General features: G+C 38.5%; 1 protein-coding gene across 2 annotated transcripts; it reads right to left on the bottom strand.

Annotated features, from left to right (window-relative positions):
* Positions 1–7,468: 7,468 nt before the first annotated feature.
* Positions 7,469–99,503, bottom strand: tcea2 (transcription elongation factor A (SII), 2). Of its 2 annotated transcripts, XR_005630487.1 has the most exons (11): positions 99,028–99,503; positions 95,237–95,299; positions 70,228–70,333; positions 67,393–67,483; positions 67,037–67,161; positions 53,684–53,740; positions 46,376–46,530; positions 37,107–37,253; positions 25,276–25,347; positions 24,496–24,611; positions 7,469–8,413 (listed from the first exon to the last, which is right to left on the bottom strand). XR_005630487.1 is itself a non-coding variant. In XM_039735016.1 (10 exons), the coding sequence occupies exons 1-10, from the start codon at positions 99,094–99,096 to the stop codon at positions 8,405–8,407; spliced, it is 894 nt and encodes a 297-aa protein (XP_039590950.1). In that variant the 5' UTR covers positions 99,097–99,502; the 3' UTR covers positions 7,469–8,404. The 2 variants fall into 2 exon arrangements, 1 of the variants encoding a protein (XP_039590950.1); XM_039735016.1 differs by lacking the exon at positions 24,496–24,611 and having other exon boundaries at positions 99,028–99,502.
* Between the last annotated feature and the right edge of the window lie 44,676 nt (positions 99,504–144,179).

Raw genomic sequence — 144,179 nt, forward strand, 5'->3', positions numbered from 1 at the left:
GGTGACTTTATGCCTTTCTTTTTTCAACTGCTGTCCAATCGTACTGTTGCACAGCATTTCCTGAGGTTACATTGGTCCCGTGTTGGACATAAGGGGGAATTTAAGTGGGGGTGAGAGACTGACCTACCTTAAGTTGATGTACGCTACTCTACTAAATCTCAAATAAAGGGCTATCTATCTATCTACAGTAATCCCTCCTCGATCGCGGGGTTGCGTTCCAGACCCCCCCGCGATAGGTGAAAATCCAAAGTAGAAACCATATGTTTGTGTGGTTATTTTTATATATTTTAAGCCCTTATAAACTCTCCCACCCTGTTAACATTATTAGAGCCCTCTAGACATGAAATAACACCCTTTAGTCAAACGTTTAAACTATGCTCCATGACAAGACAGAGATGACAGTTCTTTCTCACAATTAAAAGAAAGCAAACATATCTTATCTTCAAAGGAGCCGTCATAAAGGAGCGTCAGGAGCAGAGAATGTCAGAGAGAGCTCGCAAAGAAAAGCAAACAATCAAAAAATCAATACATGCTTTTAAGTATACAGAAGCACCGCTATAAAGCGGCATTTTGTAGAGGAGCCTCCGTGTCCTCTGTGCAAACAGCTCCTCTGTGCAAACAGCCCCTCCGTCAGGCAGAGAGAGAGAGTGAGAAAGATAGAGAGAAGCAAACAAGCACAGCGCGGGAAGCATATCTTATAGCATTGAGGAGTTTTAGTTAATATGCAATACATGCTCTGATTGGGTAGCTTCTAAGCCATCCGCCAATAGCGTCCCTTGTATGAAATCAACTGGGCAATCAAACTGAGGAAGCATGTAACCTAAATTAAAAGACCCATTGTCCGCAGAAAGCGGCGAACCAGCGAAAAATCTGTGATATATGTTTAGATGTGCTTACATTTAAAATCCGCGATAGAGTGAAACCGCGAAAGTCAAAGCGCGATATAGCGAGGGATTACTGTATATATCTGTCTATCTATCTATCTATCTATCTATCCATTATCCAGCCCACTATATTCTAACTACAAGGTCACGGGAGTCTGCCTTAGCCAATCACGGCCAACACAGGGCGCAAGGCCAGAAACAAACCCCGGGCAGCCCGCCAGCCCACCGCAGATCGATCTATCTATTGCCAGAGCTAAATTAAACATGCTAATAGTTTATCAATATGGCTGTAGTAGAGGTGGGACCCCTGGAATGGTGTATTTGATAGTCTTCGGAGACATGCTCTGATCAGAGAGTCATAAATAGAGCACAGAGGGTGACAGCATATTGTCAGTATTCTAGATGTAAAAAAGACGCCAGTTCTACAATCTGGTACTATTTTTTTTTTTTGTATGTATGGTCTAAAATAATGCAGCAAAACAATTGAATTACACCAAACTGCGAGTCAAATACAGCATCTTTACTGTAAAGCCAGTTTAGAAAAAGTTAGCAGCTAGTTCTTGAAAAAGGAATATAAAACAAATGTAACAATGAACTGGTCACGAAGTAAAGTCATTTGATTTGTCGAAGGCACGCGGTGCTCACGAAGAAGCGCCGAATCCTAAGCGATGCCGCATACCGTGTTTAAGTAGTAAACCAACGTTTATTAGAAAAACAATATATAACTAAAGATAAGTATAATAAACATCTTCTTGACATTAACTCATCTTTTAGCGCAGTTTTCTTTTCTTTTAACTCTTCGTATACTTACGTTTAATCATTAACGCACATAGCATGAGAAGAAGGGACAACATGGCAAAGAGTCTTAACATTCACATTTGCCATTTTTCCCCTGAAAATCGTGGAGTGGTGAGTGAAGAACAGATTGAAAATTCCATCAGGTTATCAAGGACATGGAAAGAAGATACCAGGGACATTGGGATATCAGTATGACGGCGGACTGTTACTGGACGCACCAGAAAAAGTGTACAAATGATGGTTTGCATGAGAGAAACTAAGAAGTGACAAAAACTAGAGAAGTGAAATGCAGATCAATGAGTATGCATTGTGGTTTTCTTTACATATATATTTAAAAAGTTTGCACTGAGTAAATATTTTAAGTTAAATTGATTTAGAATAATATATAAATGTTGCTATTTGTTACATTTTAATTGAATTTCTTTTCAATTTTGTACCTAAATGTGACATAATGGAAACATTCTAATTATTTTTTTATTGTGCTCCTGAATCCAAATAATAATAGTTATTCACAATTAAAACAATTAAAATAATTTTTCAGACCTGTGTAAATTTACTGAGCAAAGCATTTATGTGTATTTGTGTAACCCATTTCTTTTCTGGTATAATATTGTAATAAAGAATGTGTCTAGCAAAATGTAATTTGAGTAAAAATAGATGTTTGATTACGAAAATGTAGTGAACTAAAAGTGATAGTGGACAGAAAATCCAACCATCCATTATTCACCGCACTATATCCTAACTACAGGGTCACGGGTGTCCACTGGAGCCAGTCTCCAGCCAACACAGGGCACAAGGCAGGAAACAAACCCTGGGCAGGGTGCCAGCCCACCACATGGCACACACCCACACACCAAGCACACACTATGGACAATTTAGGATCGCCAATGCACCTAACCTGCATGTCTTTGCGAACCCAGCTGTCCTTACTGCGAGGCAGCAGCGCTACCACTGTGCCCCCCACAGAAAATTTTAAGTTGAAATATTTTCAAAACATACTCAAGTACAGTAAAAAAAAAAATAAGTATTGCTACTTTATTACTATACAACACTTCTTCTGGAGTGTTAAGGTGGATTTATTCTGCTCTCTTTGTGTATTGTAATCCTTAACCAGTTTCAGTTCACAAGATCATTTCCACAATATGTGACACTTTTTCATTTTTTAAGAACGTAATGGTACTGGATATAATTTCAGCTCTAGTTTCCCTAATGATTATAGCTATGAAAGCAAGAGCTACATTCTCAAAAAATATGTGAGTTGGGAGAGGGTATACGGATGAAAAGAGTCTAAACAAATTTTTGGTTTCCACGAGAGATCCATCATGCTTATAAAAGATATGGCCAGTGAGGATAGGAAACAAACATTCCAGGTTATCAGTATACATGGAGAGATAAAACTGTGGAAACTTAAGGTCTTTTGGAGCAACCCAAGTCAGGGTTCTGCCGACCTATCCAATTGTATATGTTCCCCTTAAAACATTTTGCAATGGCATACACCACATGTTAAAGTCATCAAGCTTGGTGCCATGTCATAGTTGTAATAGCAATAACACCAAGTGCTGTGGCAGAATACAGAAGAGGAACACAGAATGGAGAAGGAGCAGCGGCAACCAGTAATGGTTGGCACAAACAACCAGCAGCAAAAGGTCTTGCATACAGTTTAATCGTCAACTCTGGTAAGGATTTGATAAAAGTTGTGAGTTTTCTTCCCCCATTAATAGCGCATCAATTGTGCTTGTGTAAAGATAATTCCATAATATGTGGACACTGTGGCTAAAGGCTCTATTTTCTGTGGAAGTTTATCTTTTCAAATTGTAGATATACCCTCACCTAAAGGATTATTAGGAACACCATACTAATACGGTGTTTGACCCCCTTTCGCCTTCAGAACTGCCTTAATTCTACGTGGCATTGATTCAACAAGGTTCTGAAAGCATTCTTTAGAAATGTTGGCCCATATTGATAGGATAGCATCTTGCAGTTGATGGAGATTTGTGGGATGCACATCCAGGGCACAAAGCTCCCGTTCCACCACATCCCAAAGATGCTCTATTGGGTTGAGATCTGGTGACTGTGGGGGCCATTTTAGCACAGTGAACTCATTGTCATGTTCAAGAAACCAATTTGAAATGACTTTGTGACATGGTGCATTATCCTGCTGGAAGTAGCCATCAGAGGATGGGTACATGGTGGTCATGAAGGGATGGACATGGTCAGAAACAAGGCTCAGGTAGCCTGTGGCATTTAAACGATGCCCAATTGGCACTAAGGGGCCTAAAGTGTGCCAAGAAAACCTCCCCCACACCATTACACCACCACCACCAGCCTGCACAGTGGTAACAAGGCATGATGGATCCATGTTCTCATTCTGTTTACGCCAAATTCTGACTACCATTCTGAGACTCATCAGACCAGGCAACATTTTTCCAGTCTTCAACTGTCCAATTTTGGTGAGCGTGTGCAAATTGTAGCCTCTTTTTCCTATTTGTAGTGGAGACTGAGTGGTACCCGGTGGGGTCTTCTGCTGTTGTAGCCCATCCGCCTCAAGGTTGTGTGTGTTGTGGCTTCACAAATGCTTTGCTGCATGCCTCGGTTGTAACGAGTGGTAATTTCAGTCAAAGTTGCTCTTCTATCAGCTTGAATCAGTTGGCCCATTCTCCTCTGACCTCTAGCATCAACAAGGCATTTTCGCCCACAGGACTGCCGCATACTGGATGTTTTTCCCTTTTCACACCATTCTTTGTAAGCCCTAGAAATGGTTGTGCGTGAAAATCCCAGTAACTGAGCAGATTGTGAAATACTCAGACCGGCCCATCAGGCACCAACAACCATGCCACTGTCAAAATTGCTTAAATCACCTTTCTTTCCCATTCTGACATTCAGTTTGGAGTTCGGGAGATTGTCTTGACCAGGACCACACCCCTAAATGCATTGAAGCAACTGCCATGTGATTGGCTGATTAGATAATTGCATTAATGAGAAATTGAACAGGTGTTCCTAATAATCCTTTAGGTGAGTGTATGTCTCATGATCACATTTTACACATACTTAAAATTTCTTTATACACATAATATACAGTTTTATCTATTTGTAAAAAAACAGAAGTTATTTATATAAGGCTTTATTACAACTGTAGGATTACAGGTCATAATCCTCTTCATTGACATTAGAGCAGATTTTAATATCTTCTTTTCAGCACAATCTGCATGGCTTCACCACATTTTAGTTTAAAGAACTTAATGTCTATGAATTGGATCACATGTTGTCATCCCAAGATTCAGGCCTTCTTAAAATTTCATTGCTAACTAAAACTATGACAGGAGGCAGATTTTAACTTGTATAGCTCTCATATTGTGAAGCGATTCAGGCTTGGTAAGAGATGCTCCATCAACCACAGAAATAATCGCGGACTGCATGCCATTTTAACATTACATACTCTATCTGGAGCTGCTGAATATTAATATTGCCTTCTTAATAACAGTGGCAATAATTTCAATCATTTGTTACTAAGGTACAGTCTGTCCTTATTCTCCCTCTCTTCTGCATGTTCCACAGTTGGGCTCAGTTTCACCATCATTTACACAAAAGCATGGTTTCTGAGTGGATGGAAAACCTAAGCATCTTTAGGGAAAGACTTGGCTTCAGATCTTTATTGTACAGTAATCCCTCGCTGAATCACACTTCGACTTTCGCGGCTTCACTCTGTCGCGGATTTTATATGTAAGCATATCTAAATATATAACGCAGATTTCTCACTGCTTCGCGGGTTCCTGTAGACAATGGGTCTTTTTACTTCTGGTACATGCTTCCTCAGTTGGTATGCCCAGTTGATTTCATACAAGGGACGCTATTGGCGGATGGCTGAGAAGGCTACCCAATCAGAGCACGCAGTTAAGTTCCTGTGTGCTGATTGGCTCAGCAACGGAGCGGCGAAGTCGATTGCGCTGCATTAACCAGGAAGTCTCGTCTCACTCATTCAGCATCAACATGTTTCTCTTTTGTGTTTATCTTTGTGCTTAGTCAAGCCATTCGTTAAAGCTCCAAAATGATCTGTCTATCATAATGGCTGTAACATATGTGATACCGGAGATGTTCGATATCTTTAAAATAATATTTAGGTTTTACTGTATATAAACAGTGTGTTTACATACATAATTTCAATGAATCTTACCTAATATCTAAGAGAATACAAAGGGTTTATGCTGCATAACTGTGCGGGAAATGTTTCAGAGTGTGGGAGAGTTTATAAGGGCTTAAAATATATAAAAATAACCATATGAACATATGGTTTTTACTTCGAGGATTTTCACCTTTCGCAGGGGGCTCTGGAACGCAACCCCAGCGATAAAGGAGGGATCACTATATTTCACAATTTCATCATCAGTAGCCCGAGAGGTACAATGCAGAATACACAGGAATGAGCTAGATCTCCTTTCTGCCTAGCTCATACAGGCTTTAACTTCACTTTTCCTGAAGCTTGTAATCCTCAGTAGTTTTTCTATGGAATCTACCTTAGTTATATTGTCTTTACATTAATACCTACAGGAGCTTTAAAGATTGCACAAGTCAAAAACTAAAAACACAAGTGACTGCAAGATTGCTGCATGTGTCCCTTGAAACATATTGCTAGCTCGGTCCATATAGTTCATGCTGCTGAAGAAAAAAACAAAGATCTGAAAATGAAGTTTAAGGCCGCTTGTACAACTGTTCACATAGAAGTTTTTTTGACTAAATTTACCTTGCAAAGTGAGGTAATAAAAAAAAAAATAAATAAAAAAAATAAAAAACTTACTTGGATGTATCAATGGCAAATGCTGAATTTCTTGGATGCATGCAGGTGAAATAAAAATAAACTAGATGAAGTACAGAGACCCATAATGAGATAATATAGCAGAGCTAACAGACTGTATGTATACTGCCATACTTGCAGTGATGTGCCCCGCCACTCAGTCACGTCACAATCCAAGCTCCGACTTGCTGACCAGGCTACTCCAAATTGACGGCAAAGCAAAATAAGAGCTTTTGGAGCTGAAGGGGTTAGTGAAAACATGGGTGCACCGAAGAAGTGCTACTATGGACAAGGAAATGTCACAGATCAGACACAGCCTTGATCTGGTATGCTTGTGTACTTGGAGGTTTACTCCAGTGACTAAGATAGGGAATAACATTTTACAGTTGAGATGTAATAAGCAAAATGCTGTAGAGCTAAGTAGTTATGCAACACTGTGATGTGATACTGTGTCCGATTTGAGAATACCGAAAATGTTAATTAGGGGAGGAGAGGACAATGGAAACTTTTTTTTTTTTTTTAGATTTTTCAAACATTTTACATTTTTGGTTGGAATGTTTCTAGAACTACCTTCACGATACCCAAATACTTAGCAATCCAACACTTTACATAATTATATGATATTGGTATATATTAATTTATGATATCTATTAAGTTCAAATTGCAGAAAATATGTAATGAACAAAGACATCTGAAAGATACATTAATAGTGTTCTGGTGGAAACGGAGAATGATAAAGCGTTGCAACTTAATTTACAAAAATTGTTATTTATTCTCAAAAGGAAATTAAAATGAAAACCTATACAACTAATTAGCTTATTCTGAACCTAAAATATTTAGAAGATTTTGGCGCCTTTATGTGTAGTGTAGAGACAGCCACAGACTTGATACAGAAAACAAAATGATACGGTGTGAGCACAAGTTTCTAATGTCAAAAGTAGCCCTTTAGCAGGTAACCTGGAAGCGGTTTAACCAAAGCACAATATCGTAAAAAGAATTCACAACTGAACACGTATGTTTATTTAATAGGCTAGTGAAAAATGGTTCATATCACAAAAAATATACATGGTGTGTATTTTGCATTAAAAGTTATGATACTGTAACTAAAGTACAAAGTATAAAATAAACTGCACACGTTAAAGGAAATGAAATACAAAAAAGAGAAAAATTAGCAATAAGCCATGCTTAGAGACACTTTATTTCTAAGATAATTAACAAATTTATGCATACTAATAGACACAAGCAAATAAAGACACTCCAGTATCCAACAAATTTAATAAAGAAATTTATAGCTTTATGTTCAAAAGTGCTGTCATAAGAAAAGAACAACCTGAGAACATGACTACATTCACATCAATATACATAAGCAATTCTCAAGTTTTTATTAGTTTCTTTTTAACAGAGGAAAAATGCTACATATTTAACAGAAACAATATGCTGTACACAGGAATTTTAAATGTTTAACATCCTGGATATCGCCTGTTTTTTTTTTTTTTTGGGATTATAGCATAAATTGGAAATAACAGTAAACCAAAGTGTCTAAGCATGTTTTATAGACACATACGCGCGCGCGCGCACACACGCACACACACACACAGACACACAGACAGACAGAGTGTTTAAGGCAGGCTGTGAAAGACAATGCAAACAAAGGAATGCAAATTTCAAAGTAAACTTAAAGAAAAAAAATGAATGGTGCAAATTTTAGAAAATCATTAACTTAACAGAAGAATGTACAGACATCATCAAATAAAAAAGAAAATGAATAAAAAAAAGTTGAAATGTTATCTTTTCTTAAACATATACTGCATTAAAGGTGTTTATAACCTCTAAATTATATAAAGCTATATTCAGAGAAAAACTTTACAATTTCCTGAAATAAATGAAATGCCGATGCCTTTTCTTTCTTGGAACTGAAATCTTCACTGAAGTCTTAGCAGAACTAAAAAAAAGAAATAAAGACAACATATTTAACATTCGTGGGAGTATATAGCTCCAGAATAGTTTATTTCAAAACTAAGAAAAGCTGAAACAGTGAATTTTGCAATCCATTTACAAAACCACAAAGAGAATAGATAATTAAAAAAAACTACAATGCTGTTATATTTTTACTATGAAGTCAAAAATATTAATTATTCTTGTGGATTACAGTATTTATATCCACACATTATATATATTGATTAGATGAACTGATGTACACAATAGCAAAAAAAGATATCTATAAATAAAATTGGGGTCATTTGTAAAAACAGACAAAGCCTTGTGTATATAATCTTCTAACTGATTACATTACACTTGGGGGTAAATCTATACTAATAAAAGGCAAAGCCCTCACTGACTCACTCACTCACTCATCACTAATTCTCCAACTTCCTGTGTAGGTAGAAGCCTGAAATTTGGCAGGCTCATTCCTTACAGCTTCCTTACAAAAGTTGGGCAGGTTTTATTTCGAAATTCTACGCATAATGGTCATAACTGGAACCTATTTTTGTCCATATAATGTAATGGAGTTGAGCGCGAAAGTCGCGGGGGGGCGGAGTTTCGTGTGACATCATCACGCCTCCCACGTAATCACGCAGTACGTAGAAAACCAGGAAGACCTCCAAAAACCGCTGAAGAATACATACATTATATAATTAAGAAGCCAGCGAAACAATTAGAAGCGAGCGAGTGACATAAAACCATATTCAGCGGCTCACGTGAACTGACACAGTGCGCAGACAAAAAGCGAATTACACTGCTACGCTCAAATAGACAAACCACACGCCACGGTGCAATAGTAGAGCCTTCGCCTCTAGCGCCGGCTTCCGGGGTTCGATTCCCAAGAGGGGATGTACTAAGTATGTACGCGCGCTTCCCGATACATTTTAGCCTCGCATCCCCTTGGTTTGAGACGATGAAAAGTATGCGGTTAACGCAGAAAGACAGATCACCAATTGAAGCTTTATGAATAATGGGTACTTTATTCGCGATCAATGACAGTTTTGGTAAAGCCATATTCAGTGTATTCATTAGATGAACGGTAAAAAAGTAAGAGCGAGGGGAGGATGACTTATTGAGGCACGCAGGCAAAACCACAATAGCACGCGGGCTTGATGTACTGTAGTGCGCATCAACTCTATCTGAATTGCGCGATCAAATTTGAAAAAATATATCTTTTCAAGTTCTATTTAGTCCATATGTGTCAAACTCAAGGCCCGCAGGCTACATCCGGCGTGACATGTAATTATATCCGGCCCGCGAGATCATTTTATATACTGTATTATTGTTATTAATGGCCCGGGGATATGAAGTGCTGGTAACACAATAAACTACAGATCCCATAATGCAGCGCTTCAGCTGCCTTGCTGAACACTTACCACGTTAATCAAGTCTAGCTTATGATGCTGCAAGTTATTGCGAAGCTAGCCCACACGATGCCGAAGAGAAAAGGTGATTCTGAACATAGAGCCTTTAAAAACCGATGGGAGGCTGAGTATATGTTTACTGACATTGCCGGTAAACCCGTGTGTCTCATTTGTGGAGCTAATGTGGCTGTAATTACAGAATTTAATCTAAGACGGCACTATGAGACAAAACATCAAGATAACCTGAAAGACCTGAATGCAATGCACAAGATACAGAAAGCAGAAGAGTTAAAGAAGAATCTGACACTTCAGCAGACGTTTTACCCGTGCAAAATCACAAAGTGATTTCAAGTGAAGCTACTTTTATGGGAGACACAAATGCACCAGTGCAACTTGCCCCACTTTCCCTGTTGCCAAGTAATGTTGAACCAAGTCGACACTACGGTGTTCCCAAATACGCATTTTGTTCATAAACTGAGTGCACTGCGCACTGAGTTCGCACTGAGCTTTGGTGACTTTGAAGGACAAAAAAGGAATTTTGAGTTGTTTCGCAACCCATTTCCTGTCGATGTGGAAACTGCACCTGTGCAGATTCAGATGGAGGTGATTGAGCTGCAGTGTAATGGCACACTGAAGGCAAAGTACGATACTGCACGGCCCGCACAGTTTATTCACTCCATTTCCGCACAAATGCTCCAGCTCCGTCTACATACGGCTCAAACCTTGTGCATGTTTGGTAGCACATATCTGTGTGAGAAGCTCTTCTCAGTGATGAAGACTAACAAAACAGCACACAGGAGTCGCCTCACTGATGAGCACCTGCAGTCCATCCTGAGAATCTCCACAACACAGAACCTCACACCAAACAAACGAACTTGTTGCCAAAAAAAGATGCCAGGCTCCAGCTCTGATAAAATGACATATGAGCAAAGACAACTGAATGATTTGATTTGTTATTGCTGAAAAGAACAAATTTTATTTATATTTCCAGGTTTTGTTATGCACCATGTTCATATTTGAATTTGTATAATTTTGACAGGATATATTTTTATGGAGAGCAAAATCTTTTGGGATATTTAAAATTTAAGTTTATTTTTATATAAAATTACATAAGAGTAAAGAAATTTGAATGTTTGTTCTTTTAACATTTACTTTATTTCTAACTTGTATAATTTAGACAGGATATATTTTTATGGAGAGCAAAATATTATAAGTTATTTAAGGTTTGAGTTGATTTATTCCGGAATAATATTCTGTCGACTAAATAAAAATTCCTTCTATTTAAAATTTAAATAGAACTTCAACATATACGATAGTTGTGTGTGTGTGTATATATGTAGATATGTACAGTATGTATTACAATTACATTGACAATCATGTTACGTTATTTTCAAAATGTTTCCTTTTCTTTTTCATTGCTTCTTAAACACACTACTTCTCATGGCTATGAGATATTTTGCTATATATATATATATATATATATATATATATATATATATATATACATATATAAATATATATATGTGTATATATGATGTGTATATATATATGTTTATATATGTGTTTGTCTGTGTGTGTGTATATATATATATACCAGCAAAACAATTACATTGTCAATCATGTTACATTATTATTAAAATGTTTCCTTTTCTTTTAACTTCTCCGCTGCCAAGCACGGGTATTTTGATAGATATATATATATATATATATATATAGATAGATATAGATATATAGATATAGATATATATATATAGATATGACAACAACACTCATATCAATGAAAAAAACAATTACATTAACAATCAAGTTACGTTATTTTTTAATTTTTCCTTTTCTTTTCATAACTTCTTTAACACAGTACTTCTCCGCTGCGAAGCGCGGGTATTCTGCTAGTCTATACTAATAAAAGGCAAAGCCCTCACTGACTGACTGACTGACTCACTGACTCATCACTAATTCTCCAAGTTCCCGTGTGGGTAGAAGGCTGAAATTTGGCAGGCTCATTCCTTACAGCTTACTTACAAAAGTTGGGCAGGTTTCATTTCGAAATTCTACGTGTAATGGTCATAACTGGATGGTATTTTTTTCCATTTACTGTAATGTAGTTGAGCTCGAAAGCTGTGGGGAGCGATGTTTTGTGTGACATCATCACGCCTCCCACGTAATCACGTGAACTGACTGTCAATACAGTGCGTAGAAAACCAGGAAGAGCTCCAAAAAGCGCTGAAGAAAACATGCATTATATAATTGAGAAGGCAGCGAAACAATAAGAAGCGAGCGAGTGACATATACTACCATATTAATGAGTGCTGCTACTTCGGAAAGAAAGCAAGGTGTAAACCTAAACTTTAAATTAAGTTCATAGACAGGCTACGCTGGCGTTTCTCATGCCCACGGGTAATGCGGATACAAGTTTAATGAGAGGACGAGGATATAAACGAGTTTTGATCACTTTGTAACTAAGTTAAAATTGCAGGTGAAGGGCTGTGCTTATGCAAATTCCGAGAGACTGTGTTTGTGGGGGATTGACAGTTAAGGCGGGTGGGGGAGTCACGCCATCATCTCCCCTCCCATTTATCTAATTTCGCTCTGAGCTGAGCTCCGCAGCTAACGAAGTCTTTCGAAGCAACATCGTCACACTGCCACCAAATACTCACAGAAAAATCTACAAGTTAATACACACGCTGTCTCTAGAGTTTCTCCACACTGAATCCTCCAGGCACTACTTACAAAAGGTTACATTGACAATCATGCTACGTTATTTTTAAAATCTTTCCTTTTCTTAGCACAAGCACAGCTGAGAAGCTTCGATGCATGTGTTCCATAACGCGTTAAAAAATAATGCATTTAATTACACTTTGCATTACAAGCAAAGGGGAACTTTTGTCAATGCATGATTTCCTGGTACACCGATTACTTTGATCAGCGCATCCCTATTCATTTTACCCTCGCACCACCTTAGTTTGAGAAGAAGTATGAAAAAATATGTGGTTAACACAGAAAAACAGATCACCAATTCAAGCTCTATGAATAATCGATTCGCCATCAATAATTGTTTTGGTAAAGCCATACTCATTGTAATCCTCCTTCCTTTTTATAATTTTTCCGCCACTAGCCATGATTAAATGAACGGTAAAAAAGTAAGAACGAAGCGAGGGTGACTTATTTAGGCAAGCATATACAGGTCCTTCTCAAAAAATTAGCATATTGTGATAAAGTTCATTATTTTCTGCAATGTACTGATAAACATTAGACTTTCATATATTTTAGATTCATTACACACAACCGAAGTAGTTCAAGCCTTTTATTGTTTTAATATTGATGATTTTGGCATACAGCTCATGAAAACCCAAAATTCCTATCTCAAAAAATTAGGATATCATGAAAAGGTTCTCTTAACGAGCTATTAACCTAATCATCTGAATCAACTAACTAACTCTAAAGAACTGCAAACGCGAGGGGGCGTCCGTCCTGGTTAAGGACGGCTTCCGGGTGCGCAGCCGGCACTTCTGCCACACAGGGGTGTGGCCAAATCTAATTGCCGGGAAGCAGCTGGAGCCCATCCGGGTTCCTATAAGAGGTGGCCACCTCCCTCCAGTCATTGGTGGATGTCGGGAGGTAGTTGGCAGAGCTGGAGAGAGGACAGGAGGCGGCCAGAGGAAAGGCACAAGGACTGTGAGCCCTGGACTTTGGGGGAATCGGTGCAAGAGGCACTGGGGTTGCACGTGAACAAAACTTGTAAATAAACAGTGTGTTGGGTGAACTTATGATGTCCGTCTGTGTGTGTCCGGGCCAGCTTTCACAATATTATATATATATATATATGAATGACCTCGAAAGAGCGCTGAGACTTTTGATATCATGAACGTGTCTGCAAAAACTGGGGTATCCTGCCCAGCAAAAGTCGAGCAGACGGCGCGCGCGCATAGCTGTGCCGCCCTTTGAGACGCTGACTGCGCTTCTGCCTTAAGTCAAAGTGAGCACTTTTAATTTTTTTCATCCTCCCCCTGAGCTATAGCCCAGACAAGTGCAAACACGGGACCACTTTTCTACACCGCGGCAAACTAATATTAAGGCGATTCGCAGTTTCTTTTGCACGTATACGATTATGAGGTCGTCAGCTCGGATTATGAAGACACGCACACGAGTGGAGGACTGACAGTGCCATCACAGCCGATTAATGGCAGGGACGTCTCACCAGTCTACACAAGACCCACGCGACTGTCCCAAAAAGCGATCATAACGTCAGCAAACACATCTCTCTATACTATATAAAAGAAAAAGGCAACTTTCCTTTCTTTACACCTTTTTTCCTTAGTGTATGTGTGTGTGTGTATATATATATATATATATATATATATATATATATATACACATACATATACAGTAGGTACGGAATGTATTCAGACCCCCTTCAATTTTTCACTCTTTGTTATATTGCAGCCATTTGCTAAAATCATTTAAATTAATTTTTTTCCTCATTAATGTACACACAGCACCCCATATTGACAGACAAAAAAATAATTTTTGAAATTGTTGCAGATTTATTAAAAAAGAAAAACTGAAATATCACATGGTCCTAAGTATTCAGACCCTTTGCTGTGACACTCATACATTTAACTCAGGTGCTTTACATTTCTTCTGATCATCCTTGAGATCACCTTCATTTGAGTCCAGCTGTGTTTGATTATAGTGATTGGACTTGATTAGGAAAGCCACACACCTGTCTATACAAGACCTTACAGCTCACAATGCATGTCAGAGCAAATGAGAATCATGAGGTCAAAGGAACTGCCTGAAGAGCTCAGAGACAGAATTGTGGCAACGCACAGATCTGGCCAAGGTTACAAAAAAATTTCTACTGCACTTAAGGTTCCCAAGAGCACAGTGGCCTCCACAATCCTTAAATGGAAGACGTTTGGGACGATCAGAACCCTTCCTAGAGCTGGCCGTCCGGCCAAGCTGAGCTAACGGGGGAGAAGAGCCTTGGTGAGAGAGGTAAAGAAGAACCCAAAGATCACTTTGGCTGAGCTCCAGAGATGCAGTCAGGAGATGGGAGAAAGTTGTAGAAAGTCAACCATCACTGCAGCCCTCCACCAGTCAGGGCTTTATGGCAGAGTGGCCTGTCGGAAGCCTCTCCTCAGTGCAAGACACATGACAGGCCGCATGGAGTTTGCTAAGACTCTCTGTAAGATTCTCTGGTCTGATGAGACCAAGATAGATCTTTTTGGCCTTAATTCTAAGCGGTATGTGTGGAGACAACCAGGCACTGCTCATCACTTGTCCAATACAGTCCCCACAGTGAAGCATGGCGGTGGCAGCATCATGCTGTGGGGGTGTTTTTCAGCTGCAGGGACAGGACGACTGGTTGCAATCGAGGGAAAGATGAATGCGGCCAAGTACAGGGATATCCTGGACAAAAACCTTCTCCAGAGTGCTAAGGACCTCAGACTGGGCCGAAGGTTTACCTTCCAACAAGACAATGACCCTAAGCACACAGCTAAAATAACGAAGGAGTGGCTTCACAACAACTCTGACTGTTCTTGAATGGCCCAGCCAGAGCCCTGACTTAAACCCAATTGAGCATCTCTGGAGAGACCTAAAAATGGCTGTCCACCAACGTTTACCATCCAACCTGACAGAACTGGAGAGGATCTGCAAGGAGGAATGGCAGAGGATCCCCAAATCCAGGTGTGAAAAACTTGTTGCATCTTTCCCAAGAAGACTCATGGCTGTATTAGCTCAAAAGGGTGCTTCTACTAAATACTGAGCAAAGGGTCTGAATACTTAGGACCATGTGATATTTCAGTTTTTCTTTTTTATTAAATCTGCAACAATTTCAAAAATTCTTTTTTTGTCTGTCAATATGGGGTGCTGTGTGTACATTAATGAGGGAAAAAATTAATTTAAATGATTTTAGCAAATGGCTGCAATATAACAAAGAGTGAAAAATTGAAGGGGTCTGAATACTTTCCGTAACCACTGTGTATATATATAGTAATCCCTCGCTATATCGCGCTTCGACTTTCACGGCTTCACTCTATCACGGATTTTAAATGTAAGCATATCTAAATATATATCACGGATTTTCTGCTGGTTCGCGGATTTCTGCAGACAATGGGTCTTTTAATTTATGGTAAATGCTTCCTCAGTTTGTTTGCCCAGTTGATTTCATACAAGGGACGCTATTGGCGGATGGCTTAGAAGCTACCCAATCAGAGCACGTATTACATATTAACTAAAACTCCTCAATGATATAAGATATGCTTCCCGCCCGGTGCTTCATTGCTTTTCTCGGTCTCTCACCCTCTCTGACATTCTCTGCGCCTAACGGAGGGGGTGTGAGCAGAGGGGCTGTTTGCACAGGGGCTGTTTGCACAGAGGATACGGATGCTCCTCTACAAAATGCCGCTTTATTGAGGTGCTTCGGCATACTTAAAAGCACATATTGATTTTTTGATTGCTTGCTTTTATCTCGCTCTCGGACATTCTCTGCTCCTGACGGCGCTCCTTTGAAGAGAAGATATGTTTGCAATCTTTTAATTGTGAGAAAGAACTGCCATCTCTGTCTTGTCATGGAGCACAGTTTAAACTTTTGACTAAAGGGTGTTATTTCATGTCTAGAGGCTTCTAATAATGTTAACAGTGTGGGAGAGTTTACTGTGTATATATATATATATATATATATATATATATATATATATATATATATATACACATACATACATACATACTAGCAACTGGGAGCCCAATCAAATCGGGCTACAAATTCTACGTTTGTGAAATCCATACTTTCTCTGCAAGAATTATTTGTTTTTTTAAGTCCTTGAAATGATTTTGTTATCATGGCACTGATTTGTGCTTAAAATTGGCCTTTTCGGCCGAAGTAATGAAGAGCATCCTGTTTAAACGGGGCTGCAAGACGTGAACTCAGCTCTTCCGCGCACTTCATTTGATTTTTTCCTGCAAACAAATTTCCAAAACAAACCATTATTTTATGACTCTAATCAGAGTCGGAGTAATAATTATGTTGCCGTGGTCATTTTAGATCTGAGATCAGCTAAAATTTAAACAATGACTGTTGTTAATACCCAGTCGTCATTACTCAGATTGCCAATAGATGTCAGGAGGACGGATGCCAAAACTGAACTGCCCAAAGATATATTTCGACGTACCAAGGAAATGGCGATACGTTCTAAATTACTTATGGTTCCGGAGATGTCTAATGGTTTAAGTCAGTCGACGATGTTAGTCCTGGAAAGTACGCCTCACCAAACCAACGTTCAAAAACCAACTGAACTTACTATTATCTGCTCAAACCAACACCGACTTACTATACTTGGCCATCCAGCGGCGTCACTGAAGCATTCAAACATTCTTAGCCAATCATGCAATACTTTGTCCGTGTTTGCCATATTATGTTCTAACTACAGAGGCAGAGTCCCATTTCACGGATCTAACTTGACCAGTTGAAGCTCATCGAGAGAATGCCAAGAGTGTGCAAGGCAGTAATCAGAGCAAAGGGTGACTATTTTGAAGAAACTAGAATATAAAACATGTTTTCAGTTATTTCACCTTTTTTTTTAAGTACATAACTCCACATGTGTTCATTCATAGTTTTGATGCCTTCAGTGAGAATCTACCAATGTAAATGGTCATGAAAATAAAGAAAACATATTGAATGAGGTGGTGTGTCCAAACTTTTGGCCTGTACTGTGTGTGTGTATATATATATATATATATATATATATATATATATATATATATATATATATATATATATATATATATATATATATATATATATATATATATATATATATATATATATATATATATATATATATATATGCGTGTATTTCAACATTTCAAATGAAAATGTTTCTTGTTGCTGTACATGACGATGGCATCTTGATGAACGGTTTGCAGAATGTTTGTGCACAACTCTCTATGGCTCTCCCAGTCTCTCTCTGAGATTTCCTGCACTACCATCATTTTGTATGGATTGAAATTAAGGTCCTCATGCAACATCCTCCTCAAAGATGTGTTGAAAATGACTAAGGCAGAAGCATGTTTGCGTGCTGAACATCTAGGAGACTTTAAAATTGATGCCCTTACAGCTTGGATGTTTTTAGGCGTTTGTACAGTCTGAGGATGGCCTGGAGATCTTCTCTTCAGGTGCTCCTAAGCGCAAATGCATTGTAGCGACAACCTCACTTGATAAGATTTGTGTGCTTGTCTTGCTTTGTTCTGGAAATTCGATTGCATCCATAGTCAGACAATTTAATCTGAACAAATCAACCTTCCACTCAATCTGCCAAAAGGAAGATGGTATTCATAAATCAGTGTATGAATCTGCTCCACAAAAGGCAGTTTAGTTTGTGGATAATTGAGATGGTAGACTACAGGGAAAGTACTGTGCACATACTACTACTACAAGGCTGAAAGCCAAGCAAATTTAAAAAACAGGTTGCTGAAAATTAGAAAAATGTGAAGCCAGTCTTTACTAGTGTTGACTGGCTTTTTTTATTTGTAAAAAAAAAAAAATAAATATGGCTTCAAAATTTGAAACTTTAAAGTGAAGTCTGTTCAAAAGATACGAAGGCTGCTGATGAATTTGTGAAACCTCTGTCTAAAATTAAAGAAAAACAGTACCTGTCTGAGCAGGTATTTAATGCTGAAGACACTGGTTTGTTTTAAAACCAAACAGGAAACATATGTATGTATTGAAAAATGTTACCAACGCACCTAGCTTTAAAGCATTCAAAAATCGCACCTCTATGCTTTTTTTGCTGATGCTTGAGGGGGCTTAAATTGCAAACCTCTGATTGTGTACTGGGGCCAAAGTCCATGTGCATCAAAACAGAAAAATCAGAACCTCCGTCCAGTCATTTGGAACCACAAAGCTTGGATGGCTGGTGAGATTTTTTTGGGCTGGTTCAATGTCAGTTTCAACCCAGAGGTAGAAAAATACCTCTGCATTCAGAGTTCAACTGATTTTGGACAATGCACCTTTTGACATTTGTCGGGTCCTTGAAAATGCCCACCCAAATGTTTTTCTCATGTCCCCAAGAAGACAACTTCAGTCCTCTGGCCATTTGACCTAGGCATTATTAAGGCTTGCAATAGCCATTACACCCAGGAGCTCTACTGTGATGCATGCCCAGGAGCTCTACTGTGATGCATGCCAACACTTAGATGCAAATCATGAGTACACAATGAAAGACTTTTGGAAATCCGCAACCATCCATTACATAGTCAACATTGTGAAAGTAGCCTAGGAGAAAGTTTCTCAGGTGACAATTTCTGTAAAAAAAAAAAAATCCTTGCCACAAGTACCTCTCAGTGTGGCCTAGTCAGAAGACCCCATTTTAGATGCTAGAAATTCCTTTTATAATCGGGACCATTATGCAGACAAATTGAGCTCCCAAATGTCATTCTTCTACGTGCATGTGATGACATGTATGCGACTCCTGTCCCACAAAGTTCCTATTAAAATGCAGGTGGCTGACGCACACGCATAGCTATGCCGACATTTGAGATGTAAACTGTGCTTCTCTCAAAACTGAAAGCAAGCCTTCTTCCTTATTGTGAGCTACCACCTAGACAACTACATCAATATGAAATCCCTATATAAGCAGCAGCAGGCCAGAAAAAAAGTGCTTCACATTGTCTCTTGCCCACCCAGCGCTACAAGGTCATGGGAGGCACGCACATGTGTGAGAGACAAGACAACTCCAGTCTGGCTGGACAATGGCAGAGTTGTCTTCCCACCCTCGCACAAAGCCCACCACGACACTCCCCAGAAGATGCCCCTCAACACTTTCTAAAAGGACAAAAAAGCAAGTGCTATTTCTTTATACTTTATTTGTCCTTTTTCTTACAAAACTAATGTCTCTCTCTCTCAACACTTCAGAGGACACAAAACTAACTTTATTTAACTGCTGGTAATGCCAGTGAGGCACATTACCACAAGAATATGGTTTGTCGGAAACTACCCCATTTTTCCCAAAGGACTAATACTTCAGTTTCCACGGTTTCGGTATCTGTTGTTTTTTTTAGGGACGTAACCACCCAAACCTCCACAGATAATGAGAACAGACAGTATATTACAGTCATATGAAAATCTTTGGATTTTTTTTTCTCATTGGCTGAGCTTTCAAAGTAGCAACTTCCTTTTAATATATGACATGCCTTATGGAAACAGTAATATTTCAGCAGTGACATTAAGTTTATTGGATTAACAGAAAATATGCAATATGCATCATGACAAAATTAGACGCATAAATTTGGGCACCCCAACAGAGATATTATATCAATACTTCATTGAGCCTCCTTTTGCAAATATAACAGCCCCTGGATGACTCCTGTAGACTTTGATTAGTGTCTGGATTCTGGATGGAGGTATTTTTGACCATTCTTCCATACAAAATCTCTCCAGTTCAGTTAAATTTGATGGCTGCCGAGCATGGACAGCCTGCTCCAAATCATCCAATAGATTTTCAATGATATTAAAGTCAGGGGACTGTGACAGCCATTCCAGAACATTGTACTTCTCCCTCTTCATGAATGCCTTTGTGGATTTCGAACTGTGTTTTGGGTCATTGTCTTGTTGGAATATCCAACCCCTGCGTAACTTCAACTTTATGACTGATGCTTGAACATTATCCTGAAGAATTGGTTGATATTGGGTTGAATTCACCCAACCCTCGACTTTAACAAGGGCCCCAGTCCCTGAACTAGCCTCACAGCTCCCCAGCATGATGGAACCTCCGCCAAATTTGACAGCAGGCGTTTTTCTTAGAATGCGGTGTTCTTCTTCCGCCATGCAAAGCGCTTTTTGTTATGACCAAATACCTCAATTTTTGTCTCATTAGTCCAAGCACTTTGTTCCAAAATGAATCTGGCTTGTCTAAATGAGCATTTGCATACAACAAGTGAATCTGTTTGTGGCGTGAGTGCAGAAAGGGCTTCTTTCTCATCACCCTTCCATACAGATGTTCTTTGTATAAACTGCGCTGAATTGTAGAACGATGTACAGATACACCATCTGCAGCAAGATGTTCTTTCAGGTCTTTAGAGGTGATCTGTGGGTTGTCTGTAACCATTCTCACAATCCTGCGCATAATCCACTGCTGTATTTTTCTTGGCCTGCCAGGCCTGGGTTTAACAGCAACTGTGCCTGTGGCCTTCCATTTCCTGATTACATTCCTTACAGTTGAAACTGACAGTTTAAACCTCTGAGATAGCTTTTTGTAGCCTCCCCCTAAACCGGGATACTGAACAATCTTTGTTTTCAGATCTTTTGAGAGTTGTTTTGAGGATCCCATGCTGTCACTCTTCAGAGGAAAGTCAAAGGGAAGCACAACTTGCAATTGATGACCTTAAATACCTTTTCTCATGATTAGACACACCTGTCTATGAAGTTCAAGGCTTAACGAGCTAATCCAATCAATTTGGTGTTGCAAGTAATCAGTAGGGCGGCATGGTGGCACTGTGGTAGTGCTGCTGCCTCGCAGTTAGGAGACCTCTGTTCGCTTCCCGGGTCCTCCCTGCGTGGAGTTTCCATGTTCTCCCCGTGACTGTGTGGGTTTCCTCCGGGTGCTCCAGTTTCCTCCCACAGTCCAAAGACATGCAGGTTAGGTGGATCGGCGATTATAAATTGGCCCTAGTGTGTGTTTGTGTGTGTCCTGCGGTGGGTTGGCACCCTGCCCAGAACTGGTTTTTGCCTTGTGCCCTGTGTTGGCTGGAATTGGCTCCAGCAGACCCCCTGTGACCCTGTGTTCGTATTCAGAGGGATGGAAAATGGATGGATGGATAAAGTAATCAGTATTGAGCAGTTACATGCATTCAAATCAGCAAAATTACAAGGGTACCCACATTTTTACACAGTCAGTTTTTCACATTTGATTTAATTTCATACAACTAAATACTGCTTCACTAAAAATTTTGTTTGGAAAACACCCCAGTATTCAGATGTTCCTAGGAAATGAAAGACATACTACTGTTATCTTTTTTGTTTAAAGTAGAGTAAATTATTATGCAGGCTGAGAGGGGTTCCCAAACTTTTTCAGATGACTGTATATACAAAGTTAAAAAAACAAAAAATAGCAAAAGTGAAGCAAAAAAGGAAATTTTAAGTTCAGAGTTTTTAGGATTACTACCACTGATAACTTTTGTTAAGTCCTGCTCTGGGCTATGCAATTTGTTGGCGAGAGAGGGTGAAGGCTCTGCATTGATCAAGTTGTAACTTATTGCACAACAGTGTTTTGCTATAACCTCCAGCCCTGTTAGGTGCAAAGCTCCTGCTCTGATATTCTATGAAAAGTAGAATTTATGATCCTCTGGAAGGAGTGCAAGTTTTAGAAGCATCATCACCTCTTCCCTATATGGTAAAACAGCCTGAAGGAATACAGGTGAGTTACATTACATGACAATCTGACCTTGGACGGAATGGGGGAATGAGTCTTGTCCAAATAGGGCTGCAATGACACAGGGGAATCCCTGCACGACAACATCCCATTTGTCACAGAAGTACATCAAGGAAGCCAGGATAGAATAAATTTAGGTTTCCAGAGACTCAATGTCTCTGCTTCCCCATTCATGCAGACCGCCATGCTGTGTCTTTATCATTCCGCCCAAGGGACATTCTGCACTACATATGACAAGAGACCAAGTAATATACTAAGATAGAAAGCCACCTAGTGTCTTAACGAGCTAATCCTGAGCTAAGCTGGTGACCTAAGCATGCAAGATGAACTGCTTATTCTCCAAGTTTTATTATACTATGAACTTATATTATGCGCTCAACTGAAAATCTTTGGTTAATCTATGTATTACTAAAAAGTGTAACTTTCTCTCCTGTCTATTCTGGTACTCTCTCTAATTGTGTGGGGTTATTAATGTAAAGGAAAGGGGGCAGCATTGAACTATAACAGCAGTCAACTCTGATAGTAACCAGGCTGGCAATAGTAAACATAAAAGGACTATAGATAGGATTTCATGCATACTCCTCGTGTCTACATACTAGGGTCTGAAAGGGAAAACTTGTTACCCTACCACAAAAAAAATCAAACAGTTCCTTTTTTCTTTCTTTAGGGTGCAGGTATGAATTACAGCTGATTAGGGGTGTGTGATATGTATTACCTACAATAATATGCTAATTGATGTTTTAACAATGTGCAAACTGACATTATCAAGTACGTCACTCACTTTGCAAAAAACAATTCATGTAGCCTAGTCTCACAGGGCCAGATGCGATTTTCAAATTAAAAAAAAAAACATCTGGGTAAAACCTGTTAAAAAGTTTGAGACTGAGATCTTGCACTGCAAAGGCTTACATGGACAGGGCTTCCTCCTAAAACACTCACCCCCAATTCTTCCTGCTCATGAAGCTAATACAGAGTTAAGAGAGAGACCAAAAGAAATTGGGGGAAAAAACTCAATGCTATGAGAAAATTTAAAAAAGCTAAAATTTCTGTTATCAGTTCAGGAACTCAGTAGAAAAGATAATTGAGGCCTAATGATTTATTTGGACAATTTAACACTAGAATCCCTGAAGCCTACGAAAAAACTTGTAATCTCGGGCCACCTTAAATTCCTTCACACCTCTCCATTAGCGTCTTTTATTTTGTAAATGTGTCGATCAGCACAAGCAGCCTGCTATCCCATCCCCCCACCGCCACAGCTCAACTTGGGCAAAAAGTTCTCCCAGCTCAGGTCTTGTTTATCTGGATGTAAGGTGCCTGGAGTTGTATAGGGTAAATAATATATTATTATTTGGAACACATGCATTTCATGTTTATTCCATGTCTACAATGATCTATGTAACTGTAAGATGACAGGAAATGTGAGAAATGCAAGAAATGTTGAACACATATCTAAAATTGACCTAAAACCTTTTTTTCATGTTATAGTACTAATGACAAAATTTTGATATGAAGTGTATAATGTGTGAAGACTGAAGTTCAAATAACAAATAAACACTTACACAAAAGGTGCACATATAAAAAAACAAGTGCGCTTTTAGTCAAGAATATAACCGAAGAAAAAGTAATCGGGTTAGGGTATGATGCTGACACGTGCTCTTGGGTAGTGCAATGGTAAGAAATGCTGACTCAAAATCAAGAGGTTGTGGGCGCTTCCTAGAATTACCATTTTGAGTAGTGAGCTGCTCTTATTGTTACTATAATACAATAAAACGTACATTTGTTTTTAGTCTGTAACACCCAGTGTAAATGTAAGGTACTTGTAAAGGTTACCTTTTTTTTTTTATAAATAGTCTTATTTTCAGTCACATTCACGCTCCCCCCAACCCCTTCCCCCAATCTGACACTGCTGTTTTCAAATAAAGATGTGCTATAACAAAGATGAATTCGGATGAGGATGATGGTTCTACACCGGAGAAAGAGAACAGAATCCCTCCCAGCAGGAAATGTCAACTTACACATAAGAACACAGCTGCACCAGGAATAAAGGAGAAAGATAGCACCGTTTGGATGCAGCAAGAGGTCAGGTATCATCCTGTCACATGCATGTCCTTCAGTGAGACAGCAGGGTATGCCAAGCTCACCAAGGTATTGTGCAAAGTTCCGTTTGTGATTATGTTTTGTAAAAGTCTTTATATGAAAAACATTTATATGTTACTTATATAAAAGCCACATCAAATGTTATTTACCTTGATTTATTTACTTATCTTCCAACAGTGTACTGTCACAAGTAGACTGCAGAGCTTCCTGTGTTTGATCGACATGGGCATGCTGACAAAGTACATGTGCGGTGTCACTTCTTATTCTGAAAAAGATTCCAGTCGTCCCACATGAGAAAGACTTTCCGAGACTAAGGTCATAAAGCTTATAAAACCATTTCTGGACAAAGGCAGAACTGTAATGACAGTTGCATAAAGTGCGACAGGAGCTCCCACCTGCAGCTAAAGTCATTCGCATACTGAAGCAGCATTGAGCACTGTAGTAGCATTGAGCTGGAAGAACTTTTTACCCGAGTTGATCTGCGACACTGGGGGGATAGGATAGCAGGCTGCTTGTGCTGACTGACACATTTACAAAACAAAAGATGCTAATGGAGATATCTCAAATGTTTTTGGTCGGCTTGCATAAAGGCACTGGTCAAATAATAAGTAACAGATCTCAAATTGCCTAGTAAGTATCAAATTTCTTTGGTGCTGACCAGGAGTGCTTTCCCTATCCCTGGCTATTTGTTGATATGGCGTAGTATACTGTACATCAGAAACAGCTTCATGTAGATTATGTGCATTGACTAAATTAAAGGTTCCTACATTCCATGCTGAGCCAAGTACATTGTGTGCTTTAGCTCTGTAGACAACTACCTGCTACTTTACTCTAGCTGCAATAAATACAGTAAACACTGCAATCAATTCCTAGACCTAACTGTGAAATAAATATACCATCATAATACTAAATATTATATAATTAGTTACCTTCCATCTGTTTCCACATTCATTGCAAACTACAAATGTAGTCATAGGTTCATCTGCACTGCGTGTTTGCACCTAAAAATAAATTAAAGAACAGCATTTAAGTTATTTTAAAATCAGCTGCATCCTGTAAATATAAACACATTCATTAACCCAATATTTTTACTGCATATTACTCCAGATTTGAGAACAAACACGTTTTTCTATAACTCCGATAAGCGTAAAGTTGCTGGCTTCAGTTTTAAGAGCTTGATTGTCTGCTTAAAAATGGGTGTGTGTGTGTCCAAATGCTGACAGACACCAATAATACTAACAGAAAAAGGGCTAACTTAAACACTACATTTGATTGACATGAAACAGCAAAGATACACCTTTTTTCATATTTGAATTTTTCTGAGATCAAAATACATCTCAAAATCAACAGCTTCTTGTAATTGATATGAACAGAATGCTTGCTATAGCTCTAAAGCTCTGACCCAATCAGATCACCCTTTACCCACTACTATGTCATCATAAATTCCAGCAGATAAGGTAGAATATTTCAAATTATATTAAAGCTACAAAAAACATCACCTCTAGATGTGCTAAAACAATGATGGGTGGAAGATCTTGTACTTATCACAGAAAATAAAATGGAAATCCACAAAATCTTATTCTCTTCTCCAAGATATACTGTATGTTAATACTATGTAAAACTGTAAACAGTATAGAGCAGTCTCTTTCTTCTGCTGCTCCTGTCATGGGTTGCCACAGCGGATCATCTTCTTCCATATTGTCCTGTCTTCTGCATCTTGCTCTGATACATCCACCACCTGCATGTCCTCTCACACCACATTCATAAACCTTCTCTTAGGCCTTCCTCTTTTCCTGGCAGCTCTATCCTTAACATCCTTTTCCCAATATACCCAGCATCTCTCCTCTGCACATGTCCAAATCAATGCAATCTCGCCTCTCTGACTTTGTCTCCCAACCGTCCATCCTGAGCTGACCCTCTAATGTCCTCATTTCTTATCCTGTCCATCCTCGTCACACCCAGTGCAAATCTTAACATCTTTAACTCTGCTCTGTCTCCTGCTTTCTGGTCAGTGCCACCGTCTCCAACCAATATAACATAGCTAGTCTCACTACTGTCCTGTAGACCTTCCCTTTCACTCTTGTTGATACCCATCTGTCACAAATCACTTCTGACACTCTCTTCTCCACCCTGCCTGCACTCTCTTTTTCACCTCTCTTCCACACTCCTCGTTATTCTGTACTGTTGATCCTAAGTATTTAAACTTATCCACCTTTACCAACTCTACTCCCTGCATCCTCACCATTCCTCTGACCTCCCTCTCACTCACACACATGTATTCTGTTCTTACTAACCTTCATTCCTCTCCTCTCTAAAGCAAACCTCTAACTTTCCAGGGTCTACTCAACCTGCTCCCCACTCTTGCTACAGGTCATAATGTCATCAGCAAACATCAACTCCTCCCGAGGAACCCTGTCATATGCTTTCTTTAGGTCCACAAAGACACAATGCAACTCCTTTTGAGCTTATCTATACTTCTCAATCAACACCCTCAGAACAAACATTGCATCTGTGGTGCTCTTTCCTGGCATAAAACCATACTGCTGCTCACTAATCATCACCTTCTTTCTCAACTGAGCTTCCACTACTCTTTCTCATAACTTTATGCTGTGGCTCATCAATTTTATCCCCCTGCAGTTACTACAGCTCTGCACATCCCAATTATTTTCAAAAATTGGTACCACTACACTTCTTCTCCACTCCTCAGGCATCCTCTCACTTTCCAAGATTCAATTAAACAATCTGGTTAAAAACTCCCTGCCATCTCTCCTTAACACTAGAATTACCTTACTTCCTACAATGTAAAGTCACAAGTAGACTGCAGAGCTTCCCATGTACATGTGAATTTCCCCTTAGGATTAATAAAGTATCTATCTATCAAAGTACAGCGACAGCAAGAGTGCGACATGCATTCTTTCTCCGATGTAGAAGCATCGTCATCATGAGTTCACCTCTGTATAACGCGTCTTTATGTGAAAACAGCAATGTCAGATGGGGGAGAGGGGTGGGATCGTGAACGTGACTTAAAGAATAAAACTGAATAAAATAAAAAAAAAAACAAAACAAAGCTAACCTTTACAAGTATCATAAACTTACACCATCTGTTACAGACTGAAATCAAATGTATGTTTTTATTATAAAAGAGTAAGAAAAAGAGCAGCTCACTTCTCAAAATTGACTCGTCTGGGGTTGAACCCGTGAAGTTTTGATTACCAGTCAACATATTTATTTGATATTTGGACTTCATGTCTACATTTTGTCAATTATTACTAAAACATGAAAAACATTGCTGTGTTAACAATGTTCATACATAGATTGTTGTAGACACAGAACACACATGAAATGCATGTGTTCTAAATAACGATCTAGTATTTATAAAAGGTGTCATTTTGCTTGATTTCTCACTCTATACAACTCTAAGGAACTGACACGCAGGTAAACAGACTTGAGCTGAGAAAACTGTGCAACGATAGGGGGATATGATAGCAGGCTGCTTGCTGCTTATCGACACATTTACAGGACAAAAGATGCTGACACAGAGGTGCAAAGTGATTTAAGGTGGGACGGATCTACGAGTTTTTTCGTAGGCTTTGGTAATTCTAGTGTTAACACCTCCATGCTTCCACAGGCATAACATTTGGACCAACGGTTTTTCCATTCTCCATCCTTTTCAGAGCTATTCTTACTTCCTCCTTGCTAATCCGTTGCATTTCCTGATTTACTGTCTCCACATCATCCAACCTTCTCCCTCTCATTGTCTTCATTCATCAGCCTCTCAAAGTAATCTTTCCAGCTGCTCAACACACATTCCTCACTTGTGAATATGTTTCCATATTTACCCTTTATCACCCTGACCTGCTGCACATCTTTCTCAGCTCGGTCCCTCTGCCTAGCCTATCGATTCAGGTCCTTTACTCTCTCCTTAGAGTCCAGCCTCTCGTACAACTCATCATACGCTTTTTCTTTAGCCTTTGCCACCTCTCTCTTTACCTTGTGCCGTATCTCCTTGTACTCTTGTCTATTTTCTGCATCTCTCAGACTACCTCACCTTTTCTTTGCCATCCTCTGTATACTCTCCTGTACTTCAAGCACCCTTCTTGCTGTCACTCTTACTACTTCTGCTGCAGTTGCCCAGCTGTCTGGTAACTCTTCAATGCCACCCAGTGCAGGTCTTACCTCCTCCATAAACTCAACCTTGCAGTCTTCCTTTTTCAACTTCCACCATTTGATCCTTTGCTCTGTCCTCCCTCATCTCCTCTCCTTGATCTCCATCGTCATCCTACAGACCATCCTCCTATGCTGCCTAACTACACTTTCCCCTGCCACCACTTTGCAGTTTTCAATTTCCTTCAGACTGACTCTTCTGCATAGGATGTAATCTACCTGTGTTCCTCCACTCTTGTACATCACCCTATGATCCTCCATCTTTTTAAATACATATTCACCACAGCCATGCCCATCCTTTTTGGAAAATCCACTATCCTTTGACCTTCTTCATTCCTCTCCTTGACACCATATTTACCCATCACCTCCTCATCTCCTCTGTTCCCATCACCAACATGTCCACTGAAATCCGCTCCAATCACTACTTTCTGTCCCTTGGGTATACGGTCCATCACCTCATCCAACTCACTCCAGAAATCTTCTTACTCATCCATCGAACACCCAACTTGAGGGGCATAGCACTAACAACATTCATCATCACAACTTCAGTTTCCAGCTTCATAATCATTACTCTGTCTAACGTTCTTTTCACCTCCAAAACACTCTTGACATACTGCTCCTTTAGAATAATCCCTACCCCATTTCTCCTCCAATCCACATCGTGATAGAACAATTTAAATCCACCTCCGATCCACCTGGCCTTACTCCCTTCCATCTAGTCTCTTATCAACCTTCTCTTCATCATATCGGCTAACTCTCTAACTAAAACATCATCAGATTTTCACTCAAGTCCTAAACGTAGATAAAAAGAAACCAGTTAAACAAACGAGACAAAAATATTATACTTGGTAATTTATTTATTGAGGAAAATGATCAAATATTACATATTTGTGTGTGGCAAAAGTACGTGAACCTCTAGGATTAGCAGTTAGTTTGAAGGTGAAATTAGATTCAAGTGTTTTCAATCAATGGGATGACAATCAGGTGTGAGTGGGCACCCTGTGTTATTTAAAGAACAGGGATCTATCAAAGTCTGCTCTTCACAACACGTTTGTGGAAGTGTATCATGGCACGAACAAAGGAGATTTCTGAGGACCTCAGAAATAGAGTTGTTGATGCTCATCAGGCTGGAAAAGGTTACAAAACCATCTCTAAAGAGTTTGGACACTACCGATCCACTGTCAGACAGATTGTGTAGAAATGGAGGAAATTCAAGACCATTGTTACCCTCCCCAGGAGTGGTTGACCAACAAAGATCACTCCAAGAGCAAGGCGTGTAATAGTCGGCAAGGTCACAAAGGACCCCAGGGTAACTTCTAAGTAACTGAAGGCTTCTCTCACATTGGCTAATGTTCATGTTCATGAGTCTACCATCAGAAGAACACTGAACAACAATGGTGTGCATGGCAGGGTTGCAAGGAGAAAGCCACCGCTCTCCAAAAAAAACCATTGCTGCTTGTCTGCAGTTTGCTAAAGATCATGTGGACAAACCAGAAGGCTATTGGAAGAATGTTTTGTGGACAGATGAGACCATAATAGAACTTTTTGGTTTAAATGAAAAGAGTTATGTTCGGAGAAAGGAAAACACTGCATTCCAGCATAAGAACCTTATCCCATCTGTGAAACATGGTGGTGGTGGTAGTATCATGGTTTGGGCCGGTTTTGCTGCATCTAGACCAGGACGGCTTGCCTTCATTGATGGAACAATGAATTCTGAATTATATCAGAGAATTCTAAAGGAAAATGTCAGTACATCTGTCCATGAACTGAATCTCAAGAGAAGGTGGGTCATGCAGCAAGGCGACGACCCTAAGCACAAAAGTCGTTCTACCAAAGAATGGTTAAAGAAGAATGAAGCTAATGTTTTGGAATGGCCAAGTCAAAGTTCTGACCTTAATCCAATCAAAATGTTGTGGAAGGACCTGAAGCGAGTAGTTAATGTGAGGAAACCCACCAACATCCCAGAGTTGGAGCTGTTCTGTACAGAGGAATGGGCTAAAATTCCTCCAAGCCAGTGTGCAGGAATGATCAAAAGTTACCAGAAATGTTTAGTTGCAGTTATTGCTGCAAAGGGGGTCACAACAGATACTGAAAGCAAAGGTTCACATACTTTTGCTCACAAATATGTAATATTCAGTCATTTTCCTTAATAAATAAATCAGTATAATATTTTTGTCTCATTTGTTTAACTGGTTTCTCTTTATCGACTTTTAGGACTTGAGTGAAAATCTGATGATGTTTTAGGTCATATTTATGCAGAAATACAGAAAATTCTAAAGTGTTCACAAACTTTCAGCACAACGCAGCTTTGTATATCAGTCATGCCAAATAGCCCCTAGGCTTTTAATCCACCAATTCACTGTCCTGTTAGCATTACAAAATGGGTAAGAAGCAATTTTCTTAAATTAAGCAAAGAAAAAACAGCATAAAAGTCAAGGATATCAGGGTAAAATCAGATTGCCTTGCCCTGCAGATTAAACCAGAAGTATGTCTAGCTGTCATTATAGATTCAGAATTATAAATTAGCTATGTTATAAAGATGTAATTTTTCACTTAAGAAACAGCACAAATTTGAACTTAAATATCTGCAGAAAAGCTTTAATTTATCGCTGAATAATGTAATGTACTCTTGACAGGAAAGCCAAAAAAGACAAACTGGCTGCAGATGGTTAAAATTCTTGCTGCTCAACTAATAAATGAAAATTTGAGCAAATTTCAATAATATTAATTATTATATTGGCTGATGGAGTCTTTTAGGATTGATTTTAAAATTTTTTAGTGTCTGTAAGGCTATGAACAGTTTTTCACCTCCCTACATTACCAAATACCTGTCCACATACATTCATAATTACAATCTTAGATCTTTTCACTCTGGCTTACTCAGTGTTCCTAGAGTCAAGCATAGTCAGAAAGCTTTTTACTTTTATTCAAAAGAAAAATCTGGAATGTGTTACTAATAAAGATACATCAAGCTAATACAGTCGGAAATTTCAAAAAAATGTTAAAAGCACACATTTAATTTGACTTTTCATAAGTTGTAATATATTTCATTTTACTGATTAAAACTTATTTTACATATTTAAAATTCAAAGTTGTGCCATTTATCCTAAAGGTATGCAAGGTCTTCATAGAATACTATTGTTAGTAATTATTACTCATATTCAAATTCATCAGATATAAATCATTTTGTTTATCTTTTGCTTTCTTTTTTTGGTTTCTCATGGTGACACTCTACACTGCCTCCAAAATGGCCTAAGTATTCTGAAGCAACAATTGACGCTAGAAGGTATTATGACGCTCTTCCTGTGATGAGACCAGCAGAATTATGTTATTATATGCAGGTGAGGATAAGCAGTCATTTGGCCTTTGAACACCTAGAGATTTTTTTTCAGTATTTATGCCAGCTAGAGATTTTATTGTCCCCTTTTACTTTGCCATCTGACAATAGCTAACTACATATCTGTTATTCCAGACAATTCTTAATATAGATTATGCCCCAAGTTTAACTTTTCTGACTGTATTTCTTTTGTAAAGCATTCTGAACTACACCTTTTGTGTTCAAAAGGTGCTTTAGAAATAAATGTTGTTTGAAAAAGTCGGCATCTGTAAGAAATCTAGACTGCATGGAATTTCAGGATGCATTTCAAAAACCTTTAGAGACCATCTGGCTAGAGTTTTTACTGAACATCTCTAATCCATCACTGAAAGACTCTGTGGTGTTACAAAAAACAAAAAGTGTATTAAACAATGGCAATCACTCCCAATGAGATAAAATTCTTTTGAGAGAGCAGTGCTATGACAAATTAAGTGTAATAACACAGATAATTTCCTCTGTGCTGCTCGCAGGAATCTGTGCTTGGCTTAAAGTACTTGTGTAAAAAGTCTTCCTTCTCTGCATCTCTGCTATCGGCAAATAAATCCTCACATTAAAACTTAACTGCATCTTCTGGAAGAAATGCCTGCCACCTCTTCTCTACCTTCATGTTTCTCTTAAGCCTTCTTGTTGCTCCAAAACCAACATACGTCTCTCCTAATGATTTTCATTTCTTCTTCAGTAACTTCATTATTAGATAAGGGAGTCTTCCCAGACTGTTTTAAGACTGCTGTTAAACCCCTGCTCAAGAAAAATAATCTTGACCCCTCTGTTTTTGAAAATCTTGGACCTATTTCTAACCTGCCTTTCTTAAGTAAAATCCTAAAAAAGGCAGTCATTATGCAGTTAAATGATCACTTGGATAAGCATGCTGTTCTTGACAAGTTTCAGTCAGGTTTTTGAACAAAACAGTACAGAAACTGCACTCATTAAAGTAGTAAATGACTTGCTGGTAAATGCAGACAGAGGCCATTTATCTGTATTCATCCTCCTAGATCTGAGTGCCACATTTGATAACATTGATCACAATATTCTTAGAAATTGCCTTAGTCAGTGGGTGGGCGTCTCTGGTAGTGTCTTAAATTGGTTTGAGTTTTACTTAACAGTTGGAAAATTCTTTCTTAATTGTGGTTATTATACTTTGAAGACACAAGATATTTTATATGGTGTTCCGCAATGATCTATCTTGAGTCCATTGCTCTTTTCGATGTACATGCTTCCATTAGGTCAGATTATCTTGAGGCATAACGTGAGCTACCACAGCTATCCTGACAACACAAAACTGTATTGATCAATAGTGCGTGATGACCCTGACTCTCTTGGTTCACTGACCCAATGTCTTACTTGTGTTTTTGAGTGGATGAGTAGTAATTTTCTCAAATTAAATAAGGAGAAAACAGAAAGTCTTGTGACTGGCAAAAATGGATATAATGAGAACATTAGAAATAAGCTTGACACAGTAGGCTTAAAACTCAAGACAGAGGTAAAGAATTTAGGGGTAATTATTGACTCTGACCTAAATTAACTGACCACATAATTATCAGATTACTAAAACAGCATTTTTTCACATAACAAAAATTCCTTATAACTCTGCAAGATGCTGAAAAATTAGTCCACGCTTTTGTTTTCAGTTGACTAGATTACTGTAATGCACTCCTCCCAGGAGTACCGAAAAAAAAACATTGCAACTAATGCAGAATGCAGCTGCCAAAATCTTAACTAGGAAAAGAAAATCCATGAACATCTCTCCAGTTTTGATGTCACTACACTAGTTACCTATGCCATTTAGAATTGACTTCAAAATGGTTTACATAGCCTTAAATAATTTCTCTCCATCCTATATTTTATTTTTTTTTGATTTTATATATCCCTTGAAGATGTCACCTTTTTGCCACCAGTCACAGCTAAGAATCTTGGTGCGACTCTGGACTCATCTCTTTCATTCATTGAACATATAACTTCAATGACCCAATCCTGTCATTTCCTTCTTCATACAATCCAGAGGATTTGAACATTCCTCACTAATAATGCAACGCAAGTCCTTGTTCAGGCACTAGTTCTCTCTCAGCTGGACTGTTTCAAATTTCTTCTAGCGGGACTTCCTTCAGATGCTATCAGACCTCTCCATCTCCAACAGAATACTGCTGCTTAACTGGCATTATATAATCCTCATTTCACTCCTACTACTCCTCTGCTTTTGTCTCTCCACTGGCTTCCTATTGCTGCAATGGTCCAGTTCAAAATTAATTTCTTGACCTACAGTTCTTTGATCGATTCTGCTCCTAAATGTATCCTATCTTTGGTCTCTACTTATGTCCCTTAAAGAAGTCTCATTTCTACCTCTGCCTGTCTGTTGGCCATCCATCATCTTGCCAAACGTACAAAGACTGCACAATGTTTCTCTGTTCTTGCATCAAAGCTGTGAAATATTTCTCTGTCTCTCTATTTGAACTGCACCTAATTTAATTGTGTTTAGGCATCTTTTGAAAGCAGAACTTTTCATTAAATATTTTGGATCTGTTTAGCTTCTCTTCTACAGGATATCTGCTTTTCTACTTTTGTAAGATTTTAGGATACTCATTTTTGTTCGAGTCCAGTTAAAGGTATAATTATGCAGTAGTTCTGCTTCTTTATGCTTGCTTTTTTATCTTGATCTCTATTGCTTTGATGTTTGCACCTCCATTCTTGCATGTATTATAACTTGCGTTTTAAGTTGCCTTGGATAAAGGCATCTACTAATTGAACAAATTCTAATAATAATAACAACAATAACAACTTGCACCACTTCTAGTGTGTATATTGTAACAATTGGTCCACAGAAGAAGTCTATTCCTTGCATACCATCCTGCTATGACTGGATTATAAAATTTAAATGAGAACTACTGTTTATACTATACAGTACTGGCCAAACCAAAAGTTTTGGCAGTGACACAAAAGTTGTGTTTTTGCAAACTTTGCTGCATCAGCATTTTCAGATTTTTTGTATATGTTTCTATTGTATACTGAAGAATAATTATAAACATTTCATAAGATTCAAATCCATTTATTGGCAAATACATTATATTTATGTGAAGAGTAAATACTGGTATTTATAGTGTTGACACTTCTTCATAGCTTATGCAGTTTGCTCTGGCATGCTGGATATCAGCTTCTCCAGCTTCTGGGCCAAATTCTGACTGATGGCAATCCATTCTTGCCTTTTTAGTGCTTGGAGATGATCACAATTTGTGGGCTTCTGCTTGTCCACCTGCTTTTTGAGAATTGACCAAAGGTTCTCAATGGGATTAAGATCTGGGGAGTTTCCTGGCCACGGGTCCAAACTTTCAATGTTATGATCTCCAAGCCACTTCGTTATCACTTTTGCCTTGTGACATGGTGCTCCATCATGCTGGAAAATACACAGATCACCATCAAATTGAATCTGGATTGTTAGGAGAAGTTGCTCTTAGAGGATATTTTGATACCATTCTTTATTTAAGGCAGTGTTTTTGGCAAAACTGTGAGTGGGCCCACTATCTCAGATGAGAAGCAACCCCACACATGGATTGTCTCAGGATGTTTCACTGTTGGCATGACACACGACTCATGGTAGCATTCACCTTTTCCTTCACTAGACAATCGATTTTGCAGGTGTCCCAAACAGTTGGAAATAGGATTCATCTGAAAAAATAACTTTGCACCAGTGTTCTGCTGTTTAGTCCTTGTACTTCCTGTAGAATTTCAGTCTCCCCTTAATGTTTTTCTTGGAAAGAAGTGGCTTCTTTGCTGCCCTTCATGACACAAGGCCGTTGTCCAAACGTCTTCGCCTCACTTTGCATGCAGATGTACTCACACCCACCTGCTACTGTACTGGTGGCAACATGATTCTGCAGGTTGTGGCGCTTGCTGGACACTTACAGCTGATCAATTTGTACCAAGTCCAAAATAAATGAAAAATGGCTTTTTGTGATAAAGTTAACTTTTTATGCTAATAAAGTTCTTTGCAATGAATTCATGTGCATCTGATCACTCTGCACAATAATATAAAAACAATGTGAATTGTCACCACACAAACTGAAGCCACAAATTTTGTAAAACACAACATTTGTGTCACTGCCAAAACTTTTGGCCACTACTGTATCTCAATATTTAACACTATTGTAACATTAAATTGGTCATCAGGTTCCCATACATGGGAGCTAAAGTTTGACCAGTAAACCTCCATAACATGCAGGTTGGAATTATTTCTACCTTCATACTGATCATCAACAAAAAAAACCCTAAAGGGGTTGATATCACCACTGTAGATCTGTAAAATTCAGCATAGCATTTTTTGCAGTGAATATATTTGTTTGACGAATATTTTCCTAGAAATTTGCCCTGCACCTGGCTTAGTAAACATTTTTTTCGAAGCACCCCATAATGCTTTACGAGGCCAATGTGACATCACAGAGCTGTAGCTGTCATAAGCAGAATTTGGTCACTGCTGTATCACAAGCACATGAGGAAAAACGTTGCTGTTTCAGCTACTGACATGTGCTGAAACCATCCCCTCTCACTCTATCCACTAAATAGTGCTGTGTAATACTTTTCCCATCACTCACCGCACTTGTTTCTTCTGCTTGTAGCTACTTCAACCCTCTAGACTCTTTGATTGCCATATGTGGGTCATTAGTGAACTTAAAAAGGTAAAAATGAAACTCAAAGCTGCAAAGGTTGAAAAACACTGCCATATTTCAATTATGCATGTTTAAAAAAAATTTGTTGCATTATGAATACTGCAAAAGAAAATATAACACTAAGTATGACAACAAAATAAATACACGTATAAGTCAAAAGATAACACCAACACAAAAAGTTGATCTACTGTCAGCCACTTCTTAAATTTTATTCCCTTACTAATTGATCAGGTATGACCTTGTGCAGAAATCATATTATCATTACCATATACTGTAGGGTGCTCCAGATCTAATTATGCAATTTTCATTACACTATAACTTATTAAGTTTTTTACATAGAAAATCACCCGAAAAATCCTGGACCACTGTGAAGTGTGTGAACTGACGACATGAAGAATCAGCTTCGTGTCGAACTGGAATCGTCCCCGCATAAACCAAAGTCATCTAGACGATCTGGATCTGCATAATTAGATCTGGACCACCCTGTATATCACTAAACGGATAAGCTTTCACTGTGACAGTGTAATTATCATGAAGCACACAAGCAAACAAAACAGTACAATACCTGTGTATATGTGCAATTCTTCTTCTTGCATTTCCCACATGTAAAAAGGTCAGTCTGTGTACCACCAGTCCTGGCTAACTGATGCTCACGAATTGACTCTTTTGTGAGTGCTTTCCTAACTTCTTTCAGCTCTGCACTTGCCATTTCCTTAAACAGAAAAAAGTTATTTATTTTACAAAAGGCAATGTTTAATAAAAAACATAAAAAAAAAAATGAAGAAAGCTGTATTTCCTCAAACCACAAAAGGCTACCTATTGGTTAGCCAATGAAAAACTTGAAATACCAGTAATGAAATGATACAAGCTTATTAAATTTAAAATAATAACAATACACAAAAGTAGGTTGTCATAATGGTTAAAAGAAGTCAGTGTTTTGCTTCTGGAAAAAACAAATCGAAAGAAATACTCAACCTACAAATATATATTTTTAATCTGTTATTTAACCCTATGTTGTTTGTAGTGATATGAGAACATTTTTTTATCTTCGTTTGTCCACCACATTCACTTATCAAAGAGTTCTATCTTTAGATCAAAGGCTCAATCCCATTACAATGCATTTCACATTCATGTCTACTCTGACTTTCCAGGGGTATTTATTTAACAACATTTTAGCAAAAATGCAAGCACTCTGGATGTTGTGAGCATGATTGAATAACTGATATGTTTATTATGCGACACAAGTATCTTGAGTTTTTTCATGGCTGTTATATATAGGCTGCTGTTTTTCAGCAATTGCCCTCCACTGGCCTGTATTGAAGTCAGCTGTATAATAAACATTGCGATCAGCTATCATTACGAACAGCACAGTTTAAGTAACAGATAAAAAAAATGTTTTGGGTGGAATATTCCAATAAAATTGGAAAGGAAGAGAAAAATGTATATTTTTAATACACAATTTTTTCTGACCACTACAAAAATCTGAAAAAAAAAGTTAAACGGAATTAAATGCAGTCTTATTATTTCACTTATACACCATGCCTAATACAAATGAACACTCTAAGATTAAAATAATTTTTACTTCTCTTAGAAAAAAAAATGTTAGAAGTAAAAATGATTAACTTTTTTAAATTTCAAAAAGCAATATACACTGATCAGCCACAACATTAAAACCACCTGCTTAATATTGTGTAGGTCCCCCTCATGACACCCAACAGCTCTGATCCATCAAGGCATAGATTCTACAAAACCTCTACAGGTCTCCTGGTGTATCTGGCACCAAGACATCAGCAAGCTGGGGCCTCCGTGGATGGGACTTGATCCCACGGGTGCTTGATTAAATTGAGATCTGGAGAATTTAGAGGCCAAGTCAAGAACTAACTCTTTACCATGTTCTTTAAACCATTTCTAAACAATTTTTGCAGTGTGGCATGGGCATTATCCCTGCTAAAAGAGGCCACTGCCTTCATGGAATACAAAACCGTTGTCATGAAGGGATGTGAATGGTCTGTAAAAATCTTTAGGTAGGTGGTACATGTCAAAGTAGCATTCACAAGAATGTCAGAACTCTAGGTTTACTAGCAGAACATTGCCCAGAGCATCACACTGCTTCCCTTGTTTTGCCTTCTTCGAGTAGTGCATCCTACTACCATCTTTTCTCCAGGTAAATGATGCACACACACCTGGCCGTCCACAGGATCTAAAAGAAAATGTGATTTTATCAGACCAAGCCACCTTCTTCCATCGCTACATGGTCCAGTTCAGACAATCGTCCCAATTTTAATTTACAATGCACTGTGTGTTCTGACACATTTTCCATATGGCCAGTATTAAGTTTTTCAGCAATTTCTCCTGCAGTAGCTCTTCTGTGTGATTGGCCCAAACAGGCTTGCCTTCACTCCAAACATGCCTCGGTCAGCCTTAAGTGTTCATGACCTTGTCACTGATTCACTGGTTATTCTTCCTTGAACCACTTTTTTTTTTTTTGGTACCAACCACTAAATATCAGGAACACCTAACAGGACCTGCTGTTTTAGAGATGCTCTGACACAGTCATCTAGCCATCAAATTCGGGTCCTTATCAAAGTCGCTCAGTCCTTATGCTTGCCCATTTTTCCTATTTCCAATACATTACCTTCATGAACTGACTGTTCACATGCTGCCTAATATATCCCACCCCTCCACCTGTACCACTGTAACAAGATAATCAATGTTATTTACTTCACCTGTCAGTGGTGTTAATGTTGAGGCTGATCGTTATAGATGTATTTAGTTAAAATGTCAAATTAGAAAATGTGCACAGTGTAATTTGATCTCCTTAGCATTAACCCAGGGCATGACTCAGTCTCAGAATACTATGTAAATGCAATTAAACCCAAGTCAGATGAAGGGACATACAATGATCTGCGTTACTGTGTTAAGCCTGAATAACTCTCAGGATAGAATTCTGCTGCCATCTAGTGGATGAAGTACCATTATGATGCAAAAAAAAAAAAAAAAAGACAAGTATTTCTACACTTTATGGTAACTCAATGGTAACTCATCAATATTCATGATTGGAACTGAGCCTTCAAACAAAAACACAATGGTAAACGAAAAGCCTTAAAGCCAGTTTTAAAACAAAATGAAATTGAACTCTTGCTCCCCTAAGCAATACTGATGACGATGTGAATTGGTCATCAGACACTGACACAGACAATAAAACTGTCACCTGTTTGGTAGATTCCATCCTGTCAAGTATCAGTGATAGCAAAATACCCGCGCTTCACAGCGGAGAAGTAGTGTGTTAAAGAAGCAATGAAAAAGAAAAGGAAACATTTTGAAAATAACGTAACATGATTGTCAATGTAATTGTTTTGTCACTGCTGTGAGTGATGATTGTTGCTGTTATATATATATATATATATATATATATATATATTTACACACACACACATAAACATATATATACATATCTATACATATACACACACACATACATATATATATCTACATATATACACATACATATACATACACACATACATATATAAACATATATATACATACATATCTACATATATACACACACAGCTATTTCGTATCAGTGCAATACGCTGCTTGTTAAAACGGATAACTCCCACTCTTACGTGCAAGTCTGCGTGGATATTATGAACTATCGATTTGTTCAAGTTCTATTTAAATTTTAAATAGAAGGAATTTTTATTTAGTCGACAGAAATATCTTTGGTAGGAATGGTAAAACAGACAGGAATATTATTCTGAATAAATCAACTCAAACCTTAAACAACTTATAATATTTTGCTCTCCATAAAAATATATCCTGTCTAAATTATACAAGTTAGAAATAAAGTAAACGTTAAAAGAACAAACATTCACATTTCTTTACTCTTATGTAATTTTATATAAAAAATAAACTTAGATTTTAAATATCCCAAAAGATTTTGCTCTCCATAAAAATATATCCTGTCAAAATTATACAAATTCAAATATGAACATGCTGCATAACAAAACCTGGAAATATAAATAAAATGTGTTCCTTTCAGCAATAACAAATCAAATCATTCAGTTGTCTTTGCTCATATGTCATTTTAGAGCTGGACGCCTGGCATCTTTTTTGGCAACAAGTTCGTTTATGTTTGGTGTGAGGTTCTGTGTTGTGGAGATTCTCAGGATGGATTGCAGGTGCTCATCAGTGAGGCGACTCCTGTGTGCTGTTTTGTTAGTCTTTATCACTGAGAAGAGCTTCTCACACAGATATGTGCTACCAAACATGCACAAGGTTCGAGCCGCATGTAGACGGACTTTTTGTTCTTCAAAGTCACCAAAGCGCCGTGCAAACTCAGTGCGCCAGTTTATCAGCAAAGTGCGATTTGGGAACACCGTAGTGACGACTTGGTTTAACATTACTTGGCAACAGGGAAAGTGGGGCAATTGCACTGGTGCATTTGTGTCTCCCATAAAAGCAGCTTCACTTGAAATCACTTTGTGATTGTGCACGGTAAAAACGTCCGCTGAAGTGTCAGATTCTTATTTAATTCTTCTGCTTTCTGTATCTTCTGCATTGCATTCAGGTTACCCTGATGTTTTGTCTCATAGTGCCGCCTTAGATTAAATTCTGTAATTACAGCCACATTAGCTCCACAAATGAGACACACGGGTTCAGTAAACATATACTCAGCCTCCCATCGGTTTTAAAGGCTCTATTTTCAGAATCAACTTTTCTCTTCAGCATCGTGTGAGCTAGCTTCGCAATAACTTGCAGCATCATAAGCTAGACTTGATTAACGCGTAAGTGTTCGGCAAGGCAGCTGAAGCGCTGCATTATGGGATCTGTAGTTTATTGTGTTACCAGCGCTTCATATACCCGGCCATTAATAACAATAATACAGTATATAAAATGATCTCGGGCCGGATATAATTACACTGCCGGATGTGGCCCGCCCTTGAGTTTGACACATATGGACTAAATAGAACTTGAAAAGATATATTTTTTCAAATGTGATCGCAATTCAGATAGAGTTGACGCGACTACAGCCTGCATGCCTCAATAAGTCATCCTCCCTCGCTCTTACTTTTTACCGCTCATCTAATGAATACACTGAGTATGGCTTTACCAAAACAATCATTGATGGCTAATAAAGTATCCATTATTCGAGTATGTAGATCGGGATATATATATACATATATATACGTATAATAAGTAGTGTAAAAAAAGAAAAGGGAACATTTTAAAATAACGTAACATGACTGTCAATATACAGTATTTGTTTTGTGAGTGTTACTGAGTGTTGCTGTCATCAAGGATTTGATTATCATTATTTCTTTCAATCAGGTTCGTATTTGTAGGATGTGTTGTGTTCAAGTTACATTCCGTGTTTGTCAATCGCTGTAAAGATGACAGGTTTCATTCATCGATTCGCTTCTTACTGCATCAATAAACAGCTCGCCTTCTTCTTTATCTGAGACCTGACACACTGCATGCACGGTTTTTTACACTGTCTTCCTTTAGCGGACATTGACTTTTTCCACCGTGTGCTTTGTTTCCGCAGTAGCTGGATTTATGAATATGCTTGTATGTATCAGACGCTTCATATTTTTGCTGCCTTTTCAATTGTGTAATTCGGTTTTGTTCAGCTTTGGAACTGTTGCTTTTATCTGTGCACTGCGCCAGTTCACGGAGCCGCTTGTGTACATGCATCGGTTTCCCAGCTGTGCTGGTGCCATCTCGTGCTATGTCCATGGCTGTATTTAATGTTACCTTAGTCCTGGCACTTAAAACTTTCTCTCGCAGTTTCGCTGAGTTTGTACCAAACACCACTTTGACCATCTCATCTTCCTCTGCATAAGCACAGTCCTTAACCCGTGAATATTTAGTGGAGTTTGCTATTGATTGCCGCTGACGGACGGCCTTATATGGGCAGGCACTAAATTACAAACGCCAGCGGCAGCCTGTCTATGAACTTAATTTAAAGTGTAGGTTTACATCGTGCTTTGTTTCCGAAGTAGCAGAACTCATAAATATGGTTGTATATGTCACTCGCTCGCTTCTTATTGTTTCGCTGCCTTCTAAATTATATAATGCATGTTTTCTTCAGCGCTTTTTGGAGGTCTTCCTGGTTTTCTATGTACTGCGTGATTACGGAGGCGTGATGATGTCACACTAAACTCCCCCCGGCGTTCAAGCTCATCTCCATTACAGTAAACGGAGAAAAACAGCTTCCAGTTATGACCATTACGCGTAGAATTTCGATATAAAACCTGCCCAACTTTTGTAAGGAAGCTGTAAGGAATGAACCTGCCAAATTTCAGCCTTCCACCCACACGGGAAGTTGGAGAATTAGTGATGAGTCAGTGAGTGAGTGAGTCAGTGAGTGAGTGAGTGAGTGAGGGATTTGCCTTTTATTAGTATAGATGTTCGTGGTTGGTGTTTCCTTTATACTACTGCTGACACCCTACATGTCCTTGCTGCCCATTAAAGGGTAACCCCACTTTACTCATGTCTGTTGATCATGATTATTAGGACTATTTATGATTTGTCAATGATAGGTGGAAAAAAGAGTTTTGGAAACAAATCTCTATGTGGAGCAGTGTCAAAAAAGTCACAGCAAACCATTTGCTTGTAACAGTCACTGGCAACTTTTTGCTACAGATGACGTGGGTATTCTTCAGTCTCCTGAAACTACAGAACATAGAGGGTAAACCAGCCCAGAGATGGTACTGATCCATAAAATGGCTGCTGCAGACACCGCTTTTTGGTGAAGTTATGAATGAGTGTTGTTTTTCACTCATTATGAAATACCTGCATTTCACTAATTAACAATGACTATGATGAAGCCAATAATGATTCAAGTTCCTGGTCCATCTGGAATATTACCAAAAAAAAAATCTCTACACCTGCTCCAATAGTGCCTATGTACATGGGTGCTTGTTTCAAAATATATCACACAAAGCACACACACTGAATCTGTATCAGTACAGCAGTGGACACTAGACATGCCTTTCCTAATGTGATTATGTTGACATTTTGGTATTCACATGTTTCTTTTTAACATATAATTTTTTTGTTGTTGAAAACAATTTATGCTTTTGGCTTGTTTTTCCGGGAGTAAACATAATGCGAAGGAAGATAATGACAGCAACAGAAAGCTTGTCATTACACAATTTTTGACCACACTATAAAAAGTAATACGACTAAACAAGAGATATTCAAGATAATATTCACAGGTCAAAAGCTCAAATGAAACCCAGGATACACCAGGCTGAAACGTGAAAATCAAATTATTTAAAAGTTTAACAGATACCAGACACCAAGCCAAACAGTTTTTAAAAGACTCAGGAAATTGGCATATATATTATATCAGGAGGAACCACTACAAACTTCTGAACTACAGTACAGTGGAACCTCGATTCACGACCATAATTCGTTCCAAAACTCTGGTTGTTAACCAATTTGGTTGTGAACCAAAGCAATTTCCCCCATAGGATTGTATGTAAATACAATTAATCCGCTCCAGACCATACGAACTGTATGTAAATATATATTTTTTAAAAGTTTTTACGCACAAATATAGTTAATTAAACCATAGAATGCACAGCGTAATAGTAAACTAAATGTAAAAACATTGAATAACACGGAGAAAACCTGGAACAGAAAAAACTAACACTGCAATAGTTTGCGCTATAGCGCTACCAACTAAACATTAAAAATTAACATTTGAAAAAATCCATAATTTAATAAACCACTAAGAAAAATAACATTGCAACAATGCACGCTACGAACGGATCGCTGGAAACTGAAGTAAAAACAAAATGCCCAGTGCATTCTTTAACTGCCTTCCAACTTAATGCGTCCAGATCTCTCTCGCGCTGCCTGTGTGTGTGTCGCGCTCTCTCTCTCGCTCGCTGCACAGGAAATGCACAGGGAGAGACTGAACATGTACAAACCGAAAGGGAAACTGGCTTGTTTGTATACCGAGTGTGTGGTCATGAACCAAGGCAAAAGTTTGGCGAACTTTTTGGTCATAAACCGATTTGTACGTGCACCGAGATGTTTGTGAACCGAGGTTCTACTGTACTTGTTTAACCAGAGAAGTATATTCTCTTACTACCATTAAATTCAACTTAACTAAAAGCAATAGCAGCCAAGGACGTAATCAAATTAGAAACTGGGCAAACAGGGACCTGTCCCTAAAAGTCCATGTAATGACAGAACATATCAGAACTAGAAATAATTTAAACTTGGCTGTTTAAAGCAAATTAATTCACCTGCTGCTGCCTTTTATGTTCAAACATGTATGCTCTGTGAAAAGAAAATTGAGCCGAAACATCAGGTTTTGGTCAAACTAAAAAAGCTCAGGGAAAGATTAACCACTCATCTCAAACGCATATTTTCCCTAAACTTGTCTGAATCATTTGATAAGCAAGGCTGTTAACCTTTCAAATAAAATGCGAGACTTGAGTGCAGGTGCTCAGTAACACTTGAAGCCAAAAAAGCAGATCCAGTATGAACTATAAACAAATTAAGTTGAAAAGTTGCCCTCTAAAGTTTTCTTTAAAAAAAATATCAAATGCAAACTGTTTACAACAAAGAATGGTTTGAAAATTGAATTTTCAATTTATGATCATTCTTATACAAGTAATTTACAGCAACTACAGTAAAATTCTGATAGCCCAGCAGTGCTTTTTCAATGATACTGGTAAGAACAAGCAGATGAAAGAAGGCCAACCCCACAGTCATATAAGGTGTTAATGGTCCAACAATTACTTATACTCAAAAAACATACTACTTGTTGTGCAAATCTGAGTTTGCCCGGAAGGTGCTTTTTGGTGACTGAATCCTCTCACCAGTTGTTTGAAACATGTCAGTGGGTAGATGGATGAACACGAGGCTGTCCATTCTTCTTTAACTGTTTGTGAGGAAAAAAACTGAAGTTGGAATTATATTGTTTGAGGGAGACTTCAGACTTGTTCAGATGACTGGGCTAAACACTGTGATGTGTTTGGTCCAGTCATCGGTTAACAATACCATTGCTCTGGAAAGAATAAAAGCTTTTAAGAGCTTTTACACATTCTAATACACAAATGACTGTTGTGTGAACAGAAATACTGTATAAAATCAGCTAATGAGGTTTTTCAATTTTTAAGCATATCCTGTAGTTAGGGGCCACTTGCATCCTACTTGTTCCGGGGTATCAGAATTCTACAGCATAAAAGATGACTTCACTTATTGCTTTAAAAAAATCGGAAGTAGTTTCCCATAGACTTTCTTATACACTCAGATATGGGGAGGATATCTGAGGAGTAAACCGCAAGACAATGATTTTCATATTATGTACATTAAAGAACCACCACCAACAAATCAAATCAATAATATATTGAACAATTATTATAAAAGTAAAGTTGAATAAATCAGAGAGACTGCAGCTGCATGAATGAAAAAGTACCACTTCCGGTTAGCGGAAACAGCTGAAAAGTTGATAGAAATCTACGTTTTGTACCTAATACTTGTATATAAAATTTGGTTGACCTAAGTGAAAGCGTTCTCAAGTTATCATGTTTACATACACATACACAGACAGACGACAGACACACAGACATAATTCCAAAAATGGTATTTTCTGACTCAGAAAGATCTAAAACTTTGAGATTCATCAAAATCGAATTTTTGGACAATTACAATACCTTCCCTATACGAGAAAGTAAAAACTGAAGTGGAATAATAACAAGATAACAACACATTTTCTTGTATTTAAGATGTATAATTCTAAAAATTGGTGCTAAATTAGTTCTTCCATATAACAAAGGTCCAGAAGAAGTAGAAACACAAGTTTACCTCAGCAGTCATTGAGGCAATACGCTCTGCTGAAATGTTCCCACATAGCACATTCTTCCTTAACTCTGGATTCTTCTGATCTTTTAAGTTGGAGATTCTGCTTCTTAGTCGTGTTTTGTACTTCATATCTGTGCATTTAAATTCCTTATATATATGTACAATGAAATTCAAGGAAAGCAACCATCAGAGATTTTTCTTTTAAAACATTTCTTTCACCCAGGATTCAACAGAATAAAAAAGTCAAAGTTAAAAAATGGTGCTATCACAATTAAAAAAAATCCTCACTTTCCTTTCCTTTCCTTTTGAAAGAAGGAATTATGTTTAAATAAACAGTGCAGTACTTTACAGAAGCTTATTCTTATCAATAAAAAATGGCTGTGTTGTTTTGCAAAAGAATTCTCTAAAGTACTGCCTGCTGCAGCCATTTTCCGGTCATCTAGTGACAGTTAGTTGTCAAGAGACAAGAAGTGAACAGACTTTATAGGCATAAATTTAATCCTGCATATGCTGTTTGGTAAATTTCATCCACCCAGTTTAAGATCACATGGAGTAAGTGATTATTGCAGCAGCACTGGGTGTAAGGCAAGAATCAACCATGATGGACATTATGACAGTCCTGTACATGGCTCAATCAAATACAAAGGAAAAGGGTGTGCTTCGCGCAATCTACAAAGGAAAAGGGAGTGCTTTATGCAATCTAGAAACCTACAAGTGCCTATTTATTTTAATCCAATTACAGTATTTGCTATATATATTTTGAAACACTGTGATCTGGCATCACAATGACTAGTGTCCATACCTTACATTTCATGGGATGGGAAAATGGGATGGAGGTTATTTATTTCACAGCACATGAAAAACTAAACTTCATTGTGTACACAATAATATCAGCAATAACAGGCAACATCTTCAAAAAATACAGTTATTATTGTAAATAAACTCACATCGTTTGAGAAATAATAAATTACTTTTGCAAAATTATGCAATAAAAAATTGTTTTGAGTAGCAGTAAAAAGCTTCCACAACTCTTACATTTAAGAAGAAATCTAAAAATTCTCACCATTACTTATAATAATACATAGCTTATTCAAGCACAGCTAAACATATGTTGATCAAACTTAAAATATTACTTATTTTAGCCTTATTGTTTGAAAGAGAGAAATGTAATCACATCACTTTTCTAACTACTGTATATTAAAAGGGTAAAACAACATCATTTTGTTATAAGAAGGGGCATTATTAAAACCTTAAATGTAAAAAAATAAAATCATTATTTAGTAACCAATAAAGAACTAGAGGTTTATCTTATGGAATAACCATCACATCTTCTAGTAAGTCTTTGTGTTAAAAAAGGTGTGTTAACTTACCAGTAAATAAATTTATTTTGACTTGGAGGAACCTTGTATTAGTTGCACCTAATATTTCTCTGATATTTAAAGATATGGAATGCACACATGTTTATTTTCTTATCTGCAAAATAATTTTCCTTTCTACCCTCTACATATAATTCTATCACTTTGTCATTGCTTGTTGTGCAAAATCAAATTAAGTGAGGCTCAGCACAGTGGGACAGTAATGCTGGGTTCTTCCAAGTAAACATGTTTTACTGATCATAATGGCATGACCTTTACGACACTTTATAGCATACTACTATTAACACTTTTACAGTATACTAAACTATTATTTAGAAATATGGACAATAGATAAAAAAGACAGGGCTCCTTCTGTGAAGTGGTACTATACTGCATGCAGTCTGTGTTCACTTAGCAGTTACTAAGACATTCCGTAGGCGAGCCTATTTTGCAGGTGTTGCCCAAAATGTCTTGACGTTCTTGATTTGCCTTAAACATTTTTTCTTTCAAGTGTACTTTTTGAATATTTATATACACGTGAGAACAATTCAAACACAGTGGATGTTTTCTTCTTTCTGTATTGCTAAATAGTGCAAGTTTTTATAAAAATGTGAATTATGTCAGACACTACAAAAGTAAAAAAAATAGTTCAGATAGATAGATAGATAGATACTTCATTAATAATGTGATAGTGATTTTTGATGTCGAGCTCTGCTACTGGCTTGATAAGCATGATTCTTATTTTTTTAAATTTTCAATTTCATGATGTACCACTTTTGCGTGAAAGGTTTCATAAAGACTGAATTAACATTGATGACATCATATGCAGATCTGTTAATATTTTTATCATGTACTATCAGTTTGAGAACATTTAAAGAAAGCAAACAGTGCTTATGATTATTTGTCTAAGCAAATCTGAGGCAGTTTTGCTGTTATGCAGTTCAAAAACTGGCTTGAGTAATTCACTACACTCCTGGAATAATACATTCTGTTCATTTTTACACAGTGATCCATGCATGAGGAAATACCTCCTGTAGAGGTATACAAAAGCTGGGGAGTTTTTAAACTTACTTTCCATTTCCATGTATTTCTCCTAAGAAGTCCCCTGGTCTTGTTCATGTTTCATTGATTGATATTTGTTCCATCTTTATTGGGAATGTTTTAATTTCTACCTGCTTGCCAAAATGATATTTGCTTTCTGTAAGCCACAACTTATTCTAAATAGATTTTGCACATTAATCAAATGATCCTGGATCCCTTTCATAGAACTCATTAGGGTGTGTGCAATCCAGTCTTGTTGTATTTACCAAACCTTTTCAGGAATGTTTTCTATTGTTGTAGGTAGCAAATACCAGACCAAGTTTTTTCTTCTCTAGGGATGCTACGAAAGCCCGCATAAGTGCTTTTATTATATTTTGACGCATTTTGTTTCATAAGCAGAATTTTACAGCCTAAAAGGTGCTACCAATTTTCCTATGGTTCTAATATATTTCTGCCCTTACTGAACTGTCCTTGAATGTTATAAGATATTACATTTACTTCATAATCTGCAAGTTTAAAAAAGCAGAACAATAAATCATATTACACAATTTAATCCTTACTTCCCATTCCCTTCTTCTACAAATGCAATTTTTAGGAATCAGTAATTACAAAATAAAAGTCTAAGATATTACCTTGTGTTTGAAAAAGATGAGCTATATCCAAGAAATGCTATCATATTTTTAGTAGAGCAACAGAAAATATCTTCAATGAACAAACATTTTTTCCAATTTCAGATAATGTATCTTATCTCTAAGTTACTGAGAAATGGAGAGTTCAATAGGATATGAACAGTGTAGAGAAACTGATACAAAACTGAGGCAACTACAACAGAACAACAACAGAATGCAGGCTTTCTGGCTGTAATACAAGCAAAGATGAGGGTCTATCAAAATTCCACTGAGATCACACAAAAAGACATCCAGTAGTTTATGAGCTGAGACCAAAACCAAGGCCAAAAGCCTATGAGCACACAGTGGGACAACCATCAGGACTTCAAAATAAGGATTCTCAAAGACATTTGGTTTAAGTGGATACGTAATACTACATTTGTCCCTGGTATGTGTGCATGTGTGCACTCACTCTGTGTGTGAATGGCTGGTACCATGACATGGGATTGTTTCTGCCCGATGCTTGCTGGAATAGACTCCAGCTTTCTATTCTCCAGATCAGTGAATTTTGAAAACAGGGAAAGACAGAGAAGTAGATTTTTTTTTATAATTTATATATAATATAAATATTCCATAATAAACAATAAAATATTTATAATGCAATAGTGAGACCACCAATGGAGTATTGTGTGAAGTTCTGGTCACCATACGACAAGTAAGACATAGTAGCATGTGAAGCTGTGTAGAGGAGAGCAGCCAGGTGCATCCTAGGATTTAACAAGTCCTACAACGACAGACTCACAGAATTAAACATATTTAGTCTTGAGAAAAGGAGACTGTATGGGGACCAAATCCATTGATAAAACAGATCCAGTCAAATTCTTTCAAATTAACAACAAATCACTTACTTGAGGACACCCATGGAAATTAAGAGGAATTACATTTAGGACCAAAGCCTGGAAGCATGTCTCTCAGAGAGTTGTGGTAATCTGGAACAACTATCAAGACATATAGCTGCAGCAGAAACTCAAGACAACCTTTAAGAAGACGAATGAGATACTGGGACAGCTTATCTTATGGACTAAATTAACTCCTCTTATTTATCAAATTTTTTATGTCCTTATATAGAACCTAGTGCTGTGCAGTATACTGGTTCATACCGAAATCTGTTTTTAATTTTTTTTATGATATGGATTTCTGTTATACCACAACACTAGTTTAGATTGCCTAAACGATTTTTGGTACGTGGCGCAGCGGGACATTGTTCGGGGGGGGACCTTTTTCACTGCTACACCGTTAATCACATACAACGGAGTGCATGCATTAGTGGAGGTGTTGCGTGGGGGCTCTTTTTCACTGCTACACTGCTAAATAGGCATGCAACGAAGTAAATGAGGTTGCGGGATGAAAATGGACAGAGAATATTCCGAACCTGAAGTTGTAGCTGACGAAGTTGAACATGATGACACAGAAGAACTTTTGCCAAAAAAAAGGAGTCACGTCCATTGCCTGGAGATACTTTGGTTTTAAAAGGTCGAATGTGGACCATTATGTTCAAATGTGTGAATACTGTTTCTATACTACTGGATAATACTGCAAGCCAAGTTGTACGTACTTGTTTTATTTTTTTTCAATACAGTGTAATGTACCAGGGTACTGTGTAATAGTGTGACGACAGTTGACTTTATTCTTGACATTTCCACTTTGATCTTGACGCTTATGACGAGAATAAAGTCGACATGTTGACTTTGTTCTCGACATTTCTACTTCATTCTTGCCGTTTATGTCAAGATTAAAGTCGAACATCATAAACTAAACTTCATCGTAAAATGTATGTTTAATTTACTAGATTTTCTCAAACTTAAGTTACGTAGCACATTAAATGCTTTGTGTTAAGTGTTCCCTGAGCCATGTTAAATCGGTACGTGCTTCTTAAACTGACTTCCTCTTGTACTAAGGAGGCGCTGGCAGCGATCGCCGCACAGAATACATTCACTTCATGATATTCCTGCTCCCTGAACATTAAGAATGCTAAGATAAATACTTGATATAGTTTTCATGATGAAATGCATTAAAGCATGTATTAATCATGTGGGGGCACGGCAGCGTGGAGGTTGCACTACTGCCTCGCTACAAGGGGGTCTCGGGTGTACCCTGCCTTGAATTAGCATGTTTTTCTGGTGGGTTTACTCTGCGTGCTTCAGTTTCCTTTCAAAGTCATGTATGTGGGGTTTTGTTATGCTATATTGACCCTGCTAGTGTATGTTTTGCTCATATTCACCCTGCGATGAGCTGGCGCCCTGCTCAGGATTTGTTCCTGCCTCGCACACGATGCTTGCTGGGATGGAAGCAACCCTGAATGGATGGCATAATTAAACATGTATAACGAAGATTTTTTTTTAAGTTCTGAACACTCCGTGGGCTAAGTTTATAGCTAGTTTTAATTTCACAAAGACGTTTATTGTGTGTTGACTGTTTAGATGGAGAAAGAAAAAGGAAGGATAGGAGCTGAGAGTTTGGTATGTCAGACAGACACCACGCATGCATAAGGAAAGCCCGCTCAGAAGAACATCCATTAAATTCTGTGTTCGCGTCTCTGACCACCACATCACAAACCCAACATTTACACAATATTTAAATAAACCTTGCGCAATACCCATTCACACATCCAGTTTTTTGGAGCCTCGTCACACCTGCCATAAAGTTCTCTACACTGAATATACACCTGGGGACACCTTACTGCGAGGGAGCAGCACTACCGCCTCACTACTGTGTATGTTTAATACATGCTTTAATACATTTCATCATGAAAATGATATCAAGTATATATCTTAGCATTCAAAATTTACAGAGAGCAGGAATATCATGAAGTGAATGGATTCTGTGCAGTGATCGCTGTTGGTGCCTCCTCTTAGTGTGGAGGAAGTCAGTTTAAGAAGCGTAGTGAATAACAACTGGGTCGGGGAACACTTAATACAAAGCATTTGATATGCTACATTAGCTTATGATGGGGTTTGAGAAAATCTAGTAAATCAAACATTGATTTTAGGATGAAGTTTAGTTTACAACATTCTACTTAAATTATAAAATAAACTATAAGAATAAAGTTGAAATGTCAACTTTAATTTCGATATAAATAGCGAGAATAAAGTGGAAATGTCAACTTTAATCTCGACGTAAGTGTCAAAATTAAAGTGTAAATGTCGAGAATAAAGTCAACATGTTGACTTTGTTCTCAACGTATAGTTTGTTTTTTATCTTCCCTATGTCTGTATTTTTTTTCTTCACCGTTTCCCTAATACGATTCCATAGGTCTATACCACAAATAGCATTAGAAATGCAAGCTGCAGTTTTATTATTTATGTATATAGCGTAGCTTGAAGCAAGGTCCATATTAATGCAATTTGCCTAAATGATGGTTCAGTTGGTAAAGATGTCATCAACAAGTTGCACTTGTTTTATTTTTTTTTTTATTTTTATTTGGTGAATGCTGTGTAATGCACCCGGGCTTGAAGTCTTGAAGTAATAGTGCAACTTCCAGTAATAATACTATCATTTATTTTATTGTTATTATTTATTAGTTTAAATATTCTGCAGTTTAATGATGGTAAAGTTGTTTAAAAAGTCACTTTAACGTGTCAGTGAACAGAGATTAACATTAACAGAAAATGTAGTTGGTTTACAAAAAATATTTACTATTTATTCCTTTTCCAAGACATGTTTAGTGTAATACAACTTTTGACAAGCACCTCTGGATATTCTAAATAGTCTAAATGCCTCTTTGGATGGTTTAAAATATGTTGTCAAAATTATAGTTTAGGTTGTTTGCCAAGTTTGTTCAATAAAAAGGTTCTATATGTTGACTGCATCTGTCATTCAATATGATTCCTTCTCTTGATTAGTGCCACCCCTGGAAAACTATCACTTTATGGGGCCATGCAAACCTGTATTAATACTTGTGTGCACATTAAAATGTTTTTTGTACAATGTTCATGACAGTAAAACAGGTTATTCTTAGCCAGTCTACTGCAGTAATTGCAGTGGAAAATGTGGTTAACATCCACTCATGCATGGGAAAAAATACTGTTGAATACCGTGAAACCAGGATAATTTAGAAAAATACCGTGATATAGAATTTTGGTCATACTGCCCAGCTCTAATAGAACCTTCATATTGTAGCTTAACAGACATTTGTCCAGGATGACAAAATAACAAAACAGAAGAGGATGAATGTACCTCAGTCTATGCTCACAGTGAATTTGGCACATTTAAATTTCAGCAGATATATTTCATTTTAAGAAGGATATAATCTTCAATTTGTGCAGCCAAACTCTCGCAGTCAACTCCAATAGCAATATAATCACCTGTCAAAAGATAATATGCTTTTCAATTAAAGATTCAATACTTTTACTGAATGCAATGCACATTAGTTTCTCTGTATCACCACTGCAAAGGAAATAATAGAATTACTAAAAAAAATCCACTAATGTCTCATTTAAATAGATGAAAAATAAGGAACAATAACTTTAGTTTAATTTTGTATTTATACCTTGAATGCAACCAAAAAACCTATTCAATATCACAAAAAAGAAGAAATGTTAATCAACTCCCAGAAGGAGGATATTCATGGGTGAAGACATGCCACGTGTCACACAGAATGATTGTTTAGAATTCCACGCTAAAAGACTCTAAAAACATGAATTCAAAAGGCATTGAACCCACATTTTTGGCCAAAAAAATCAAAACAGAAAATACTTCCAAGAATCTTAAAAAACTTTAATAAAAAAGCTCCCGAAGCAGAATAGTTTTTACTATGGCTATGGCATCCAAAGGCATAATCATCTCCAACAAACCTATTTTAGCATCTTTCCAAAAATAATCTTCATGCCAGCACCATACTGTTATCTAAAAAAAAAAGTGCTTAATAATTAAGCAGTGACTTTGAAGGTAAAATAACATTTTGACTTCCAGTTTAGTTTGGAAATAAAACATTTAGCTAGTTGGCAACTAGTACATTCATGTATGATACTGTTCAGGAATAAACATTTACACTCTTACCAGTAGATTCCTATAGTACAATGATCAAAAACAATTCTAATCAAACATTAATGAAAAAATTACCTTCATACACTATTACAACAATAAAGAGAAAGAAAAAAGCAGACATGCACCTTTTCAGTACACAATGACATTAAAAATATCTGCACAAAAAAAAAAAAACAAACAAAAAAAACAGATTTTCTTTCTGCTTGAACTTCAAACCCATACTAACTATAAAATCATTCCTAAGCACACAATCATAGTTATACACAATGTTATTCGTACTGAATGGCAGATTTTCTATACTAAAATCTGAGTTTTTAAAGACTGATGCAGTTTAGTGTCTAATGTCTTAAAGGATACATTTGGTATTTTTTACGTCCGAAGTATTTCATCACAATCACAGTATAGTAGCATATTGAAATGTTGTGACGGTGCCGTTCGGTGCCACTCCCTTGTATCATCTGGGAGCCTCTTGAACCTGCAACCATTGATAGTCATAACCGAGATGAGCCATGCAAATGAGGACACATACATCCAGACAAGAGGTAGGTGCAAAAGTGAATCAGTACTTTTATTTAAAATCCATCCAAATGAAAAACGTATTCTAACGTACAGTGCAATCTTTCAAATCATCAATAAATAAATAATCCATAAAAACAACAGTGAAAGTGAAGGTTAAAATAAGTCTCAATAAATAATCCAATAAAAACAATCAGGTTAAAAGCTCGAGATAGTGGGAGCTCCATTTCCACAGGCTCCAACTCCTACCACCCAGAACCTGAAACCAGACCACCTGCCTTACTCCAATCAGCACTGGCACTCCCTCTCTCTTTTTTTCCTTCCTCCTCTCCTTCAACTCATTCTTCTCTCTCAGTGGCCCATCTATTTTCTTCCCTCCACCTCCCTCCATACAGGCTCCCTTTAAACTATAATCTCTAACTGGGTGCAGGTGCGACAAGCCATTTCCTCAGAAGCACAACTTTGACTCCTGGCCAATCTGCCTGCCTTTGCATGTGGTATAATTGGTCAAGTGCTCCAATTAGCCACAGAGTGAAGTGTGCCTCTACATAACCCCACCCGACGGGAGCCACACAAATGATTATTTAATTTAAAATCAGCACAACGCCATGGACCACTTATCACATATGTTCCTTTAATTAAAATGGGCTTAATGGTACAATGGTAAGTTCATCCATTTTGATCACATTGTTCATTTATGATCCACTGTTCACCATCTATGCCTTACATCTGTCTATCTTTGCATGCCTTGTTGCTTTTTACAATGGACTTTCTAGTCCCTATATACCTCTTTCTTTGTGCTTTTTGTTGCCTTTCTTTTTTAGACATCCCAGCAATGTTGTTGGCAATGTAATGTACAGACTTTACGGGTAGGTGATTTTGCCAAAAATTCATATTACAATTTAACTAAAAATTATCATAATTACAGTATACATTACAGTGCAATCTATATTCACCAGCCACTTTATTAGGTAGGTTGGACCCTCTTTTGCCTTCAGAACTGCCATAATTCTTAATGGCAAAGATTCAACAAGGTGCTGGAAACATTCCTCTGGGATTCTGGCCCATACTGACATGCTAGCATCACACAGTTGCTGCAGATTTCTTGGCTGCACAGCCATGATGCAAATCTCTAATTTCAGCACATCCCAGTGGTGCTCTATTAGATTGGGATCTGGTGACTGTGGAGGCAATTTGAGCACAGTGAATTCATCAGAAGATGGGTACATTACAGTCATAAAGGGATGGACACAGTCAGCAAAAATAGCCAGGTAGGCCGTGGCATTTAAATTATGCTTATTCCTAAGGGGCTCAAAGTGTGCTAAGAAAATATCCCCCACACCATCACACCAACACCAGCAGCCTGAACTGTTGGGACCATGCTTTCATGTTGTTGACACCTAATTCTGACTGTACCATCCAAATCTCACAGCAGAAATCGGGACTCAACAGACCAAGCAACATTTTTTTCAATCTTCTATTGTCCAATTTTGGTAAGCCTGTTTAAATTGTAGCCTCAGTTCTTGCAGCTGACAGGAGTGGCACCCGGTGTGGTCTCATGCTGCTGTAGCTCATCTGCTTTAAGATTCGATGTGTTGTATGCTCAGAGATGCTCTTCTGCATATCTCAGTTGTAACAAGTGGTTATTTGAGCTACTGTTGCCCATCTATCAGCTCAAACCAGTCTGGACACTCTCCTCCGATTCTGGCATCAACAAGGCATTTTCAACCAGAGAACTGCTGCTCACTGGATATTTTCTCTTTTTCAGACCATTGTCTGTAAACCGTAGAGATGGTTGTGTGTGTAAATCCCAGTAGATCACCACTTTCTGAAATACTCAGACCAGGCTCCCTGGCACCAAAAACTATGCCACGTCAAAATCACTTAAATCACCTTTCTTCCCCATTCTGATGCTTGGTTTAAACTTTAGTAGGTCATCTTGACAAGACAATGTCTACATGTCTAAATGCACTGAGTTTCTTCCATGTGACTGCCGCTTAGATATTTGGGTTAGAAGCAGTTTAACAGGTGTACATAATAAAGTGGGCAGTGAGTGTATATGTATATACTTTTCAGACAGAATCCAGTTTATGTGCTTCTGTTGGCCTAACCTTATAGACCGATAGTGGGAGGTTCTCCTGTGATACTTTTTTATAAGGACCATTTCAATAAACTAAAGCAATAAAAACAATAATAAATTGTATTTATATAGCATCTTTTCAATCCTAAAAGCACTTTTCTGAGTTTTAGAATGAACAAGAGGGAAAAAAATAGAATACAGATCAAATACATAACATTGGATACAAAATAATAAAAATAATAAAACAAAGATAAATACAGGACACACACAGCTTTTAATTAGAATAATAGACAATGAAATACAATACACTTTAAAAACAGAAAAACAAAAACACAGAACAAACTATGATATAAATCTAAATCAACCTGAGCACCTGGATAGAGAGGTAAACTCAGAAAGAAGGGTCAGAAGATCGGGTAGATTAAATACCTCTATGAAATTTTGTTTTTTTAATGAATTTTTTAATGAATTGAGCCAGCTTATCTAATTAAATATTGCATATGCAAGAGAGGGAGAGAGAGGTTAGGAGCATGTGTTGATAATGCACATTGCCACACCCACCACATGACAAACCAACTCAGGATCCCAGATTAGGACCCAAGTGCAGCCATGCAACGGTTAACACCTCAGCACAATCCACAGCACAGTCAATCCTGCCACCAACATCCAGGTTTTTCCATGCAGGTTGGGGGTCCTACATGCAGGGCTGGATGTAGATTAACATCATACCCAGGACAGAGCAATTGCAGGTTAAGGGCCTTGCTCAAGGTCCCAACAAAGTAGAATCATTTTTGGCGTTTACGGGATTCGAACTGGCAATCTTCTGATTGCCAGTGCAAATCCCTTGCCTCAGAGCCACCACCCCGCCAAAAAAAAAAGCAAGCCTAAATAGACTTAGGTGCACTGGCGATTCTAAATTGTCCTTAGTGTTGTGGGTGTGTGTGTGCGCGCCCTGCAGTGGGCTGGTGCCCTGCCCGGGGTTTGTCTGCTGCCTTGTGCCCTGTGTTGACTGGGATTGGCTCCAGCAGACCCCCGTGACCCTGTAGTTAGGATACAGGGGGTTGGATAATGGATGGATGGATATTCCCTTTCAAAATATCTTTATGAATATGAAGAAAAATTACATTGACAAACCTAAAAAACTTTACATCTAAACTGACTAACACAGCACACATTATGAAACAAAACATCTAGCATTCCACTGCTTGCTAACTTTTAAGTTATATAGAGTTTCAATATACACACCTCAAAAGGTTGTAAAAAATACTTATTGTTTCCTACTTATGAATTTTATTATACTTTATAAGCTTTCTCCTACTTTTTTTTATTTACAAAGAGTCTGTGCTGCTCTATTTTTCTTCCTTGGAGATGGAAGCACATGTCCTTATTTTGCTTATTGGTTAACCCAGAGGTACTTTACCATCAGTGTTTGAAGTGAAACAAATAACCATAATGTTTTCTTGGCTTCTTATCATTTTCAATAATCACGGGAGTAGGGAAATCATCCTCTTCCAAGTACAAACTCTAAAGATGTGATCAAATGCAAAAATAATTATGAATGCAAAAGGGAGTCAGTTTGGGGGGGAACTGGGGGAGGAACGGGAGTTCTCTTTAAATTCCGAAGTTGCGATTGTAAACAGTTTTGGTAGGGAAAGGGTTGTGTATGTGCTCTGAGAGAAGCACCAGCTGTGTCTGAAGGGAACTGAACACCCACTTTTCTACCATGCATCACTATTTAAGCCACAGGTATCAAATGCAGCTTCCTGATGTCTTCTACCCCAATAAAAATGGTTGTACACTGCACAGTTTACTATCTTACACAGGACACTTGCCTTTATTCATTGGACCTTACTGCATCTTTCTGGACACTGGACCACATTATGTCTAGGCATGGGCATGAATAACAGAAAAATGGATATTTTCTCGCTTTATATATAGGGAGTTATTAATTTAACACATGAAATTGTATTCTAAAGCTTTATTTCTTTAACAAAATACCTAGCCTGTTTTTGCATTTTTAAATGAAGTTCAAGGGGCAGCAGTCTAAATATGAAAACAAAAGCCTTAATGGTTACTGAAAACATATATTTTGAAGTGACAAAGGTTTCGAAAGAACAAAAACACGCTTTCCACATTACTAAGGCATACTTGTGGCAGCAAAAGCAAACTGGAAATATTACATTTTACTTTAGTACTATTTTTCTTGAGGTAAGGATACAATTTCTATTCATTCAATTTTTCTTTTGTTTCTCCAAACCTGTTTCATCAATGATTATATTCTGCCCTGGCTTATAATAAACAATTATCTGTACAAACTATAATGTGTCTGATATAGTTACAAAGCTGTCAATATTTTTCAAACTGCAGCACACAAATGTGAAGCAAATTGTCCATCACACAGAGTCAGTAGCATGATTTAAACCCATAACCTTTGGGTTTGACATCCTAGGTTCATAACCTTAACCACTACACCAAACTGTCTGCCAATAATGAATGAATGGTGGTGTTGAGAACCAGACTGTTGTCTCTGCACCACCCAGACAACGGTTCCACTTCAGCCAGATAAGCGGACTCATTCCCACCAGAGAGGAGCCCATCATGGTGGTGTCATTTGCAAATTTGATGATTCTGTTGTTGGAGGACATGAGGGTGCTGTCGTGAGTGTGAAGAGAAGGGGGGTTCAGCACACAGAGAACTAGTGCTGAGGCTGACAAGATGTGGGGGACTACTCTGACCTTCTGGGACCGATCAGTGAGGTTGCCCATTATCCAAAGTTAGATGGAGTGATAGTCCCAGATCTGTCGGTTTAGTCACTAGTCTGTGAAGGAGGACAGTATTAAATGCAGAGCTGAAGTCTACAAAGAACTGCCTAGCGCAACTTCCCTGCTGCTCTTGGTGGGTTTGGACAGTATGGAGAGTTGTGTCTATGGCATCCTCTGTAGACCTGTTTGCCCTGTAAGCATACTGGCGAGTGTCTAACATGGGTGGAAGGCTTGAAATGAAGGGATTTTGGACCAGTTTCTCAAAGCACTTCATGATCACAAGAGTAAGTGCCACTGGACGGTAATCATTCAGGCTGCTGATGATAGTCTTTTTTGGAATTGCAACTATGATAGAGGACTTCAGGTAGGTTGAAATGATGGAATGGTTGAAATGATGGAATGGGGTATGGACTGTTTGAAGATATTGGTGAAGACCCCAGCCAGGCTCCTCCACCACAAGGACGTGATTGTTGTGGACTGATGGATGTGATGTACCTGTCTCTGCGGACTTCACCTTGAAGTGGGCAAAGAAGTGGTTCATCTCCAACTAAGTATCACTATCAGCAGCTGGGGGATTATTGGATTTATAGCAGGTGAAGTGCTGAATCCCTTGCCACACCTGCCTTGACTTGATACTATAGAAGCAGTCCTTAATTTTCCTCTTGTAAGCAGCCATAGGCTCTTTTCAGTTTGGCTCTGGCAGTGCTGTATAGTGTCTTACCACTAGACCTGAAAGCGGTGTTTCTGTCACTGAGCAGGTACAGGCTTCTTTTGTGATCCAGGGCTTCTGATAAGGAAGCTCTTGGTAAAAAGAAAGCTCAAATACTGTATACTGAAATGTTCATAGTTACAAAGTACTTCTGATACATCTGATTAACCAACAGGACTGTAACTGAGGCTCAATATATTACGAAATTTTCAGACAGAACCAGGTAACACAGCTAGTATATATATATATATATATATATATATATAAGTAGGGTAGTATGTGATCACAAAGAGTAGTGATGCTCCAAACGATTGGCCAATTTTCACTACAAAGAACTTAATCAGTGATCGATAAAGTTCTGATCAAAAGTCTATTTTTTGGCATCTGCTTTTCTAAGCTTACTGTAATTTAGCTGTAGTGCTCTTTTATGCTAGTTATTACAATATTTCAGAGAGCACGTCTTAGAAGTCCTGTAAACAAAGAGCAGTAAGACAGACTGTCAGAGATAAAAAAAAAAAAAGAAAGAAAAACCTGGAATATTAGTCTTTATATTAAACAAAGTTGAGTAATAAATTGATAAAAGATAATCAGAGGAGCTGTTTCTGTGCAATTAGAAAAACAACAAGAAAAGCTGCTTTAATGAATTCAAAAATTTTTATTTTATCCTCTAATCTAAAATAGATTTGAAATTGCTCCTTAGTAAATAATAGGCATGTTAGCTTAACAGCAAAATTTGCATATATTATTTGTTAAGTACACTAGCCTTATATCTTCTTAAGAGACATCTTATGAACATTTGACAGATTTGGGGCTTTTTAAAAGTTTGTACTATGTTTATTATTGGTTTGTGTCTGTCATACAGTATGAGTTTTGGTAAGAAAAAAATGCTACATAATTTAAATGGTAATCTATATTATTACACCAAAAGAATTAGGACTGTCTAGTTGGTATACTGAAAAAAAAAACAGCAAACAAAAAACTGCATAAATACAGTAAATTTATATTTTAATGGCAAAAATCATGCAGTGTAATAAATGAATAAAAAATTATTAAAACCAACAAATGCATGTATGTTCAAGCCCTGTTTAACTTCCAATGTCAATTAACTCAATATATTCTCACCCATTTATCCATTTTTTGGTTAGACAAATTGCGATTACTTTTTAAAATTAACCTTAATTTCAGATATACATTACAGAAGAAATTAAACTATATGACAGTTTGCAAATACAAGAAGCATTCTATTTTCTTTAATGCCATATGTATTATGGATAAATATTTTCTCTGCATACTTTATTAGTTTAAAAATGTTATGTTAGTATTTTTAAAGCAACTGAACAAAAAGCCTACAGAAGCAAAATGTCACCCAGCTCTATCTCACTTGCAAACCTACTTTTCCCTTCCCAACCTCCTCGCTTATTGACTGCGTAGCAGAAATCAAATCCTGGTTCTCCTCAAATTTTCATAAACTAAACAGTGACAAAACTGAGGTTCTCCTCATTGGTACAAAATCAACATTATCCAAAACCGATCATTTTTCATTTGTTATTGATAATTCCTCAATTCAAGAGCCTGGGTGTCATCCTTGACAGTACTCTTATTTTTTCAGTCCCACGTCAATAACATCTCCCGGTCTGCATATTTCCACCTGCATAACATAAATTATATTCGCCCTTTCCTTATTTTCCATACCACTGCTATCCTTGTTCATAGCCTTGACACTTCTCGCCTGGATTATTGTAATTACCTCATCTTTGGTCTTTCTCGCAAATCTCTCTATAAGCTTCAAATGGTCCAGAATTCAGCTGCATGAATTATTAGTAGAACTCCCTCTATTCACCATATCACTCCTGTCTTGCAGCAGCTTCACTGGCTTCTAGTTAATTTCCGCATTGACTTCAAAATTCTCCTGTTATCATTCAAGGCTATCCACAACCTTGCCCCTCCATATGTGTCTGATCTACTCCATGTTGCTGTTCCCTCCCACACCCTGAGATCCTCCTCCTCCATTCACTTGACTGTCCTCTTCACCCGTCTTACCAGTATGGGGAGCAGAGCATTCAGCTGCTCTGCAACCAGCTCTGGAATTCATTACCATCCAAGCTAAGAAATACTAATTCATTTTCACTTTCCAAATCTAAACTTACAACTCATCTGTTTAAGACTGCTTTTTCTCTTTGATTACAATTACTCTGTCTGATTTTAACTTTTTTTTATATTTCTTTGCATTTTTAGCTATTGTTTAAAATGTGATTTTTATCTTTTCATCTTGTTCAGTGTCCTTGAGTGTTTAGAAAGGTGCCTATGAATAAGTAAATGTATTATTATTTATTATTATTAGAATTAAATTTTGCTACAAACAATTACAGGTAACTCCTGTAGCTTTAGTTATGAAAATACCAAAGTTAACACTGATAAGGCACTTGTCAACTAAACAATAGGATATTATAAAAATGGGATATTGGGAAACACACAGCTTTTTAGGCCAATTAATATTCTTAGTCTACTGAACAACTAATAGCTATATATTATAGCCCTTAAAATAAAGGTTAACAGTAGGTCTAGGCTCTTTGTCTTTCTTGCTAAGTAAGGGCAATCAAAAATGTGTGACATCACAGAACTTTTTATAAAGGTTGGCATTGAATACTCCCTGGTTTGTGAAAATTGTAATTTCTCTTTGTTTTTAACCCACTTGTTCTCTAGGCTTAAGATTTTACATTCTGTTCCTTGATTTAGTTTTTATTTAATTTTCTTTTTGACAAGCTGAAAGATAGGCCTGATTATTCTGGCTTTTAGCTGTGCTTTATTTTCTTTACATTTCACTTCTTCAAAGGTGTCAGAACACAAATGGGATCAAACATTTGAATTGAATACACTGTTCCACCATCATTCATTGGCTAGGAGAGATTAAAAGTTAAAGAGAAATAAGTGAAAATATGATCATGTATGTCTCATGCTTTTGCATATCCAATAAATAATAAGAAAAAGATCGATTCAAAATTGAAAAACCTCAAAGTACTGCAGTTGTGGCTTAAAAACCTTTGAACACTCTTTTCTTTTATACACAAAACCATATAGAGGTGGTTGATTTAGGAAATTGTTTGAGCATACTGGATACCTGAGAACTGGATTATGAGACACAAATAATGTAAATTTTTTCAAGGATAGTTTCATGTTTGCAGGTGTTCAAGGTGTGTCTACATTTAAGCTCATTACACTAGGAATTTTGTGATCTCCATTGTCCACGAGAACATAAAAAGTTTTTCTCACCTATCACTACAAACAATGTAGCATAAGTAACAGATACAAATATTACCATTTTGAGGGGTGAAGTACTGGTTTAGTCTAAATGTACAAAAATTGTCAAGATACTTTATTAACTGCAGAGTAACAATCCTGTATCAAAAAAAGCCAAGTTTTCTTATGCAGGTAAATTTCCGTTACAACAAACTCTCAAAGACCTAAAAAATATTTCATTGTAACAAAAATGTAGTTGTAATGAGATTCTGTATTTGTTACTATAGTGCTTTTTTAAACTTGTATCCAGACGTTTGCAATTATTTCAATAGCTTCTTTCGCGTTAATTTTAATCTCCTCCTGCCTACAAGTTATGCTGACGCATTTCCTTGTGATAATACACTTTCAGGGTGTGAATGATGCCCAGATCCAATGACTGAAGCACTGCTGTGCAATTGGGTGAGAGGAATTCAATGCGAACATTATCTAAATGTGGAAGCATGTTGTGGTCAGCACAGTTACCAATCAGTAGCCGAATCATCCTTTTCTTCTTCAAACTGTGAGGTTTCTTTTGAGACCCATCCCCCCCTCAACGGGAACGACACGCTGAAGTGCGTCCCAAAACGCGATCGCAGCGTCTGTGGAAGATTGTTTGTCCGTTGCTGGGTCAGGGCAATAGGAGGCTCACAGCGGTGCAGTGAAGTGCCACAGAAGCAAATCATAAAAGATCGGGGTCACGCTATAAGTCCCTGTCTTGCACCACAAAATACGAGGCTTAGTCTCAGTACTTTAGCAAAACCAGCTTTATTCAGCTTGAAACAGGAACAGCACAGTTATTTATTGTAGCGGAATCTGCCACTCTGCTAAACACAGACATAGCAGTCAGGCAGGGTCATGGCCAGGTCACTGATCAAGTAATCCTGTTATCTGAATTTACAATGTACGAGCTCCTAACCTTGCATCGCCCATCAAGAACCTTTTCTGTTTACTTTGGTGGAGAAACGCAGCATAGCTGTGGGCCTGTTATTGTCCTGTTCAGACACGGAGATCGCACTTTGGGACACTCTTTGGCATGCTGTTTAGTTGGGGGAGGTCTCAAGAGAGTTTACAAACCTCACATTTTCATGAATGAGTGCAGCATTAATAGTTTCTTGAACAAGCATCACTGAACCATATAAAAACTTCTTTTTTGACGTCTTTAAATGCAGCAGTTCACATACGTTTGCAACCCAAGATTTTCTTTCTTTTTTTGCTCTGTCTTTCAAGAAAGTTGACAGTGTTGATGGCGAAATTCCGAATTCACTGGCGTCTTTTTTCTTTTCGCCGCAATCAAGAGCTGCAAAAAATGTAAGTTTTTTTTTTCCTAATATGAACTGTTATCGTTTTATCGTGTCTGCCGTTTCTATAGGAGAGTGACAATGAGTTAAATTCCAATGGATGTTTCTCAAATGTTGATGAGCAATAATGTTTGTTTCTGTTTGGGGATCGCTGTACACAACCGAGCTGCAGCCACAGAACTAACTGCTCTGTGGATGATTCATTCAGGCATTTTGAAGGTCTTTTGTGCACTTTGTTGTAATGAAAGTATCTGCTGAATGTACTTCGTAGTAACAAGATTTCTATTGACTCGTGTCATATGGGGAAGTTGTCGGGACCACAAAAAAATACTTCGTTGTATTGAAAATTTCATTGTAAAAATATTCGTTGCAATGGAATTTTACCTGTATTTAAAAAAAAAAAAAAAAACAACCATGGGAAGAAAACTTCACTTCCTTAAAGAAAACATGACCAAATGGTAAAAAAAAAACAAACAGTTTATTATTAAAATAAAAAAAGACGCTCTGAACTTGTTGCATATTCGGAGGACTGACAGGGATAAAATAAAATATCTTTACGCATGCAATGACAGAAAATTCGGACGTAAACGTTAGTACGCTTTGCACCCTAGGAATGAAGTTACAAAAAATATTCCATAATAATTCAGTAACCATTTACCGCTCTGATGCTGATCTTTCTAAACATTCTTGCAGAAATTATTTATCTGATAAAAAAATTGATTATTTAAAAAAAAGGTTACCAGTGCTGTCTGATTTTTACATTAGAAGTCAATTTCCAAACTACAATCACAAAATATACATCAAATACAGAAAATGACTCGTCCATTAGAACATTTCACATGAAAAACTGGACATAAAAACAGAAGTAACTTTTATTGAATAATAATAACAACAACAACAATAATAATAATAAAGCCTTTGATTGTAAATTTACTGTTTTCTCCTTGAAATAAGTGTTCAAATGAGAAATATTGTCAATTTTCTTTTAAAAAGAATAAGAGTTCCATACATTTTCAAGCTGTGAACAACATTTACATGTCTTTTGAACACCTAAGAAGAAAGGATGGACAGTTGTGCATTTTGTTTTGTTTTTATCATTTTAAACTATGGAACACAATCCTACAAAAACCTGATGCCATAATTGCATAGTGAATCACCTTTAAAATCAAATGACAAACAATGACAAATCAATGAAAAACCTATTAATACCCTACAAAGATTCATACATTATTTTCCTGACACAACTGTATTTAAGGGTGTCAATTCAAATTAACATGCATTTCTGTGGTATGCAGAATAAAACCATAATAGCTAATTAAAACCCAGGGAACGCAAACTTAACAGAGATATAAGGTTGGCATTTGTGTCTGGGTCCCATTGATCCATGTTGCAGCCGTATCCATGCAAAACAGAACAGACATTTTGGACACTATACTTACTAAAATGAACAATAAGCAGCACTGTACTACATACACTGAAAATAACCATAAACTAAAGCCAAAAAAAAAAAAAACACAATGAAAAGCAATTATTTCCTTTCTGGTGTTGCACCTAATGAATTCTAAATAAAGTGTGCCTGTATCTCTCCTTGGATTTTGTAGTAATACTATTTCAATTAAAAAAATTAACTACCCTTGTGCACTTTGTAGCAATGAATGGTACCTTCAATATTGGCATAGAGTTCTAACTTTAGAATCTCAAGATGGTTATCACTGACACTGAAGTTTGATTATAGAAGTGATCAAAGCAGAAACACATTTTTAAAGAACCTCTCCCACAGGCCAAACACATAACCTCTTAAAGTCAATAAAATTTTAAGGATGTTGACTTGTCTTATAAAGCAGAAAAGGTTAACCAAGAGGTACAAAAATTATTTGTAAGAAGAGTTTACACTACATATAATTGCTGTCTACAATATTCACAAAAAGAAAACACTTTTCATGAATGTAATAATAATAAGCAAATATTCTTACCATCAGTCTGAAGTGCAGTCATCAACAATTCTCTGCACTTGTTACGCACATTGTCTGTTGTAACTGGTGGTGGAGGGAATGTAGTAATTTTGGGAGTAGTTGGAGTCTTAGGCGTTTGTACTTTGCTGGAATGAGAAACATATACTTTGACTTTACGGTATATTTGTGTTTCAAATACAAAAAAATAACGGCTAATTTTATCACAAACCTTTTAAATGCTAAATAAAAACAAAACAGTTAAAGCCTATGAATTTTATAGGATAAATACATCATGGAAGAAGTGTAACTACGCTGTAACCAAATAAAGACAGCTACAAACATTATGCTTAATTAAATAATACAATATGAATTAGTACCTTTGGTCACTAGTTTCAGGATTATCCTTTGTAGGTGATGGCAAACCCGAAGACTCCTTTTTCTTCTCTTCTACTTTGCTTTCTGAGCTATCTGCATAAATTTTGGCAAATATTACACACATATCTATATATATATCTATATATATATATATATATATATATATATATATATATATATATCATATATACATATATACATATATACAAACATACACACATATATACATATATATATACACACACACACACATATATATATTATATATTAATATATATATTATATATATACACAGTAATGTGAAAAACTATTTGCCCCCTTCCTGATTTCTTATTCTTTTGCATGTTTGTCACAGAAAATGTTTCTGATCATCAAACACATTTAACCATTAGTCAAATATAACACAAGTAAACACAAAATGCAGTTTTTAAATGATGGTTTTTATTATTTAGGGAGAAAAAAAATCCAAACCTACATGGCCCTGTGTGAAAAAGTAATTGCCCCATGTTAAAAAATAACCTAACACCTGAGTTCAATTTCCGTAGCCACCCCCAGGCCTGATTACTGCCACACCTGTTTCAATCAAGAAATCACTTAAATAGGAGCTGCCTGACACAGAGAAGTAGACCAAAAGCACCGCAAAAGCTAGACATCATGCCAAGATCCAAAGAAATTCAGGAACAAATGAGAACAGAAGTAATTGAGATCTATCAGTCTGGTAATGGTTATAAAGTCATTTCTAAAGCTTTGGGACTCCAGCGAACCACAGTGAGAGCCATTATCCACAAATGGCAAAAACATGGAACAGTGGTGAACCTTCCCAGGAGTGGCCGGCCGACCAAAATTACCCCAACAGCGCAGAGACGACTCATCCGAGAGGTCACAAAGACCCCAGGACAACGTCTAAAGAACTGCAGGCCTCACTTGCCTCAATTAAGGTCAGTGTTCACGACTCCACCATAAGAAAGAGACTGGGCAAAAATGGCCTGCATGGCAGATTTCCAAGACGCAAACCACTGTTAAGCAAAAAGAACATTAGGGCTCGTCTCAATTTTGCTAAGAATCATCTCAATGATTGCCAAGACTTTTGGGAAAATACCTTGTTGACTGATGAGACAAAACTTGAACTTTTTGGAAGGCAAATGTCCCGTTACATCTGGCGTAAAAGGAACACAGCATTTCAGAAAAGAACATCATACCAACAGTAAAATATGGTGGTGGTAGTGTGATGGTCTGGGGTTGTTTTGCTGCTTCAGGACCTGGAAGGCTTGCTGTGATAGATGGAACCATGAATTCTACTGTCTACCAAAAAATCCTGAAGGAGAATGTCTGGCCATCCGTTCGTCAACTCAAGCTGTAGCGATCTTGGGTGCTGCAACAGGACAATGACCCAAAACACACCAGCAAATCCACCTCTGAATGGCTGAAGAAAAACAAAATGAAGACTTTGGAGTGGCCTAGTCAAAGTCCTGACCTGAATCCAATTGAGATGCTATGGCATGACCTTAAAAAGGCGGTTCATGCTAGAAAACCCTCAAATAAAGCTGAATTACAACAGTTCTGCAAAGATGAGTGGGCCAAAATTCCTCCAGAGCTGTAAAAGACTCATTGCAAGTTATCGCAAACGCTTGATTACAGTTATTGCTGCTAAGGGTGGCCCAACCAGTTATTAGGTTCAGGGGGCAATTACTTTTTCACACAGGGCCATGTAGGTTTGGATTTTTTTTCTCCTTAAATAATAAAAACCATCATTTAAAACTGCATTTTGTGTTTACTTGTGTTATGTTTGACTAATGGTTAAATGTGTTTGATGATCAGAAACATTTTGTGTGACAAACATGCAAAAGAATAAGAAATCAGGAAGGGGACAAATAGTTTTTCACACCACTGTACACATACATACATATTATATATATATGCACATACATACATATTATATATATATCATCCCCGCAATAAATCAAAGTTATCCAGATGATCTGGATCTGCATAATTAGATCTGGACCACACTGTATATATATCAAATACAAATGAATACATTTAATATGTATTCGTCCATAATGTAAAATTAGCCTGTTTACTTTGACTACAAAATTTCTGCATAAAAAGTATCTGTTTATGCAGTATGTTTTTCACAAACTGATGAAGAATGAATATTAGTATTAAGTGAATTCCAACCCTTACCAGATATATTAATAGAGACATCCCTTTCCTAGTGCTTCCTTGTATGATCTAGCAGTGCATGTCATGTTAATAACTGATAAATTGATACTTTCCTAGATAAGAGAAAATTCAAATGTGATGGAAGATTAGGAGTGTTAAGTAGGTTAATAAAACTTCTACTTTGTAAATAGAAAAATAAATGTGTTGAGAAAATTCTAAATTTAGGACAGGGATGATGAAAGAATTCAAACACACTGTCAAGATCTCAAAAGAGGAAGATACCAAATGACTTATAAATTAAATACAGTTTCAATTAATGAGGGGTGAAATATGAAACTATTCATCTCCACCTTAAAAGTGTTTGTTAGTTTGTTTCCATATTTTAAGCAAGTGATGCAGAATACTGGTTACAAATTTTGAGTAAGTGATCTGATTGATAGCAAACTAATGATTATTGATTACTAGACTGGAACACAAAGCTAGGCTTACAAAGTGGAATTCGAGCAAGAGCTTCTTTCTCGACTAGTTCAAACAAACAGGAACATTCTTAATACCTTCTACTATATTCCATTGTCTCAAATTATGTATATCTGTGGCCAGTAGTAAAGCTAGAAGTCAAAGAAATTTTCAAAACAATTTACAAATAAGAAATACATTATTCGGGGATCTCTTACCAAGCAGCTTTTTCCAGGATTTAATAAGCGACTTTGCTAATGCTTGGACTTCTTCTTCAGAACTTTGCTTTCTAACAGCATTCACAGACATTCCAATTCTAGTAGACTATTTAAAAATAAACAAACAGATAATGTATGGATATTCTTATTAAAAAATCTAATAAAAGTCAACACAATTTGCCTACTACTTTCACATTTGAAACTTTACCAAATGGAATCTGCCCAATTCCCACCTATTTCTATTCCAGAAGAAATATTGATCAGTCTTGAAGACTCACACAGAATTACTATAAAATATACAAAACTTTTTAAAGTCTTTTCATTTCAAAGATCCCATAGTACTTTGGAAAAGGGATCTCTTACTCAAAATTTCAGAAAAAGAGTGGAAGGCAGCCATGCACATAATTCACTTTTCCTTATGTGCAAAACATACAATTATTTAACTTAAATTCTTTTACTGAGCATAATCTCACTTAAAATTGTCCAAAATGTTTCCAGGGCAAGATCCAACCTGTGAACATTGCAATCGCGCTCAAGCCTCACTGGGCAAAATGTTTTGGGCGTACACCAAATTAACATCATTCTGGAGCAAAACTCCTAATCCATTAACAGCTGTGGTGTACTCCCAGACGGGTTTAAAGTATAGAAGGACAAACAAACTGTAATTGCTTTTACCTCACTTACTGGTATGTAGACTTATCTTGCTCAACTGGAAGAATCCTAGCCCACTTCTTTTAAGTCAGAGGGTAATTGATGTAACTGATGTTATATACAGTAAAGAAAAAAATCTGATTCTAACTTAGATGATCTGTTAAATCTAATTCTCACATAGAAGATCTGTTCAAAACTTTATTAAAACCTGGCAGGATCTAATTATTAACATTTTAGAATAAGCATTTATATTGGGGAAAAGGATTCTCTTCCCTCTTTTCTACTCTTAAAGTTTTACTCTTGCTGTTGTCCTTCCTCTCTTTCTCCTGGGTGGAGGTTGAATTTAGTTCTGTTAAGCTTGATTTGATTGTACAGAATGTTACTTGCTTTTAATAAAATCAATAAAAAAAATCTAAAAAAAGGAAAAAGCCAATGTGTATGGGGTCATTTAAATTGAAGAAACAATTAATAATTAATCTATATAAAGTAAATTTTATTAAAAAATATATTAACAAGTAAAACTGCAACACTCCTCCCAAAAATGCTGAAAGACTACCTTCACATTGCTCCCTTTTTCTTGCAGCTGCTTTATCGCTGTGCTTTGCATACTTAAAAGCCCAACAACTTGTATTGATTTTTGATTGTTTGCTTTTCTCTCTCTGTCTCTCGCTCTCTGACATTCTCTGCTTTTGACACGCACTCCTTTGAAGAGGAAGATATGTTTGCATTCTTTTAATTGTGAGAAAGAACTGTCATCTCTGTCTTGTCATGGAGCACAGTTTAAACTTTTGACTAAAGGGTGTTCTTTCATGCCTAGTATTTAAAGAGTAAAACTAACTATATACTGTATGTTATAAGTCTTCCTGAAGTATTTTTATTTCCCTGGCTGAAGGACAACAGAAAAAATACTTTTCAGGAAGGAAAACCTAAATGGTAGTCTAAATATGTTTTGATATATGTTTAGATGTATGCTTTTTTAAATCCTGGAAAGATCAATACAAAGAAAAAAAAAATAAACCCACCATGCTATATAATGGTGAATTACTAATATTAAATAGACAATTTACTGCCTCCTATACCATTTAACACTAGAATCCCTGAAGCCTACGAAAAAAGTCGTAATCCAGGGCCACCTGAATTTCTTTTTCTTCGGTTATATTTTTGAATAAAGGCACACTTGTTTTGCTAGACCTTTTGTGAAAGTGTTTATTTGATATTTGGACAGATGAAATGCATGTATTCCAAATAATGATATATTATTTACCCAATACAACTCCAGGCACCTCACACCCAGATAAACAGACTTCAGCTGGGAGAACTTCAGCTGTGTCAGTGGGGGACGAGATAGCAGGCTATTTGCTGCTTGTGCTGATTGACACATTTGCAAAACAAAGACATTGATGAGGAGATGAGAAGGAATTTAAGGTGGACTGGGATTACGACTTTTTCGTAGGCCTCAGGGACTCTAGTGTTAAATGTCACTCTGGACTTTGCTAAGTGTCAGGAAATTCTGCATGCCTGAAGTTGTGTATTGGTCACAGCTGGACCTTAAACATGACAATGACCTTAACTACTACAAAATCAAAAAACAATGCCTCTCTCTGTCTCCAGTCTGATATGGAAAATTACTGTGCAGAGAGAATGGTCTAAAGTCCCTTTGTATCCTTGTATTTTACTTACTAATCAACAAATGAAAAAGCTATCCCCTCCCCCTCCATTATCTATACTATCAGAAGCTGGACCAAATATTTCACAATGGGAAATTCCATTTTTAGTCATTATTTTTTAACCAAAAATCTTTACTTTGAAATAACTACTAGAATATGGTGATATTGTGATATGGTGTTACAGCAGTTTACATTGCTATCTCATGGCTAATGAGTCCTAAGTCCAAACCCAGTTTGGACAGTTTCTGTTGGGAAATTGCAACATGTTCTTTCAATGTAACTGAATAATGTTAGATTGATTGGTGATTCTAAATAGGCTCAGGGTGAATGAGCATGGCTGGGTGCCTTGCAATGGAGAGGCATCTCATCCAAAACAGAGCTGAAATGTAATGGAACAATAAATCCAATTTACGTATGAAACTGATACAGTGGAACCTTGGTTCACGAACGTCTCCGTTCAAGTACAACTCGGTTCACGACCAAAAAGTTCACCAAACTTTTGCCTCATTTCAAGACCACACACTCGGTATACGAACAAAGTCAGTTTCCCTTTCGGTTTGTGCGCGCCTATGATTTCTGCACGTGTTGCATTGTTCTCAGTCAGACGTGCCTTCCTGCTGCTGAGAGAGAGAGAGAGAGAGAGAGAGAGAGAAATAGAACTAGCCACGTGCCTGTCTGCCTGCTACTGTCGGGGGGAGGGGGGTACAGCAGAGAGAGAGGAGCCGCGTGCGTGCCTGCCTGCCTGGCTGGTTCATTGTTCTCAGTCAGACATGCGTGCTTTACCTGCGCTCTCTTTGTGCTCTACTGTATTTTGTGTGCTTTTGCAGTTAACTATGGCTTCTAAGCAATTGAAGAGTGGTGAGAAGAAAGTTTTGAAGAAAATTGAAATCGAAGTAAAGAAAGTAATTATCGAAAAGTTTGAGTGTGGCGTTCGTGTTACTGATCTTGCCGCCGAGTACAAGAAGTCAAAATCTACGATTTCGACTATTCTAAAGCAGAAAGAATCTATTAAAGCAGGTGATTTTGCAAAAGGAGTTACAGCGTTAACCAGGCAGAGGCTTCAAATGCTGGAAGAGGTGGAAAAACTGTTTACCAGTTTACTCATTTACCAATTTCAGAAACCTTGTGCTTTCAAGCAGCACAATGTAAACAAAGCCAGACTGCCAGTAATGTTGAGGGCAAACACGAAGGGTTGGGTCATAAGAACTTTCTTTTTTGGAATGGCTGCATGAGGCTTTTGCTCCCACCAGCTAAACAGCTAAAAACACCAGAAACCCAAGAAATCACAAGAGAGTAAATCCCTGAAGGAAAACACTTCATGCCAGAACTCGACTCATGCAAGGTTAGTTTTCTTGGTGGTTTTTGTATTACAGATTTTTCAAAAGTTAATTTTTCAGTTCGTAGCGTGAATTGTTGCAATGTTCCTTTTTTCCGCTGTGCTTAACACTAGAATTACCAGAGCCTACGAAAAAACTCGTAATTCCGTCCCACCTTAAACTGCTTCTTAAATCCCTTCACACCTCTCCGCCAGCGCCCTTTGTCTTCTAAATGTGCTGATAAAGAGAAGCCGGCTATTCCATCCCCCCACCAATTTAGAACGTGCACGAACTTCTCTCAGCTCATGCCTTGATTGAGTATCTGGGAGTGAAATGGAGTTTTAGAGTGAAATAATAGATCGTTGTTTGGAACACACGCATTTCATGTCTGTTCCGTATCTACAGTAATCTGTGTCAACACATTGTTAAAACAGAAACTTTTTTTATATTCTAGTAGTAGATGACAAAATGTAGGCATAAACTATATAATGTATGAAGCCTGAAGTCCAAATAGCAAAGAAACATTTTCACAAGAATATTCACTTTTATTCAAATATATAACTGCAGAAAGAAAAAGCCGCCTTAACATGCGACATTGACATCAGTTTACTATAACTGACTCCGTGGTTCAATAGATACAGCCCCGCTTGAATCAAGGGTCACGGGTTCGATCCTGCGCTCCTCCCTTTTGAGAAGTAAACTGTTCTTAGTCTTACTGTTTTAGTATAAAAACATACATTTGATTTCAGTCTGTAACAGCCGGTGCAATTTATGATCTTTGTAAAGGTTAGCTTTTTTTTTTTTTATTCACTTTTCACTCTCTCAGTCGCGTTCAGAATCAATCCATACAACCCCATCTGACACGGCTGTTTTCACTAAAGACGCGCTATAGCTCTGTGCTGTACCACGATGCATACTAACGCCCACCCCCCCCTTTTGCACCCCAGGACATGCAGAAGAAAGAATGGTAAAGACCAGTAACCGCGCTATATGCAATCATCAGACACTCCCCATCTGCCCGTGTCGTTCAAACACAGGAACATATATTGGTGTAAAAGTATAACAAAAGTGCACTTTTATTCAAGTGCACTTTTTCCATCGCCTTTTCCTGTAAGAAGCAGTGTACACACTTCTCTCTATGCTGTGGTTTCTATTACACACCTGAAAGAAAGAGACAATACATATGAACATATCCAGCATACAGCAACATGCGGGGACTGGCAGGAACACTCAATAAAACTGAATAAAAAGAAAATCAAGTGACGATGAGATACGAAGAAGACAGCTCCGCCAGCTTCTGTGTGTCAGAACCTTGGTGGGGGCGTTAGTATGCATCGTGGTACAGCACAGAGCTATATCGCGTCTGTATTCTGTTTCTTTTGTACTCCAGGGCACGCAGAGGAGAGAATAGTAAAGAGCAGTAAGTTCGCTATATGCAATCATCAGACACTCTCCATCTGCCCGTTGTTTTGTTATACTTTTCAATACTTTTATACTGCTCAAACGGGCATGCTCAAAAATACACGTGTAATGCCACGAAAAGTGCACGCAGACACTTCATTTCAAACAAAACAAGTGCACTTTTTTTCAAAACTACCTGTATAACCGAAGAAAAAAGAAAGCAAGATACAGTAGGCGATTGATACGACATCTTGCATGGTGCAATGCTAAGAAGTGCAGATTTTCATTCCGTGCTATATAAAATCATCACATTCAAATATTAACAGTTCCCACACACCCAAGGACCGTCCTTCCTACATTTACGACACGTGTACTTGTTGCCGTGTACACACCTCTCTGTGCTATGGTTTCTATTACACTGAATGAGCACCTGACACTGTACTTTCTTCCCTGGGGAAGGTCCGCATCAGAGAATTTCCAGTTCCTGCATAAATTCACACCCGATCTGGCGCTGTTCGTTTTCAAATAATATTGCATTAGTGCAATTATATTTTCACATATATTGTCTCTTTCTTTCAGGTGTGTAATAGAAACCACAGCATAGAGAGAAGTGTGTACATTGCTTCTTACAGGAAAAGGCGATGGAAAAAGTGCACTTGAATAAAAGTGCACTTTTGTTATACTTTTACACCAATATATGTTCCTGTGTTTGAGCGACACGGGCAGATGGGGAGTGTCTGATGATTGCATATAGCGCCGAAGTTGGTCTTTACCATTCTTTCTTCTGCATGTCCTGGGTGCAAAAGAAAAAGCATACAGCAACATGCGGGACTGGCAGGAACACTCAATAAAACTGAATAAAAAGAAAAGCAAGTGACGGTGAGATACGAAGAAGGCAGCTTCGCCAGCGTTTGTGTGTCAGAACCGGGGGTGGGGCGTTAGTATGCATCGTGGTACACTGCAGAGCTATAGCGCGTCTTTAGTGAAAACAGCCGTGTCAGATGGGGTTGTATGGATTGATTCTGAACGCGACTGAGAGAGTGAAAAGTGAATAAAAAAAAAGCTAACCTTTACAAAGATCATAAATTGCACCGGCTGTTACAGACTGAAATCAAATGTATGTTTTTATTCTAAAACAGTAAGACTAAGAACAGTTTACTTCTCAAAAGGGAGGGCGCAGGATCGAACCCGTGACCCTTGATTCCCAAGCGGGGGCTGTATCTATTGAACCACGGAGTCAGTTATAGTAAACTGGTGTCAATGTCGCATGTTAAGGCGGCTTTTTCTTTCTGCAGTTATATGTTTGAATAAAAGTGCAATTGTGTTATTCTTGTGAAAATGTTTCTTTGCTATTTGGACTTCAGGCTTCATACATTATATAGTTTATGCCTACATTTTGTCATCTACTACTAGAATATAAAAAAGTTTCTGTTTTAACAATGTGTTGACACAGATTACTGTAGAAACGGAACAGACATGAAATGCGTGTGTTCCAAACAACGATCTATTATTTCACTCTAAAACTCCACTTCACTCCCAGATACTCAATCAAGGCATGAGCTGAGAGAAGTTCGTGCACGTTCTAAATTGGTGGGGGATGGAATAGCCGGCTGCTCCGAGCTTCTCTTTATCAGCACATTTAGAGAACAAAGGACGCTGGCGGAGAGGTGTGAAGGGATTTAAGAAGCAGTTTAAGGTGGGACGGAATTACGAGTTTTTTCGTAGGCTCTGGTAATTCTAGTGTTAAAACTAATTTTATAAAAAGTGTTTACAGCGATCGAAATGTAAGGCTAAAATAGCGTGATCTTGTTACTTTTTTGGTTGCTTGTGGTTGGTTTTTAAATACACTTTGGATTTGTTCTAATGTTCCTTTTTTCCGCTGTGCTTAAAACTCATTTTAAAATAAGTGCTCCACGTGCTGCTGACAGAGGGGAGGGGAGAAGGTGGGTGGTGTGTGTGTGTGTGTGTGCGCACGCTACGGGGGGGAGAGAGAGAGAGAGATATTACATTAGTTTACTATTACACTGTGTATTCTATGGTGTAATTAACTATATTTGTGCTTAATCTTTACATATATTTACATACAGTTCGTACTGTCTGGAACGGATTCATTGTATTTACATACAATCCTATGGGGAAACTGCTTGGTTCCGACCAACTCGGTTTACGACCAAAGTTCTGGAACGAATTATGGTCGTGAACCGAGGTTCCACTGTACTAACTAAAATAAGCAATAAGTTGCATAAACATTTGAACTTTATTTAATAACGAAAAAAACTTACATTCTCATTAAAACAATTACAGATCTGAATGGCTAATCAGTAAAACTTGTATTCTAAAACCCAGGTAATGAGAGAGAATGCAAAGTTAACTCTGTTTTAATCATTTTCTACTGTATCATATTTGCTTTGCAATATGCATCTTGAAAGTGGTGTGTGTTTTTAAGTCTTAAACCAAACAAAAACAAGGATTCACTAAGTATACCTCCAGAGTCCTGTTCTTTTTAATCCAACCAAGGGCACTTTCTGCATAGAGACTGTAATTTCCCTCTGTCTATGTGGGTTCTCTCAGGGAACTCTTGTTTCCTCTCACATTATAAAAATGCAAACACATAAATGTAAACACATAAAAGACCCCGAAATCCCCAAAATTGTGAATGATACTTTGACTGCAGAGTCTAGAATTACCAAGAGAATGACAGTAGGCTTATAGGTGAGTGTATTCTGTGATGGACTGCATTATTCCAGCAACAACTGACTCCCATCCACCACTAGGGCTGCAACTAATGAATATTTTGATAATTGATTCACCTATTTTTATTTTATTATTCAACTAATCAAATTAATTAATCAGCTGCGGGAGGATAACACTGTTCTTGGTGCTGGGTAAGGTCCTTGCTAGGGTCATCCTCAATAGGATCCGCGATCACTTGCTCACCTACCAGTGATAAAAGCAGTCTGGTTTTAAACCTAAGTAGTCTACCATCAACCGCATCATGGCACTGAGGGTTCTCATCGAGTGCAAACACAAATATCGGCAGAGTTTCTTTGCAGCCTTTGTCAATTTTCTTAAGAGTGTTCAGCTCATTGATTAAGCTGCCCTGTGGCACATCCTGAGACTTCCCGGAATCCCCCAAAGTTACTGGATATCATGGCCAACTTGTACACTGATATAGTGAGTGCTGTGCAGAGTGGAGGCAGAACCTCTGCGTTTTTCACAGTTGATTCTGGGGTTTATCAGGGTGTGGCGTGTTCTTGCTCCTACTCAGTTCAATGCTTGCTTGGACTGGGTGTTGGGCAGTACTGTGGGCACCAGTGACTGTGGGGCATCTATTGGTGAAAAGAGATTCACTGAACTTGACTTTGTCAATGATGCTGTGATCTTCATGGAGTCAATGGAGGCTCTGATCAGGGCTAGACAGAGACTGAGCAAGGAGTTTGAGTGTCTGGGCTTGTGAGTGTCCTGGATAAAAACCAAGATCCAGGCCTTTAATGACCTCTTGTGTATAACCATCAGCAGTGTGTATGTCTGTGGAGGGAATGTTGACCTTGTCGAGAGGTTTACTTAGCGACATGCATTTCCTGATGCTCCCTGTTTTGCCATATGGTTGTGAGACATGGACACAATCCAGTGACCTGAGATGAAGAGTGGACTCTTTTGGTACTCGATCTCTTCAGAGGATCCTTGGGTACCGCTAGTTTGACTTTGTGTCGAACAATGCGGTTTGTCATGGAGTTCCGAATGAGGCACATTTACCTGCAGTGTGAGGGAGCATCAGTTAGAGCACTATGGCTATGTGGTGTGATACTCCAGGGTGATCTGGCTCGCAGGATCCTCACTGGCCAAGGGGACACCTACAAAACACAACTGGTCATTTCCAGAGTGTGGGACTGGACCACGTGTCTGCCTGGGGGATTAACAACAGAGATCCTGAGGTGTTTTGATGTGTGGTGGATGCAGCAATGTGCTTTACCATTGCATGCTTCCAACCTGACCTGACTCAACCAATCTAATGATCTAATTCTCATTTTCCTTTGTTGACTGATGAAAAAAATAATGATCAAAACACAAAAAACTGCACTGTTTGTAGTCAGTGCAGTGTTGACCAATATTTAAGGAAAACTGTTACAATTCTGCTTATAGGGGTTTCAAGTTTTTACAACAGCTTGCTTAATCCATGCAGCAAGGCTTTCTACAGTAGATACCCATTTTTCAGTGTCATGATTATAAGGCAGAAACCAGACAGCTTGGCATCATCCGTTAAAAAGTTAAGTGTACCAAAACATACCTCAGTGCGCCCATTAGTCCAAGTGTCAGCAGTGAGTGCATCCTAGCTCTTATTTCCCTTTATAGCATCAACACCAATTAGTGTCGCTTTATATTTTGGCTCTACGAGTTTAATAAAATGAGTTCTGGAAGTCAAAGTGTACTCTGGATTGATTTCTTTTTAACCCAACCAACCAGCCCTCATCCACAAACAATAACAGTGGTCTAATGCCTTTAACAAGCATGCCGAGAATGCTATCTGTCAAAACTCATGCGCTCTGAGCTACGTATTCTTTCTTTAGGATAAACTCATACACACACCTATACTTATTGGGGAAGAAAATTAATTCTGACAGTGTGCACTATATTTCACTTTGTTTTGCATTATATGCAATCTAATTTTAATTAAACTGTTTAGTTTTTCCTTTGGTGATAATTTTATTCAATTATATTTTAAATTGATTAATGCAATAGTCAATTATTCATGAGAAAGGAATGGCATTTGTGGAAAGGCTAATATTGGATGGGTGCACAGTGTTTATGGCTGTAAATGCAAAAGAAGGATGAGAAAATGGATAAACTTGGATGCTTACATGTTTCTTTGTATACATGCAACTTTTATGCTTAAATGATTGATTGATATACATTTACACCTGACTGGGCCTCGGCTATAATGTGTACATTAATCAGATGTATCAGAAGTACTATAATCAACAAAGTACTTTTTTATATTGTGGCGAGTCGCTGGGGCTGCGACCCGGCCGGGACGCCTGGAAGGACCGGTAGGTGGCATGTACGTCCTCCAGGCCACGAGGGGGAAACCGTCCTGGATCAGAGGAGGACCACGGGAGAAGAGCAAGGAAGCTCAAGCCTACTGGAGCCCGTGGCCACCAGCAGGGGTCGTCTCGAGTCTCAGAATGCCCAGGAATGATTTACTTCCGCCACACCCGGGAAGATAGAGGAGGATCCCTCCAGGGATGCCCGGAGTGCTTCCAAGTGCTCTCCCGACACTTACGCCACACCAGGAAGTGTCGTCAGAGGGAGCACCTGGAGCACATCCTGGTAAGAATAAAAGGGCCCGCCTTCCTACAGTCTGGGAGCTAGAGTCGGGAGTGGGAGTGAAATAAGGCTCCCGTGGAGAGGGGAAAGGCGGTCCAAGGACAGAGAGAGAATCCCGGAGGAGTGGTGATTGGTGTGAGGAGCACTGTGTGTTGTGCGGGACTGTGTATTTTGGAGGCAATAAAAAGGTGCTTTTTTATAAAGTTGCGGTGTCTGTCTGGTGGTGTTCGGGCATGTCTCATAATATACAGAAGATTAGAAGATTTTTTTTTCTTTAAAGAGGCTGTTATTACTGTAGTTCACTGAAGCCACTTAGTCTTAAACACACAGCATAAAATTGGCGATGAGTAAAACATTCCGAGTGACTAACTTTGTCTTTTTTTGATGATCAATGTGAAACACAATTTAGGAGGAAACTGTATTCCTTTGTTATCAGTAATAATAATGGGAATCTGGAGTATTTAAATGCACCTGCCTTGAACACTATGCTTTCCTGGATAGATTTCAGCATCTCCACAAACCTGCTCAGAAAATGTATGGAAGGGTGGATTACTATTAATATAATTATATGCCCATGTTTTTTATATGTTTACATCATTCACTCAAGCTCTATTTTGCATGTTTTTCCTTGGGTTGAATGTTCAAGCTTTAATTTTCTTTTTTTTTGCCATAACCCAACAATAAATTTGTATCACTGTACTGTGTTTTACTTTAACTCATTACAAAAAACAATGACTTTTACACATTGCACATTTACAAATTCTAATCAATGAATGATAAATTTGAAATGCTTATATTATATACTAAAATGCATGCACGCCATAGTAAAATGTACCCTTACACCCGATTTATCCAGGAGGCCAGAAATTGGATTAAGTTTTGAGAATGGAATTACATGCAAAAACGCAATGGAATATAAATCTAGGTTTAATAGAACCTATCTGTAAAAATAATAATAATAATACATTTTATTTATTTGTAGGCGCCTTTCTAAACACTCAAGGACACCGAACAATAGACAAAACACAGATTATAAATAAAAGTAAAATACAAAAGTTAAAATCAGACAGAGCAATTCTAATCAAACAGAAAAAGCAGTCTTAAACAAATGAATTTTAAGTTTAGATTTGAAAAACTAAAATGATTCAATATTTCTAAACTCAGGTGGTAGTGAGTTCCAAAGCTGGAGAGCAGAGCAACTGAATGTTCTGCTCCCCATAGTGGTACGACATACGAAGGGGACAGTCAAGTGGATGGAGGAAGAGGATCTAAGGGTACGGGAGGGAATGGCAACATGGAGGAGGTCAGACAGATATGGAGGGGCAAGGTTGTGGATAGCCTTAAAAGTTAGTAGGAGAATTTTGAATTGAATTTGGAACTGAACTGGAAGCCAATGAAGCTGCTGCAAAATGGGAGTTATATGGTGAATAGAGGGGGTTCTAGTAATGATGCGGGCAACTAAATTCTGGACCAGTTGAAGCTTATAAAGACATTTGCGAGAAAGACCAAAGAAAAGGGAATTGCAATAATCCAGACGAGAAGTGACAGGGCTATGAACAAGGATAGCAGTGGTGTGGAAAATGAGGGAAGGGCGAATACAATTCATGTTATGCAGGTGGAAATATGCAGACCGGGAGATGTTATTGATGTTGCACTGAAAGGATAAAGTACTGTCAAGGATGACACCCAGACTCTTAACTTGTGGGAAAGGGGAGACAGAGGAATTATCAATAACAAATGAAAAATGATCAGTTTATAATAATACTAATTTGGTACCAATGAGGAGAACCTCAGTTTTGTCACTATTTAATTTAAGAAAATTTGAAGAAAACCAGGATTTGATTTCTGCTATGCAATCAGTAAGTGAGGAGGGTGGAAAAGAAGGAAGCAGTAGGTTTGCTAGTGAGATAGAGCTGGGTGTCATCAGCATAACAGTGGAAGCTAATGTTATATTTACGAAAGATATTGCCAAGGGGAAGGAAAATAATGAAAAAGAGAGGCCCCAAGAAAGTGCCCTGGGGCACACCTGAAGTAACAGTGGTGGGTCAGGATGTGAAAGTTTTAAGCTGAACAAACTGAATGCGGCCTGAGAGGTAGGATTTGAACCCATTTAGTGGAGTGTGGGTAATGCCAATCAAAGATAATCTATTGAAAAGAGTAGTGTGACAAATAGTGTCAAAGGCTGCATTCAGATCAAGGAGGATGAGAATAGTAATTAAACCAGAATCAGCTGCCATAAGGAGGTCATTGGTAATTTTTATACAGGTGCCGGTCATAAAATTAGAATATCATGACAAAGTTGATTTACTTCAGTAATTCCATTCAAAAAGTGAAACTTGTATATTAGATTCATTCATTACACACAGACTGATGTATTTCAACTGTGTATTTCTTTTAATTTTGATGATTATAACTGACAACTAATGCAAGTCCGAAATTCAGTATCACAGAAAATTAGAATATCAATTAAGACCAATGCAAAAAAAGGACTTTTAAAAATGTTGGCCAACTGAAAGGTATGAACATGAAAAGTATGAGCATGTACAGCACTCAATATTTAGTTGGGGCTCCTTTGGCCTGGATTACTGCAGCAATGCGGCGTGGCATGGAGTCAATCAGTCTGTGGCACTGCTCAGGTGTTATGAGAGCCCATGTTGCTCTGATAGTGGCCTTCAGCTCTTCTGAATTGTTGGGTCTGGCGTATTGCATCTTCCTCTTCACAATACCCCATAGATTTTCTATGGGGTTAAGGTCAGGCGAGTTTGCTGGCCAATCAAGAACAGGGATACCATGGTCCTTAAACCAGGTACTGGTAGTTTTGGCACTTTGTGCAGGTGCCAGGTCCTGTTGGAAAATGAAATCTGCATCTCCATAAAGTTCGTCAGCAGCAGGAAGCATGAAGTGCTCTAAAACTTCCTGGTAGACGGCTGCGTTGACCTTGGACCTCAGAAAACACAATGGACCAACACCAGCAGATGACATGGCACCCCAAACCATCACTGACTGTGGAAACTTTACACTGGACCTCAAGCAACGTGGATTCTGTGCCTCTCCTCTCTTCCTCCAGACTCTGGGACCTTGATTTCCAAAGGAAATGCAAAATTTACTTTCATCAGAGAACATAAACTTTGGACCACTCAGCAGCAGTCCAGTCGAGACTCTTCTGATGCTGTCTCTTGTTCAAGAGTGGCTTGACACAAGGAATGCGACAGCTGAAACCCATGTCTTGCATATGTCTGTGTGTGGTGGTTCTTGAAGCACTGACTCCAGCTGCAGTCCACTCTTTGTGAATCTCCCCCACAGTTTTGAATGGGTTTTGTTTCACAATCCTCTCAGGGTCGTTATCCCTATTGCTTGTACACTTTTTTCTACCACATCTTGTCCTTCCCTTCGCCTCTCTATTAATGTGCTTGGACACAGAGCTCTGTGAACAGCCAGCCTCTTTAGCAATGACCTTTTGTGTCTTGCCCTCCTTGTGAAAGGTGTCAATGGTCGTCTTTTGGACAACTGTCAAGTCAGCAGTCTTCCCCATGATTGTGTAGCCTACAGAACTAGACTGAGAGACCATTTAAAGGCTTTTGCAGGTGTTTTGAGTTAATTGGCTGATTAGAGTGTGGCACCAGGTGTCTTCAATATTGAACCTTTTCACAATATTCTAATTTTCAAAGATACTGAATTTGGGACTTTCATTAGTTGTCAGTTATAATCATCAAAATTAAAAGAAAAAAACATTAGAAATACATCAGTCTGTGTGTAATGAATGAATATAATATACAAGTTTCACTTTTTGAATGGAATTACTGAAATAAATCAACTTTGTCATGATATTCTAATTTTATGACCGGCACCTGTAAGTGCCATTTCTGTACTGTGAAGGGGTCGAAAACCAGACTGGAACTGTTCATACAGATTATTTTGAGATAAATGAGAATGAAGTTGAATAGCCACTATATTTTCAAGAATTGTGGAAATGAAGAATAGATTAGAAATAGGACGGAAATCTGAAATTAGTCGGATCAGCACCAGGTTTTTTCAGTATTGGGGTTATTGCAGCAGTTTTAAAAGATGAAGGAACAGCACCAGTAGTGAGAGAACAGTGGATTATAGCAGAGATAAGGGGGACCAGAGAGGGGAGGCAGGCTTTCACTAGAACTGCTGGAAGGGGCATGGCTTAGATTTACAGAAAAGATCTGAGATTTCTGAGAAAGTAGGAAGCTGAAAAGAGGAGAATGAGTAAGTTGGTGGGTGAAATTCAAATGAAGAACTGGAGGAATCCGTACAGAGAGACTGTACCACTTTGTTATGAGGAGAGTAAAAGGTGTCATGAGATTTTCAGTATATGACACCACAGTGTGAGTTGGAGTAATGCTCATGCCAACATGCTCTTCGACAGGAAGTTTACAGAATAAACAAACACATTCACAGCAAACATTAACATTCACTGCATGTATTGTTGTAACCAAAGCAAGGAAAGGTGGGTGGGGATCAGAAACATAGGAATTCTCTAAAGGGTTGACAGGCACAGTGTCCATCACCTCTCTCAACTGAGCTGTGCTAATGCCATCAGTCACAGCTGATGTTCTGGGGCACAAGGAATCTTACTCCCCCTAGACCTAACTATTTTACATTACAGCAAGTAGATTAGATTAGATTAGATTCAACTTTATTGTCATTACACATGTACAAGTACAAGGCAACGAAATGCAATTTAGGCCTAACCAGAAGTGCAATTAGCAGAAAGTGCAGGATAAAGGTATAAGTACCGTAGATACTCATGTATAAGTTGAAAAATTTATGCCTTAAAATTCATTCAAAAACACAAAGTCAACTAATTCATGGGGCAACACTAATTTCATTAAATAATTCTTTAAACTGTAAAATACCGCACTTGAATTTGAGCATTAGCTTTTGCAGGTTTTGGATAACAAACATACCATTAGCTACCAGTAGATGGCGGTAACCAGAAACATTTAGTATTTTGGACCATAAGGTGCACCGGATTTTAAAGCGTAATATCAATGAATGGGTCTACTTTCATACATAAGGCGCATCGGATTATAAAGCACATTCAGCGAAACAAAACAGATAAGTCAAACTTTATTCAATTCATTCACAATAACTCTCAACATTGCCCAGTTGTAACATAAAATACAAAACAATACACTCACTTTTTCAGTTCAATCCTCTTCCACAAACCTATCAAATTCTTCATCCTCAGTGTCTGAGGTAAACAGTTGGGCGATTTCAGCATCAAGCATTCCCGGATCTCTCTCGTCATTATCCGAGTCAGTCTCATTGCTGTTACTTAGCTGTTTAGTGATGAAAGCTCAAAGATACTTGAGACTGATACCTTAGCCCAGGCATCCACGATCCATTGGCAGATAGTGGCGTAACTTGCCTGGTATTGCGTTCCTGTCTTGGTGAATGTGTGTTCGCCTTCCATCAACCAATGCTCCCACGCATCTCGCAATTTAACTTTGAACGACCTGTTGACACCGATATCTAACACTTGGAGTTCTTTGGTTAATCCACCCGGAATGATGGCAAGCTCAGAATTAGTTTGCTTCACTTGGATTTTGACAGTATCGGTGAGATGGGCGCGCATGAAGTTGCAGTTCAATAGAGACAGAGATTTGTGGAAAAAGCCATCCAGTCTCCTGATGTAAACTTCCTGACTACGGTAGCCGTAATGCTCCAACAATCCATCAAGCGGTGCAGCTTCATAGTTTACCAAAGTCATTCTAAAACATTTTGACAGACTTTTGAGCACTGTGTACCACATAAAATCGGTTTGAGGTCAGTAAGGACAACCAGAATTAATACATAAGGCGCACCCGGATTACAAGGTGAACTGTCGATTTTTGATAAAATTAAAGGATTTTAAGTGCGCCTTATTATCTGAAAAATAATCAACAACATCCTCCCACAGTCCAAAGACATGCAGGTTAGGTGGATTGGCGATTCTAAATTGGCCCTAGTGTGTGCTTGATGTGTGGGTGTGTTTGTGTGTGTCCTGTGGTGGATTGGCGCCCTGCCCGGGATTGGTTCCTGCCTTGTGCCCTGTGTTGGCTGGGATTGGCTCCAGCAGACCCCCGTGACCCTGCGTTCGGATTCAGCGGGTTGGAAAATGGATGGATGGATTTAATACAATCTACTCAACATTCATTTGGCGCAACGGTTTGCAGCTCTTTATTAAATTTGCATTTAATTGTTTCTGGAAGAAGCCTGAGGACCCCACATGCTCTGCATTATTAGCCTACGTATATATTTAATTGCAGTTTATTAGTAAAATAGATCAATATATTAAGTTAAACTTCTTACCGGTACGATAATGAATTCTGAAAAGAAGACAAGAGCATCGTAACCCACATCGTTCAAACTAAAAGTTATTCAGCGTGCTGAGGAAACCAATAATTGTGTGGCTGGTAGAGAGTTTTGCGTTAGCGAAAAACTTGTAAGAGATTGGAGAAAAAATAAGTCTTCTCTACAAGCAATGCCAAAGTCTAAGAAAGCATTGCGTTTTAGACTTTCGCCTTTCAGTGGACTGGAAAAGGACTTGAATGACTGGATTGTGGAATGCAGGCAAAATGGATACGTTGTGACTCGTTCGAGCATTCGGTTACGGGCACTTCAATTGGCAAAAGAAGGAAAGTATTTAACGATCGATGGTAAGCCTTTGTTGAAATTTCAAGTATCAGCTGGCTGGTGTATGCGGTTTATGAACAGATATGGGCTGTGCCTTCGTCAGCGAACAAAAATCGCGCAGAAGCTGCCAATAAAACTGGAAGAAAAGGTCAGTTCCTCTCATAAATTTATTATCAAGCAAAGAAAAAGGCATGACTTTGATCCCAGTAACATTGGTAACATGGATGAAACGCCAATGACATTTGATATGCCGGGGAATCGAACTGTAGCAGGTATTGGTGAGAAGATCGTACTTATTAAGTCAATGGGCCATGAAAAAATCTATTTCATCATTGTCCTCTCTTGCTTGGCAGATGGTACAAAGCTACGCCCAACGATAATATTCAAGAGGAAGTCATTCCCAAAGAACATAAAATTTCCTGCAGGCATTACTGTTCGTGTACACCCCAAATGCTGGATGGATGAGGCTGGAACGAAATTGTGGCTTCAAGATGTGTGGGCTAGGCGATCAGGAGCAGGGCAAAGTAAACGCCTGTCACTTTTGGTGTGGGACATGTTCCTTGCTCATACATCAGAGGATGTGAAGGATGAAGCCAGAAAAATGGCTACTATGTTAGCTGTTATTCCCGGTGGATTGACATTGATGCTCCAGCCATTAGATGTTTGTTTGAACAAGCCATTCAAGGACAGAGTACGCAGCATGTGGCAGCAGTGGATGTGTTCTGGAGAAGTAAAATAAACAAAAGGAGGGAATTTGAAGAAACCAGACATTGATTTAGTAACTAAATGGGTAAAGGAAGCTTGGGACTCAATTCCATCAAAAATGATCAAAAAGTCGTTCTTGAAATGCGGCATGGATCTTGTAATGCCATGGATGGATCAGAAGATGATGCCATCTATAAAGACAAAGAATCAGCAGCAGATGATTCAACAATCGGCGACAGCGAAGAGGATGATGTTTATGCTGACGACGTCACGGAAGAAAACTTTCATGTTTTATTCGGACATTCTGATGACGAAGAATCAGACTGTGAAGGATTTGAAGAAGACACTTAGGGCCACTTTATTATATGTGAGGGATTTGAATACGAATTTAATTGAAATATTCTAACTGTAAGTAAATGAATAAAAATGTTTTTGGATTTTTATTTTGGCTTACTAAAATTCTTCAAAGATTAAAATGTTGAAAGTCTGGGCCCAGGTACATTGGGTATAATTATGAAATTCAAAGAATTTGATAGGCTGTCAAGCTTTACCCTCGACTTATACGCGGGTCATAACAAATTTCATAATTTTCGGCTTAAACAATACACTCGACTTATCTGCGAGGTCGACTAATAGGCGAGTATCTACAGTAATTAACCATTGTAAAAAATAATAAAATGTAACAAATTAAGAGAAAATTATGTTCCATGTTGCGTTAGAGGTATTTGTTGTGTTATATGTTTTTGTTCTATTTGACTTTGAAATTAACATTCAAATACTTAAAACTTTAGTAAAAACATTTGGAATTAACTTTTCGTCAATATCGCACTGAATTTTGATTCCGTGTTTGGACTTGCATTGTGACAATGCAACGTATAACTACCTGTGAGTGAATATCATTTCTTTCTCTCTAATAAATAAACTGAGTATTTCGAATGTTTGTCCCTGTGATTTGTTAATTGTCATAGCAAAAGCTATTCTAACGGGAAACTGTAAACGTTTTAATATGAATGGCATATCAGGATCTCCTTTGGTATCTAATGTTTTCCCCGAAGATGTACTACATTACCCTTCTTGTCATCTGTTAAAATTTTACATGTTAGAATTGTTCGAAAAATTTTTAATTTTACTAATTTTGTCTTATTGCATAGCCAATCACTCATACAGAAATTACGCAATAACATTACAATACATTCTTCTTTCAACAGTAATTCGGCCGGTGGAAGACCGGACGGTGTTAACGGTTGTAGATATTCTACGGGATATTGTAAGTTGATGATTTCAACTTACACACCATCACCACCAACTGTTTCAGCATAGTCTATTGATACACATTTAACAAATTTGCTGTGTAACCAATCGACAATTTTCGCATTAATTCATTTGACTTCGTTTCTCGGTGCTAGGACTGCCTGTGTACTTATTTCTTCTGTTGATAACCCTTTGGGATGACATTCTTCAGTAATATTTGGACATAATAAGACTTGTTTTACTGGGAGCTTAAAGTGAGGAAAACATAAAAAAATTATAAGAGCTGAGAGTGCAGGAACTGTGTCTCATAAAACGAATGACAGGTGAGAGGACCGTTTGGGGTGTGGGCCGTTAACCATAAATGGTTGAGAGGAGGGCAGGACTTGAAAAAAATCTCTAAGCAATAGTCTCGTCTAGTCAGAAGATTTTCTTTTATAATAGAGAGATGCTATTTAATGTTAACGTATCACTTAAAAGAATTTCAAGGGACAGATGAGTTATCATTACAGTTAAAATAGTATGTTCTAAACGTAATACAGTATATCCTGTTCTTCCTGAATTTCAAACAGCTGACAAATTTTGAATAACAGCGCTTTTCGGATTATTAACATTCACCCCTAAAACAAAGTCTCTTCTCAAACATTTCACCTCAGGGTGTCATTTCTACATTTCAATTGCAGGGAAGAATGTGAACAAGTAACTAAATAACCTAGAAAAAAATAGAAGCCCATTATGGGAGATTCTTAATTCAATGCTTTCGGACATTATGGTCATATATTTCAAGTTATTTTTTCCTCTTTAGAGAACGACAGATGGTTGCACTGCACACTTGATTTTGACACTACCAACACTTGTTATGTACTAAATACTACACCTTCTTTGTTTTATACACTGCTTGTTAGCCACGTTTTCACACAAGTTGCATGGTAAGTCTTTTAAAACAAGGACTGGATACCTACAGACTGGTTTAGCACAGTGGCACTAATGCTGGCCACTGACAAGATGGGGAAGAGTCTGGCTGCAGCCTGAAAACACCCAATTCCATGTCCACCTCACGCAGCACAGGTTGTATTGTTTATTTGCCACAAGTGGGATTAAAAAAGTCATACAATTCCATACACAAAAAAACACAAATTTGCTTCATAACAGAGTGCAAGATAAGCTAAATTAAAGCAGTATCTATTTGATCATGTTTGTACAGTTGAAGTCAGACGTTTACATGCATGTAGGGTGAATTCTTTAAAACTCACTTTATCACCCGTCCTTTTTACTGTTTTCTCAAAGCTTGGATTGCTGCTGTCATAATCAGTTTGAGTTTCATGGTTTGTTTCAATTACGTTAGTATTTGCAGGACTTGTTGTGTTGAAGTGACATTCGGCATCTGTCAAGCGTTGTAAGCATAAAACCGGTTTCATCGATAACTTCACATCCAGCTTTTGAGAGTTGAAACATTCATAAACATCAAAGTGTTTACTACTCAAATCGTCACCTGTGAATCTAAGATGTATAAGAGGCATTGGGGGTTCTCCAAAGGTGTAAAATATTTGGCCATTTTGGTACACTTGAAAGCGACAACCGAACAATTCAGCGGCAGCCATCAACTCACATGCAGAAGCATAGGTGAAGGGCTTAAGCATTTCACTCTTATAGTGCTCCTGTGTAGTATAATTATCTTCTATACTGTCATCAGTCCACACCTTGAACCTGTCCCAGTCATTCAATACATAAGACACAATGTTCCTCCGGATATCAAGAGTGAGCCTGATATGGCCGTGCAATATGTAACATAGAGAATGGGAAAGGCAGGCGGCATCTCCGGGAATAGAAACCACTCGGTAAGTGACAGTTCTTTGATCGATGGTGATCACCTCGATAGACATGTTAATGGGGGTACGGTTGAAACGGTAAAGGAAATGGGTACCTCAACAGTAAACTAAGTCTACAATACCTACACAATAACTATAATCATAATAAACGAACAATAAAACAGCGAAGAAGCCATGGATTAAATAAAAAGGCTGCAGTTATCAGCAGGGAGACATGAATACCGTGGCGAAGCAAGGAAGGGAATGAAGAGACTGGAGCGACGGACGGCCTTATATAGGCAGGCAGGCAGCCAATTACATGGGAGGTGTGGGGATGGGGGAAGCAATATAGGCAGGCAGCCAACTACGTGGGAGGCGTGGGGATGGGGGACGCAACGCCGCCTCACATGGCAACCAAGCTGCAGGCTATGGACGTACAGTATATATGTACGTAAGTAGGATTCAGTTATGACCGTTACGCATAGAATTTCGAAATGAAACCTGCTTAACTTTTGTAAGTAACCTGTAAGGAATGAGCCTGCCAAATTTCAGCCTTCTACCTACAGGGATGTTAGAGAATTAGTGATGAGTGAGTCAGTGAGGGCTTTGCCTTTTATTAGTATACTAGCAAAATACCCGCGCTTCGCAGCGGAGAAGTAGTGTGTTAAAGAAGTTATGAAAAAGAAAAGGAAACATTTTAAAAATAATGTAACATGACTGTCAATGTAATTGTTTTGTGACTGTTATGACTGTTGCTGTCATCAAGGATTTGATCATCATTATTTCTTTCAATCAGGTTCGTATTTGGAGGATGTGTTGTGTTCAAGTTACATTCCGTGATTGTCAACCGTTGCAAAGATAACAGGTTTCATTCATCGAAGTGTTCACTACCCTTTTTGGTACTCATGAATCTAAGATGTTTAACAAGGATTCCCGGTATTAAGTTGTGGATTTCCCTGCGAATATTTAGCGGCAGCGTGTCTATGAACTTAATTTAAACTTAAGCTTTACACCTTGCTTTCCCATTGATATGTCTACAAAGGCTTGTTCAGCTTCAGAGGGATGTTCCTTTTTTACTGCATCAATAAACAGCTCATCTTCCTCTTTATCTGAGACATCACACACTCGTGCACAGGTTTACCTTTTCCAGTCCTGCAAACTTTAGCGAAATGGTTCAATTTACCACATTTTTTACAGTCTCCCTTTAGCTGAACATTGACTTCTTCCACCGTGTGCTTTGTTTCCGCAGTAGCTGCACTTATGAATATGCTTGTATGAGTCACTCGCTTCATATTCTTTTGCTGCCTTCTCAATTGTGTAATGCATTTTTTGTTCAGAGCTCTTGCTTGTCTGCGTACTGCGTTCACGTGAGCTGCTTGGAGTACATGCATCGAAGGTTCTCAGCTGTGGTTGTGCGATCTTGCGATGTCCACGGCTTTATTTAATGTTAGCTCAAACCCGGCACTTAAAAGTTTCTCTCACACTTTTGCAGAGTTTGTGCCAAACAGTACTCTATCCCTGACCATCTCATCTTCGTTTGCATAAGCACAATCCTTCACCAGCAATTTTAACTCCATTACAAAGTGATCAAAAGTCTCATTTATACCCTGCGTCTTCTCACTAAACTTGTATGTCGCGAATATCTTATTCATCTTAAGCATCAAAAAATGCCTCAAAACGGTCATAAGTTTTCAGTACCTTGGCTTCCACCTGGGTGAGAGTCCATGCTTTAAAAATGTCTCTTCCTTTTTCCCCAGTCCACAGGAGCAGGTAGTTGCATTTCTCACTCTCGTCTTTGCCTTTTAGCGGGCCAGAAAACATCAGTTCCACGTGCTGTCGGAACTTTTTCCATTCTCCCAGCAGGTTAACAGAATCCCAGTCAATTCGTGGCAAGGGAACTCCAACAAAATCCATGACTGTCCTCTATTCTGACACCATGTCTTGTTTTCACAAATTGTGAAAAAAGAAATGATGGCGAGACTTTCTTTTAAAGTAAGCAGGGGAACTTTATTTATTACAGCTCTTACATTCACAGCATCCGTGCTCTAAATTAACTTCCATAATAGTAACCTTGAGGTCCCTTTTTCTGGTGCCTTCCGGATGACATAGGTGCCTAAACCATGCCGGATAATAACACATTTCAATGACATATAAATATTACAGTGATCACCTCAACATCTCACCACCCAAATCGCTACTCGTGAATCTAAGATGTTTAACAGGCATTCCCGGTATTAACTTTTTGATTTCCCTGCGAATATTTAGCGGCTTCGTGTCTATTGGATTGCTGCTGATGGACGGCCTTATATGGGCAGGCACTCAATTACATGGGAGGCGTGGGTATTGGGGACACAATATAGGCAGGCAGCCAACTACGTGGGAGGCGTGGTGATGAGGGACGCAACTCCGCCTCACACGGCGACGGAGCTGCAGGCTATGGCCATATATATGTACGTAAGTAGGATTCAGTTATGACTGTTACGCGTAGAATTTTGAAATGAAACCTGCTTAACTTTTGTAAGTAAACTGTAAGGAATGAGCCTGCCAAATTTCAGCCTTCTACCTACATGGGAAGTTGGAGAATTAGTGATGAGTGAGTGAGTGAGTGAGTGTCAGTCAGTCAGTGAGGGCTTTGCTTTTTATTAGTATAGATAACTCCTGTAGCCACAATAAATGCCTTTATTGAATAGACAAACCAGGGGTGAGCAAGTTCCTTTCTACTGTAGCCACAGCCGCAACACACATAAAAAACATCAATAATAACTCATAAACTTGCAATATTATTTAGGAAAATCGCAACATTTTACTCACCGAAAATTCGGATTATTTGTAAACAAAATCCATCCTCCTCTCTTTCCTCAAAAACAGTTCAATTACTCTGTCGTACGGATTATCCGTGCGCTTCAGTTCCATCAAAAAGTCCCTTTCTATCACCATTGAAGCTAATGCTGAAAGCTGAGCCTGCCCTGTCGTGTTACAACAGCGTGGCTTCGTAGTAAAAGAGTGTGGGTACTAGACTGGCCTGCCTGCAGTCCAGACCGGTCTCCCATCGAAAATGTGTGGTGCATTATGAAGCACAAAATACGACAACGGAGACCCCGGACTGTTGAGCAACTGAAGTTGTACATCAAGCAAAATAGGAAAGAATTCCACCTACACAGCTTCCACAATTTATTGTTGTTATTTATTTAACAACTTATTGAGTGTTGTTAAAAGGAAAGGTGATATAACACAGTGGTAAACATGCCCCTGTCCCAGCTTTTTTGGAATGTTTTGCAGGCATCAAATTCAAAATGAGTGAAGATTTGCAAAACAACAATAAAGTTTATCAGTTTGAACATTCAATATCTTGTCTTTGTAGTGTATTCAATTGAACATAGGTTGAAAAGGATTTGCAAATCATTGTATTCTGTTTTTATTTATGTTTTACACAACGTCCCAACTTCATTGGAAATGGGGTTGTATAACATAAAACATTTAGCAAACTAGAGGTGACAATTTACTTCTCTAAGCTCATTTACTTAGACAAGAAGATGCTCCAGTATCTCGTCCATAAAAGTATCTCATCCTTTCCAAAAGTAGTCAAGGATTCTGCTTTGATTACATGACACAATTTGTTCCAGAGTCCCATGACCCTTTGACTTAAGAAGGACTTCCTAGAGCTTGTCTTAATGTTCAGTACTGTCCACATGTATGTAATTCACTATTTAATAGAAATAATTTGCTGGAAAAACTTAATATTTTTCGACGATTTCACAGACCTTCATTAGGTCCCCAATTATGTTGTATTCAAGACTTAAGAAGTTTAATTCCTTAGGAAGTCAAGATACTCCTTGAAAAAGTAACTTGTGGGTTTACACCTGGAATATTATGTGCAGTTTTGCAGGAAAACAATAAAAAAGGCACAGCAGCTATAAAAGGCATACTTGGACTACTTTTTTACGGCAAGGTATAGAACATCATCTTACATAAAAGTTACCTTTAATCAAGCATTACTTAATGTGCTAACAACTACATTTTTCAGGAGCTAATTATCACTTCACAAATCTTGTACAAAATGGATGCTTTATTTAAAGAAGACTTTAAATAATATTAAATGCTACAACGAACAGGCATAAAGGACCCTGTATATACAAACAGCATGTTTAGAAGTTTATCTGAGTGTGATGGGAAAGGGTTTATATAAATAAAATGTATTATTATTATTATTATTCTGTCAACAATTATTAACCATCTACTTTACCTGTAGTGTTTCCAGTGACATTGGAAAGTCTTTAAGCTCTTTAAGCAAGTTTAATGCCCCATCCTGTAACAGATAAAAGTGGGTATTTAAAACACAACAATTGCAAAATAAAAAAATACAAAAAGAAAAACATAACAGCTGCTAAGCACAGCTTAGTTGTCTTTTCTGGTTTACAGGGTCAGTACTGTGACATGGCAGAATGAAAAAAAATGTATTTTATCAAGCAGTGAAACAAGGGTTGCACACAAGGATGGTTTCAACCAGGAATAATGCATTCAAAAAGTATTTCACAAGGGGCTTTGTGCAGTACATACGGTATCACATTATGGAAGTACTTTATGTTATGATATTAGTTAAAGAATGCAAGAAATAATGGATTAGCAGAAAAGTGATCTGTACTCAACCACTAAAACATCAAGTAATTACAACAGAATGCCAGCAGAGTAATAAATGCTCTAATGGCAGTCAGTGTCATTGTTTTAATTGGCAAAGTTTCTAAATTGATGTAATTGAAGAGGTGACAAAAAGACAAACTGTCAATTTAAATATTTTCCCCCAAAACTGTAAACTTTATGGCTTTTTTTATAGCTTGATAAATGTCTTCTGGTAAGAGGAATATTCCACTTTCAGTCTGGTTATATTTTTCATCATTTATGTACAAGAGCCATGAAGTGTTGAAAACGCAGCTCACTGGTCTATAATTGGGGGCTATAGAGGCTAGAGAACTGAAGAATCCCCAAGTATTATATAAAAAGCCATGGTAAAGAGCAGTGTAAACCTCTGCTTAATTTTGCATATTAATAAAATACTGTAATTCATTTTAAATTTAGACAGATTTGTAAGAACAGAAACTAGATCTTTTTCAATTTATCCAAAAAGTTTGGCTCTGTTTTGGGGACTAGTTTGGACTCTGGGAAGGCAGTATTATAAAGGATGATTTTCGATGAGCTGCAATCGATCATCAAAAATGTCACATAAAAATGCAAAAGACCTGAAGCAAGAGGTGGATACTAACACTGCACTCCAGAAAAACCTATCAGAGATATGTTTTATCAGCTACAATTAGATATTAAAACACATCATTTGGCCTAAACTGTGTTAGAATGAGAAAACAGGGACAGAAATGGAAATGTGTTAAGAGTATATATCACATACACTTATGAAATTTTTTCTTCATACCAAGAACCAAAGGCACATGGAAAGAGCAACAAAGTAGTGTGGTATAGCATTGTACTTTCGGAAGCTTCAAGTCTAAACTCAATTTTATTTTGAAAATCTAATTGAACAGGATTGGCAAACTTGTTGGGCTGAATGGGCTGTTTTCATTAAAACTGCTCTAGTGCTCTGTTTTAATTATATCATGGAAATATTTCTTTCATTTGTATTAACCTTGTTGTTTCATTGCCGGTGTATGCATGTAAGTACTTATCTATTACAGCATCTGTCAAGTCTTATTGTTCTCAGTAGCAACGTACAGCATTTTGACCCCAATTTAAATCCCAATCTGTGTACGGTCTTTGTGAAGTTTAAATGTTCATTTGTTCACCTGGTTTCTTACAGAAAAATGCATTCTCCTCTCATGGTCCAAGCTGGTGGATTAACTATAATAAAGTATAGCAAAATTTTAAAAATCAAATCAAAATGGAACCTTTGTGTTAATAAAATGTGTCCTGTAATGAACTAACATCCTATCAAACACAGGTTCCGCCTTACACATGATGATGTACGGACAGCGTGAGGCTGCTTACAAACTTTCAAACTATGTATTTTGAATGTGCATGCATTTTAATGCTGCAAAGTGTTGAAGAGTTCCCTATTCTTTTGCATCTTGGAAAGTAATACATTTGAGGTGAAAACTGTGTTTTCTATGTACTGTGCATTTAGCAGTGGGGCTGTAATTATTGGTAACAAATTACAAAGTGGATTAGGAAATTCATTTTAAAAAAGGGCTACATGCCTCATCTACTGAAAACTAAAAAAAACACAGTGGTTACTCCTTTTAGGAAATTACAGTGCTTTAGACTGGTTAGACATGCATAATTACTAGCACTGTTATGTTGAGGCTTTAAATTGTAAAAATCAAACAAAAAACAGTGTTGTATTAAAATAAATGTAAAAAATGGCTGTATTTCTGTTTTATCAATTTAGATGGGCAGAAACTTGAAAACTGGAAAAACATTTTAGCATGTTTTAGAAATTATTATTATTGAAAAAAATAATTTAGCTTATTTTATTATTCTGTCAGAGTGTTAAAAAAACTTGATAAAATATTATTTCAGGTTTAATTTCCTTACTCTGAACCGAAGATGTAAAGTTAACTGCAAAGTCTATCTTTAGTTATCTGCCTGAAGCTGCTCAGCATAAATCTACAGAAATCTTACATGAAGTGACAAGAAAAGTTTTTAACCTACTAACTTAAAATTCACCTGTTATACTTTGCACATCATTTTATTTTAAAAGCAGCAAATTTTACTGATTAAGGAACGGAAATCACACTTGCATTATGGAATGCCTCAATATTGGAAACCATTAGGGGGATGCTGGATTTATAAATCAATGACTTCACACATTTAAAAAATATATTGTAATAGTGTGGAGGATCATCTATGAAAACACCCGGCCAATAATAAAAGTATTTTGCACATTGGAACATGAGTTGAGGTCAGGTTTATAAACAGGGTGAGTGGAAACAGTGCAAACGGCATTTCAGGATGTATTAAACTGTTTCTTTACAGAACTGCATACTGCAAAAAAAAAAAAAATAACCTTACAACTGATTAATAGTTGAACAGCCCTAACCTTATTCAGCTTTTAAAAACAAAATAACATATTTTTTGATGTTTATGAAACTATTACATAAGAACCGGAATTTGGCAGATGATCATTTATCTATACATACATGAGCTCATATGAAGAGTCCAATACAATTCTCTCTTCTTAATACTACTATTTTGTACATTTTTCCTAATAGTTAACCCTACTAATTTCTTGTCAGCTTTCCCTAATAGTTATCTCTATTTATTTCTTGTCTGACAGTGTATTACAATAAAATTTTAATATGTTGGTTACATAAAATGGGCCTACATTAAATCAATCTCTTACTTGTTTGACCCAAACTTTAATAAGCAACATTTTTCAACTCAGCACACCCAGATCAAGTTTTTTTTCTTGTGATGAGAAACGATAGCCACTGTAATACAATTAATTATCATCAATAGACAGAAACTGTGAAAGACATAAGGAGATACCGAAAAGCATGCAAATATAATTTTGTCAAGAGCTCCAATTTATATTTAAAGCTACTGCTTTAGTGGATCCAAATAAAATGTGACAATGTTTATTTTGTTTTTACACGAAGATGGTTCGTGTAAAAAATTTACGTAAGGTTAATGGGTAAGTAAAACAATACATCGCACTGATTTGCAACTGGAAGCTAAAAAGCTTCTGTAACTGACAGACTTACGGATTGTATAACCCTATATAAAAATATGAAAAGCTATTTTTTACTAACACACGGTAATTCCGTATTATAACTTTAATACCGATGTCGTCGACTGCACATTAAACAAAACGTTTGGTTAAAAGAAAAAGTTTCATTTGACGTCTCTTACAGTAGTCCGTCAATATTCAAGTGCACCGATTAGTGAATGAATAAAAAATGGATTTTGTTCGATACGTGTTAGGATTGAACAGCATTAACTTAATTTTACCAAAACAAGACAACACTACAGTTTCTAGAAATTCCACAGAAACTACTTTTTATCTTCCGGGACAAACGATGCATTTCTCACCGTATTTTTCTTGTTTACCATCTTGTCCAGCTTTTTGGCAATGCGTATCACTTCTTCGGCCTTCCCCATCGTCAACGGAGAGATGAAAGGATACACGGAGCAACGCAAGGTCCATAAACCTCCGGAATGCTCGGTTTCGGCTCCCTAGGCACCCGCAATGCAATACCTGTCGCAAGCTATGACTTTTCAGTCACCAAACAATCGTACGGCATAGGATATCTGGGATTTGTAGTTTCCATCCCCCTACCTCTTCGGACAGGCCTTCCTAATAGTTAACGGAAAGCACAGTAGAACGTATCGCGAATGTTGGAAACGAAACAGTGGAGTGCGGCGCTGGTACTTTCCGCATTGCTTGATGGTTGCACGAGGGTCATCGATGTCATGTTATCTTCCTCTGAGTGATTTTAACTTAATTTGTGGAAATAATCAGGTTGCATTTGTAGGAATAAATGATAACGGCAGAAATGGCACAGTAACTCTTGCACACTTTTTTAAGCGCTATGTACTTAATTCCATTTGCATTATCGCGGAATGACTGTACAGTTTTTAGGTCTGCTGAACACACGTATGATCGATAACAGCTGTTATGACATCAGAGATAAGCATCTCATTTTAGAACCAATGCAGATCAGAAGGGTTGCTTTCTTAGATGTTATGCCTGAACGACGGGTGCCAAGTTAGCATTGCCAGCACTGGTAAATTGTGATATGCTACTAACATATGTAGCTTGGAAATAAATTCAGATGTAACTGCACGATCATCCCTCCCTTGTTTTTGGTATTTGCACAGTTATTTTTTCCTTCTCCCTTTCTCTTGTCACAAATGAGAGAAATACATTAAATAATAGACTAATAGAAAAACGCTATATACGTATAAGCAATTATTATTATTTATTATTACTTGTTCTTCTTAATACGGTGGGTTGGCACCCTGCCCGGGGTTTGTTTCCTGCCTTGCGCCCTGTGTAGGCTGGGACTGGCTCCAGCAGACCCCCATGACCCTGTAGTTCGGATATAGGTTGGATAATGGATGGATGGATGTTCCCAGCCACAGGAGATGCACAAATCAATGTGTTTCTTCATGCCGGTCTAAAGCCCAGAAAAATTCTGCCAAATCAATATGCAGACAACAAAGATGATCTGCTGTGGCAAACCCTAACGGGAGCAGCTGATAGAAGAAGAAGATTACTTGTTCTTCTTGCATTTTGTCACTTTTGTCACATGGGCCAGGTGTAGCTGTTGGTTGGCTTGAAGCAAATAAGAATGTAAGAGGAATCAGAGGTGAAGTGAGTGAAGAGAACAAGAGCTCATTCTTCCTGTTTCCAGACCTGTGCTTACCCGTTTACTAGCAAGACAGCATCTTTTGGTGATATGGTGTGTCTAGTCTAGGCTAGGGAGTCAACATAATCTTTTTGAAGCTTATCTTTCAATGTCTCAGAAAGGGTAGATTGAGTGTAAATAAAGCTGTTTGTAGCAAGAGGGGATAAAAGATCTCCTTGACTTCAGATATCTTCAGAAAATGCAGTAACACTTTAAGTAGTTCTGGAATATGGTGAACGTTCAGTAGTCTCCACAGAAGAGGCAACTGTGAAAGTATCTAGGCATCTGTAACTGAGATCATGTTGTTTGAGTAGCTCTACAATGGCAAGAAAGTGATGTATTTTTTTTTTCAGAAATGCTAAAGGCGCTGTATTTGCGATGTTAACTATATCTCTTTAGTTTGACATAAATGGTGAGTTCTATACACTTTTTCTGGATTGGAAACTAGAATAGTGGTTCTCAGTTCAAAATGGGTGCCAAAGCTTGTTTTCTAATTACTGAATATCATTCTCTTCAGCCTTTCCAGGGAAGTATACTGGAAATGAGATCTGGATCTGTATGAAACCTTGGATTCAGGTGAAGTAATGTAGATTCTCTCCTGTGTGTGGAACAGTGAGCCAATCATTTACTCTTACGTGGATATACGAGAGATTTATAACATCAGTCAATCCTGTGAGAATATGTTTATATGCTGGGTTCAAGATAGGATATCCTGTGATGTTTTTTGTTGGAGATGCTATTGTATGAGACTATATATTTGCAAAATTGTTAACTGTGTACATTTTGGTCCTTTCATGGGTGGAGCAGGAGCTGTAACTGATGTTAATGTCTGTCAGAAAAATTAACAGCACAAAAAACAAATAAATCAATTTACCCCTTTACTGTAATACAAACATCCATCCATTCATCCATCCATTTTTTTTTTTCAAACTACTGTTTACCATTACAGATTTTTGGAATGCTGAGCCCCATTGCAGCAATATCATCTCCAGGGTGATACTAAATGGAAATTAATAGGATGCTAGTACTGTAATAGCAAAGCATATTTACAATAGACACATACATATAGTATTGTGACAGATTGCCTGAGGCAGAATTGACATAGGACTGGCATACAGCAGGTGTACAGCAGGCATAGTATATATGTCAGCAGAGGAATACTCTCTGGTAACTACAGAGCCCTCCAGTCATTCAGTGGCTGCAGTGAAGTCGCCCATGACTAGAGGAGTGTGACCTCATGGGCACCCATCAACCACCGAGCGAAGCTGAGAATAAAATGTCTCCTTTGCTGAGACATCACTCACCACTGTTGGAGCATACACTGAGACAACAGACAAGGCACCCAGGGAGTGCCATAATCTGAGTCCCATAATACGTTCGTTGAAAGGAGTGAAATTGGACACCATCGGAAGAAGCCAGTCCAGTACAGCAACAGCTACTCCCTGAGTATGACAGCCATCAGACCGACCAGACCAATAAAAGGTGTATCAACCTACAGAGAGTGCCACCACTGAAATGCAGGGTTTACACAGCTCCTCCGATAGCAGAGGAAGATGATCATCCTGCTGGAGAGACAAGCCACTCCATGCACCCACCTGTATGGGCCGCCTCAAATTGGGACCTGAGTGCTGCCGTGCAGCAGGTGATGCCTCAACACCACACCAGTTCCAATCCCCAACAGACCTGACCCTATTGGCTCTCCAACTGTTTCGACTCTTCCAGGGATGGGACTCCTGAGGGCTTTCCCCCATCCCCTTCATGATGCGAGCAGCCTGGATCCTGGTTCCAGTGCCCTGAACCACATCTTTGGACTTGGTTCTCCAATACTGGTGGTGCGGTGAAAGAGATCGATCACATCCTCGTGGGCAGACGCTGGAGGCTCTTGCAAAACTGCAGGGTCTACAGAAGTGCCCAGTTTGTGAATTCTGACCATAGACTTGTTGTTGCTACTCTTAGGATCCAGCTTAGGTCCAGCAGATTACCACCTACTAGGAAAATGAGCCTGGACTTGGCCAGACTCCAAGACCAGGCTGTTTCTAGTGAGTTTGCACAAATTCTGTGTGAGGAACTTTCAGATTTGGGTATGACTGCCGATCCTAATGTGATGTGGGAGACCTTCCGTAACAAGACCCTGAAGGTTACTGAGGGTTGTGTTGGTGTTACCGGTGTTCCCAGAAGGAGGTGTTTCATCTCGCAGGGCACCCTGGATATCTTTGAGAGGAGTTGCAGTGCATGGCTCAATGGCAACTCTGGTCTGTACCGGGAACTGTTAAGGGTGGCTGCGAGGGCTCTGAGGGCAGATAAAGAGGCGTTTGTTAGAGAAATCTGTAAGCAAGTGACACACCATCCATGGTCTAGCGACCCATGTCCTGCTTACAGAGGAATCAAAGCATATCGCACATCTGAATCTGTTCCTCAGAGAGTTGCAGTCAGGGCAGCTGAAGGAATGGTCCTTACGGATGACACTGCAGTTGAAACCTGCTGGGCTGGCTACTTTGAGCAGTTGTTCAAAGCTGATCCTCCGGCTAGGACGTTGGATATCTCTGGGTCCACGGTTCTTGAGGCTGATCCTCCAATTAGCTGTGAACCACCCAGTCTCACTGAGATTGCACAGGTGGTGAACCAGCTAAGGGGGGTAGAGACTGCAGGGATCTGTGGTATCCGGGGCAAACTTCTCCAGGCTGGTGGTAAGGTTGTCCTCCTGGCATTACAAGCAATCTTTGCTTCCATTTGGGAGACTGGCATCATCCCAACTGACTGGAAAATGGGACTTATCATCCCTATCTGGAAAGGGAAGGGTAATCACCTGGATTGCAGCAACTACAGGGGATAACACTGCTCTCGGTGCCAGGTAAGGTCCTTGCTAGGGTTGTCCTCAATAGGATCCGTGATCACTTGCTCACCTACCAGCGACCGGAACAGTCTGGTTTTACTCCTAAGAAGTCTACCATCGACCGCATCCTGGCACTGAGGGTTCTCATAGAGCACAAACACAAATATCGGCAGAGTTTCTTTGCAGCCTTTGTCGATTTTCGCAAAGCGTTCAACTCAGTTGATCGAGCTGACCTGTGGGACATCCTGAGGGTTCCCTCGAGGTTGCTGGATATTATGGCTGGCCTGTACACTGGTACTGTGAGTGCTGTGCAGAGTGGAGGCAGGACCTCAGCATTTTTCCCAGTTGATTCTGGGGTTCGTCAGGGGTGTGTTCTTGCTCATACTCTGTTAAATGCTTGTATGAACTGGGTGTTGAGCAAGGTTGTGGGGTCCAGCGGCTGTGGGGCCTATGTTGGTGAAGAAAGATTCAATGATCTTGACTTTGCTGACGATTCTGTGATCTTCGCTGAGTCAATGGAGGCTCTGATCGGGGCTCTCGAGAGACTGAGTGAGAAGTCTGAGTGTCTGGGCTTGCAAGTGTCTTGGATAAAAACCAAGATCCAGGCCTTTAAAGACCTCTTGAGCACAGCCAACAGCAGTGTGTCTGTTTGCGGAGAGTGTGTTGACCTTGTTGAGAGGATTACTTACCTTGGCATTGACATTCATGTCTCTGGTGACTCTTCCTGTGAAGTCAGTAGATGGATTGGGAGAGCATGGGAGGGGGGGGTCATGAGATCGCTGGAAAGGGGTGTGTGGCCCATGGTCATCTCAGAGTTATGATGGAAACCAACCCCAGATAGAGTGGCAGTAAATTGCAGGGCACTCTGTTGCCCACACCCACATCAGTCATACTAGTCACATCAATTTAGAGCTACCTTCTATCTTTAGAGCTTTACCTTCATGTCCTTGAGAATGTTGTGTTGGGAAACTGATAAGTTTTTTAAAGTGCAAACCAGGAGAGAGACACAAAATAGGAATGGGTCAAAAGGGGGAAATTGAAAAATACCAAAACAAGAAAGACAAAGAGCAAGAAAAAAACTGAGATCAGAAGGACAAATGGAAAGTCAAGAAACCAAGATATCTATTTAGATATTTAGATATTTAGAAATATTTGTGATTTGTTTAGCAAAGGATTTTTTTTCTCTCTTCAGCTCCAAAAAAAGCACATCAAAGTGGATGACTATTTAAACCCATCACTGGTTGCCAGAAGGTGATGAACCTGGGTGGCATGCCTCCTGCCCATTGATGGGAAAGATTACCCTGGCAAGAGGAACAAGCTGCACAAAGCACATAAGACAGCCATCAGAAGAAATAAAATTCCAAAATGTTTATAATTAAATTAACTTTACATAATAATTTCCAGGAATTACCTACTGCAGTTGGGAATACTTAACATCAGATGTGGAGGAAATTCATGTGATAAACTGAGCAAGTTGGCCACTTTAGAGTGCTCTGTACCTTTTAACATGAATATAACCAAATTTATTTCATTTCAATCCTCAGTGATTCTCATTAAAGTGGTTGTTTTATGATTACTATCTCAAAACATTGTGCTCATTTGAAAGCATGTAGCTCCTCTAGGAGACCAGCACCTTCTTCACCTTTTAGCATTTCCAACAACTGTTGACAATAGATGAGCTAAAAATGTATACTGCAGCAAACCTCTACAGTTAAAATAAAATACATACTATTTCAATGGAACCAAGATCCAGTAATATTTAGTTGAAAAGCATCTGCGCTAATACAGCTTGTGAAGTGGATCTCTAATAGCTTCCTCCCTATGACAAGATAGCATTAACTGTCACTACGGAAGGAGATCGGTTCTCTTTGGGTAAAGGTGACTGACTTGGATGATGCATCACACAAAATTAGTATAAAAATAATGTGCTATCCTGAAAAAAAATAAAAGAAGAGATCCAGTTGAATATATTAGACACTCTTTGAAGAAATGGCTTCTGCATTTGGGCTTGGCTGTCATATACTGTAGGTTATATGTATATGTCAAAGAACAATGATCCAAGTCTCCGAATGTTTATGATGTTAAAAGAAACTACATTATTTTATGAAGGATCCACACTTTTCTTTTTCCTGGTGGCAATGCTGCCACTGCAATTTAACCTGGTTATTCAGAGGACCAGTGCAGTGGGTTTACTCCCTTTAATGTATTCAACACAGCTTTGTTAGATTATTTTTATTTACTGAACTCATCTGCCACAGAATATTCTCTTATTTCTCATCCCCTCAAAAAACACAGTAATGAAATGTCACTTCTTACATGATATATTCAATTCTGGAAGATACTAGTCTCTCAGCAATTCCTCTTTCTGACCACAGGTGCTGCTTTTAGTAGGTTATCTTCCTGGACCAATGAAATTACGCTATTGGGTGGCACTTTCATGCTTTGTTATTAGATAATAAGCAGTGTTGTAAGCAGCTCCAGTTAATGTTAATAGTCCAGCTCTGGTATGGTTTTCAATTAAAAAGGCAGTTAAAGTATAGATACCAGTGTCCCACACTAGATCCACAGAGCTTCAATTGCAATGACCTGTACACTCTGTGACTGACATATGGCTAATTTAACATATGGACAAGTGGCTGGTTCCAAATGGAACTTTAAGTCAGTGCATGACCAGTAATTGTTTTCACCAATTCAGATATCTCCCCATTTGTTGGATTATGAGTTGCACAACACCGTGCTACCCTTTGTCGTCATTATTATTTATTTTACCATTGGAACTTCCAGCTATTGCAGCCCATAGCTGTCTTTTGCACACATCTATATTAAATATGTACATTATTAGATTAGATGTACTTTATTTGTCCCCAAGGAGAAATTAGAACTTTATAGAAACTATTGTATAATCTTAGATGTGTATGATCTTGCCCTTTTTTAAGAAGTTGTCTTATAGATCCACCATGTATTTTGAATTTCTGTTCTAATTTTGAGTTTTAACTTATTTGCATATATATTATACAAATGTATATACAAACTCTGTAATGTGTAAACCTGCTTTTGTAATGAGGAGAATGAAGCAAAGGCAAACTTTACAGACAAGTGCCAATTTATTGATGCTGCTAATATGGATTATTTTGTGTAAACTAATACACCATGCCTTTCTATTTTCATGTCTCCCAATTTACCCTGCCACAAAATTTAGAATTTCTTTCGTAGTGATAGAGTTCAGCCCCCAGTAATTGCCGTCTGTGCCAATTACAAGGTAGTTCATCAATACTTGTCATGGTCAAAGATGAAAGTTATGTTATACCATTTAATTACTGCAATAGTGACATAAATGATGGCTGTATTAAAATTGCTTATCTTTAAATTGGTAAAAATTTTGGATTTTTGTTATTGTGTGATAATATTATAAAATAAAAGGGAACTAGTTCAAAGTGCTTTAAGTTTGATTTGACTAAATCCATCTGAAATTTACTGTATGTAATGTCTTTCATATAATTAAACATATTTTGCTTAAAGCGTTCAGATTATCATGCAATATATATTCCTTGTTTTCTCCTTACAGTCATTTTAAAACTAAGGCCTGTCAGGGATAGCCAGCGTCCTTACCTGGCCGGGACCCCCACGAGATGGAAGGACAAGAGGAAACAGCATGCATGGGACATTGTCTCTCCCAGACTGCTAGATGGCAGCCCCCCTGGGTTGTGGGGGAGGGCCACAGGGCATCATGGAACTTGGAGTTTATCAGGTCAGCCCTATTGGGTTCTGTGGATGTTGGCAGGGGGTGCTGCAGGGATTGAGGAGCCCTACTTTATCAGGCTCTCACCTCACCCAGAATTGTTTCTGAACTACAGCTTTGGAACACCGGAAGTGCTTCTGGGTAGGGCATAAAAGGAGCTGCCAGCCATTGTTCTGGGACCCAGAGTCAAGAGGAAGGAGGATGATGCTTGTGGAGAGGAGCAGAGGAGGCAATGACCAGTGACCGAGAGAGACAAAGAGAGAGAAGAAGACAAGAATATTGCTGAATGCTGCATACTGTGTGCTTGGCTGTACTAGTTGTTGTGGCATGAGAAACACATTTAAAAGAAGAGCTTCCTACAAATAAAAGACTTTGTGATTTTTTTATATGAGTACCTGTATCTGAGCCTTTGTGTTCAATGTTGTTGGGGAGCTGGAGTGCCCCCAGGCAATTTTTTTATGTGTTAGTAAAATTAGTATGTTCATTTGCATCTCACTGAAATGTCCATTTAGTGTTTTTTATCAGGCAGACACAAGAAAATTTGAAAACTCAAAATAATCTAGACGCTAACCAATTTGGGATTTTATACCAAGTCTTCTGGAATGGTGAGGCAGCAATGTTAACATTATGCCTCTTTGCTGTCCACATATACTTTCATCCATCCATTTTTGAAACCACTTAATCCATTTTTTTTCTTAACATTAAACTCAGAAAATAAATCAATATACTTCATTTAAGCTGTCATTTTAATGTAAATGTAATTCTGTTTGTCAAACTGTTAAAGCTAATTTGTACAGCAGTTATCTTTGACTTTTCAGCCTGTAAATGATTATTATTATGTTAAAAATTCTTGACATCTTGACATATTGCATTTGTCTTGAATATTAACAAAAACACATTTAAGAATGTGTGACCTAGGTGCAGTTTCAAGCCTGCTCCCTGTCTTTTTCATGTACTCCCCATTGTGAGTTGTTTTTTTCTGAGTATTTTGGTTTACATTTACATTTCAAAGACATTTATATTAACTTATTTAGGCAGAATAAGTCAATGTTTGTGTGCAAGTACACCCTTATAGTGGGCAGGCATTCCTGTCCAGGGTGGGCTCCTGTCTTCCAATTCAAAGCTTCCAGGGTAGGCTGTAGTTTCCTTCAACATTCAGATGGAAAAAGTGGCTTTAGAAAATGGATTGACTAAAATGTTTGCGCAAGTATTTTTGTCGAACATAGGTATTAAGTCGTGTACTACACAAAACTACCTAAAGATGGTAAAAAATTATTTATTTTACAACAAAAGTGATCGTTATTCAGCTGTCCTACATTATTTTATTAGATTATGCATTATCTTTATAAGAGTATGAAAAGGTCACATAATGTTAAAAATGAATAGCAACTTTAATGTCATAATTGGAAGCACCTACAGATACTGAAAGATTCAGATTATAGACAAGGCCCTTTGTGTAAGAGATTTTGAGTGATAACTAAGACAAAGCTCACTTGTACAATGTCCCATCAAAATAGCCTTGGCAGCTAAATTACTTCAATTACGAAGACAAAAGACAGTACTTGTACTCACCATAGTAATAAAAAAATTCTGTGAACTACTGGGAATAAAGAATTGCTGAACATGATTCTTTTGAAAGAAAGCACTTATGGCTATATTCAAAGTATTCCTCAATGTAATATGGTTCCATTCATTTCATACATGTGTCAGAGTTCAGTATTCAAATATAAAATAATCACAAGCATAGGACCTTTATGTTTCATCAATAACCAGAAAATGTACCTTCTATGTGGTGTGTGCATGTTTTTCCTGTTATCTTGTGCATTTCAGAAATCTTTTGTTTCTTTTCTAATTCTCCATATATGATAAAAGGTAGACCTGTAATACTAAACTGGCTCCATTAGGTATGTTTGAGTGAGTTTCTTAATGGCTTCCTTATCATTACTGTTCCTGATTAGCATGCCTTCCTGTCCGGGAAAAGCATAGATTCCCTGTTACCTTTTACTGGCAGTATACTGTATTTATTCATCTATTTTAAAATCTGCTTACCCTGAGCAGAACCACAGGGACACAACAGGCGCAAGGTAGGAACAATCCCTGGACAGGGCACTAATTCACTCCAACTACAGCCAACTTAGCATCACCAATTCACCTAACCAGCATGTACTTGGTCCATGGGTGGAAACTACTGCAACTCAGAGGAATCCCATGCAGACAACATGCAAACTCCACTCAAGGAGCCCCTTGGATTTGAACCCTGGACTTCTTACTGCAGGGCAGCAGCACTAACACTATGCTACTGTGCCACATGAAAATTTAAATAATAACTAATTCAATAAATAAAATGTACTATTTTAATACCTTGGCAAATGAGAGGAGATTGTTAAATCCGTTAAGCTCATTTGATTAGCTGCTAGCTAAGTCATTTTAACCTGCTTAATCCACAAATCTCATCTAATCGATAGGTGACAGCACTCTTATCCATTTACTCAGTAAATAAGCAGTATATTTAAGATAGCACTTTACATTTCTGGTCCAACAAAGTAGTAATGTCCTATCCAGGTTTGATTCCTGCCTTCTGTAAAATGCTGCAAAGGTTGGGTCTAACACCACAGGCTTCAGGATTCGGGTTCCAGGTCCTCAGGAGGTGTGGATTTGAACCCCACTGCTACCACCACATTTTGCAGCCCCATGGCTATTTCTGCCTCTGATACCTATGAGTCTTACAGAATATGCCCTGGTCCGCTGCTTCAGGAAATGGCAATGCAGTCCACCTATTTTGGGTACAAACCTCTGTGGCACTGCCTGCGCCAGTGTTACTGCCAAGGTTAGGAGTTCCAAAGTATGTAAGTCCCGAAAATTCTAAAAGCACTTCCAATTATACCCACTGTGGTAGGGTCTGTCACAAATCCTCAGCTAGACCCAAAAAGGGCCTAAAAGAATCTTTATAAAAAAAATAAAAGATTTACTTTTAACAAAAATGCTCTGCAGAAAATTGTAAAAATCCAAAGAGCAGAAAGGGAAATTCCTTAAACAAACAAATTCCCACTGCACAATCCAATGGCAAAGGTCAAAAACAGCAAATTTCCAAAAATACAGAAAATCACAGCAACGCACAAGGCACAGCAAAAAACACAATAATTTACGCACTTCGAAGCACATTCATAATGAACAACTAGGCACTATGGGGACTTTCGGAATTTATAGGGCAGAGGGAAGCTCCTGGTGGTAAGTGGTAGGTGGCCTCACTCCTTTGGGGAAACACCCACAAAGCTCATGAGATATAGCTGAGGCATCGAAACAAACACAAGCAATGGCACCTAAACACAAATAAAAATAATACATAGAAAAGAATCTAAAATGAACAAAGACTACAAAAAACATGAATCTGAACCCCAGCCTGAGGCTGAGATATAAACCATATTTTGTATCATCTCTTCAATCCCTGGCACATCCAGCCCAAGCAGCACTGGAAATGACAATTTCACCACCACAAGAACCAATTCATACCCCTTTCCACCTAGCATCATCCCCGTCAACACAGGTCAGGTCAGGTTGGGAAGCATGTTCTGGTCCATGGTTCTTGAGGCTGATCCTCCAATTAGCTGTGAACCACTCAATGTCACTGAGATTGCACAGGTGCACCAGCTGAGGGAAGGGAAGGCTTCAGGGATCTGTGAGATTCCAGGCTGAACTTCTCCAGGCTGGTGGCAATGCTGTCCTCCTGGCATTGCAACCAATCTTTGCTTCCATATGGGAGATAGGCATCATCCCAACTGACTGTAAAATGGGACTTGTTGTCCATGTCTTGAGAGGGATGGGTGATCACCTGGATTGTGGCAACTATAAGGGGATAAAACTGCTTTCAGTGCCTGGTGAATTCAGTGCTATAGTCATCCTCAATAGGATCCATGATCACCTGCTCAACTACCAGCGACTGGAGCAGTCTGGTTTTACGCTTAAGAAGTCTACCATTGACTGTTTCCTGGCACTCAGGGTTGACATCGAGAGCAAACACAAATATCAGCAGAGTTTCTTTGCAGCCTTTGTTGATTTTCATAAAGTGTTTGACTCTGTTTATTGAGCTGCTCTGTGGGATATCTGGAGTCTTTGCAGGATCCCCCCAAAGCTGTCGGATATCATGTCTGGCCTGTACACTGGTATGGTGAGTGCTGTGCAGAGTCAACAGAACCTCTGTGTTTTTCCCAGTTGATTCTGGGGTTCCCCTCCTCGAACTGCCACCTTATCGTGGTGGAGGGGTTTGCGTGTCCCAATGATCCTAGGAGCTCTGTTGTCCGGGGCTTTATGCCCCTGGTAGGGTCACCCAAGGCAAACTGGTCCTAGGTGAGGGATGAGACAAAGAGCATTTCAAGAAAACCTGCTATGAAGGATAATAAATTTGGACGCCGTTTTCCCTCACCTGGACGCGGGACACCAGGGCCCCCTCTAGAGCCAGGCCTGGAGGTGGGGCTCGATGGCGAGTGCCTGGTGGCCGGGCCTGTACTCATGGGGCTCGGCCAGGCACTGCCTGAAGAGGCAACGTGGGAACCCCTTCCCATGGGCTCACCACCTATGGGAGGGGCCAAGGAGGTCGGGTGCAGTGTTAGTTGGGTGGTGGCCAAAGGCGGCGATCTTGGCGGTCTGATCCTTGGCTATAGAAGCTGATCTTGGGATGCTCCGGGAGTATGGGGTACCGGACCCCCTGATAATTGCTGTTTGGTCCTTGTACAACCAATGTCAGAGCTTGGTCTGCATTGCCGGCAGTAAGTCAAACCCGTTTCCAGTGAGAGCTGGACTCTGCCAGGGCTGCCCCTTGTCACCGATTCTGTTCATAACCTTTAGAGGATGGACGGATGGATGGATGGATTCTGGGGTTTGTCAGAGGTATGTGGTCTTGCTATGTGAACACACCTTAACCTTATATTCTGTCCTGAATCTGTCTTCCAGGAACCCAGGCAATCCTTCCGTACCAAGGACTATGTGCTCCTTTTGTTTATTATGGATTCATATCTCCTGTCTTTGAGGTTGAGCCTGACCAATTTAACTTTCTGGGTCACCACAAGTTCTCTATCTGGCAGAGGGCAAGGATGAAAGCATAGCTTAGTCTCCTTCTTAATCTCTGTTTGTACAGTATATCTTCTGATTATACCTGTATGATGTCTTCCTTTTAAGTAAGACACACCACCCTGAGTGAACCACAACCCAGCTCACCCCAAAACATATTGTACATGTAGGCCTCTGGATATTGCTTGGTTTAACTCTCTCTTTTGTTTCTATTTGCAGGGTCTGGGAACAATGGGCTGTGAGGAACACCTCAGCCAGATCTGCAGCTTCTTTTGACATCATCACTCAGTGCTCTTCAGCCTAGGTCCTAGGCCTGGGGTCAGATAACTGCAAAAATTACCTGCTTGACAGTATACTCGTACATCTAACACAAAGGTCTCTTAAATGTGCCAAAAATTCTTTGGGAATCTGCCCCACCTTTCACTCTATGTGGCAAAATCGAAGCCAATATTTTTTGACACTTATTTCAGCCTTTTCAAGGATTAATTTTTCAAAGAGTCATATTCTAGTGATTCCTCTGTGGTCAAAGATAGAAATGCCACTCAGGCCTTACAGGTAAGAAATGGGACCAGATGGCCAGTCTGTGGCCACTTACATTCAACTGCCATTATTTCAAATATAGACAGGAAATGTTCGATGTCCACCAACTGTTGGTACTGCATGAAGGCAGGAAAAATCCCATGTCAAAAGGAGCATCTTCCTTTCTGCTGGCTCATTTGGCCAAGAGGACTGCAGCTGCTGAACTGGGTGTTTTAGATATTTCCAACACTGTTTCATCCTCTGGTTCTTGGCCTCCTTGGCAACAATAAGCTGTTATAAAAGTGCCTCCAGTGCATTTACATCCCCTGAACTAGAGTTTTCTACTGCCTAAGTTGGTCCCAGGTCAACTCTGTGTGTCCGGACTGGAATACTGACCTCAGGGATCTTGTTGGGAGCCATACTCTCCTGTCTTCAACTGTGTGCACTTAAAACAATTGTCACTACACACTGATTATAATCCCACCTCTACACACTTCTATCACCTCTACCTACCTCTGTTACCAAATTGTGGAGCCCTATGCTTCTGGACCCTTAGAATGACCTGGGACTCTAGGCTCCTTGTAGTTTGTAAACCAAACAAAAACTAATAATAAGTGAGAGACTAGCACAGATACTCAAAAACGGTACAAACAATACACAACAATGTATTTCTTGTATGGCCCAAAATCACACAATGAATGCCTCAATGAACTTTAAACAGTCCTATTTTTTGATAGTCCCCTAGCTTTAACTCACTAAGAAGAAAAGGAAAAAAAACTCCCTCAAAAAAAAAAAAAACAGCTTGAAGGGAAAACAAATGGAAGAAATCTTGGGAATGGCAATTCATAGAGAGATCTCATTCCAAGTAGGCAGGGTAAATACAATGCACAAAACAGAACACAAGAAATTCTTTTCAAAGAGCTGAATGTTTTTTCTATCGTTGCCACCTCATCATGCCCGAAGAAGGGGCTTGAGTTGCCTTGAAAGCTTGGATATTGTAGTCTTTCTAGTTAGCCAATAAAAGGTATCATTTTTCTTAACTTCTCACTATTGCCACCTCTGAAATACAATAAAACAATTTTAAATGGTACTCTCCTTTGTTACAACACAAGTAGAATAATTAAAAACATATATTATACAACTTAATGTTGCACAGTCCAGTAATGACACACACCCACAACAAAACAAAAATACATAAATGCAAAAATATGGAAATGGAAAAGCAAAGGACTGTTTACAGGTATGTACAGAATTCTGTACTGTTAAAAGACTGCTGATAAAATCTCAAAAAGAAAAAAAAAAGGTTTCTTCCTCCCTCAAACAGATAAGTCCGAAAGTTCATTCCAATAGAAAAGGAAAAAAAAATCACAAAAATATGAAAAAAATAAATTCAAATATTTATAGCACCAAAGGAGAAGTACTATTCCTTCTAGTGATCGCCTCCACTCTGTTATAAATTGGAGGTTCTATCCACCCAGCACCTCTGTTCAATCCCTACTGTACCTCAAGTGATCTACAATGGGATCAGCTCAAAGCCTACCTCTAGCATCCTGCAGTTGTTTTATATTACTGCTGAATTTTGCTTGTACAATCTCAGAGGACACTATGAAAGTAACTCTTGAAAGTAACTGATTGAATTCCCATTCAATCTGTGATGCATCCTCTTGAGCCAGTGGGAAGTTACTATAACTTCATTCAAAGTTTGTCCCACGCTCACACACGCGTTAGGTCCCCAGCACTGTGCTGTCACCATGACCTTTCTGCTGCTGCAGTTTTCTGTCTCTCCAGTGAACCCTGCTGTGCCTGCACATCTCTGCTGGCCACCTATACACGCGCCTCTTTTGCATAGTGGCTGCCTTGTCACGAAAACAATCCCATTCCTGGTAGCTTGCATGGGGGCAGGCCTTCCCTAACCTATTAGTGGAACAACACCACTGTGCTTCCAGTGGCACTATGGACACATGGTGCTACATTGACTGCGTGTTCCATGCACCAACCTATGCTGAAAGAAAAAAAAAAGCTGAGAAGAAAAAAAAATGTAAGTGAACCCTTTAGTTCATTACTATTACATTAAGTACTACTAAACTGTACGTAAAAATTTTGCTATAGTAATGTATGGTGATCCTGAAACTCCACAGGCAGCCTTCGGCTTACATAGGCCCAAAAAGTGGATCAGGTTTTTAATTAAAAATACTCAAACTATAACTAAAAAGCTGTGCTTAAAAAGACAACCAACAGCAAACAAATCCAAATCAAATCCAAAAATCAAAAAACCAAATACAGAAGTAATCAATCCAGAAACCAGAAAATTAATACTTAAACTAATAATACAGCCTTCGAACATTAACGAAGGATCTGCTCCTCAACCTCAAAATATATGCCAGGGTTGCTCTGCCTCTTGGGATTCCACAGACAAAACATAAGGAACATAAGTGAACATAAAAGCAAACTGCTTACAAATAAAACAATTAAGCCAAACATGATTTACATGAATCATAAAAAGACAAATCAAAACTGTGAACACAATCAGTAACATAAAAAGGCAAATAAATAAAGAAAGAATGAACTTGAGCCAGAGCAGCAACTCTGGCTCAACCATAACAAAGACCACCTTTAATATGTGGCCCTTGTCGCAAAAGAGCTTATAAGATGTGAAAGAGCTGGGAGTTCCAGCCTGGTACTCCGTTTAATGGTATTAAGTTTTCTCCCAAGCAGGTTCAAAATAAAGACGCATTTACAAAAAGGCTTCACTAAGAAGCAGGTTCAAAGAGTTTGTTCTCTATAAAAGCCAAACCTGTAATGAACACTGCTGCTCTTTATAAAGTATATACAGAAAGAAACAATAAGGGACAGCACTTCCAGTGATTTGGGTGGAAGTGACATCAGTGTCCGATCTGATTTTCCTACTCCGTGCTAAAGGGAAATAGGCAAAGACTGTTACTGAATGTTTGCCTCAATCATCAGCCCCCATTATTTTTACACTATGAATGGTAGTGAGACGCTCCTGAGGCTTGTGTGTTGGACACCCTTTAAAGCACGGGTGTTGAGCTCCAGTCCTGGAGGGCCCCAGCGGCTGCAGGTTTTCATTCTAACCATCTTCTTTATTAGTGACCAGTGATCATTAGTGCTACTAATTAACTTATTTTTCCTTAAGCTTTAATTAACTTGACTCAGGCCCCTTTGTTGTCTCTTTTTCCTTAATTAGCAGCCAAACAATAATGGGACACAAAACAAGCTGCCACATGATCAGTTTATCTGTGTTCACCAAGCAAAATCTTAAAATAAAGTTGAAGGTCTCGGTAAGGTTGATCTCTCAAGTCATCAAAACATTTTGACGGTGTTCTTAGAAAAAACGAAAAAATCAACACTTGGAAATGTCTGCTGTGAAAAGCATAACGAGTTGAATTAACAGCGAGAATGTGCTTTTCATTAAGAGATTGGTTGGAGTAAATTTGGTTGGGGTTTGAAATCCCAGTTTGGCTGGTCATCTTTTGGCTCGTTTCACATCTCATTTCTGTTTGGCTGTCATTTAACGAAGAAAAGGAATAAATTCAGAGGACTGAATCCTTAAAAACAGGGCTATTAAAATGAAGGGAAAAGAAGTTAATTAGCAGTGAAAACTGGTCACTGATTCAGAAAAGGGTTAGAGTGAAAACCTGCAGCCACTGCGGCCCTCCAGGCCTGGAGTTCGACAACCCTGCTTTAAAAGATTAGCAGGACTCATGGGTGCGCAGACACCAGGTAACACTAGATTAAAATTCCTAGTCCTAATATTCCTGGAAGTGTAGAAATTTGAATTAAAAGTAATTATAAAGTATGATCTGATAGCAAATTCAGAATGTGGTTTAAAAGATTCTTCTTGCGGTGTTGCTGCTAAAAAGTGTCACAGTCATGTGGGAAGTTGGGACAAAGACTCACAGGGAGGTGGCAAGAGGGATGGAGTCGTCTGTATGGATTTGGAAGGTTGGAAAGAAAACTCTCTACTGTTTAATTTAAAAAATTAGAGAAATGTAGAAATAGTGGCACAGAATTGGTGCTGCTCAGAACAATGCCCAACCCTACCTTCAATCACAGATTCATTCAATAAGAAAGGTACCATCAAACTCCATAAATAACTTGTAATGAAGCAAGCTCATTTTATACTCATAAATTCCGAACAACAGACATACACAATTATGTACTCCAAACTACTTGCATTGCTCCTTCTGAGTGAAATGCATTATCCATCATATTGAAATATTTGTATCAGACTAAAGACTTAAAATATGTTTTATATTAATTTTATAGATATATAGATTTTACCTTGTTTTTAAATACAGAAATCAAGCATTTGGTTTACCTGTTTCCAACTTATTCTGTTTTGTTGATTCTGACTGAGGCAGCTTCCAATTAAAATGAATAACAAATGATGAGCAATTAACCCTAACAATAAATACAAATTTCTGCATATATTCTCAAAACTTTACATTGTTGCAGATGGCTGGGGCCTATCCTGGGAGCATAGAGATCGTGGGCACTAACCCAGGATAAGGTGCCAGTCCATCACAGGGAAGTGAGGGCACACACCCACACACGTACACACACATACACTTATTCTTACTGGGGACACTTTATAATTGCCAAGTGATTTAACCTGTATGTGTTTAGGATGTGGTTGGAAAACCCACAGAGACACAAGAACAGTCCACACAATTGTCAGGCATGGAATTCAAACACACAGACCTGGATCCAAGAGGAAACAGTGCTAATCACTGTTCCTTCCACAAGAAACTTTCCATTCTCCTTATAAACTGTTACAGTTGTAGGGATCGTTTTCAGTATTTAGGAGTTGATCATACTTGATCATACTCCATTAATGCCACACCATTGAATCTTTTGTGTGGCTAACATTTCAGCGTGCAGGTAGAATTGGGGTACAGGATATACAGCATAAAGAGTTAGCTGAAAACATTTGCACTTGTGTTTTGATGAATGCTTCGCTTATGTAATACGTAATAGCAGAATAAACTTCAAGAAATAATCATGAATTGAATGGTAGCAATGCTGGTATGAAATATGCTTACTTTTTCCAAAATTGGGATCAGAATGGGGTCTTAACCAATAATATGCGAGGTATGGAAACAAAGGCATGACATGTTCCACGACTAATCTTAAATTATAGTGGGATACCATCAATATATGAGTGAAACGTGTGGGCTTCACTAAAGGCAGCCTTAGAGCTATTACTGGTAATAAAATTTAATTGCAAACTTTACAAATTACTAATTAATAATGCACATACATAAATATAAAGATTCATTTAAACGAAGGATAAAAGGCAACATCAAACAGAATGACATGAAAGGATCCTAGCAATGTATAGCCTTTAATATTATCAATGATATATGTAGAGTTGATAACAGAAAAGAGAAAAATAAAAACTCTGGACAAGCAGCGTCTTTGAAGAAAATAAACCTTAGGGTGTCAATGGTCAGTTTTAATGCAGTAAAAAGAAAAAGTCAGATACATCTCTGGAGACTTAGGCCAACTTGCTACCCACACTGCCCGGCCTTCTATGGCAAAACGTTTGCGCTGGGCAGTCTAATAACAGAATGGACAGAATAAAGCAGGCAAGGGATGTCATAATCTTGAGGGCAGTAGGAAACAGAGCAAAATTGAAGGGACAGCTAGAGAATAATGTGCGATATATGATTAATAGAGTGATATCTGATTAATAAAACTTGAGGAAAGTAGCCAATCTAGTGGGCAGGCTGTTGATCTCTAATTACAGAAAGTTAGAGATATCTGATACATAAAAAGTGCAATCCTTTTAGTTTGTATATAAGATATTTTGCATCTAAGGTATGTAATACCACTCTGGGCCGAGAAGGGGCACCAATGCTAACTTTCTCCTCTCTTGTTCCCTCCACAGTACAGAAAAAACACCCAGTGAGGGCAACCGACTCTGCCCCTTCTGCTCCCTGAGCTATAATTCCCGCTGCTACTGGAAAGATCCACCAAACCTATTGCAAGACTTGAGTTAATTTCTAGAAGCCTTCCTACTGCTTAGCCTGGTGGGCTCTTGTTTGAAAAGTTCGACTGTTGGCGTGCATATCAGCCCTAATTTACATTGAGTTGTCTCATGTATTTTGATTTGGAATTAAATGTGGTTGACCCCCAACATTTACCAGTGCTTTATTGACCGCAAACACCTATGTAGATTATACAGGATGATGTAGGAATAAAATTGATGATTCATCATTTTTTATTTTCTTCAGAGTCTTACAACAAATGGTGCTATACTGTCAGTTCTGTTCTTTAGGTTACAGAGCACACAAATAGTAACAACAACAACAAAAAAAAGAAAACATTAAATTGAGGACCTATCTTTCTTTCTCCTATCCAGTTTTTTGTGATTCACTTCCATAGCGAGACTTCTGTTTAGTTACCAAACATAACTTTTTTTTCTACTTTTGGCCAAAAAACACAGAAATTGAGAAAAAAAGCTTGCTGATTTAGGCGAGGGGTCCAATTAAAAAGAGAAGGTGGTTGGAACAGCCACACAGGGTCTCCAGGACTGAGTTTGAGAACCACTGCTGTATTGAGAAAGCAATAAAAATACATAATGGTTCTGTAGGATTTTCTCATCCCATCCTTCACTCCTTAATTGTTTTTTTTAAAAACCTAGATAATGTTCAGTACAAAATAGCCATGTATTTGCCTGTCTGCATTCAAATAGTTTGCAGTCTTCCATTTTCATAATGGAATTTTCATCTCCTGCACAAAGATAAAACATCTATTGTGTTGTACTGATATGCTAAAATATCTGATTAACATTCTTTTAGGATTACTCTAAATACACCTTTCAGATTTAAAATTAGTTTTAAACTTTTCATCTGCAGGGCTCTTCCATTTCCACAGGGAGACACTGTTGCCTCATTCATCCTTACGCTTTGCAGATTTAATAAAGTATGCAGAACTGAGCTCAGCAAATAACATTTTGTGATGAACGTGTTACAGAAAATATAATCAAGATATTTAAATTTTTTAAAAAATATTTTGAAATACGATACATATTTTGTATTACAGGAATCTGTGTATTTCAGAATATCTATGATACACTGAAATAATATGATGCACTTAAAATAATGATAAATTGATATATTTTTATTCATTTTTGAAAAAGCAGACTTAAGAAAGACAATTCAAATTAACATTAATATAAATAAAATACGACTAATCAATTAAAATTATTCAAAAAAATCCTACAGAAGATTCATGAAAGAGGCTTAAAAGCTTTTTTTTAATAATATTGCAGAGTATCACTGTGCTATTTTTGTTTTTTATGTTTTTTATTAATTTATTTTTTACAGATATACATTTTTAATAACTGTTGGCTAATTACATATTCTTTTTAATAACTGGGCAGTCAGAAACACTGAACTGCATATTCTTTATAACGTAAGACTTTATGGATTTCATTGTTCCTTGCATTTTTTAATCAACAATATATACTTCTTGAAATTATACATACTGTGTATTAACTGGCATTTTTCTGCAGCTTCCAGATTACGTCAGTATACTAATGCCTGAAATACTTCTCTACAATTTAGATATAATATCTCACCGTAGGAAAAAAAAACCTTTTGAATATTATAATGTAATGAATTAACATCTTATGGAGAAAACAACAAGCATAAGCTTGGTGAGCAGATTTACTGTAGTGGTCAATTTTAATGGAAGTTTTAATTTCTGATCTGACTACATCACTTACTGGGGCCAGGGTAGACATACTGCACCTCAAACCGTTTCTTTGCCTATTGCTTATAAAAGCCATCTTATATTTCTTATACATCCCCTATGTGCACACGCATACACACACTTTCCTTAGTAATACCTGTTGTAAATTTTAGTGGCAAGCTGATTTTGTAATTTTAAAATAAATTAGTTAAAAAGTTCAAAAATTAGTCATTATTTTTCTGTTGTTTACATTTTTGAATTGCAGGAAGTAATGATCAAAGTGCAGCTTTCAATAAGGGATTCTTATCCACACAGCAAACGGTTTCTGTCATTTGCTGGCTAATGATATGCGTAATTTCCAGTCATGAAGACAAGTAGTAAAAGACACTGCTGTGTCCTGTCTCCTGTGACTAACAAAATAAAAATGGCTTAAATAGATAAGGTTGGTGTGTGTTAGTATGAGGTTGGACATTTTTAACTATTGAAATTCAAACGAGATGTTTTTAGAAATGTAAAGATGATAACAGTAGAGATTCTTAGAGTCAATGGTGGCAAAATGAAAATTATTAATATACAGAAAGAAGAAAGCATTTTAAAGGCATTAAAACAACTCCTTTTGAATGTGGCTTCTATATGACTGCACCATATTTACAATTTATCACTTTATCGGTCAATCTGTCTTTTTTTATGTAGCACCATTAAAAGTATGAAGCATCACAAGATACTTTGTACTGCAAACAAGAAAACTGCATCCAATATATAAACTAATCACTCCAATAAAATTAAAGAAGGCACAGGACAAACAAATAAAACACTGAGGTACATATAGGTGGTACTGGAAAGTTAGTGAACCATTCCTGCATAAGTATTACTTCCATAAGTGAAAAGTGAGTGTCCAAAGAAAACTCTGTCTTTGCATTTAAGCTTCTAGGATGGGAGAATATTTTTATTCTCTTTAGGTCGTGATTGAGGCCTTCAAGAGGGAAGAGAAGAAAAAGAGAGTAATGTATTATTTCTGTATTTCTTTTACCTGCATCATTTTAAGTATCAATTCAGGTGCTAGCTCATTAACAGTAGCAAATTTTTGAAATTAGTGTTAAAGTAGAATTATGAAAAAAGTTATTTCTCTTACCTAAGATCACAAAATGCTCAGAAAGAGTAAATTCTCTGATCAATCACTGAACTTTGTAAGCTGGAATGTCAAAGGTTTTAATCATGACTTTTTTTGTGATTTCAACTATGAATTGTTCTTATGAGTTGGGATTTGAAAGTTGACTGCACCAGTCAGTGGGCATCTCCTCCTATTTATTGGAGTAGTTTTCATCCTGGTCGCAGAACAGTGGACCAGCTCTACACCCTTCGCAGGGTCCTGGAGGGTGCATGGGAGTTTGCCCAACCAGTTTACATCTGTTTTGTGGACTTGGAAAAGGCATTCGACTGTGTCTATCTGGGAATTCTGTGGGGGGTGCTCTGGGAGTGTGGGGTACCGGACCTCCTGATAAGGGCTGTTCGGTCCATGTACAACTGGTGTCAGCGCTTGGTCCACATTGTCGGTAGTAAGTCAAACCAGTTTCCAGTGAGAGTTGGACTCTTTGACCCTTTGTCACCGATTCTGTTCATTATTTTTATGGAGATAATTTCTAGGTGCAGTCAGGGTGTTGAGGGGTTTTGGTGGACTCAGGATTGGGTCACTGCTTTTTGCAGATGATGTTGTCCTGTTTGCTTCATCAGGCCGTGATCTTCAGCTCTCTTTGAATCGGTTCACAGCTGAGTGTGAAGCGGCTGGGATGGGAATCAGCACCTCCAAATCTGAGACCATGGCCCTCGGCCAGAAAAAGGTGGAGTGCCCTCTCAGGGTTGGGAGCGAGATCCTGCCCCAAGTGGAGGAGTTCAAGTATCTCAGGGTCTTGTTCACGAGTGAGGGAAGAATGGAGAGGGAGATCGACAGGCGGATCGATGCGGCTTCTTCAGTGATGCGGGCTCTGCATCAGTCTGTTGTGGTAAAAAAGGAGCTGAGCCGTAAGGCAAAGCTCTCGATTTACCAGTCGATCTATGTTCCTACCCTCACCTATGGCCATGAGCTATGGGTAGTGACCGAAAGAACGAGATTGCGAATACAAGTGGCTAAAATGAGTTTCCTCTGCAGGGTGTCTGGGCTTTCCCTTAAAGACAAGACGAGAAGCTCAGTCATCTGGGAGGGGCTCAGAGTAGAGCCGCTGCTCCTCCACATCGAGAGGAGTCATCTGATCAGAATGCCTCCTGGACGCCTCCCTGGCGAGGTGTTCCGGGCACGTCCAACCGGGAAGAGAAACCGGGGAAGACCCAGGACACGCTGGAGGGACTATGTCTCCCGGCTGGCCTGGGAACGCCTTGGGATTCCCCCAGAAGAGCTAGAAGAAGTGGCCGGGGAGAGAGAAGTCTGGGCATCCCTGATCAAGCTGCTGCCCCCGCGACCTGACCTTAGATAAGCGGAAGAAGATGGATGGATGGATAATTTTTGGAGTTGTTTTTAACCTTCACCTTCACTGTTTTTTATGTTTTATTTATTTATGTAGTGCACTGGACTTAATGAACATTGTTTGTTTTTGAATTGTTGTAATAACAGCACTTGTCACTTTCACACATCCCTCAGGTATTTTATTGGGGGCAGAGGTGTCAAGAGGCTCCCCAGAAGGATGTGGTAGTGTGGACTGTGGAGCTGACCTGCACCATCACACAACAACCCTGGTTACTATGCCACCCCATAATGGAGGAGAACATTAGGTTTAAAACTTACTCCTTTGTATAATCTTCGGAGCCCATGTGGGTTTTCTATCAATTTTCATTCATTTCCTTCCAGTACTGACCCCCCCCCCAAAGACATGCCTATTAAGTTAATTGCCAGCTTTACATTAGCCCCTTTTAATTCTGCTGCAGTGGGCTCTGCTATCAACAATCCTGAATAGAATTAAATATTTCTGAGACTTTTGTGTTATGTTAAAAAGACAATTGTTGATCATATTTTACAAATCTTATATATAAATGTCTACGCGTGGAAGTGTGTGTGTCTGGCCTGTAAATGAGAGGTGGAGTCGGGGTAAGGGCTCCACCTCCAAGGAAACGCAAGCGAGGCCAGCACATCAGCAAAACGAAACCACTGAAGAAAGAGTAACTCACTTAGCCGCTATTACATAAGCAAGTCAAGCACATCAGCAAAGCGGTATCCTTTTTACTTTTCCTCTCACTACTAATACACAAGTGTGGCGAGCCCATCGCCAAAACAAAATATCCTACGAGAGAGATGCCCAGAGTAGATCCTTTCAATTACCTGACATCTCTACATTTCAAATTTTTTTCTGACGATTTCAATAGTTTCTAGGACCCCGTGCTTTTTACAGCACAGGCTTACACAGCTAGTATATAACAAATATATAGCATAAAAACAAAGATCATTCTTAGATTCAAACAGTACACAAAACTATATATACTATACTTATAGTACTATATGTATTATATAAATAAATATATACACATTGTGGTAGATAGATATTGCTCCCTCGAACCCTCAGACTTGACTCCAGACACCAGATAAAAGTCCAAATGTTGACTTTATTAATACACAACAGTGCAGAAAGCACCCTCCTCTCCACAATACTCATTAATAACAATAATAAATCAATAAACAATTCCTCCACTCTCCCAGACATGTTGCCACCCTTCCACCCAGCTCAGCTCGACGTCTGGGGCTTTCCCACAATCCTTTATAGTCCCTGACCCGGAAGTGTTTCCAGTCCCCCGGTCCATGTGATCTTCTATCACTTCCGGGTCAGATAAAAAGTCTTCTTCTTCATCCCGGAAGTATGTCATTCCTCTTGTCCATGTGACTTGGACGTAGGGCAAATACGACTCTCTGGGCGCTCCCTGCAGTGTCCTCTGTTGGCCCCTGTGGTATCCAGCAGGGCTGTAGGGGAAAACTCCATCGTCCATGATTCCCTGCTGGTATCCGGGGCACCTCCATACTGCAGGGAGAGCTCCATCTGGCAGCCTGGGGGTATTGGCCAGGATGAGAAGCCGACCATAGACCACAACATATATATAAATATATATTTAAGCATATATATATATATATATATATATAAAGGGAGAAAATGAGTCATGTATCTTAAGCTATTAACAACCTACCAGGTGTCATCATGAGAGAAAAATGATTAGACATCTGGGAACCAAAGGCAATAATGGGGGGCTTGTAAGGGTGGGATTAATAAGGTCTTGTTTAGAATTTGTTGATCATAAAGTCTTTTTTTATTATTTAGTTGTTCTTTTTAAGCCTGCATATCCTGGGTTCAGGTCTGTAAATGGAGTTTTCATTAGAGAGATACAATTCAGGCAGATCTCTGGCACTTTTAGAGTTTTAGAGTTTAGAATTTTACTTACACCTTTTCCCAGTTAAATGTGTTTCTGGTGGAACTTGTATTTATGTGTAAATCAGAGTTTGTTCCTCTTTCTTACTGATGGCATTGTGATGTTCCTGTATATGTGTTGCAAGTCTTTTAGATGTTTGCCCCACGTATACTGCTGGGCATGCACCGCATGAAATGCTGTAAACTGTGTTTCTTGTCTCCGTGGTTGACTTTTGGCTTTTGGCATTAAAAAGGACAGTCCATAAAGTGTTTGCTGTTTTGTGCACTATCTTGATTTCAAATCTGGACAGGACGCACGCTGCACTTTCTGACACGTCACAATGATAAGGGAGGGTGTGGTAAGTGTAGTGGGGGACCAAGTTGCTGAGGTCTGGGGTGTCTCCTATATAGATATTTTTTAATACATTTTTTGGGGTAGATGTTTGATGTGAACAGACAGAAAACATAATATCTTTCATTCTTTTTTGTGTCCATTGTGTTACAATGGGTGTTAATCCTTTTGACCGGGTGACAAATTGAAGGCTTGTCCAATGATAAATCCACCACAAGTCACGGGTTGATGCTGTTGCCTATTGCTTCTCCTCCTGTCTCCTCTACAGGTGACATCACGTCTGGCTCATGGGTTCCAAGCCCTGCCTCTTCCAGTCTGGCTTCTTTTTAAGGGGTTCTGTCACTATTTTAAGCCAGGCTGTTGTTTGACTCGAGTCTGAAAAAATCTTATCAATATTTGTTATCTTTTGTTGTTTTTTTTCCATCAGTTATATGTTTGAGGTGCCCCAACACTTCATGTTGCCTTGTCATATTTTTTAAAAATATATCTACATATGTGTGTGTGTGTATTTACAAGAAATAAAGCACAAAAGAAAAAAGCTTGACTTTGCCTGGTGTTGGACTGGCACTCTGTCCAGAGTTGATTATTGTCTTGTGGCAAATCCTACCGTGATAAACATCAATTTCCTTTGAACCTAAACTTGATAAGTTGTTCAGAAATTGGATGGATGTTTATTGAAGAAACTGAACCAATACAAACAGCAGTGGACAAAAGGCAGATATCAGACCTGGACAGAACTCTAGTCCATCACATGGCATCATTAGTCAATTTAAAGCCTTCTGTTGACCTGGCCCTATGTCTTTTCACCAAGAAGAAATACGTGTGCAAACATGAGAACTACAGAAGGAAGCCTAGCTACAAATCAGATGAGTGCTGTGAGCAACACTAAAGTATGATCCATTACGCTTCCACCATATGACTAAACAAACTCCATTTTTCTCTGACTTTTTATGCACAGTGTATATTTCAAAAGGAAATGGATTGAGCTCTCACACATTTCAGCTAAAAACATCTCTGTAAAAAATGACGGAAAAAAGTATCTTTTGCTGAGTATCAGTTTTGAAGAAAAATAATCACAGAATCCTTACAATATGTAAGGGCCTAAGCGTTATACAATTAAAAAGCAGCAAATAGTCTCACCCTCGGTTTCAAGTTTTTTTCTCTGTAAAAACAAAGTAGGTTTAGTAAATATGGTCTTGTGTTTTTTCTTGGAAAACAAATAAAGGGACGTTCTAAACAGTTTGATTGTATGTCATCAGTTCTGTAAACTTTGTGGAATGCCTGCTTTTCTCTCTTGAGTCTTTTGTGGATAGTGAGTATGGGTGTTCTGAGTTTGGGTGGTTCACTGTTTTTAGGAAACTCCACCTCTAAAGGAGCCAGCTAGCTTTACTGGAAATTCCCTCTGTAAGACTCAATTCAAAGGAGAGTAAAAGAGAAGAAATATTTCTCACTTTACTTTCTGCGTGTAAGGATATGACAACATGAGTTTGTTAATCAGTGGATAACTACAAGTCCATGTTAATTCTAAATGTCCATTGAAAGCTTAAAAGTATTTCTTATAAGAAAAAATATTTTTTGCCTTATAGCTTTGAAGTAAAGTTAAAGAAGTACACAGAATAAAAATAATGCAGAGGATCATTTCTCTCCAAACATTCACTCTAGTCTCATGCCATACTGAAAACTCTTTGTTGCTTTATACTGCTTTTGAATAAACCTCAGATGGCCTTATAGATGGTAAAAAGTGACAAATATCTTCTCCTTGACTAGTATATGGTAAAGTTATTTCTATTCTAAAAAGCAGAAAGAATGTAAGATAAATGACATTTATCTCTAGAGGGTTCTCCACGTAAGCTTTTGCTTGGATATTGTTTCAGGGACTATGATGAAGTTGATCTGACAGAAGTCTTTCAGTTAAAATAGTGAATGAAATACTCAAGGATACCCATGGAAATGTTAATTGCATCCAAGTTGGGAACTAGTTAACACTTTTTACACTAAATGTTGTCAGAATATAAAAAAGTGTAGCTTCTTTTAAGAACTATCGGGAAGAGACATTAGGGCACATTGCTAAAGTCCATTGCCAGCCTAATAAGCTACATTCATTTGCAAAATGACTTATGTTTGTATCCTTTAATGACCATACATTATTTTATTTGTTTTTTTTTCCCTTCACATGACTACTCAAAGTACTTCTACTGTATAACTAAAGCATAATTAAACTTTGTGGCAGTTCTCTTAACACTTCACTACTCAAGCCAGTCCACAAAGGATCACAGTAGCTGCAGCTTTTCATTGCAGCCATCTAAATGACCTTTGTAATTTAATTGGCTTCTTGTTTCCCTGATTATTCATTCAGTCTGTAAATATAAAATTAACTTATTATCTACTGATATTTATACCTATAATTATTTTATCTTGAAGTCTATTTAGCCAAAACACTTGCTTGCAATAGACATATTACACAGACAGAAAAACAGTCATGTGAGCTAAATTCCTTGAACACAACTAAGGTTTACAACATATCTTTAAATTGAAGATTATAAACTACAGGATCCTTTTGAACCCACAGTCTGAGCACAGAAAGTGGAAAACAATCCTGAAGAAGGTGTTCAGTAACAGACCCAAATGCATACCTGATTAAAAGGTGAGTGGCCATGAAATCCTACAGGCACTGTGCTGCTTTCAGTGCATGAAACAGAAAGAAACACATTTCAAGTTAAAATCCTTTGAGTCTAAGGGATAAGCAGCAATAGTGACTAAGCAGTGCCAAATGTGTAGCAGACTTGTCAAAATGCCAACACCAACTCCTTGAGGCTCAGTAAAATGTGAAATGTAAAATATGATAAAACATACAGTATGGGACTCCTTCTCAATATGAAGCTACTTCAGGCAAACTGTAGATCAATTGATAATTCTGGGCTTACTTGATCCAGATGAGCCACTGATCATTCAGCAACAAGATACATCTTGCTTTGCTGTTGCACTGTAAAACTATACAATCAGTCCATACTTTTCTGATCACAAATTCTATGTTCCATATGAAAATAAAAAAGCGCTTATGCTTGTCAAATCATTTTCAGATTTTCTTTTCTCTTTTACTTTTAAATAGTATAAGAGTTGTGAAGCAGTTGTACACAAATCTTTAGTTTAAACAATTTTAGCTCAAATATATTTGATGAAATGGTCTGAGAATAAAGCAAAATGATGTACAGTATGTTATTATAATGTGAACCTGACTTGTTTCTATTCCATAATTGCATTACTATTAATTGAATTGAAAGCTATAAACTATCCATCCATCCATCCATTCACTATCCAACCCGCTATATCCCAACTACAGGGTCACGGAAGTCTGCTGGAGCCAATCCCAGCCAACACAGGGCACAAGGCAGGAAACAAATCCCGGGCAGGGTGCCAGCCCGCCGCAAGCTATAAACTATTTCTTGGAACAAAACAAGTACACGTTTAATGGTATATTACTCAGAAATCTATTTTCTATTATGAATAATGTAAAATGAATGTTATATAACCATGCAAAAGTCTGGACACCCTAGTCAAATTATGATGCATATTTTGTTGACATTTGAAACAAAAAAATACTAATTACATCTTTTACCGTCAACAAACTAAAACATTGGCATTTTTTATATAAATGTTAATGTACAGTTATGAGTTATTTAATTCAGGGAAGTCCAGACTTTTGCATGGAAAGATCTCTCTCTATATCTCTCTATTATTTAAAAAAAATCCAGGGACGAGATGAGACTTTTTAGTCTGGGATGAGATATGACTTTTTCAGAGAGATACTTTCAAGTCCTGCGAGATGAGACTTTGTGCTAAGTGATTTAACCATGCCTTGGGCCGGAAATAAAAGACAAAGAGTAGATGACAAAGTAGAATGTCGTAAAGAATTCAAAAATGTTGGTGCGATACACATGCAGAGCAGGTTAGAGATAATGAAAGTACTAAAATTCAAAGTCTCAAAAAAATGATAATAAAGATTGCATTAGCGCAAACAAATGGAAATTATTACTCAGTGAAATAAAGTAACAGTGAAAAGAGATTGAATATATTGTTCAGATTTAAACATTAAATCGGAGACTTGTAGATTGTCTAATTCGTGTTGCCATCAGGGAAAAGTAGTGTTTCTTCCCAATGAATAGGAATATCCGCGAGAATTAAAAGATTTGTTTTTTGTTAAAAGTAAAATCCACATGTGCGAGTGGCAGAGACGCAAAGTGGCTGGCTTGTAGCGCAGGCCTATTGGGGAGCGAAGCGAGCAGGGGGCGAAGCCCCCTAGTATAAGTATATATACAGAGGACATAAGCACCCCTCTCAAAATCACACATTTTATGTAATAAAAATTAAACCAAGATAAATCCTTTCAGAACTTATTCCACCTTTAGTACAAAATTGCAATCTATACAAAAAAGGTTAAAACAAATTAGAAGCTGCAAAGTGAAAAAAGTATCATGCAAAAACCTGGTTGCATTAATGTGTATACCGTTCAATTATCAATGATGTGGCTGCATTCAAATTCAAAAAATCACAATAATTCTCATCTCAAATAGTAGTTAGTACACACCTAAAATCAATTCAGGTGGCTCTGATTGAGCCCAAATAAAGTTTGGTTGTTCCTGTAGGATCATTCTGATATCCTCTTGGTTGTAGCATACTCCAAAAGCTATGGTCCACAAAGAGCATTTATTTATTTATTTTAATTTTATTGATTTTATTGTAAAGAGTCCAGCCCCTCTCAAGGAGATTGGTTCCAGAGTCCAAGCTGTGTGTTGAGGTAAGCCCGACTATATCTAGCCAGAACCTCACATATGTGCACTTGGCACCAGGACACCCTAGGCCTCAGTTCGATGATCAACTTTGTGGTCATGTCATCGGACTTGCGGCCACATGTCTTAGATGGACATCTCTGAGTGGAGCTGTGGCCATAAGGTGGTCAGTGCCTGTCATGGCGGCAGTCCCCGAACCCGTTGCTGGACACCGGTGGTGAGGGATGCCATCAAACTGAAGAAGGAGCCCTATGGGAACCTTTTGTCCTGTGGGACTCTGGAGGCAGCTAATGGGTACTGGCAGGCCAACCGGAATGCGGCTTCGGTGGTTCCTGAGGCAAAATCTCGGGCATGGGAGGAGTTTGGGGAGGCCATGAAGAACGACTTTTGGACGGCTTCAAGGAGATTCTGGCGCACCATCTGGTGTCTCAGGAGGGAGAAGCAGTGCAGTGTCAACATTGTATATGGTGGGGATGGTGCGCTGCTGACCTTGACTCGGGATGTTGTGGGTTGTTGAGGGGAGTACTTCGAAGACCTCCTCAATCCCATAACATGCCTTCAAATGAGGAAGCAGAGCCTGGGGACTCGGAGGTGGGCTCCCCCATCTCTGGTCACCGAGGCGGTCAAAAACTCCTTGGTGGCAGGGCCCTGGGGGTGGATGAGATACGCCCTGAGTTCCTCAAGGCTCTGGATGTTGTACGACTGTCTTGGTTGACATGCCTCTGTAACATTGCATGAACATCGGGGACAGTGCCTCTGGATTGGCAAACCATGGTGGTTGTCCCCCTCTTTAAGATGGGGGACCGGAGGGTGTGTTCCAACTACAGAGGGATCACACTCCTCAGCCTCCCTGTAAAAGTCTATTTGGGGGTCCTGGAGAGGAGGGTCCGTCAGATAGTCAAACCTTGGATTCAGGAGGAACAGTGTGGTTTTCGTCCTGGTCGTGGAACAGTGGACCAGCTCTACACCCTTAGAAGGGTCCTGGAGAGTGCATGGGAGTTTGCCCAACCATTTTACATGTGTTTTGTGGACTTTGTCCCTCGGGGAATTCTGTGGGGGGTACTCTGAAAGTATGGGGTACCGGACCCCCTGATAAGGTCTGTTCAGTCCCTGTACAACCAGTGTTAGAGCTTGGTCCGCATTGCTGGCATTAAGTCAAACCAGTTTCCAGTGAGAGATGGACTCCTCCAGGGCTGCCCTTTGACACTGATTCTGTTCATAACGTTTATGGACAGAATTTCTAGGCACAGCCAGGGCGCTGAGAGTGTCGGGTTTGGTGAGCTCAGGATTGGGTCACTGCTTTTTGCAAATGATGTTGTCCTGTTTGCTTCATCAGGCCGTGATCTTCAGCTCTCTCTGGATCAGTTTGCAGCTATGTGTGAAGTGGCTGGGATGGGAATCAGCACCTCCAAATCCGAGACAATGGTCCTCAGCCGGAAAAGGGTGGAGTGGCCTCTCAGGGCTGGGAGCAAGATCCTGCCCCAAGTGGAGGAATTCAAGTATCTAGGGGTCTTGTTCACGAGTGAGGGAAGAATGGAATGTGAGATCGACAGGCAGATCGGTGCGGCGTCCGCAGTGATGCGGGCTCTGCATCGATCTGTCGTGGTGAAAAAGGAGCTGAGCCATAAGGCAAAGCTCTCAATTTACCAGTCGATCTACATTCCTACCCTCACCTATGATCATGAGCTATGGGTAGAGTGACCAAAAGAACGAGATTGTGAATACAAGCGGCTGAAATGAGTTTCCTCCACCGGGTGTCTGGGCTTTCCCTTAAAGACAGGGTGAGAAGCTCAGTCATCCGGGAGGAGCTCAGAGTAGAGCCACTGCTTCTCCACATCGAGAGTAGTCAGATGAGGTGGCTCGGGCATCTGATCAGGATGCCTTCTGGACACCTCCCTGGTTTGGTGTTCCAGGCACGTCTAACCGGGAAGAGGCCCCGGGGAAGACCCAGGACACACTGGAGGGACTATGTCTCCTGGCTGGCCTGGGAATGCCTCAGGATTCCCCCGGAAGGGCTAGAAGAAGTGGCTGGGGAGAGGGAAGTCTGGGCATCTCTCCTAAAGCTGCTGCCCCCGCGACTCTATCTCGGATAAGTGGAAGAGGATGGACGGATGGATAGATGGATGGATGAATTTTATTGTAATCATTCCATACAAATGGATCAATTTTTACAAAAATAGGGTTGAAAACAGATCAACCCCCACTCCTAGCATTTAAGCATTTAAAACCTGAACGGGATTTTATCATTGAAAGGTATCAGTCAGGACAGAGGTAATAATCTCTAATATTCACTCCTTTTGTCCCTCTGCAAACCAACTGAAGACAGTACCTCTCAGTTGCACTGCTTCTGTTCCTCCCTCTGATGATATCATTTCCAGCACCATATACCGTAATAATGTTCTATCCAGTCCAGAACCCACCTCTACAGACATCACATCCTCTTTCGGCCTCCCGAATATCCACATCTTCCTGCTTGCGTAATATATATATATATCTAATACCTAGAATCTAATTGTTCCATTTTTGAACTATGTTCTGTAAAGACGTGTTTGTTGTTTTCAACCTGCTTTTTTAAAAATATGGGGTGACCATCTTCAAACCTTTTTCTGCCTCCAACTCTTTTCAATTACAATAGATAGAGTGTACGAAATAGACTGCCCGAGACCAGAAAGTTCACAACAGACTGTCACTTTTTTCCAGTCTAACAAGAAAGACACAGTTGGTTGCAGGTTTCTCAAGACTCAGAGAAAGTGTAAACATTGCATTCAGTATTTTTGCATTACCTTCAGTGTCCATTTTGGTCTAAAAAATGTTTGTTATACGGAAATTTACATTTCATTAAAACAAAATCCATTTAATATGATGTTGTATGAAAGTTTGTCTCTGCCAACAAAAGTATTCATTATTCTGAAAATGTCATTACTGATGTATTCGCTGTAACAGGATTTGACCTGTATGCATGTGTGGGGCGGGGCCTCACCTGCTCCTGGCAAGCATTAGCATTTTGGGGATGTGGCCAACATTGCCAGAATGTGGTGCTGCATTAACATCAACTTCTTTTTCACCCACAGTTTGAATGTTCTCCAGGTGGATGATGAGTGACCTCAGCACTATAAAGATCAAAAAGTCACTGGAAATGGGTATTTATTCAGGACCAGTGCTGCATTATGCATTATCTTTTGCTTTTTCATCAACCAACCTTATTACATGGGGTTACTGTCTGGTACCCCAATCCTTTGTTCTTTAACCTGTCTTATTTATCCTTACAATGTATATGTATAGTTATAGGTATGCTGTTAACATTGGAAACATTATGGCGCAGTTGGTAGCATTGCTGCTTCACAGTTCTACTATCCTGGGTAGGAATTCTGTGCCAGGGCATTGTTTGTGTTGATTCTGCATGTTATCAATGTGTCTGAAAGGACTTCTGTGTACTCTACTTTTTCATCCTACATTCCAAAAGTCATGCAGCTTAAGATAATTGGTGATTCCCAATTGGCTCCTGTGGTAGTGCAAGAGATGGTCCTGGGATGGTTTGGCATCCTATCCAGAGCTGCTTCTTGCTTTGTAAACCTTGCAATCATGAATTGGATTAAGTGGTATTGAAAATGGGATGTTGTTAACATCTCAGTTTACACATATTGTGAGTGGATGCAATGTGCTAAGTGCTTATCTGCTACATTTCAAGCTACACTGACAAGTCAGAAGAAGTTGAGCAGTTCAAAAATTATGATTTGCATGTATTTATTTTAATATGAAGACTGACTGTCTTTCAAGTACAGTACTTGTTACCCATTTTTAAAAAGTATGAAATGTGTAACAGACTCTTTTATTGACCTACAAGCATGTTTCTTTCACGATGTAACAAATGTTGCCACCCACCTCTAGCTAGTGAGATAAATGTTTGTAGTCATGACAACAGCATACTTTTACTGCACATTTAATCATAATAAACATATTACATACTGTAAAAAATGAATTTCCTTGGACTAGACTGCCTATAGGACAGCATGGTGTCATGATGCTTGGTGCTTCTGCCTCTTGGAGACTGGGTTGAAGTCCCACATCAGAGTACTCACTGGCTGTACATACTTCGCATGGTTCTCTGTGTTTATTTGTGATTTTCTCTGTTTTTTCTCCTACATGTAAAATATGCATGTGCTAAGTTAATTGTTGCTTATAGGCAGCAGTTTGACCATGTAAGTGAGTGTGATATGCGATGGACTGTCATCCCATCTGGGCATGGTTCCTATGTTCAGCTGCTGGAATAGATTTTAGCCCACCAGTGGTCACAACCTTGGATTTTAGAGTTTAGGAAAAGGGTAGTATCTCTTCCAGATTATAATACTGTCAATAATTAAAATTATAGATTTTTTTATTTCTTTTTTTTCTAGATAGATAGATAGATAGATAGATAGATAGATAGATAGATAGATAGATAGATAGATAGATAGAAACTTTAATAATCCTAAAATATTGCAGGGTTACAGCAGCAGACAAAAAAGACACAAATATACATATTACAAAAATGACAATAATCTTAAATATGTTAAGAAATACAAATATAAGAAAAATGATCTCTGAGTTACAGAGTGTAGGTATTTACTAAGTGTTAATGGATTGGAATTGCACATACTTGTAAATTTCAATTTCACGGTACAAAACTTCCGTCATTGGCACACTATACTGCAAACAGCATTTTTGTCTGTTAAAGTGTCTCCTAGATCAGTTCAGTACCATTCAGCAAACAGCCGAGGGGAAACTCTTTATAGAGCCTGGTGGCTGAGAGCAGAAACAACCGTACATAGTTATAACTTTATTTGTCCCAGAGCGGGTTGGGGTGGACTGGAATTTGGCTTTTTGCAGAAGCTCCTTAAACAAATAAATACATAAACAGATTCACAATATGCATAAGGCACTCACCAGTTCCAAATGGAATGGCAGTCCATCACAAAGTCAATTAAGTTATATTCAACTGATAGACATTGTTAATGGGGATAAAGTCTCTAAACCTTTTCTGCAGTCTGAAATAAAATACTAACCTTAGGATGCCCTCCTGTCACAACCCCAAGGCAACCACCCCCAAGGGCCAAGGCTAGTTAGGCAACCTGCACAGAAAGTGTTTACTGTGCTATAGAGCCCTGGGCATTATGGCAGACTCCCTGCCAGGGTGCTGCACTCACTATCCCTTAGTTTCTTAATCTTGTGAGACTTTAAGTAGTCACTTAGTAACAACTATGGGGCACATCAGTCCATAGATGTCAGGATTAAGTAAACCCATTGTCTCTGACACATTTTTTTGCCTATATTTTGACATTTGCATGCACTACCAGTATTTGTGGCTATTCAGCAATAGTCAGTTGCCAGTCACGTAATGGATATTTAAAGGTAGGACTTACAGAAGCACAAACCTCCTCTGCATCATATTTTCTGTAGAAAAGGCTTAGCTACAGGACTGTAGTATAGCTATAAAGTACAGCAGATCGCATAAAAACAACATTGTGGTGTAAACTAGGATGAACTGAGCACTTAAGAGCCCTAACAAGCAAACAAAAATCAATGAACTAGAATTTGAAAAGTCTAATTTGAGGAGCAGGTGAAAACACTAGGAATAAAACAAAAACCAGACAATTACCAAAGGGCTAAACGCATGAGACACTAAAATTCAAGGGCCACAGCAACACTGGAAAAGAGGCTTTCACAAATGCCATATTCACCTTGTTAGTCTTCACAAGGCTTAATAAGGGTTTTGGCATTACTGTGTTTAAATTACATTCCCAAAAATGAATAGCTGTTATTCTGCTTATGTAATAAAGGAGCTGCAAATGGCTGGTAAGTAATGAGTATAAAAGTCCAAAATTTTAAAAGAAAGACTTGCTGGAAACATTACGCCTAAACAATCTCTCAAAACAAGTATTGCAGTTGTGATTAGATTTTTATTTTCTAGGAAAAAAAAAAAAATATATATATATATATACTGTGTGTATATATATATATATATAATGTGAAAGAAGCCCAGACATAGACAGACACTGAGACAGCCAAATGTTGAAAACGCACACTTTCCTCCTGTACCTGCTCATACAATACAGTCAGTGCACCAACCCACAATAATGGCTCACAGTCCTTTTCTTCTCTTTCTATTGCCGCCTCTACTCTACTCCTCACAAGCTTTGTCCTCATCCACCCGACTCTGGCTCCTCGAGTGGAGTGAGGTGGCCTCTTTTATAGTTCACCCGGATGTGCTCCAGATGCTTCCTGATGATCTCCTGGCAGGACTTCCTGGTGTGGTGGACATGCTACCTTCAAGGGCTCCATAATTATCTGGGCGCCCCCTGGTGGTGACCACCATAGACATAGAATTACTAGACGCCACATGACCAACAGTATCGTATGTCAACGTCCCCGCTATAATGCGAGTGGCACTGCTGTGGAGTGAAGTAATGGATAAAGATGCCTGAAGCATTTGCTGTTTGGGATTGTGCAAACCGCTGTATGCTCCAAACCAGATCCCGGGGGGATTACATTTCATAGGTAAGGCTGAACAATTGTTTTGGTTATATGTGGCCATTAGAAAATCCCATTTTATAATCTTAACTTTAGCTACGCCAAGCTAAGCTAGCAAAGCTATGCATTTATGTGCTTAAGTGAGCCCCCAAACAACGTTTTGGCTAAACGTATTTAGTGACTAACTATGTAGATTGTTGTTAGCTGTTAACAATTCTCAAACTTTGAAGGTTTCCCAAAGAAATCCACCTCAGGAAGCAGTGGGAGGTAGCCCTTAGACGGGATTTTGAGAAAGCTGTCCTGTAATATGTGTCGTGCTAGTTTGGTAACAGATGCTGTATCGGCATCATATGATTAAAGCTACCACTTGCTCACATTTAAAAACAAAGGAGGTTTGATGATTCCTTCAGAGGGTACAGTCAAGGTGGTCAAAGTAGTTGAGCGTGTTATCCGACAGTCGACATTAGGGCAAGCTGTCAGTGTATCTTTGATCAATCAATTTGTTTGGGCTGAGATTGGTTCAGATGATGTGTTTTTTCTCAAGGAGCACATTGAGGAAACATAGTTTGAAATTGACAGCCATCATTTTATGCTCATGTCTTTAGTTGTGCCTGTCTTCCACAAATTAAGGCTGTACCATATTGCCAGACTGAATACTCTCAAATTACAGGTTCTGAGTGAGCGAGAGGGAGTGTGTCTGGAGGAGATCAGTGAGGCAGGGGGGAGCAAGACTGTGGAGAGCTTTAAATGTTAAGAGCGGTATTTTGTATTGTATTCAGTAGTGAACAGGGAGCCAGTGAAGTTGAGAGAGAATAGGTGTAATATGTTCAGTGTATTTAGAACAGCAGGGTATTATCCTGGCAGCAGAATTTTGAAGAAGTTGTAAGCGATGGATATGTTTTTGTGGGATGCCAGATAGAATAGCATTACAGTAATCTATACGTGAGGTGACTCAGGCATTAACCAATACTTCAGTACTGTGTTGCAAAAAAACAGGACGAAGTCTAGAAATGTTGTGGAGATGGAAGAAGGCAGTCCGAGAAATGTTACTTATATGGGAGGAATAATCACTTATATATATTTCTTTTCTGGTTCATCCTGCTTTCACCTCAAAATCGGTCCCGCCCACATGCAGTTGACAGAGCATTTCTCGATTCCTATTCGTCCTCTTCCAAACCCCTCCCCATGCTGCCAGCGGCTCCTCTTCAAAACTGTTCCCGCCCACACGCAGCCGACACAGCATTTCTCGCCAAGCTTTTGAAGTACGCTTACAAAATAAAGCAAACTCTACATGCAGCGAAAATGTACTTCTCCAGCTAGATTCCATGCTCAGAACCATCAAACCATTCACTAAATCATACAAACACATGCATGAAATCGCTCAGTCCAATCCAACAGCATCTGTACGAATGCTTTTCGAGGAAAACCCAAGGCAGGATTTACGACGATACAATGCCCCCACACGTCACACCAATGTTGCAGCGATTTTCATCGGAAAAGATGGCGAACCACCTGCCGAAAGGGACATTTGCATCTGTCCCATAGGCAACTCCTGTAAACAGATTTCCATGCTCAATATGAATTGTGATCCTATGGTTTACCCACTTTTATTCCCTTGCGGAGACATTGGCTGGCACAAAGATTTACAACATGTTCCCGATAAAAGAACCACCAAGCGAATAAGGCTTACTCAATGCCAGTTTTATGCATACAAATTAGCAATGAAGAATACATTTAGTATTTTGCACTCCAGCGACAAACTATTTCAACAGTATGCCATAGATGCCTATGTTAAAACAAAGGGCGCACTTCTCAACTATCTCAGATTAGATCAATACGATTTGCGCGTGGAACAATACAAAGGACTGTCAGACACACTGCAAGCCAACACTGAAAATAACAACATAGGTGTAGGCAAAATGATCATATTACCCTCCACATTTCGTACATAGTACGTAAATTCGTAAAGTTTCATTTATTTATTACTTTCACATGTAATCCTGCTTGGCCGGAAATTCTACATGCACTGTCGGATACCCAAAGACTGGAGCACAGACCTGATATTGTAGTATGAGTCTTTTGGATTAAGCTGCAGGAATTACTCAGAGACATTCTACAACATCTTTTTGAGGTTGTTATTGATTATATTTACGTAATCGAATTTCAGAAGCGCAGCCTTACTCATACCCACATGCTGTTTACTCTTCACAATAATTCTAACAAGCAGTCTTCAGCCACGGTCAGTTGTACGTGGCTTTTTCTAGGGTTAGATCTTTCGACTCATTATCTGTCGTCACCACCAAAACACCTATTCACTACTGTGTCTTTCAAGAAGTATTTATTTCTTCTTTATTTCTGAATTCTTTTCTCACCGTTTCCCGTTCCTATTCTTACACCGCCGTATGCTACGGGGGCTTCGCTAGTTTAATAATAATAATAATAATAATAATAATAATTATTATTATTATTATTATCTATACTAATAAAAGGCAAAGCCCTCACTGACTCACTCACTCATTCACTCACTGACTGACTCACTGACTCATCACTAATTCTCCAACTTCCCGTGCAGGTAGAAAGCTGAAATTTGGCAGGCTCATTCCTTGCAGCTTACTTACAACAGTTGGGCAGGTTTCATTTCGAAATTCTACACGTAATGGTCATAACTGGAAGCTGTTTTTCTCCATTTACTGTAATAGAGTTGAGCTCGAAAGCCGTGGGGGCGGAGTTTCGTGTGACATCATCACGACTCCCATGTAATCACGCAGTACGTAGAAAACCAGGAAGAGCTCCAAAAAGCGCTGAAGAAAACATGCTTTATATAATTAAGAAGGCAACGAAACAATAAGAAGCGAGCGAGTGACATATACAACCATATTCATGAGTGCTGCTACTTTGGAAACAAAGCACGGTATAAACCTAAAGTTTAAATTAAGTTCATAGACAGGCTGCCGCTGGCGTTTGTAATTTAGTGCCTGCCCATATAAGGCCGCCCATCAGTGGCAATCCAATAGAAACACTGCCGCTAAATATTCACGGGTGAAGGGCTGTGCTTATGCAAACGAAGATGAGATGGTCAGGGATACACTAGTGTTTGGTACAAACTCAGCGAAAGTGCGAGAAAAATGTTTAAGTGCTGGGTCGCGGAAGACAATGGCAGGGCTGTCTCTCCAGTCTACACGAGACCCGCTGCGACGCTCCCCAAAAGGCACTCATATTGTCAGTCTCTCTACACTTTGTAAAAGAAAAAGGCAACTTTCCTTTCTTTACACCTTTTTTCCTTTTATCCCAAAATACAGCCTTTCTCTCTTAACACTGCAGAGGACACAAAACTAATTTTCTTTAATTGCTGGTAATGCCGGTAAGGCACATTACCAGAGGCAGAAATGTGGACGTTCACATAGAAAATGTAATTTCTATACCACAGCCGTCGTCTAGCGCCTTTGAAAAGGGATCTACTACTGACAGATCATCCATATACATTTTAGCTGCTGTTAGTACTACTTGCCTGTTGTGTTACACCGTCTTTAAAATGTTGTTTACCCGAAACCACTCCAGTAGTGCTCAGTGTATCTTTACTTCTTAAAACGTTAATGTTTTACTGTTTAATAACTTATAGACTACATTTTATTTTTTTTCCCTTCCACTCCTTCCCCTGTGCTATATCCCAGACAACTGCAAAACACGGGATCCCTTTTCTAGACCACGGCAAGCTAATATTATTACCACAGGCAGAAATTTGGACTTTCACATAGAAAATGTAATTTCTATACCACAGTTGTCATGTAGCGCCTTTCAAAAGGGATCTACTACCGAGAGATGATCCATATATATTTTAGCTGCTGTTAGTACTACTTACCTGTTGTGTTATACCATCTTTATAATGTAGTTTAGCTGGCACACGTGCGTGGCTGTGCCGGCATTTGCGACGCTGACTGCGCTTCTGCCTAAAATGAAAGTAAGCACTTTTAATTTTTTACTCCTTCCCCTGAGCTATAGCCCAGATAACTGCAAACACGGGATCCCTTTTCTAGACTGAGGCAAACTAATATTATTACTACAGGCAGAAATTTGGACGTTCACATAGAAAATGTAATTTCTATACCAGGGCCGTTGTGTAGCGCCTTTCAAAAGGGATCTACTACCGAGAGATGATCCATATACATTTTAGCTGCTGTTAGTACTACTTACCTGTTGTGTTATACCGTCTTTAAAATGTAGTTTAGCCGAAACCACTCCAGTATTGCTCAATGTATCTTTACTTCTTAAAACGTTAATGTTTTACTGTTTAATAACTTATAGACTACACTTTTTTTTTTTTTCCTTGCATTTAGTGAGCAAAGCCAATCGGTAATCAGCTATATATATATATATATATATATATATATATACAGTATATATATATGACAGCAACACTCATATCAGTGACAAAACAATTACATTGACAATCATGTTACGTTATTTTTAAAATGTTTCCTTTTCTTATGAAATTCATAACTTCTTTAATACACTACTTCTCCACTGCGAAGCGCGGGTATTTTGCTAGTTATTTAATAATTGCCATTATTAGTGTATTAATAGATATAAATAATTGCATTTAAACGATTCACCAAAATATGTTGTATGTAAACGATACTGTTTTAAATGTTATTGTGTTTTCATCAGAAAACCTGGTCTCCACGTCTATCTGTATTAGTTTAAATGGCACTTTTGCCACTCACAATATGGTGGATGCACTGATGTATCGTGTCAACTGGGAAACGCAGTGAATGTGGCGTGTACCTATATATGTCTATGGTGACCACGGGCCCCAACAGGGATGAGCTTCCAAGCTCTGTTCCTGTGGCCCCCACGCAGACCAGGACGGCTGCCCTCTTGTGGCCCGGGTGAGGCATTGTCCTTCCAGGCGTCCCAGCTGGGCTGAATCCTCAGCCGTCTGCCACTATATATATATATATATATATATATATATATATATATATATATATATATATATATGTATATATCTCTTATATACAAACGTCTACACATGGAAGTGTGTGTGTCTGTCTGTCCGCCCCGGAAGTGAGAGGTGGAGTCGGGGTAAGAGTTCCACCTCTGAGGATACACAAGCGAGGCCAGCATGTCGGCAGAACAAAACCTCCAAAGAAAGAGTCACTCACTTAGATGCTCATACAGAAGCGAAGCAAGCATATCGGCAAACGGTATCCGTTTTTTCTTTTCATCCTGTGGCTAATACAAAAGCGAGGCGACCACGTCGGCAAAAAAAAATCTCCTAGGACAGACACACCCAGAGTAGGTCCTTTCAATTACCTGACATCTATACATACAATTTGTTACTATGTATGTATAATTATGTACTCATCCAAACCTTTACTTTCAAAATTATTTCTGTTTACCACCACAAAACCTTAGATTTTTACAACAGGTTGAGGTTTTTGTGATGCAATTCACTTACTTTTTTTGTTGCTTTTTCTTGCATTTCACATTTGAAATAAATTAAGTGCATAAGTACCTTCTCATACCAGTTTCTTCCAGCTCTGGGTCAATGGGTGGAGGTAATGCCATTCCTGGCACCCATGGGTGCAGGGCAAAAGAAAGCCCAGGACAGGTCACTAGAGCTACTGTAGTCACATGCACACATGCACCTAAACCATTCACACTGGGGCCAACATGCAGTGTCGAAACAACTTGAACAGCACATTTATGGCATGCAAAGCAAAATGGGCATAATCTATCTATCTATCTATCTATCTATCTATCTATCTATCTATCTATCTATCTATCTATCTATCTATCTATCTATCTATCAAACAGTGGAGTAGAATACTGACATTCAATTATCTGGGGAAAGATGAAACAGCAAGTAGCATGGAGCTGTGTGGCACAGTGCAAATATATTTTATTGGAGAGCAGTCCCCTGTGCAAGTTAACACTGTATAATTTAGTGACATTAAGTTGAGGGTGTGGAGGTCCCTAAATAATAATAATCCATTTTATTTATATAGCGCCATTCCCATGCTCAAGGCACTTACAAAATATAAGAAAGAACGACTAGGTATACAGTATATAGCATTGTACAAACCAAATAAATAAATAAAGAAGATTAAGATAGTAAATTCAGAGAAAAGCCTAACAGACAACATAATTGATGGTTACATGAGCATCTTGACAGAGAGGTAAACTGACAGAAGGTTAATAAAGTCAAGTAGAGCTAAAAGCCTTCCTAAACAGATGAGTTTTGAGTTGTTTTTAAAAAGAATTCATGGAGTCAGCTGACCTGATTAATTTCGGTAGGTCATTCCAGAGTCTGGGCGCTCTACAGCTGAAGGCCCTGTCACCCATGGAGTGTAGATTAGTGTGGGGCACAACAAGATTGCCAGAATCAGGGGACTTTAGTGAGCGGGCAGGCACATAGTGATGGAGAAGGTCACTGATGTAGTTTGGTGCAAAGTTATTTAAGGCTTTGTAGGTTATTAGTAGGATTTTATATTCAATTCTGTAAGACACAGGGATCCAGTGGACGGAGCAGGATGGGTGTGATGTGCTTGCTGCTGTTTTGCTGAAAGTTTTGAATAAGCTGGAGCTGTGATATAAGATTAGAAGGGGTACCTGCCAGCAGTGAGTTACAATAATCGGTGCAGGATGTGATAAAAGCATGGACAAGTTTCTCAGCATTAGAAAAGGAAAGTAATGAGTGAACACGGGATATGTTACGGAGGTGAAAGTAAGAAAGTTTCTTAATGTGATTTATGTGGGTGGAATAAGAAAGGGAGGAATCAAAAATGACACCAAGATTCTTTGCAGTAGAAGCAGGTCTGATGAGATCACCGCCAAGATGGACTGGGATGGAGCTCATTTTATTAAGCTGCAATTTAGTCACAATTTGCAGGAGTTCAGTTTTGTTGCAGCTTAATTTTAAAGAGTTCTGCTCCATCCAGGTTTTAATTTCACTAAGGCAGGTTGTCAAATGAGAAAGCTCTGATGAAGTTCCACTTTTAACATTGAAGTAGAGTTGAGTATCATCTGCATAAAAATGATAACCCAGTCCATAGCTATGAATAATATGGCCAAGGGGAAGCATATATATATAGCATATATATATCCCTATGTGAATGTGTGAGTGGTGTGGCACAATATAAGTACTTTTAATTGAAGAGTGGTCCACTGTGAAAGTTAGCGCAGCTTGATTCAGTTGACATTTGATCAAGTGGGGTCTCCACGTGAATCTGCGAGTGGATATGTTGCTGGTACCCTAAGATGACACTGGAAAAGCACTACGCAGGAAACTAACATAGGGAGAAAGTATGGCAGACAGTGTTTGAGTATGGTAATGATGCTTAAACTGTAAAACTGCATGCTGCAATGCTTCTAACTTGTACTATGAATAATTCTTACAAATCTAGTGTAGCATGAAGTCCTTGAGCAAATGCATCTTTCTCAGTATTCAAAACTGTGATCAGAATTTTACTCAAGGTCTTCATATTTGGTATCACTAGCAATTTTTTCATAGGACTTCCTCAACTGTCTGTTTTCTTTTTTGAAAAAGAAGACATTTCCCTTGTAAAAACTTCATGTCTTATTACACTTCACCAAACAATCCTATGTACTCTGATAAAAGCTTGTGCATAATGGCCGCACAAGCAATATATTTCCTGCTTTTTATTCACAGCTATGACATGTAATATTAACGACCAGTCAGACAACTATACATCATCGGAATGCTCTGAACCTCAGCCTTTCATTGTATGGGACTCGCTAATCTTTGATAAAAGCAGATTCACTCAGCTGTGACGTGCTGCTCACCTTGGCATATACGTGTGCAAATCACATATTTTACTACTGATAGAGAGTAGACAACATGGAAACTTATGATTAATTTGAAAAAGAACACCTTTGGGTCTGTAAAAATACCATTATTGCATTTGATTGAC

This window comes from Polypterus senegalus, chromosome 14 (genome assembly GCF_016835505.1).
Source record: "Polypterus senegalus isolate Bchr_013 chromosome 14, ASM1683550v1, whole genome shotgun sequence".
NCBI classification, from domain to species: domain Eukaryota; kingdom Metazoa; phylum Chordata; class Cladistia; order Polypteriformes; family Polypteridae; genus Polypterus; species Polypterus senegalus.

Coding starts and splice junctions, on each gene's coding strand:
- tcea2 (XM_039735016.1), bottom strand. CDS start 99,096: ATGGGGAAGGCCGAAGAAGTGATACGCATTGCCAAAAAGCTGGACAAG. Junction 95,300..99,027: donor TGGTAAACAAGAAAAATACG/GTGAGAAATGCA, acceptor TATCTGTTACAG/GATGGGGCATTAAACTTGCT. Junction 46,531..53,683: donor GGCTGCACAAATTGAAGATT/ATATCCTTCTTA, acceptor ATTTCATTGTAC/ATATATATAAGGAATTTAAA.